This window comes from Vigna unguiculata, chromosome 11, assembly GCF_004118075.2.
Source record: "Vigna unguiculata cultivar IT97K-499-35 chromosome 11, ASM411807v1, whole genome shotgun sequence".
NCBI classification, from domain to species: domain Eukaryota; kingdom Viridiplantae; phylum Streptophyta; class Magnoliopsida; order Fabales; family Fabaceae; genus Vigna; species Vigna unguiculata.
In genome coordinates, this window is record NC_040289.1 from 38,091,462 (window position 1) to 38,232,357 (window position 140,896).

The 140,896-nt window shown below is 30.1% G+C and overlaps 20 protein-coding genes and 1 non-coding gene across 29 annotated transcripts; 9 read left to right on the forward strand and 12 right to left on the reverse strand.

Annotated features, from left to right (window-relative positions):
• Window positions 1–4,045: 4,045 nt before the first annotated feature.
• Window positions 4,046–5,768, forward strand: LOC114168838 (isoflavone reductase homolog PCBER-like). Its single transcript, XM_028053799.1, has 5 exons — window positions 4,046–4,311; window positions 4,411–4,545; window positions 4,690–4,927; window positions 5,038–5,241; window positions 5,346–5,768. The coding sequence occupies exons 1-5, from the start codon at window positions 4,123–4,125 to the stop codon at window positions 5,558–5,560; spliced, it is 981 nt and encodes a 326-aa protein (XP_027909600.1). The 5' UTR covers window positions 4,046–4,122; the 3' UTR covers window positions 5,561–5,768.
• Window positions 5,769–14,195: 8,427 nt separating this feature from the next.
• Window positions 14,196–16,003, forward strand: LOC114168306 (isoflavone reductase homolog PCBER-like). Its single transcript, XM_028053068.1, has 5 exons — window positions 14,196–14,472; window positions 14,574–14,708; window positions 14,853–15,090; window positions 15,212–15,415; window positions 15,553–16,003. The coding sequence occupies exons 1-5, from the start codon at window positions 14,284–14,286 to the stop codon at window positions 15,765–15,767; spliced, it is 981 nt and encodes a 326-aa protein (XP_027908869.1). The 5' UTR covers window positions 14,196–14,283; the 3' UTR covers window positions 15,768–16,003.
• A 125-nt stretch (window positions 16,004–16,128) lies between these two features.
• LOC114168307 (probable pinoresinol-lariciresinol reductase 3) lies at window positions 16,129–19,195 on the reverse strand. Its single transcript, XM_028053069.1, has 5 exons — window positions 18,923–19,195; window positions 18,707–18,841; window positions 17,011–17,254; window positions 16,563–16,766; window positions 16,129–16,434 (listed from the first exon to the last, which is right to left on the reverse strand). The coding sequence occupies exons 1-5, from the start codon at window positions 19,100–19,102 to the stop codon at window positions 16,268–16,270; spliced, it is 930 nt and encodes a 309-aa protein (XP_027908870.1). The 5' UTR covers window positions 19,103–19,195; the 3' UTR covers window positions 16,129–16,267.
• Window positions 19,196–20,065: 870 nt separating this feature from the next.
• LOC114169565 (adoMet-dependent rRNA methyltransferase spb1) lies at window positions 20,066–25,136 on the reverse strand. Its single transcript, XM_028054786.1, has 11 exons — window positions 24,573–25,136; window positions 24,427–24,474; window positions 24,170–24,328; window positions 24,016–24,062; window positions 23,416–23,572; window positions 23,243–23,304; window positions 22,936–23,128; window positions 22,482–22,571; window positions 21,968–22,110; window positions 21,729–21,855; window positions 20,066–21,251 (listed from the first exon to the last, which is right to left on the reverse strand). The coding sequence occupies exons 1-11, from the start codon at window positions 25,044–25,046 to the stop codon at window positions 20,253–20,255; spliced, it is 2,499 nt and encodes an 832-aa protein (XP_027910587.1). The 5' UTR covers window positions 25,047–25,136; the 3' UTR covers window positions 20,066–20,252.
• Window positions 25,137–28,406: 3,270 nt separating this feature from the next.
• LOC114170416 (putative FBD-associated F-box protein At5g56700) lies at window positions 28,407–29,541 on the forward strand. The gene is made up of 2 exons (XM_028055892.1): window positions 28,407–28,998; window positions 29,495–29,541. Exons 1-2 carry the CDS (start codon window positions 28,407–28,409, stop codon window positions 29,539–29,541), a joined length of 639 nt encoding a protein of 212 aa, XP_027911693.1.
• Window positions 29,542–31,896: 2,355 nt separating this feature from the next.
• LOC114169782 (protein RER1B-like) lies at window positions 31,897–34,849 on the reverse strand. Its single transcript, XM_028055086.1, has 4 exons — window positions 34,650–34,849; window positions 33,883–34,244; window positions 32,537–32,717; window positions 31,897–32,389 (listed from the first exon to the last, which is right to left on the reverse strand). The coding sequence occupies exons 2-4, from the start codon at window positions 34,230–34,232 to the stop codon at window positions 32,336–32,338; spliced, it is 585 nt and encodes a 194-aa protein (XP_027910887.1). The 5' UTR covers window positions 34,233–34,244; window positions 34,650–34,849; the 3' UTR covers window positions 31,897–32,335.
• A 3,197-nt stretch (window positions 34,850–38,046) lies between these two features.
• Window positions 38,047–42,253, forward strand: LOC114169308 (F-box protein At2g16365). 2 transcript variants are annotated; one of them, XM_028054413.1, is made up of 5 exons: window positions 38,047–38,276; window positions 38,420–38,480; window positions 38,743–40,229; window positions 40,442–40,467; window positions 41,029–42,253. In XM_028054413.1, exons 3-5 carry the CDS (start codon window positions 38,783–38,785, stop codon window positions 41,785–41,787), a joined length of 2,232 nt encoding a protein of 743 aa, XP_027910214.1. In that variant the 5' UTR covers window positions 38,047–38,276; window positions 38,420–38,480; window positions 38,743–38,782; the 3' UTR covers window positions 41,788–42,253. The 2 variants fall into 2 exon arrangements, with proteins under 2 accessions (XP_027910214.1, XP_027910213.1); XM_028054412.1 differs by lacking the exon at window positions 38,420–38,480 and having other exon boundaries at window positions 38,048–38,400.
• Window positions 42,254–43,505: 1,252 nt separating this feature from the next.
• LOC114170540 (glucose-1-phosphate adenylyltransferase large subunit 1-like) lies at window positions 43,506–48,038 on the reverse strand. Of its 2 annotated transcripts, none has more exons than XM_028056038.1 (15): window positions 47,748–48,038; window positions 47,115–47,478; window positions 46,910–47,032; window positions 46,662–46,832; window positions 46,310–46,402; window positions 46,137–46,220; window positions 45,796–45,851; window positions 45,474–45,567; window positions 45,095–45,280; window positions 44,867–44,947; window positions 44,585–44,671; window positions 44,392–44,496; window positions 44,187–44,293; window positions 43,984–44,044; window positions 43,506–43,854 (listed from the first exon to the last, which is right to left on the reverse strand). In XM_028056038.1, exons 2-15 carry the CDS (start codon window positions 47,349–47,351, stop codon window positions 43,753–43,755), a joined length of 1,587 nt encoding a protein of 528 aa, XP_027911839.1. In that variant the 5' UTR covers window positions 47,352–47,478; window positions 47,748–48,038; the 3' UTR covers window positions 43,506–43,752. The 2 variants fall into 2 exon arrangements, with proteins under 2 accessions (XP_027911839.1, XP_027911840.1); XM_028056039.1 differs by having other exon boundaries at window positions 47,614–48,037.
• Window positions 48,039–52,909: 4,871 nt separating this feature from the next.
• LOC114169086 lies at window positions 52,910–55,110 on the reverse strand. Its single transcript, XM_028054107.1, has one exon. The coding sequence runs from the start codon at window positions 53,858–53,860 to the stop codon at window positions 52,973–52,975; it is 888 nt and encodes a 295-aa protein (XP_027909908.1). The 5' UTR covers window positions 53,861–55,110; the 3' UTR covers window positions 52,910–52,972.
• A 3,343-nt stretch (window positions 55,111–58,453) lies between these two features.
• Window positions 58,454–59,868, reverse strand: LOC114170602. Its single transcript, XM_028056115.1, has one exon. It carries the CDS (start codon window positions 59,403–59,405, stop codon window positions 58,560–58,562), a length of 846 nt encoding a protein of 281 aa, XP_027911916.1. The 5' UTR covers window positions 59,406–59,868; the 3' UTR covers window positions 58,454–58,559.
• A 1,301-nt stretch (window positions 59,869–61,169) lies between these two features.
• Window positions 61,170–62,546, reverse strand: LOC114168149. The gene has a single exon (XM_028052884.1). The coding sequence runs from the start codon at window positions 62,313–62,315 to the stop codon at window positions 61,410–61,412; it is 906 nt and encodes a 301-aa protein (XP_027908685.1). The 5' UTR covers window positions 62,316–62,546; the 3' UTR covers window positions 61,170–61,409.
• Window positions 62,547–65,772: 3,226 nt separating this feature from the next.
• LOC114168150 (40S ribosomal protein S25) lies at window positions 65,773–67,405 on the reverse strand. Its single transcript, XM_028052885.1, has 4 exons — window positions 67,280–67,405; window positions 67,105–67,179; window positions 66,771–66,905; window positions 65,773–66,166 (listed from the first exon to the last, which is right to left on the reverse strand). Exons 1-4 carry the CDS (start codon window positions 67,280–67,282, stop codon window positions 66,053–66,055), a joined length of 327 nt encoding a protein of 108 aa, XP_027908686.1. The 5' UTR covers window positions 67,283–67,405; the 3' UTR covers window positions 65,773–66,052.
• A 3,868-nt stretch (window positions 67,406–71,273) lies between these two features.
• LOC114169693 lies at window positions 71,274–80,001 on the reverse strand. 4 transcript variants are annotated; one of them, XM_028054957.1, is made up of 7 exons: window positions 79,889–80,001; window positions 79,037–79,128; window positions 73,628–73,801; window positions 72,261–72,363; window positions 72,044–72,153; window positions 71,813–71,934; window positions 71,274–71,706 (listed from the first exon to the last, which is right to left on the reverse strand). In XM_028054957.1, exons 4-7 carry the CDS (start codon window positions 72,361–72,363, stop codon window positions 71,436–71,438), a joined length of 606 nt encoding a protein of 201 aa, XP_027910758.1. In that variant the 5' UTR covers window positions 73,628–73,801; window positions 79,037–79,128; window positions 79,889–80,001; the 3' UTR covers window positions 71,274–71,435. The 4 variants fall into 4 exon arrangements, with proteins under 4 accessions (XP_027910758.1, XP_027910757.1, XP_027910760.1 ...); XM_028054956.1 differs by having other exon boundaries at window positions 72,261–72,379; XM_028054959.1 differs by lacking the exon at window positions 73,628–73,801.
• LOC114170417 (probable cysteine protease RD19B) lies at window positions 73,240–74,106 on the forward strand. Its single transcript, XM_028055893.1, has 3 exons — window positions 73,240–73,281; window positions 73,671–73,911; window positions 74,006–74,106. The coding sequence occupies exons 1-3, from the start codon at window positions 73,240–73,242 to the stop codon at window positions 74,104–74,106; spliced, it is 384 nt and encodes a 127-aa protein (XP_027911694.1).
• LOC114170939 lies at window positions 79,291–79,375 on the reverse strand. Its single transcript, XR_003601292.1, has one exon. It is a non-coding gene; the product is annotated as a small nucleolar RNA Z159/U59 (small nucleolar RNA).
• Window positions 80,002–84,902: 4,901 nt separating the features above from the next.
• On the forward strand, window positions 84,903–85,789 carry LOC114168877. The gene has a single exon (XM_028053844.1). It carries the CDS (start codon window positions 85,140–85,142, stop codon window positions 85,782–85,784), a length of 645 nt encoding a protein of 214 aa, XP_027909645.1. The 5' UTR covers window positions 84,903–85,139; the 3' UTR covers window positions 85,785–85,789.
• Window positions 85,790–91,757: 5,968 nt separating this feature from the next.
• LOC114168568 (protein HYPER-SENSITIVITY-RELATED 4-like) lies at window positions 91,758–93,144 on the forward strand. The gene is made up of 2 exons (XM_028053446.1): window positions 91,758–92,477; window positions 92,599–93,144. Exons 1-2 carry the CDS (start codon window positions 91,770–91,772, stop codon window positions 92,986–92,988), a joined length of 1,098 nt encoding a protein of 365 aa, XP_027909247.1. The 5' UTR covers window positions 91,758–91,769; the 3' UTR covers window positions 92,989–93,144.
• Window positions 93,145–94,564: 1,420 nt separating this feature from the next.
• LOC114168580 (bifunctional dihydrofolate reductase-thymidylate synthase-like) lies at window positions 94,565–99,037 on the reverse strand. Its single transcript, XM_028053465.1, has 12 exons — window positions 98,829–99,037; window positions 97,964–98,410; window positions 97,466–97,865; window positions 97,346–97,390; window positions 97,110–97,175; window positions 96,463–96,524; window positions 96,303–96,377; window positions 96,050–96,215; window positions 95,840–95,963; window positions 95,346–95,452; window positions 95,111–95,228; window positions 94,565–94,641 (listed from the first exon to the last, which is right to left on the reverse strand). The coding sequence occupies exons 2-11, from the start codon at window positions 98,392–98,394 to the stop codon at window positions 95,118–95,120; spliced, it is 1,587 nt and encodes a 528-aa protein (XP_027909266.1). The 5' UTR covers window positions 98,395–98,410; window positions 98,829–99,037; the 3' UTR covers window positions 94,565–94,641; window positions 95,111–95,117.
• A 7,316-nt stretch (window positions 99,038–106,353) lies between these two features.
• On the forward strand, window positions 106,354–110,584 carry LOC114169359 (phosphatidylinositol/phosphatidylcholine transfer protein SFH3-like). 4 transcript variants are annotated; one of them, XR_003600912.1, is made up of 15 exons: window positions 106,354–106,402; window positions 106,674–106,820; window positions 107,019–107,271; window positions 107,360–107,459; window positions 107,631–107,897; window positions 108,168–108,245; window positions 108,314–108,415; window positions 108,494–108,543; window positions 108,767–108,866; window positions 108,951–109,043; window positions 109,146–109,205; window positions 109,370–109,792; window positions 109,881–109,952; window positions 110,054–110,175; window positions 110,389–110,584. XR_003600912.1 is itself a non-coding variant. In XM_028054497.1 (15 exons), coding segments are annotated over exons 2-15 (1,662 nt in total). In that variant the 5' UTR covers window positions 106,414–106,531; window positions 106,674–106,765; the 3' UTR covers window positions 110,390–110,584. The 4 variants fall into 4 exon arrangements, 2 of the variants coding, with proteins under 2 accessions (XP_027910298.1, XP_027910296.1); XR_003600911.1 differs by lacking the exon at window positions 106,354–106,402 and adding an exon at window positions 106,414–106,531; XM_028054497.1 differs by lacking the exon at window positions 106,354–106,402 and adding an exon at window positions 106,414–106,531 and having other exon boundaries at window positions 110,054–110,061.
• Window positions 110,585–110,779: 195 nt separating this feature from the next.
• Window positions 110,780–115,979, reverse strand: LOC114169358 (phosphatidylinositol/phosphatidylcholine transfer protein SFH8-like). Its single transcript, XM_028054494.1, has 14 exons — window positions 115,674–115,979; window positions 115,272–115,575; window positions 115,080–115,179; window positions 114,674–114,940; window positions 114,509–114,586; window positions 114,267–114,368; window positions 114,119–114,168; window positions 113,889–113,988; window positions 113,691–113,789; window positions 113,456–113,569; window positions 113,000–113,138; window positions 111,849–112,249; window positions 111,150–111,224; window positions 110,780–111,061 (listed from the first exon to the last, which is right to left on the reverse strand). The coding sequence occupies exons 1-14, from the start codon at window positions 115,705–115,707 to the stop codon at window positions 111,044–111,046; spliced, it is 1,881 nt and encodes a 626-aa protein (XP_027910295.1). The 5' UTR covers window positions 115,708–115,979; the 3' UTR covers window positions 110,780–111,043.
• Window positions 115,980–132,118: 16,139 nt separating this feature from the next.
• LOC114169626 (bZIP transcription factor 44-like) lies at window positions 132,119–133,578 on the forward strand. Its single transcript, XM_028054862.1, has one exon. The coding sequence runs from the start codon at window positions 132,852–132,854 to the stop codon at window positions 133,317–133,319; it is 468 nt and encodes a 155-aa protein (XP_027910663.1). The 5' UTR covers window positions 132,119–132,851; the 3' UTR covers window positions 133,320–133,578.
• Window positions 133,579–140,896: the final 7,318 nt, after the last annotated feature.

Here is a 140,896-nt window from a genome sequence, read left to right on the forward strand (position 1 = left end):
TATATTGCATGTTACGAAGTAGCACCATCTTAAACTTTGACCTAATTTACATTAAATATGAATTTCTTTTTGTCTCTGACCTCACCAATAAAAGTATTAAAGTCAATGAGATATTTTATCATCTAATTATGGTTCTTAAATTATATATATATATATATATATATATATATATATATATATTTAAAACTATATAAATATACTGTTAACGTGTTTTTAAAATATGTCTACCATATTTGTGTATGTAAAAGAGTACAGATTAAAAAATATATCTTTTTCTAATAATTACTTTAAAATTTACATTTAGTATAATTTTAAATTACTTTATAGCATAAAAATCTTCGAGTTGGCAGTAAATGAAAGTTAAATTATAGTTTCTTCATAAAAAGATTTTTTAATTTAAAAAGTTTGAGATGTGAATCTTCGTCTTAAATTATGCTATAGTCTCTTTAATATAAAGGTTTTCAAAGGTATCGATTTTCGTCGCTAGAACTAGAACATAAAATGTCATTGTTTTCTATTTTGACTTTGGCCTCTATATTATATTTGAATCATATTCTCTCAATACAAAACTTGTCGTTAATTTTTCCTTTATTCAAAATTGACTCACAAAAAATAAAATCATACTAAAAATTATATCCTTTACACGACTAAAATTTATTAATCAAAAGTAATAAAATTGATATTCTTAACTAAAATTATAAGTTTTTTATAATACTAAAAATAAATGTCAATATCTATTTTCACTAAATCAATTATTTATCTTATATATAAAGACTAAAAAAATATAACTATAATACCAAAAAGACTTAAAATTTCATCAAAATGATCATACTTGTACTTATTTTAATTATAAACTAGAAAAAAATGTTTATTTTTTATCCTTTCACACGACTAGACATTCATGCATTTGAAAAAAATGAGTCAACATGTTTATGTCTAACTTGGTTTTAAAAAACGAAGTTTAATGTTAATACTAGAAAAAATTGTAGAACTCCAACTTTTATTCAAAATACAGTGAAAAAATTGCAAAAAGTATATACAGATACAACGATTGATATTAGAGAAAATAATAATATGTTTTGGTGGATGTTTTGAAAACAAGTTATATCTTAAAAAAAGCTATTCATTGTTTATATTGGAACTTTAGTCAATTATTTGAAAGTATAGCGCAAAAATACCTGTGTCCGCGAATATCCGCGGATAAAATTCGCGACGGATAGTTACTACCCGCGGGTAGTGAGTAGCGGGTATTTTAATACCCGCTTATAAATGGGTCGGGTACGGGTATCATACTATCCGTACTCGCGGGTACTCGTTACCCGCAAAAATTTAAAATTAAAATTTAATTTATATTTTATTAAGTTAAATTTAATTAAAATTAGAAGTAATAGTATATTTTATTATGTCCAATTTAATTATAATTATAATATAATTAAAATTTAATTTAATTTATATTTTATTTTTATAATTTTATCATACTATTCGTGTCCAATCTGATCCGATGTCATCCCTAATATAGCTCCTTTTGAGGTCTGAAATTTTTGTAATGATTTTATTGTTAAAAGTAATTTAAATAGTTATAAAAGAAAAAAATATTTAATTAATTTTTTATTTTAGTTTTTAAGTGAAGTGAGATTATTAGATTTGTGAAGAACAAGACATCTTTCATCATCTCATTATAACATAGCATCAATTTTCCAACTTCATAACGTTAATGTTCCAACTTTACATCAGTTGATAAATTATTAGAGTGAATCATTGCTGTTTTAAAATCTAAACTTTTATAATTAAAAGACATGATAAAATGATAAAAATAATTCCAAAACTTGTATCAATGACGTGGACGTCTTCAATTGGTGTCTGGATACATTCACTATTTGGCATCATCATCACCAATAGTCAAAATTGAACAAACTGAACATTGAGAAAATGATTTTTTTTTTTATACTTTTTCTCATCTGAAGAAACCGACTCGAGTAAAGTCTTGATATTGACATGAATAATGTTGATTCGTATGTAATAAATGCTTTAAGCGGTGTTCTTTGAGCATTCTATTTAATTTGTTGTCATTAAAAAATAAATAATATGCAACTATATAAAAATGAATATCAAAATAATCTTAATTGTTTCAAAATAAATAAGTAATTTTCAAATCAAGTAGAAGGTTTCAGGTGAAAAGTTAATAGTAATAACATCTTAACTATTAAATGTTTAAAAAAATAAGTTAGTTTCATATAAACTTGAAGTTTAATTAGATTTTAAATTGATTTTTTGGGCATTTTAAAGTTAGTTTCTATATTATTTTTTATTTATGAAATCTATTGATTTGAAAGTGTTCCGTGGTACAAAAACAACATCCAACATCAACAAGTCAGTGATTATTGTCTAAGTGGATCTCTAAATAGTATCCGATGATACTACAACAATGTTTGGTGATGTCAGAAACTCATAATTACCATTTTGAGTTTGATTTATATAATTTGACACTCTTTGAGTCAATTCTCAATGTTTAAATATTTTAATAATCATAAGTTTTGGTTTCTTGGCTCAACCAGTGTCATATTACCTCATTTAAATATCACAAAGACATTCTCAACAAACAGTAAAAAATCAAAGTTTCCATATTCCCCACAACTCAAAGTTGAATAAAAACATGATGAATCATTTAACTTATTATTAAATTCACCAAACTAAATTTCATACTAATTCTAACTTAAGCGCATCAAGACAAATCTATATTCAAAATTCAACTACTCATACCGATTAATCATGTCAATTGATCAAACAACCAATAATTCATAGCTATCAACAATCAATCAACCATCAAAACATCAATTCAAGAATAACTGCAATTTAGCTTCCCTCACCTGGTGTGATGGTTCAAGGTGCTCGAAAGAATCAAACTACCCTTAACTCCAAATGATGTTCTATTTATACATGGAAACATCACAAACATGACCAAACCATACGATTATGATCATTAATCAACAAAAACTCATATTGATGACTCTAAGATAACGTGCAAACAAGTAAAACCTACATGGAGAAAAAATAGTTTGGACCAAGAAAAATGGTAGAAAACTAACTTATTCTATTAGAGATTCTGATCGGTTACCCTTGTAGAACTAAATGCTCTAATTTCAGAAGCGGTCTTTGATCGTCAAACAGATAAACAAAGAAGAAGAACACCTAAAGAAAAGTTATCAAATTCTAGAGAATAGTTTATAAAGAGATGATACGTTTTAAAATAATGAAACTCGTTTATAAATTTTTTTATTAATATAAATCATTTTAATATTTATAATAATCAAATTTCATAATTTTTAAATCACTATCAATTATAAAATATCATTTTATACATTTTTTTAATGGTTAAATGTTAAAATAAATAAGTTTGTTTGTTTGAAATAAACTACAGAAGTTTAATTAGATTTTTAATTGATCTGTTTGGACATTTTAAATTTAGTTTCTATAATTCTTTTTTTGATTATTCAAATTTTAAACATCTTTTAATCGAGTATTTATTGTTTAATTTTTTTAACTATTGCTAAATTATTTATTTATGTATCTTACTTGTCTTTCTATATTAAAAATACGAAATTCTTTATAATTAATGTAAAATGATAATTTTTTTTATTTTAATTAAAAATATATTAAATAACAAGATTATTTTGACCGTTTTCATATTATTATTTACAATGATTAAAGAATTATCGTTTTCTAAGTGATGACTACAGAAGATAATATTTTATTAATAAGTGACAGCTACAGAAGATCATATCTTATTAATAAGGGACGACTACAGAAGATCATATCAACACGTTTTTAATCAAAATAATAAAAACTATCTGTTTTCTTACATTAGTCCTATTTTTTTTTTTTACATTAATCATGAAAATTTATATCTTTTAACAAGTAAAAAAAAACAATAACTACATAAAAAATATAAAATTTTTAAATAATAGAGAATTAAAAAAATAATAGTAGGATAAGGTAGCAAGGCAGCGTATATATATAAATAAAGGACTCCATATGTCTACTCTTCATAGCAAATTAAGTTTGCAATATCTATTCCTTCTTCTCTTTCATAATCTTTGTCTGCTAAAAAATTGCTTACTTTCAATGGAAAACAGTGGTAATAGTAAGATTCTGATAATCGGAGCAACAGGGTATATGGGAAAGTTCATTGTGGAAGCAAGTGCTAAGGCTGGTCACCCCACCTTCGCCCTCGTTCGAGAGTCAACTCTTTCTGATCCATCAAAATCACCCATTATTCAAACATTCAAAACCTTAGGTGTCAACCTGCTTTTGGTACGCTAATACATTTTCTACGAAAATGTTACATGTTTTTTGTTTTTTGTTTTTCTGACTCACATTAGTTGTTTAATAACGTGTTCTTTCTATACACAGGGAGATATTCATGATTACCAGAGTTTGGTTGAGGCGATAAAGAAGGTGGATGTGGTAATATCTTCTGTGAGTCACACGCAGTTAGAAGATCAAAACAACATCATTTCTGCTATTAAGGAAGCCGGAAATATTAAGGTACTGTTGTTTTTTTCTTCTCCATGTCTGCACCAAAATACGCACTTTCATGCTAACCAAGATCATGCTTATATAACTTTTTGAGTGCTGTCAAAGAAAGTATTGTTGTACTGGAGTTGTTCTGATATAGTTATTTGTTTGCAGAGGTTCTTTCCTTCGGAGTTTGGAAATGATGTGGATCGAACTAATGCTATAAGTGAAGGACACGAGGTATATGACAGAAAAGTTAAAATTCGTCGAACCGTTGAGGCTGAAGGAATTCCTCATACCTATGTGGTGGCTAACTTTCTCACTGAACACTTCCTACCCACTCTGTCAGAACTTCGTTGGATAAAAACACCACTCGATAAGGTTGTTATATTTGGGGATGGAAACACCAAAGGTACGTGATGGAACAGTATATGTTTTTATAGAAATGATCTCAATCATATGGAAAAATGTTGTTTGACACCACCATATTTATGTTCCTATTAACCTTTGCATGATTTGCAGCTGTTCTTAATACGGAAGAAGATGTTGCGACATACACCATTAGAAGTGTTGATGATCCAAGAGCCTTGAACAAAGTTCTGTTTGTCCGACCACCGGGTAACACGTTGTCGTACAATGATCTGGTATCTCTCTGGGAGAAGCATCACAGTGAGACTCTTAAAAGAGTGTATATCTCGGAAGAGGAAATTTTGAAGCTTATTAAAGGTTTGTGAATCGTAATCAATGAATTGATAATTATCATTAGTTATTGTGCATGATCAAGTTTTTTGATTAATTGCAATTTGTTGAATTTGTTGTTGTTGTTGTAGAATCTTCATACCCCATCAACATGGGTCTGTCAATTTCCCACGCTGGGTATGTGAAGGGAGATCACATTAACTATGAAATTAAGCCTTCATTTGGAGTTGAAGCTTCAACGCTCTACCCTGACGTTAACTACACAACTTTAGACGAGTTCTTCCGTAAAAATGATGCTCGCACGCCATTTTTCTTGAACCAAATTGTAACCGTTAAAGATGCATAAAACAGAGTTAGGATATATTTTCTTGTTGTCAAACGTTGTCATCCAAATAAAGAAACATAGAGTTAATAAAGATGTTGTAGTTCTGTCTCATGTCTTATAATAAAATCAGTGTTTGTAAGTGTTTATTATTGCCTTTTTGTGCGGGGAAATCATCTATTGACCCATAAAAGTGTATATTCATTCACCTTTCTGCACCAATTTCAATTAATTGTGTTGTATTTGGTATGGTAAAGTAAATTCCAAAGCAATTTTAATGTGAATATATGCATAATATATGGTTTTTCTGCAGAAGAGCTGAACAATGATTGAAATGTCGAACTGCTATTTGATTGAATTCAACTCTATAATGGAATGATGTAATATTTTACTAAACTAACGATTATTAGTTCACATGCCATCTTCTTTATAAGCACTCTTTCATTATTTCCGTCACATTTAAGTAAAAGATGTGAGAGGTCTAAACCAATATTAAACAATAATTTTTTTTTTATCATAATTTTATTTCAAATTTATTTTTAAACTTTTTGTGACATTTTTTTGTTGAATGACTAAAGCAATTACTACTAAATTTTTCTTAAAGTCTTTTGAAAGTCTAAAACAATTGATACTAAAAAACTTTAGATATTTTTTTCTTGTAAAAGTCTAAAATAAGGACTTTACGTGTTTGACAAATGTACCGGCCTATTATATGTTTAGTTTTTATTTTTAGGAATAAAAAGAAAATCTCGTTGCTAGATATGATGATACTATTCGTATTTTTTGATTAGAATATTATAAAATTTATGTGAAATCAAATTTTTTGTTTAGTTATGTAATCATTCAAAAATAATTTGAACTTTAAAAGTATTTTAAATATTTTAAAATTTACTAATCATTGTTAATTGTACTAAAGTACTTATAAATAGTTATCCTAGTAATAAATTAAAATAGATAAATGCATATATTTTATATTTTAGTTTATAATATTTTAACAAAGAATAAAATATATTTTTTTAAACATTTTTTGAATTTTTAGATTTTTACATTTCATGTTCCTATACATATGTCAAAACAATAAATTAAATCTTTCATATAGAAATTTTCATGTGTGGAAAAAAATTGGGTTAAAATAGTAACAAGATTTTATTAAAGAAGCTAGACATTTATATAGAAAAATAGTTTGTTAAATTAGTTCATAAAAGTGGTTAAAAAAGTTATAAAATTAGTTAAATGGTCACATAAACTTGGACAAGTTATAAAATTAATGTTTATTAAGCCTTCAATTTTCTACTTTTTTGGAATAATTTTGAGGGATTCATAGTTTGAGGAACAAGACTTGATTGATAAATGCAGATATTTTAAAAAAAGTTAATTGAATTAGTTCAAATAAAGTAGTTAAATATGTTATTAAATTGGTAAATACTCATATCCCTAAAAAAAAATTATAACACTTTTTAAAACGAGTTTTTCAGAATAATTTTTTTCTCCTCTTCTGCCACTACAGTCACAGCGAAAATGATAATTACAGGCAGATTAGTCTTTTTTTTTCGTTAATATAGGGTGCATTTTTTGATAAAGAGTGGCATCTTTCTAGTTTATTTTCTAGATGGATATTGGAGAGAGTGTGAAGATGAATTTGTGTAGATGTAGGTGGATGGATATTTGTATTTTTTTTGAGTGGATTTAGAGGATAAAGTGAGTGGATTTGGAGATAATTTTTATGAAAGTTAGTGAAAGATTTGATTGATGTGATAGATAAAATTATATGTTAAAATAGATATATTTATTAAGTTACCATAATACCCTTGTGTAAAAAAGATAATGATTTTGTAATTTGATGTTATAAAAATAATTATCATTAATTAATACGAATTAAAAAAATATATTAAAATTATATAAAAATTTAAAATAAAAAAAAATTAAATTTTTATGAATGTAAAAAAAAGTTAAAAAAATTTAAAAAAAAATTCAAAAGAAGTTAAGGAAAACGTAAAAAAAAAAAAAAAAAATTAACGACACCGGTGTCGTAACCGGTGTTGCCCTTTGTAAAAACAAGGCACCGATTACGTAACCGGTGTCATGACTCCACTAAACACAACACTGCAAAGGACGAATATTGCACTGCAGTGTGCATGTGAGCCAAGTGAAAAAGCGAGGGCAAAATCGGAATAAACCCTCCTTACTCTCTAATCTGCTCATCAGAGAGTGGATGAAAAAATCTACACATCCCTCAAATCCGCTCTCCGTAATCGGTTTGAATCCATACAATGGAACACAGTGCCATTCATGAATCCGCACTTCCTAATCGATTTCCACAGTAACATCATCACAAACGAACATGGCCTAAGTTACATGTTGCATTATACATTTATGAAGGTATTTTCGAATTTAGGATTATATTCTGAAATATATAATTCGAAATATATTATAAACATATATTTTAGATTGTGCATGTTAAAAAGTAGTTTTAGATCTAGAAATATTTTCCATAATACATAATCTGGAATGTAACTGAAAAAATATATTTCAGATGCATTCTAAAAATATTTTTGAATTCAAAACTATCTTTTGAAATACACAATTCACAATGTATTTTTAAATATAATTCTAAATTAAAAAATACTTTTACAAATGCCCAATTCAGGATATATTACAAAAACATGTATATTCATAAAAGTGGAGATACGTGATTATTTAGAAGTGATGTTGGTGATGATGCATTGAATGAAGAGTAAAGAAGGTAGCTAAATTTACTAAATTTTTCAATAGGAACAAAATAGAATTTAAAAATTTTATAAAGTACAAAATAAAAAAAAATACAGAAACAAAGGATCTAGGTAAAAGCATTAAAATTAGGGGTGGCAAAATGGATTGAGTCCAACGGACTAATCCGTCACCCCGTGTTAAAAGGAACGGATTGGATTGAAGATTTCAATTCGTCAGTCTGTTCTGTCCCGTCCTATTCAGCTCGTCAACTTGACGGGCCAAAGTACGGACAAGTTCATCCTGATCCGCTAAAAAAAAAATAATTAAAAATAATTAAAAAGATTAATTTTTTATATTATATATTTTTAATGTATAAATATATAATAATATTGTAATTTAAATCATTAACTCCTACAAATTAAGTTTGAATTATTAGTTATAATTGAATAATTGAATATGTAATTTTTATAATTATTTTAACTTATCTAATTAAAAACATTAACTAATCAATTAAAAGTTTAAAAAATATTTTATTTGATTAAATATGATTTTAATAATAATTTATATGTATATATAAAAAAATTTAAAAATAAAAAATTTAAACAAATTAAAAAACTTTTAAAAAATAAAACAAAAAAACAAAAAAACTGGACGAACCAGCCTAACCCAGCCCGTTAACCTGTCCTATACGGGACGGGTTGTGATTATTGACTTGTTTTTGTTTGACAGGCTAGCCCGTATCGACCCATTTTTGACATGCCACATACGAGTCGAATCAAAACGGGTCGGGCTCACCCGTTTTGCCGTTTCTAAATTCACTAACCAAGTTTAAAAGACAATTGTGCCTCAATTAAATAAACACTAATCTAACACTCATATGAAAAAACCAAAAATAAAACTCTAAAATAAATTGAGGACTTTTACTTCATATTTATTAGAAAATTAATTACTAAATCCGAGAGATTATTACTGATCTAAGCATCACAACATAATTAACAGACACTCCAATCGTCTACACCATCAAACGAAAAAATGAGAAAATATCGAGAGAAGGATGAAAAAAAAGAAAAGAGAAATCAAATGTTTAGATAGGCGGCTGACGCCCAATACCCAACCTTACCCTATAAAACACATTTTTTTCAAAATATTAGACAACTGTCGTCGGTTGCGAAGACATCAAAGTTGTTTCTCTACGTCCTAAGGCAACTTTAACGTAATTTGCCATTAAATATGAGTTAGTTTTTGTCTCGGTCTCTTAAAGTAATAAATTTTCAATGCAGTTCTTCACTATTGAATTATGTATAAAAATTTTGTGTCTCGCTATTTAATTCCAATTTGATATTCACATAACTTTGTTTATTCGCAAAAAAGGTTAGTAAAATGTGATTTTAATTCCTTTATTAGATGATGAACTTGGACAGAGTTTTCGAACTTTCATATTAAATAATTCAGTCCTAATTCTTTTAGAACAATATATAATTCAAAGCTTCTTAATTTTAAAAGACGCCGTTGACGTGTCTTTAAAATGTATTTATCAAATTTATCTGTATAAAAGAGTACAGATTAAAGATAAAATCTCTTTCTAATAACTACTTTAAAATTCCGTTTAAAATTGTTTTAAATTACTTTATGGTATAAAAATATTATAATCGACAGTAGATGAAAACTAACTATAGTTATTTTACAAAAAAACAATTAAAACATATGAGAGGTAAATCTTTTTCTTGTCTTGATGGAGTTTAATATAAAGCTTTCCAATTTTACTTTAGTCCTATAAATATTGTTGATTTTAATTAAGTAAATTGTGATTATTATATGAGATAAATTAGAAGACACTAATATAAGATTATCAAGTTAGAATCTATTGCAATTGTAGATAATTTGTCAACTTCACACCTTATACATTGTGGGATTATTCTTCGTATCATAAACACCTATATTAACTTTATCTTTGAAAAGTATTCATGAATTCACGTATGTAATATGATGATGATAACAAAATTCAATGAACAAATGCTTGCATAGTCAGCATCGCTTATATAGTTTAAGAGCAAATTTATGATCTTATTCTTTTACCATAAAGGTAGAATTAGCAAATATGGAGATGGAAGAAGAAAAAACCTACTTTTGTAGGTTGAGCCTTGTTGGAATGTTTTTTTTTTTTTACCAGCAGATTTAATCTTTGTGCACTTTTCTTTATATAATACTTTAATTCTTTTAATTTCTATTTCATATAAAACTTTCACTTGGATTCTCATTATAACTATGACTAGATTGTATAACGTGAACTGATATAACTGCGTGCATATATGCGTGTTATAAATAATTGTCCTCTCATTTTATGTAATACACACATCAGAATAATATTATTTCCTCCTTTTCTTCTCTACTCTCTCTTCTTTTATCTTCACACTAATATATAGCATTACACCATGTCATTTGTAATTAGCTAAAGGTTAAGACAAGACATAAACGTATTGGTAGAACATTAAACAAATTAATTAATCAAGATAATTATCTATGCGACTCGGACTCTGTTGAAAATCAAAGTGTGAGTTTAAGTCCCACATTAGATAGAAATGAGACAGTGAAACATCATATAAAGATAAAAACTCATTGTTTTAAGGTTTTGAATTGAGGGTGATGTCAATGCTTGATGTGATTGGACTCAAGTTTCATTGGTGTTGTGTCTTTCCAGTAAAACTCCATTGGTGACCGACTCAAACAAGTACAATGTCCCTATATCGAAAACTATGACTAAACCCAAAAACATTTTGACTTGAAGGTTAAAGGGAGAAGAGAATAACTTTTTATGAAATGTTTGCCATGTGCATTTGGTCTATAAGAGAAACAAATAAACCATTAAATTATTTTTACAAATTTTACTTCGATGTATATTATGAAATTCACAATCTTATTGATATTTTATTTAGTTTTTGAAAAAAAAATCTTTAAGAAAACAATTATCGGTTATTCTTATAATTTAGATCTTATATTATATCAATGTAACCTGATAAAAAAATATTATAAAATTCAAATTTTATTGTTATAGTTCAACGTATATTCACAATCTTTTCCTTTGAGTAAAATTCAGAATCTTTCTTCTAGTAACACCATTCAAACGTAACTTCGAATCTAGAAGAAGTTATTGCCAGAAAGAAATTTGACGCAGACGTTGTTTTTGGTCACAAATAATAGTATTGAGCAGTAAAAGTCATGTTCTATAAATATAAATAGTTATCAAACATGAAATTAAAATCAAAATAAAGGATAGATCACTATTTTAATCCATTAAATTTTTGAGTAAAAGTAAAATTTTGTAATTTGAATAGAACTAATAAATAAATAAAATATTATTTTCAAATATAAAATAACTAAATTAGGAATGATGTGGTTCTACATAGAACCTTACCCGATAAAACATCTTTGGCTCCAACCACTTAGTTTGTCAAAAGAGACAGTTTTTCAAATATTAGAAAAGTATTGCACGTGCCGAAGACACCACAGTTATCTTTGTACATCTTAATGAGACAACTATGACCTAAGTTGTCATTAAATATCAATTACTTTTAGTTGTCATCAATAAAAGTATTAAAGTCAATGAGATATTTTATCATCCAATATGAATGGTCCATAAATTTTTTGTTCCAAGTTGATATTAACATATATTTGTTTATCTAGAAAAATAATCAAGTAAAATGTGATTTTAATTCCTACATTTAATGATAAGCTTGGAAACAGATTTTGAACTTTTATATTGAATAATTAAGTCCTACTTTGTTAAAAAAATTATATAAATTTAATGTTGACCAACTTTAAAAAACATTGCTGACGTGTTTTTAAAGTTTGTTTATCATATTTGTCTCTATTAAAAAATAAATATTTTTCTAATAATTACTTTAAAATTTACATTTAGAAGATTTTTAAATTACTTTATAGCATAAAAATCTTTGAATTATCAGTATATGAAAATTAAACTATAGTTCGTTTATAAAAATATATTTTTAATTACAAATTTTGAGATGTGAATCTTCGTCTTAATTATGCTTTAGTCTCTTTAATATAAAGGTTTTCAATTTTATTTGAATCTGAACCAAAGGTATCTATTTTCGTCACTAGAACATAAAATGTCATTGTTTTCTATTCTAACTATTTGACTTTAGCCTCTATATTATACTTGAATTATATGCTCTCAATACTTGTCGTCGATGAATTTTTCATTTTCTTCAACATATTGACAAATAAAATAAATTAATTTTTCCTTTATTCAAAATTCACTCACTATTTCATAAAACTTCACAATAAATATAAAAGAATATAAAAAAAAATCTGATTGTAAAATTCTTTAGACTTCATCAGGTTTTCACGGTTCCTAACCTTTTAAAATGATCTAATATAACAAATTCATAGTAAACCCTTAACTATTTAAATAAATAAAAATGGTTGACGGAAATAAATAATATTTTTTTTAAAACAAGAGATTTAATAGTCACTAAAATAAATAATTGATTTAGTATAACAATCGTTGACATATATCATTGTTAATTTTTAATACAATAAAAGAATATTACAATTTTAATAAAAATACCTTAATTTTATTATTTTTGTTTAAATTCTACTAATACTTCATGATTGATTGATTTTCAATTATTAATACGAGTGTTTATTTTTGACGACGCAATTAAATCAATAAAGATATTAAATGTATAAAGAAAAAAACAAAAGTTTACCATAAAAAAATTAAAATTTACAAGAAAAAAAAATGTATTCAATTTAATTTCATATCATTCATTTTTCCTTTAATAACATCTATCATAATTTTTATCTAAACTTATAATTTTTTTATTATACTAAAAATAAAATATGACAGTATCTATTTCACTAAATCGATTATTTATCTTATATATAAAAACTAAAAAAATTTAAATTTTCATCAAAATGATCATACAAGTACTTATTTTAACTATGAAGTAAAAAAATGTTTATTTTCATCCTTTCACACAACTATGACATAATGAATGCATCATGCATTTGAAAAAGTTGAGTCAACGTGTTTATGTTTAACCTGGTTTACAGAAACGAAGTTTAAGATTAATACTCTTCTAGGACGTGGAACATTCCAGATTCTAGAACCAGAAAAATTAATTCAAGCCTAAATGACATGTATTTCTTACGTTCAAATGAGAAGATTTTTAACATCAAAGTGTTTTTTAGAACTCCAAATTTTATTCAAAATCTAGTGAAAAAATGACAAAAAGTATACATAAATAATTGATATTGTTGGGAATAATGGGTCTGAATCAAAAATATCAGAGATAGAATAAACAAAATTAAATACTATATAAAAATAAAAATATATAACACTTTTTTTTAATTAAATATAGTCTCAAATATCTTATATACGTATAAAACTAATATTTTATATATATCAAATTATAATTTCTCCATCACTAACCATGAAAAAAAAGTCATCACTGTTACGTTTTCGAGATAACATTATTATTTCATCCGGATATTTTATGCTTTAAAGCTTAAAATTCTTATTACACTTTTATATTTTGAATGTATATCATGAAATTAATTCTATTAATGACGTGGACGTCTTCAATTGGTTTCTAGATACATGCATTACTTGTGGCCGCCGTCATCACCAATAGTCAGAACTGAACAAATTGAACAGTGAGCAAATGAAAACTTTCAACTTTTTCTCGTCTAATGAAAACGGAGTCAAGTAAAGTCTTGATATCTAGATGAATAATGTTGATTCGGAAAAATGCATTTAAGTGGTGTTCTTTAATCATTCTATGCAATTTGTTGTCATTAAAAATAAATAATCTGCAACTTAAGCCCAACCATTATCTCGTCTTAGACGTGGTTATCAAATTGTTGAAATATTTAAATGCAGAAACAGGGTAAGGCAGCGTATATATAAATAAAGGACTCCATTTGCCCACTCTTTCATAGCAAATATCTATTCCTTCTTCTCTAATCTTCTACTCTTTCATAATCTTTCTCTGCTCAAACATTGTTTATTTCCAATGGGAAAAACTAATAATAGTAAGATTCTGATAATTGGAGCAACTGGGTTTGTGGGGAAGTTCATGGTGGAAGCAAGTGCTAAGGCTGGTCACCCAACCTTCGCCCTCTTTCGAGACTCCACTCTTTCTGATCCATCAAAAGCATCCATCATCCAAACATTTAAAATCTTAGGTGTCAACCTGCTTTTGGTACGTTACAACATTTCCTAGGAAAATGTTACATGTTTTGTTTTTGTCTTTTTTGACAAAGTACTCACATTAGTTGTTTAACGTGTTCTTTCTATACACAGGGAGATATTCATGACCATCAGAGTTTGGTCGAGGCGATGAAGAAGGTGGATGTGGTAATATCTATTGTGAGTCACAGGCAGTTACAAGATCAATATAACATCATTTCTGCTATTAAGGAAGCCGGAAATATTAAGGTACTGTTGTTTTTTTCTTCTCCATGTTTGCACCAAAATAGGCACTTTCATGCAAACCAAGATCGTGCTTATATAACTTTTTGAGTGCTATTAAAGAAAGTATTGTTGTAGTGGAGTTGTTCTGACATAGTTATTTATATGCAGAGGTTCTTTCCTTCGGAGTTTGGAAACGATGTGGATCGAGCTCATGCTGTAAACGAAGGGCACGAGCTATTTGACAGAAAAGTTAAATTTCGTCGAACCATTGAGGCTGAAGGAATTCCTCATACCTTTGTTGTGGCTAACTTTTTCACTGGACACTTTCTACCCACTTTGTCGGAACTTCATTGGATAAAAACACCACTTGATAAGGTTGTTATACTTGGGGATGGAAAAACCAAAGGTACGTAAACACAGTTGTTCCATGGATGTAGCAGTCTATGTTTTTGGATGCAAACTTCATTGGATAAACCCTAAAGTTTATGTATGACTAATCTTCCTATTAACTCTTGCTTGATTTACAGCTGTTCTTAATACGGAAGAAGATGTTGCTACTTACACCATTAGAAGTGTTGATGATCCAAGAACCTTGAACAAAATTCTCTATGTCCGACCACCGGGTAACACCTTGTCGTACAATGATCTGGTATCTCTCTGGGAGAAGCATCACAGTGAGACTCTTAAAAGAGTCTATGTCTCGGAAGAGAAAGTTTTGAAGCATATTGAAGGTTTGTGAATCGTAATTAACTAATTGATAATTATCATTAATTATTGTGCATGTTCAAGTTTTTGTGTTAACTTTTGAGCAAAGGGTCTCTGAATATGAGTCTGTGCTGATAATTGCAATTTGTTGTTGTTGTTGTAGAATCTTCATACCCCATCAACATGGGTCTGTCAATTTGCCACTCTGCATATGTGGAGGGAGATCACACTAACTATGAAATAAAGCCTTCGTTTGGAGTTGAAGCTTCAAAGCTGTATCCTGACGTTAAATACACAACTTTAGACGAGTTCTTCCGGAAAAATGATGCTTGCACGCCATTTTACTTGAACCAACTTATAACCGTTAATGATGTATAGAATTTTACTTCTAGTACACTTATCTGGAAGTGTTGATTTTGCTTAAAGATGCATAAAACAGAGTTAGGATATCTTTTTCTCATTGTCAAAAACTTATTCTTCCAAATAAAGAAACATAGAGTTAGCGTGTGGAGATGCTACAGATATTCTAGTTCTGTCACATGTCACATGTCTGTAATTGTTTATTATTGCCTTTTTTTGGAGGCAAGGGATTACTTCTTTTGCTCTATAAATAATTCATCTTGTGCAATGTAACTTTTTATCTAATTTTATGTCAACCATTTAGAAAATTCTAACCAATTTCGGAGTATTAACGAAATTGAGAGCAGGCAAGAAACAGGGCAAGGCATTGCCCTTTTAGTTGGTTCAACACAGTTATATACATTTTCAACTTATCCTTAGAAAGAAGTCAAATAAATAAACATAACATATCGAAAAAATGAAAACTTTCTAAGTAAAAACATGTCCACTGCACATTTCCCAGCATTCTCAGATAAAGCCTAAACCAGTGTGTCTAAGAATTCACTGATTGTGCTATATTTCAGATGTGGATATAGTTGTGTACCATTCACACCAGAGGGTGGCTCAATATCAAAGTATGTGTGATCTCCATTTATGAAAACAGAATATATGAAGAGCGATTCAAAGTTGGCAGGGTAAGAACTTCCTGCAATGCCAAAAAGGAAATAAAGGCGTTTGTTAGAATTTTCCTCTCACTTTTCATCTTAGAACAAGATTTTGTATCCATATATCCAAAGAAATTAATATATTCCAGAATTAGGTCTACTGTAAAACCTTTTATTTTCTGGAGCAACTCTTCTTCAGAGACATGCAATCTCTGAAGCTTCTTGCCAATCTTAATCTCCCACATTTCAACCAGCTCATTCAAGGAACAAACGTTTCCTGGGGGTCTCAAATACAACACTTTGTTTAAGGTACGAGGATCGTCAACTGTACTGATAGTGAAGGCAGCAACATCACTTTCCTTCATGAACACACCTGCAAAGAAACCTCAGTAAATTATGATTTTGTATCTAAGTGTATGTCAGTATCACATTACTCCCTGCAACTATTAGGATTTCAAATAAATCTCTAAATTTTCTAGTTTGTAAAATTTCTTTAGTTTTAAAAAGTATTACAACACTACACATTTCCAGTGATTGAAAAAGATGGTTACTCAATGAACACTCGAGTAGCAAGTAAAAGAGTAACAATGGTTTTGATTTATGGAGCATATATATACCTTTTGTATTCCCATCACCATATACTGTGACCTTGTCCCTTGGAGGAGCATCTAAACCTGGCTGAGCAAGAGAAGGAAGCAAAATCTTCATGAAGAAATTGCATGAGATGACAGTGTACGGAATGCCTTCAGCCTCCACTAGTCGACGGATTTCAACTTTGGGTGCATAGAAATTATACAGATCATCAAGCTCTGACACTTGAGCCTTGGTAGGATCTGATCCAAATTCAGATGGAATGAATCTCTGAGACCCAGAATCAATTAAGAACAGATTATTCAACACATTTAACAACTCAAATAACGTAAGAAACTATGCTTCACCAATAAGAGTGAGTAAGACTGCATGTTTTTTTAGAGTTAAAAGAACAAATATGTATAAGTACAAGAAAGAACTTTGATGAGTTGGATTGAAGGTAGAAAGATTAAAAATACACTTTCTCCAGAAAAGAAAAAAGAAAAAAGGTAGACTTTTAACAGCTTTAAAACCTGCAGAACCTATCAGCTTTATATGTTCTGTCTGTCTTGTTATCCAATCAGAATATTCCAGTTTTATATTGTCAAATAAATGCATAATTTTATCTGCTTCAAGAAACTCACATTTTATAAAAAAAAAAATTATGTAGTCTTTGATCTTTTCAGATATTATTATTTAAACTACACCAGATATTGAAGCTAGAATTCATAAATTTAAATAAAATATTTTTAAATAATAACAAAATAATAAAATAAAAATCTAATAAAAACTAAAATGGAAAACGTTAACATGAAGGATTAATATAACTTGCCCCATAGTTTTTAAGGTTTCTTCAAATTTTGTATTATACCCACCAGCTTATATTACAAAGATAAATGTTTTTCCTACAATAATTTGACTATTTAGAGAGATGAAATGTTAAAAATGATGTAAAGTAGAGATTGACCCACAACATAATGTCTATGCAAATTCGTGAGTTATTGTATCAAATAAATAACACATTTATTATAAAATACATCACTGAAAACCATTCCCCTAACTCTACACTTAAAAAAACTATTATGAAATTTTGATTAAACCGGTAAGACCCAAAATCTGTTGAATAAATAGTTACAATTAAACCACAATCAATAAAAATTGGTCAGTGAATTAAAAAATCTAAAAAAGCAGTTCATAGCAAATCAACAAATATACTTAATACAACACTGTTCCATTCTTTAAAATAAAAAACTTAAAACATTCATTATTTTTAAAATTTTAAATATAAATATGTTATTATTAATAATGTAGATAAAATATTATTGAAAGTTTCATTGGACTGCTATTTATAATGATGTTTTGTACATAATTTAAATCCTAATACACTACAAAGCTCTGTTTTACTTTTTAATTCCTATTATAAAGTTACGATATTATTATGATTATTATTTTATTACGATAAATTTAACAATGATTCAAATTAGTCGTAATTATTAAATCATTCAACCATAACCAATTAAAAGCATATACTAAAGAAACTATCCTATTGACAGTATAAACTGATAACAATTTAATTTATCATAAATTTGAGGTTCTAAATGTTAAAAAAAAAATAGCATGGAAGGAACTCGTTCCGATTTGATGTTTATGTTTCAAGCACTTCCTTGATAATAGCAAATTTAAAACAAAAGAAGAAAAAGGAATAGAAAACAAAATTCAGCTTATATTATTATTAAGTATAACCTTAACAGAGCCAAGTTGTTTGATAACTCGGATAAGGAGCTTTTGATGCAGACATTGTTGCGCTGAAACGGCGCAAATGACCACATCTACAAGCCTCACAGCCTCCGCAATGGCGGTTTCATCTTCCAGCGAACCCTGCCCATAAAAATCTCCGGTTTCAATCACAAGAATGAGAAATTGAAAGAGAAAAAATGAAAGAAAGAAGATGAGAGAGACTGTGAGAATGGTGGCTCCGCCTTGAGAGAGGGAGTGAAGTTTTTGGGCTTTGATAGGGTTAGAGAATGCAGAGTGTCTAACGAGAGCAAACGTTGGATGACGAAACTTCAGACTTGCTTCTGCTAAATGGTATCCTAAATTTCCTGTTACCCCAATTATCAATATTTTGCTCTTTTCCATGCTAACTTCTTCCTTTGCTTCTTTTAACAATCTCAATTAGAACTCACATTTTCTATCTATATCTCTCAATTCAGGTTTTTAGGGTTTACTCGATTCTCATTTCTCTTCGTATTAATTAATTAATTAAAGTACTACCGAAAACATGTGTTGACTTTAATTAATTAAAGTAATCCCGAAAACATGAATGGAAACACATGTTATGTTATGTGTCCATTTTTTTTTATAAAAATAATAATAATATTAGCATGATAATTATAATTATAAAATTAAATATAAATATTTTTTTATAATTTTAGTGTAAATAGATTTTATTTATTTTGTAGGTAATTTTTAATTAAAAAATAATTAAATTTAAATAAATAACTACTTAAATGATATAATTGATAAAATAATTATTTAAAAAGTAAAATTGGAAAATAGATGTGGACAGAAAAAGAAAATCTTGAGGTATAAATAAAAAAAAATTGTTTTTCTACAACTTTGATTAATAAGCATCGGAATTATATTTATATTATAATTGTGAATGCGTTAAATTTACTTTTGGAATCATTCCTTATAAATTTTTGGATTAATACTTCAAAAAATTAAAATAATTGTTTTTAACTTTTATTAATATTTGACACTGACCGATTACTTTTATCTCTATATTATATATAGAAAGGAAAATAGGTCAAGTTAATTAAAGAAACAAATGACTAGATTAAAAGAATAAGAATGAGAAAGAAAAACAACCCCTCATGATTAATCTTATTAAAACCTATACAATTTTTTTCTTAAGTATGTGTATGTTCCATAATATGTAATGTATGAAAAGAATGCGCCGAAGAGTATTGTTTATAGTTTTCAGAAAGTTATTGATCAAGACATGGACTGAATTCTCGAGACACCAATGAATGATCAAAGCATTTGTCATGTTTCACTCAACACACCAATGAGAATGATAATTATTTTGAAGCCATTGCGAATTAAGACAAGTTTTCAATACATTATCGTTTTCCTTTATGAAGGACAAAAACATCCATTCTTTAATTTATAATATCAAATACACAATAACAAGCAGGAAGCAAATGAAAAACAAAATTTGGGCCTAGAAAATAAGGCAAAGCTATTAATTTGAACTCTCTGAAGATCGTCATGTATCAATCTATTTTCAATTAGTCCTCTGTTTACCCTTTTTGGCAGAGGAGGCCTTCGAAGCTCCTTTGCCCTTTGAAGCCTTGCCCTTCCCCTTGGAACCTCCTTTTCCTCCCTTACCCATTCCACGTTTCCTAGCATCCTTCTTCATTCTTCGATCAACAAGTACCTTTCCTTTACCAGTTTTCACTTGTACACCTTTCTTTGCAACTACATATTCCTTTTTAGGCCTCTTCGGAACAGCCTTTTTATAGAGTTGCTCAATTTGCTTCCTCTTGGAACGATCAGATATCTCTGTCTGATCCGATATGGCATTAGCCTTCTTCCGCACCTTCTCAAGCTTCTTCATTGCAACACGCTTCTTCCGTGCTTTGGCCTCCGCCACCTTCTTTGCAGGCCGGGCATCAATTTCTTTAAATTGCGCTTTCATTGCAGCAACTTCCTCTTTCGAAATAGGCTTTATTGGTTGCCGGTGTTTCTTCTCTTCATCTAGAAACCACTTGGGCAACCCCTCGTCATCAAACATGTACTTGTTATATGCATCATCCAATATCTGCTCCCGTTGCTTTTTCCTCATCATCTTCTTTGCATAAGCCAGTATCTCAGCTTTGGTTTCAACGTCTTCCTCCGATTCATCTGAGGATGAATCATCACTTGAATCAGAGCCGGGCGCAGGAACTATTTCGAAATCATCTGCTGTCTTGGATGCTTGAGGTTGAGGGTGATCTACCACTGCTGGAGCTGCTGTTTTATTTTCTTTGACCTTTTTGGCAACGGATGTCTTCTCCTTAGGCTCATCATCTATATCCATTTCATCTTTACTCTCATCCTTCTCAAAGTCACCTTCCTCTGCAGCTTCGGCAAATATATCCTGACTAAACCACTTTTTCATGATCTCCTCTTGGGTCGGTTCTGCCCCGTCATTAAGTGGCACCATCAATGGATTTGCTTCTTGATCACCCTGCTCTTCATCCGAATCATACTTGGCTTCAACAATATCATCATCCTCACCGCCCTAAACAGCCAAAAAGTCATGATCTACACGTTAAATAATTCAATGGTTCTAAACATAGAGAAGCATTGTTCAATGTTTCTAGACAATAAACAAATATATTTGACATCACAAAAATACATTCCTAAAGAGATTCAACTAGAAACTAGAGGGAAGAAACAAAAAAACATATGTTTATATTAGGAGCAATCTTGATAGTGGACCCTGAAGGTTTGTATGGATGTAAGAAAGGTACACGAATAAATTCATGAATACATGAAACAAAAGAGTGTGGATTATATAGTGGTGTTCCTTAGCTCCTGGTATTTAAATATTACAATCCCAAATGTTTTGGAGAGATCCAAAAAGGTTCAGAAAAGTAAACATGGCAGCATTTTCAAGAATCGCATTATAGTTGAAGTTCTCAACCTCAGAGTATATAAACCTCTAGCAGAGTGAACGTTTAAAAACACAAAAACCATGAAAAGAAGTAATGTCTACCTCCAAAAGTTGGGCCTCTGCATCATAGGATTTTTTAATTCGCTTACGCTGCTTTGTACTTCCTTCCTTTCTGATGACAAACTTCTCATAAGCTTTATCCATCAAATCTTCCATTTGTTCATTGTATCTGATATTAGTGTAATATTTATTAAAAATCATCACCGATATTAAGGAAGATTTGGAGTGTAAATGCTAACATAATAGAGTATGAGCAATAATCAAAAGAAGCTGTCGTTCACCTTTTACGTTCCTCATCAGAATCTTCCAAGTCACTGGATGAACGCTCTGGGCCTTCATGCATTTCTTCATTCTCACTATCTTCTACTTCACCCTCATCACCTTCATACTCAGTGTTGTCAACAGCTACCAGATCTTTCTTACCCTAAAACCCCAATAAGGAATAAATCCATCACAAAATGAAAGAGGTGTCCTCAGTCTGATTTTTCACTTCGAAGGAAGTGATACAGATTACATTTGCAGACAAAAATAAATATGTAACTCTAAAAGTCTATTTTTCTGTGCATGTGCCCATATAGAGTTGAGGGATTGGAAAAGTACTCCTTAAATGATGTCCAAGAAGTGTGTAATCTGACACTATACTAGACCTCCCAGTTGCAAATGAAAGGTATATCTTGTACTTTACAGGGAGTTTTAAAGAAGAGAGAAAGAGTCTAAGGTGAAAAAACAGTTGATGCACTTCAACAGGTTATATCATTTTTCAAACCAGGAGAAGTGAAAAAGAATAGAACAAACCTTTATAGAGGAAAGGGAAAACAACTCCTGATCTACATAACCATCCTCTACAGCATCCATTTGCATCCCTGTTGCTTTCCGTGACTTGTCCTGTAAGATTCAAATCATTAAAGCAATGAATCAACTTATTCTAATTCACTTGAAAAAGAAATGAAAAGAAAAATAGACTAAACATCATCTATTATTTTGTAAAACCCCTATTATTCTGCAAATAAACATTAACCAAGGTGATGAATAGAAGAAGACAAAAATTCAACCATAAAAACACTCCATTGCGACCAAAGGCAGGACTCCCTTCACAAATTGCCGATAAAGGTTAAAAAAACACCACTGTAGCATTATGGTGGTGCAATAATGGCTATTTAACAACATTGATACTGACATAGATTTCCAAAAGTCATTTATATGCATATCCAATCACAACAAAAATCAGTGGAGGTTAAGAACTAAATACCTTGGCTCTTCTTTTAGCAAGAAGCTTCTTTGCACGTTTCTTCTTGCGGTCCATCACATTAGTCAGTTCCTCCATTTCATTGAGTAATCTATCTTCTTCATCCACCTTCGGCTCATTTTCCGCCTGCTCTTTAGTGGTAGGAGGATCATGCTTCTGAGTTGGTGAAAGAGCTTTTCTAATGTTAATCCTCCACCTACATGTGACAAATAACCGCATCAAACCACCACACATAACAGGAAAAAATAGTATTGAACCTTTTTTATAAAATCAACCAAATATCAGAGTGATATTCAAATGATGTAGTTACTTTAGAAGATGCTTGAAATCTTGCTTCCCCAAAACCCTTAAATCATCGCATAGAGATTTGACCTGCAAAACAACCACATTAAAAGCATTAAAATTAACAATACTAGTTTCGTCTAATTCTCCACTGATTACAAAAAATGCATGATCTCATCTCAGATAATTTAAACAAAATACCTCCTCAGTGGTTAGATCATGGTCCTTGATTGGTAAATCATCTGCATCAGTAAAGGATATAGAAGTGACTGAACCAAGGATCTCCAGAGGAGAATCTGACCAAATGAAATTTGAAGCTGAAGATATCTTCCTTAAAGTTGTGTTTCCATCTTCATAGCTGCAGTCGTGAAGAAGTTAGCAAACAAGCGTGAAATTAAAAAGCGTGAAATTAAGATGGATGGGGAACAATAAATGTGCTATTTGTATAGAAAATCAGTTCAAGTAGCTAATAAACTGCAAAGTTTATCACATTCCTAGTGTTCTCTGTTTATCAGGATGCCGTAACAATGCTTCGAAATTAATTTGTTATGCAAGACCAAGCCTGGAAATGAATTTAAAAAGGTAACTCACAAAAAAGCAAACATATTAAAAGTTAAACCAAGCCTTGAAATGGTGTAGCTAATAAACTGCCAAGTATTTCACATTCCTAGTGTTCTTTGTTTATCAGGATGGCTAAACAATCCTTCAAGACCAAGCCTTGCAATTAATTTAAAAATGCAACTCACACAAAAGCAAACATATTAAAAGTCAAAGCAAGCCTTGCAATGAAGCAGTAGTTACCCGTCACGATGCCTTTTCTGCTTAGTATCTCTAAGTACATCCACCACCTGCACAAATGATTCATCAATCACCAACAGAGAAAACCAACCTAACCAAAGAGGAACAAAACAAAAATTGCCAATCCAGTATGCACAAAAACAAAAAGAATAATTACCTTAGGCTGCGGTTCCACAGACCCCTGAAAGAGATGCTTCACATCAAGAAGTCGAGGATCAATCTTGGCAGGAGCCTTGTACCTAAGCCCCAAAACATATATCTCAGCAGATTCAGATCGACTAGCCGCAGGTTTATCCACCTCAACCTTCTCAAACAACTGAGACACAAAAATCCACAAGCAAATCTCAACAACTCCACCAAACCGCCAAAATCATAAACAAAATTGTTCTTCAATTATAAAAACCATCACATCACCTGCTTCAAGCAATACACCACAGAGCTATAATCTTGCGACCTGAAAATCTATCACGCAACAAAGCAGCAATAAATAATAATTACAACAACAATAATAATTACAATCATCGGAATAAGAAAAGAATAAGAAACAGATGAAAGATTACTTTGGTGACAAAGATACCCTTGGGCGCTAAGAACTGAGTGGCTAATCTGACGGCATCAATGACGAGAGCGTTCTGGCTCATGGCTTCCTGAGCCCAGGCTCCGCCGACATTAGGAGAGCCGTCGTGCAGAATGACGTCAAAAGCGCGGCATCCGTGCTGGTTCATGAGCTTCTTGATGCGGGACTTGCATTCTGTTTTCGTGATGTCTTCTTGGATGGCGATAGCACCGCGGATGGGGGCGATGGGCGCCAGGTCCACGCCGATGACGAGGTGGTCCACGGGGACGCGCTGCACCGCCACCTGCATCCATCCTCCGGGGGCGGCGCAGAGGTCGAGGACGGCGCGTGCGGACTCGAGGAATTGGTATTTGGAATTGAGCTGAACCAGCTTCCATGAAGCTCGAGACCTGTAACCATGCTCTTTTGCCAAGTGATAGTACTTATCCAAACGGTGCTTCCCCTTCGCTTTCCCCATTGATGCACCGCACTGTAACTACGGGTTTTTGTTAGGGTTTTTGGAACACACTCAGTGGAAGAACAAACACTCTTCCAATGTATTAACCGTTATGTCCGACCGAGTAGCCTTTGTTTTTCAATATTGGGCTGAGATTTAATGCGATATCTCCCGGCACCAATTTTTGGCCCAATTCTTGGCCTAATTTTTGGCCCAATTCTTGGCCAGCTAGTATTTATTTAATTTATATTTCGAGCTGGGCCGAAAGTGCTGTTAGGTAAATATTTATGTTGTTTTTCTTCTATGAAATATGATATTTACCGTAATATGATAATATAATATTTTATTATGTAATAATTTATTTTTTTAATATTTTAAAGATATAATATTTTAATTATCTGTAAGTAATCTATTTAATATAACGATTTACTAATGATTTAAGAAATCATTATATACAATTTTTAAGATAATGGATTTACTTAGACTCTCCTGAATTACGGTAAAATCAATATCCTTGTATTGCAAGAAAAAGACTAAAGCATCATGCCTCGTTGCACCACGTTGTCACTGGTAACTGTTTTATATCCTTAAATATATTAAATTGAAGTAAAAAACATATTTAAATATTCTTCTCCTTCTTTTTTTCGTGAAACTAATTTTGGTTTCGGTATTTTTAAGTTTATGAATTTAGATTGAAAATATTGAGTCATTTTATCTTTATTTATAAATATAGAGTATCTTTTATTAGAAAAGAGCAATACATTATCATCATGATTCTTGTGATTTTCAAGAATGAATCATAAGATTATGAATCTTGAAAATTATTAAAATCTACTTCATTATATATATATATATATAATATTATTTTTAATTGATGTAAAATATCTATGAGTTTGTAGTGGTGTATAAATTTATTCTCTTATGATTTATTTGGATTTGAGGATGGATTTGGGACAATAGATTTAAATGTAAAAAGAGGTTGTGATGGTTTAGAAAAAAAAAATATAATAAAAGTTGAAAAGATTTGGGACGACAATTTACAAAATTAACGAGAAATAGTAATTGATTTAATAAACTAAAAAAATATTTTAATTGATAAAATATAAAATTATTATTATTGTTTATTTTATTTTTATTGCTTTTATTATTGTTTTATTATTATTACAATTTATTTTAAAAATAAAATTATTATGTGCAAATCTCTTAATATCGAAGAGAAAGAAGAGAAACTTAAAGCAAAGAAAATTTTTTATTTCCGCATTTATTTTGTCTTTTTGTGTTATTTTTTTCTCAAGCAACATCAGTACATTTCTCAAGAGTGAATCATAAATATTATGATTCTTAAAAATTAGTAAAATCTACTTTATTAGTTATAATTATTTTTTACAACGTTTATATGAAATTGTCACAAGTAAAACGATAAAGTCATAATTCTTACAAATATAACTACTTATCATATTAATTAAATACAAAATAAATAAATAAATAATAAACATATGATTAAAAAATCTCATATAATTTCGATATATACTATCAGTATAGTTTTACAGTAATTACATGGAATAAATGTATTAAAATCTATAAAATTTTAATATAAAGATCATATTATAATTAAAATCTGTAATGAATATATATTTGTTAATATTTGTTAATGAATAAATTATCTACTAAGTTTATTAAAAAAGTTGAAACACTTTATTTTTAATTATTGATAATAATTTTTAAAATATTAGTTTTTTAAAAGCTCTTAAAAAATATAATAAGTTAACAAACCATTTCTTCAGTTTTGAATGCATATTTTATCAACCAAAAGACATAATATATATATATATATATATATATATATATATATATATATATATATATATCAAACGAGTGTCAAGTATATTTAAATTTTGAAAACAAAATAATAAATACATATTTAAAAAAAACAATTTAAGATAACATATATTTTACTTCGTTGACGAAATATAAGATCTAAAATATTATAATAATTAAGAAAATAAATAAATATTTTAAGTAAAAAATAATGGAGTCTCGTAATTATCAGATCTTGTTAAATGATAATAATTAATTATTGAAAATATATTAAACAGAATATTTAAGAGATAAATTAGTTATAAGGGGATGTAAAAGAATCGAAATAGATTTCATGAATATAATAATATATCTAAAATGTTATTTTAGATAATATTCTTTTAGAAGGTACTTGGATTTTTGGGCTAAACGTTTTATTATAAATAAGTAAGTTGGGATAGTGGTAAGACTCTCAAATTTCTAGTTTTTCAATGATTTAAAAAGTGAGACTTGAAAGAGTTTTCTTTAGGAGATTTGGATGTATTTTTGAAGAACTTTTTTTAATAGCAACATGGAGGAAGATGCAAAGCCATCAAGTTTAAAGTGAAAGTTAAAGGATCGATCTAAATATTTGAATATCGAGGTAAGAAAACTAACTAATATTAGTATTTCTTTTGAGTGTAAATTGAGTTTGTATTATTATTATTATTATTATTATTATTATTATTATTATTATTATTATTATTATTATTGTGTGGGGTTTGTTATGCTAAACGTTAATTTTTTCTAATAAGACACAAAGTGTGTTCATTGTTATATGTGAGGGAAACAGACTTTCTTGCGTGTATATGTATTGTATTAAGTTGTGATTATAAATGAAGTTAGATCATGATTTCTTTTGACTTTTGTGTAGGTTGTTATTTGATGATTAAAATGTGTGTTTTGGTGGTAAAGGTGTTGAAAGATTTTATTTTTACATAATTTTAATCTAAAGTTTAAATTTTTCTTGCTAAACGGTGGTAGTGGGGAGAAACAAACATTTTTTTTTTTCTTTCTTGTACGTCTTATGATGAGTTGGGTTGAAATGTGGTTATTTTTTGTTTTATTATTATCTTTTGAGGTTTGAAAGAGTTTTTATCTAAAATGTGTTGAGACCTGGAGAATTTGATAATTGATTTGGGTATAGGGTTTCAAAGGGTCTTTCTGAAAAAGATGAAATGTGTTTTAAAAATTATTAGTAGATTGTTTTCAATTATCTAAATTTTCTAATGAAATATATATTATTTTATTTTATTTTATTTTCATATCATATTCTTCGCATTTTATATTTCACTTATTCTACCCTAAAAAAAAGCTTTAAACATATATATATATATATATATATATATATATATATATATGTAGACATATTTGTATGCATAATACATTGAATACCAGAATACATAATATGCAAACATTGATTTTTCTCTGCAGTTCCTTGAACGAAGGTGTTATCATATAGAGAAAAAAGGCTTCATCACAGTCCACGATTCAAAGTTTTATGCATTTCATTGGGAGAAGAACAATAGGCATAAAAAGTTGAGAATGAAAAGGAAGAGAACTAGTGAACGTTGTGAAAGTGATGAAAGAAAGAAAAAAGAGAAACTAGTTGATTTACCTAGTGAAAGAAAGAAAGAAGACAGACTCAGTGATTTACCAGATGAAGTTCTGAAACACATAATGGAGTTTTTGCCCACAAGAGAAGCTATTCAAACCTGTGTGCTATCTAAACGATGGAAGAATCTCTGGAAAGGCCTCACCACTTTAACTTTCAGCTTCTTCAATGGAATTCGCAAATACAACAAATATGTCTCTCATGTTCTCTCTAATCGAGATGATTCCACTTCCCTTCACCACATGTCCATGACAGTGTTCAATTCCACTGCACCGAAAGTCCTCAACAACGCCATCAAATACGCTTCACAACACCATCTTCAAGCGTTGACACTTATCATGGACATGAAGTTTAAGCAAACACGCAATTCTTTCATTCCCCTCGTTATCAACTGCAAATCTTTAACCTTTCTTGACATTTATGTCGATTCCTCTTCGGTCTCTCTGACACTTCCAGCATCTCTTTCGCTACCATCTTTGAAAACCCTACTTCTCTCCAATGTCAGTTTCACACCAAAAGACGGTGATAATTACGCTGAACCATTCTCAAGGTGCACTTCGTTGACCACTCTGGTCCTTGGACGTTCCATGCATAGCCCTTCAACGCAAACTCTTCTTATATCAAACCCTACCATTTCTGTTTTGAACATGGAGAACATACTCTACTGGCACACTTTTGAACCTCAAATTGTGCTTTCTGTTCCTAAACTCACCTCGATCACACTCCATAATAGTCACTTTTCCATGTGCTATAAACTCTCATGCACTTGCGATCTCCCTCTCTTAACCGAAGTGAAAATCAACAACCATGTTCATGTAGATTCTTCCATCATCATACATTGGTTACAAATGTTCTCTAACGTAAGAACTTTGACAATCTCTTCTCGTACCCTAGATACACTCTTAAAGGTAAGATGCTTTTTTTGCTTTTTTTGCTTTCATTATTATCTTTATCAATGTTGAATCTTACATTTCAAAATATTTTTGCTAATAATTTCAATTTTTCTCTAATCATACAGGATTTATATCTGGATACATTGGAAATTCAACCTCCTCACTTTGCTAGATTGGAATCATTCAAAATAAAAATGGATTCTAAAATTAAGATGTCTAAAGATGAATTAAACACTGTAGTAGATTACTTAGTACAGAATTGTCGAACAAAAAATGTTAATGTGATAGAATGTTGAAAGTTATGTTTATGTCCTCCTCATAATCTCTTTGTAGTTTTACATTGTAATGATTGTGTCTATGTTGTTTTGTTATTGGCCTTTGAAAGATAATGCATTTGAAACAGATTTGTACGTAAGTTTTTTAGTGCAATTTTTTCGTCAATTATTCATATTTATAAACAAATAAATAATGGAAAAATAAAACAATAAATATTTAATTGAAAAATGTAAAGATCGAGGACTCAATGTACTAAAACAATTTAATAAAAAATTCAATTACAAAAAAATCACGGTTTTCAATAATTAATTAAACTTTTTTTCAGTTGGCTGTTTCTTGGAGTATTATTTATTGTGTAGAGGTGCGAAAATTTTAATCACATGAAATATGTTATGTTCTTAAAAGATAGAAACGAATGTAATATTTCATCAACTAAAAAAAGTAGGAATTAATTTATAGGTAAGTTAGGAAATATAACTAAAGATATGATTGATTAAAATTTTAATTTGTGGAGTAAATCCCTTTTCTAGTGGTAATTTTCTAATAACAACATTACGGCTAAAAAATATAGGGTAAACTAAAAATAATTTAAAAAATATTTGTTTCAAGTAAAAGAGAAAATACCATCAATTCATAAAATAATTGTATAGCCTCACAAATTATACGATCTACGTCCAAAAATAAGGATTCTCGTATATCATTCACAGAACCATTAACACAATCTTTAAGAGAGATTGGTAACATTAAAAGCATTAGTCAATTGATCCTTGCTCACTGTTGCTAACAAACATCACACCATAATAATTAGAATAGAAAATAATATTTTTAATTTTAAAATGACCAAAAATAAGTATTTTTTCTTTTACAAAGAGAAAAATAAAACGCTCCCATTTTATCAAAATTATGTATAATCGTATCCGTATTTTATCACGTGCAATGTCCATGGTAAAATGTTTACGCATATATTTATAATAAATAAATTTATTTAAATATATAAATTGTTGTAACCAAAAGTATAAAAATAAATGTTTTAAAGATATAGATTGTATTACCATTTATACTGTTATAAGATTAATTTTAATTAGAATGGATAAAAAATTCATTTATTACGGGTCTAGTTTTGTTCTAATCCAATCTATTTTATTAAATATTTAATTTATTTTATTTTATTTTATTAAATCTCAATTTTAATGTGATCAATTTTTATAATTTTTTATCGGATATTCATTCTTTTAATATTAATTTTTAAATATGAAAAATTTAAACTTTCAATATAATTTTTTAATTGGTCTAAGTCAAAAGTTGAAACCAAAACTAAAGATGAGACAAAACTACCAATTTAGATCTAATATCAAGACAGGTCACTCAATTTTATATTTTAATAAGATTACTTTTAATTATGCTGGATAAAAAATTCATTTATGTGGATCTGATCTACTTTTATTCTAATTCAATCTATTTCATTAAATATTTAATTCAATTCAAATTTATTTTATTAAACTTCATATGTTTTATAAAGCGTATTTTAGATTCTGAAAGTTCATTTTGAAAAACATCTCATATGTTTAAAAAAAACTTAATCTTTCTATGATGTATTTTAGATTTTCCGAAAACCATGTTTCAAATTTTCTGAAAAGCTTCTTCTATCGTAGAAGAGGTAATCAAAAAGTCACTTTCATAAAAGATAAAACATTATTTTAGAAATGATAGGGGGTGAAATTAAAAATTACGGGTGAGCAGGAAGTAAAGGATGATAACTTGTGTGTTGATTGGATTAGCGGTAGTTTTTTCTAAGATTTTGTTAGGAAAAAAATGTTTATTTATAAAATAATAACTTATTATAAATTAAATAGGTTATAATCAATTTCTATATGTTTAAAGTCTTCTAAAAATATTACAAAAAATACACTTAAGTTTGGATCAAAATTTAGAGTTTTATTTTATGACCAATTAAACTCATACATAATTCGTATTTACAGAAACCTAATTCAAACACGAAAAAAAAAATGAAAAACCATTTCACTGCCAAGATTCAAAGTTTACCGAACTCTTCAATCTTCTTGATAAGTTTTTGATTGAGACCATATACAACCATTGCAACAAAAAAAATGAGCAAGAGAAAATTGTTATGCGAATTTAACCATAATGGATCTATATAAACAAATTGCCATTATTAAAATGATGATAATTGTTCAATGAGCAATGTTTAGACCATTTCAAAAGATGCAACGAAAAATAAGAAGCCCGTGCATACCCATAAATAGAATTTACTTTTGATTGAAAAAAAAAAAATACACAGGTAGAGAGATATTGTCAAACTGTCAATAGTTCATCTTACAACCTTATAAGACGCATGAACAAAAAGGCAAATAGTTTTTCCCTGAACAGGAGAAAAATGAATGCTATGCGAAGTTTGTCTTCAAATCATGGTCTGCAACATCGCAAAACAATCTAGATTTGCGATGAAATCTAAAACTGAATCAAATACTAATGTATATCCACATTGACGTTCAAAGCCTGCTTTAGCGTGTCTTCTGAATGGAACACAGATAATAGTTCTGTAACTGCATATTGGCATCCGTCATACTCTGACTACAAATTCCTTCAAATAAAAGGGAAAAATCTACCCTGGAGGTCCACAAAACCTAACTATGAGATTTGCATTTTTCAAGTTGCAACAAAACCAAGCTTCAGTCTGCACGACTGCCACTGCTACTTGGAGAGGATCTTTTGCCAGTATACTTCTGCAACACATTAAAACAAAATAAATTACTATCGTTCAGGTCAATGATACATATAAGGTAAATGTTGCTTGAACCGGACAATATGTACAGAACAAATTGCAGGGGCAAAAAGTAAAATGAAGAGAGCCAATTTAAGCGTAAGGTTACCTGCTTTCCAATGTTGAATGGTATGTATTTGTATTTGATCATGTGTGCAATTTGGCGCCTCATAGTAAGGACAAACAGAACAACCCAGTAACAGAGTAATATTGGCCAGAACACAGGAACATCAAACACAGAAAAAAAAGTCATCATAAATGCTATGCAGAAAGCCTTTGTGAAAGAATACCTGCAGCCAATAACAATTCAAATCATTATGCTCATCCGTCAACCACGATTTTTTTAAACTGTTTTCATTAGACACAGGTAGGCTTTTACCATGCTAATCTTACTATTGTAAATGACATTACTTGTTAGACATATGTAAAGGGATATGGATTAATAGCAGCACACTATCTCAAGAAAGCATAATTAAACAAATCAACTCACGCCACCATACTCATCTATGAAGTTACTCCAGTTATACAATATCAATCATCATTTAGCCAGGTTTTGCTTCATATACCTCAATTTTTCAAAAGGGGGCAAGGGGATATGCACACATTTTGTTATGCAATAATAGTTCCCTGATAAAATTTAGTCATTTGGATTTTAAAACTAAGTCTTTGACGAAGCATGAAATTTGTCGGGACAAATAGTTATGTATTTCCAAATTCAAATAGATGCAAGTGATTACTGACACAGAATTTGGGTAATGTCAACCATATTAACTAAAGAAGCACAACCAAATTCTATGATTCATCATGCAACAGATATGGTCAAAAGTCTTCAATATGACTGATCAAACCACGAAAATAAGACATGAAAGATAAACAACAATTTGTTCAATAGAGAATAATACAAATAGAAAATTTATTATTCATGTACCATTTTAAAAAAAAGATAAAATATTGTTCCTATGCAATTATCAGCTTCTGTATGCAATGTTAATGACTAAAAGCTTGCAGTAAAATGTCAGTGACAATTAACTTATATTATAAAGAAACATTTTCATCATAGCTATCACCTCTGTAAAGCTTACACTGCCTCTATAAAGCTTATTAGTGCCAAATGAAATACAGAAATGACTCGGAGTCATATTCAGGTAATCGCAATGACAAATGAACATTACAAAAATTACAAGTCAATTTTCAATGAAAAAAAGAAGAAGAAAAAAGTACGAACAAGTAAAGAGGCATTGAAGCATCAAGTCGGCAAATACAACGGAGGAGTTCATATCAAACCATTAACATGAACCTCACATTTGATCAAAATTTAGCTTCAAAATTATTAAAGCAGGTTTGACGGCAGCAAAAAGATAACGTTCGTGTTTTTATATGTACGACAATGCTCATGCTGTATTAAAATGTTAACAACCATATTATACCAGCCACACAACAAAATTCCTAAATTACCAGAACTTAAACTCAGGCAGTCGGCGAATGAACGGTTTGAACTCGTCAGAACCTTTAGTCGGCAGCAAAGGCCCATCAGAAGGCTCCAGCTCAGGATCGACCAACGGTGACAGAAACCCAATCAACAGATTCAGCAGGTAGATTCCCAATCCATAAGACACGATGTAAAATCCCTGGACATAAAAAACCCGCAAAACAAAGATCGACACAATAACCAAAGTCCCAATCCATCTATACGTGGCGTGTGGCGTAGATTTATCCAGATAATATTGAAATAGCTTCGCTAATTCCTGCCACTTTTGGTTCACGGGTGCAGCAGCCGAGGCACTGCTGCCTCCAGTTCCTTCCATTCAACTCACAATCTGCAAACAAAAAAAAAACCATACAAACAACCAATTCATTCCGAATCTGACAAAAATAGAAACATAAAATAGAGTCGCACGCCATCTAATTTCTTGCACAAGCAGACACACGCCAATTAAACGACACTAAATTTACTTGCATAACGAGAAATGTGTAGTTCATAAATCAGATGTTCACATTCTTATAATCGTAACGTTTAGTTTACATAGATTCCGATTAGAGGAATTAAAGGAGAGAAAACAGGCGTCGTTTTCATGGTTGGAATCAAGATCTAGTGTTCTGGTGGCGGTATTTGCAGAATCTGAAAACCCTAAAATTTTGGAGGAAATGGAAGCTGCGAAAAGAGAATTGAAATATAGAAAACGAATGAGAGATGGGAAATGCATCGAAGAAGAAGAGCTGACCTGCGAGGACAAAATTTAGATCTCCAAAACGAATCGAAGAGAGGATTGAATTGATGGATGACGAAACCCGCGCGTTGCAGATCTACAACGCGATGCCAATTTCGGCCCCAAGTTTTAGTTTTTTCTATTTTTATTTATTTTCCTCCTATTGTAGTTTATAGACTTTTTTTTATATTTTTTGGGGAAGAAAATCGTTAGCCGAATCTTAAACGGCAAATCTGGTTTGAAGCGATTTTATTTTACTTTTTTTTTTATCTGAAACGAAGGGCTCCTTGCTATTCGTCTGTGATGGGTCATAAAGAAACGTGCTGAGGAGGTTAGCATCCTTGAAGGGCGTGCAACGTGATGTGTTATTTAACTTAATGGTGTGGGCAATATCTGAAAATTTTATACTATTTCATTTAGGATTATTATAAAAATTTTAGTAATTTCTTTAGAAAATTATAAAAAAATACTTAAACGCGTAAAAATATCCATTTATTTATACTTTTATTAATTTGAAAGATATTGAAATTGATGAATCCCATAACTCAATAAATGCAAGACATCGATATTCGGGGGTGGCCGTAGCCATGTGATGAGTTTTTAACGTTTTTGAGTTTACTGCACCCGTGACAGTTAGTTAATGTCTGTAATGACTGATAAAACAAAATTAAATTAAATGTAAGTTTCATTATCTATTATTTTGATTATGTTTTTATTGAAATTTTTGTTTTATTGATTATTTTTATTTATATATTTTTCAGCTGAGTTGGATGTTATTCTTTTAAATATATTTATCGTTTTAAAAAATTGTTGTTTAATTATTTTATTTAAACTTACATAATAAATTGAATATGTTAATGACTCAATTAAAAATACTTAAATGCATGAGACCTGAAATTTAATTAAGATATTTTTTATTCTTTTTATGAAAATAACAATATATTTTCCAAGTTAATTTTTTATATTTAATAAAATACAAAAATTAATATAAATTTAATTAAAAATATTTTAATTCGTGAATTACTTAAAATTTAATTAAAAATTACGTGGGTAGTTGGGTAGGGTTTAATAACTTTTCTGTAATCTTCACTGGTAATAATCTTAATCTTTGATCTCCATCGATTGTAGCATCATGATCTTCGTTCTTTGAATTAGTTTTAATAATGGAAGACATTCTTTTTATTCCCAAAATACTAATAATAATAATAACTCGTACAATAATATATTTTTAAAAGCTTTTCAAACTCTATATTTTATTTATCATTTTAATAAATTAATAATACAAATGTATTGTTTACTATTAATGACAACAAATAAAATATTATTCAAATCAAAGGTATAATTTAAATGAAAATGTAAAAAGAAAAACAATTTCATTTTTAATTTAAATATCATAAATGTCATGCTTTGACTAAATTTGGAAGTATTTATAACGTTCTCACTCTGATAAAAACATCATATTTATAATTTTAGATAGTATAGTGTTCATACTCTGCAAAAATTTATGAACAATTTTCAATATGTAAATGTTATCTTATTTAATTCAAGTAAAATTTATAAATATTTATTGAATTTGGATTTATTTTTTACTTGTTTTTGTGTAGGATCTGACAAATGAAGTCATTACTATAATTTTGCACAGCCTAAATATTCCACGGGCTAGATTATCATATGACTGTTTATTTGAAAAAATATATAATTTACCCATTCATACAAGCAATTAAGAGACATATTCTTTTTTCACTCATAATCCTTTTAAATAAATAAAATTAATATTTTTATTTGCTATATAAAGAGCAATTTTCCCTTTTTATTTTTATTTTTGATCGTTCCATCGTGAACCTCCAGAGGCACAAGGATGTTTTAATACGAATATTCAATTCAAAATATTTTGAAATAATAATTTATTAAACAAAACAAAACTCAACGCCACTCAAATACAAATATTTTAATAGTTCTTAACTAATAACCACGTTCATACATGGAATCAGAATGTAGTAAACAAGTCACTTTTATATTTCGGTTATGTGTGTTACAATACTATCTAAATAATAAATGGACTTCACCTTCTCTAAAATGTTTATCTTAAAAACAATTCTAAAATCAAAAAATAAAATTATTGTAAAATTTAGTATCCAAATTTAACAAATTTATGAATTTACTAAAATTATTGTAAATTTAATAGTTTTAACCAAATATTTTATTAAATTTGTTTGATGTTTTAAATATATGTTTTTCGACTTATATTTAAATAATATAAATAATTCAAATGATATTTTTAAAATATAAGAAAAATAAATCAAATAAAATTTAATTATAAGTAAATTGATGCATTTGAAAGATTAAAATAGACTAAAAATTTTAATAAAGATTAATTTGATTTTTTACTAAAATTTTAATGTTGCTGGAATTTTTAAAGTTATAAGATACGAAGAAGGTGGGGGTTAGGACGAGAGAAGGTTACAATGGTTCTACAGGTGTCATTTTCATGTCGGTCACGTGTGTTTGTGTAAATCATAATTAGTGTACCTTTTTCACTTAAAAATAAATATTAATTCTTCATTTTTGTATGCATGGTGAGAAGATGACATAAGGACTAAGTTATGCATACTAAACTGAAGTTAATTTCTGTAATTATGTCATTTAAAGTAAATATGTATATTTATTGAGTGAAAGGTTAGGTTTAAACAAATTATGATTTAAATCAATCATTGCATAAAAATTTCTTAAAAAAATACGAAAGACAGGTTGCATACATTGAATGTGTATGTATGCACGTATCCAATTTGTTTTTTTTTTTTTTAATAATATTTACATAAAACACACAAATTAATATATATACAAAACAAAACCACGTGTAACATATTGTTGCACCTACTAATTTTCACATTTTTACTATTGTCATGAAAGCTACTTAATAATTACGTTATGGATACACTAGTTGTTATAAATAAGGTTTTAAAATCATGATTAAAAATACTAATAGCTTATGTTTCAAAGTTAGTTATATAAAGTTAACATAAGTAGCAATAACTAATCATATTTATTAAACGAAAATTTATTTCAGCTGTTTTTCTTTAAGAAAAGAATGAATAAGTTTTAAGTATTAATTAAAAGAAATATATGAGAGAGATACCAAAACATTGTTGGAGTAAATGATACGCAAAGCTGAAACATTTGTGCTAGTTGAAGAAATTGTTGTGTGTATAGAGACCAAAAAGATGAACATGTTTTTTTTTGTAAGTAGATATTTTTGCTTAGGTATTTATTTGTATTTTATTTTCTTTGTTTTGCTTTTTACAAAAGGTTGATTCAGATCCTTTGAGCACAAAGACAAAATAGAAGAGGATTATTTTATGAATTGGCGCGCAGTTTAAAAGTGGTCACAATTATTACGCGTAATTCGAAACATACGAGAAGAGACCCCAAAAATAAAGGAACGGGCCAATTGGAAGAAAGGAAAAGTGCAGAATGGTGCGTCCCACTCGCTCCAGTTCGATTCTTGTGGCTGAGGAAGCCAAACGAATCAACGCCAATCTAATCCTTCCCAACTACACTGCATCCAAAGATCAACGCTCAGAATTCTCCCACACACACTGGACCCAACTACGACCAACATCTGACCGTTGATTTAATGCACTCGTACACTTTTTCTTCTTTGTCGTTATTTATTTCCTTCATGTCTTTCATTTCTCTGCTTCTCAGCTCAGTGGTTCTCTTCTCAGTTTCGCCGATTTTTGCTCTTTCGCGTTTCTGAATTTTGAAGGTACTTACTTACTGTGCAGTTTTCCAATTATTTTTTTCGGTTGTGAAATTCTGTGGAAATTCGGTTCACTGCCTTTTCAGGTTTGTTTTTGTTGAATTCAGTTAAACTGGAATTGTTTTGATTTTTGATTTGACGCTGAAAGATGTTGTTACTAATATGTATTCGATTATACGGTAGTGATTTCTGTGTAGGGATGACCAGAGTTGGATTTTGCTTACTTCTTGTGGTGGTGTTGAGTTCTGAATCTTGCGATCTAGTTTTGTTCGTTTTTCTGTAGCTGCTGCATGCGATGGATTTTTAGTTGTTGATAATTTATGTTTTATTTGAAACATTTGTGGATAGGTGAAATTGGTGGTGTGTTGTCTGAGGAAATCCATCAATCATGATGCCTGATGATACTGCTGCAGAAGCATGTCATGATGGTGGAAGGGGTGAAGCTCAAGCAATGAACAGGAACCGGTCGGCGTGGATGGCTCATTGGATGAAGTCAGGTTATAAATCAGCATCCCCTGCTTGCAATCGTTTGGGGGCAGATTGTGAAATGAAAGAAGAGAAAGAAGAGAACGGTGCTGAACAGCATGTTTTGCTTGGTGGGATATATAGTTCTGTGCACGCTGGAGAAGCAGTTAGGGCAACAAGTGTTACCTTCAACAGTGTGGCAGACAATGAAAAGGGGAAGAAGGCAGGCTATGATTCCAAATCATTTCCTGCATTGAAATTTACTGGAAAGTTGGATGGAAAATTGCCTCTGCGGAGGGAACGGCACGACGGGGAAGATGGGAAATCTGAAACTGAACCCTGCTCTGGAGATGGCACTGTTTCTCTCAACAGAGGTGGGACTTCCCGAGCAGGCTTATCATCAATACCTGCACATGTTCCTCTGAACATGGAAACCGTAGTAAAAGAGTGTCAAGTGTTGTCTCAGGAAGTTTTACCGACGGCTCTGGTGATGAGATCTCCGTGGGATGTTGAACAGCAGAACCTCACTGTTTCATCATCACTATGGGATGATTTTGTAAAATCAGCTTCTGACGCAGTGCCAAATGGACATGGCAGAGGGAAAGCTGTGATGCCCCAAATCACGCATGAACCATTTGAAATCTATCAGTCCACCTACAATTTAGCAGCCAGAGGGCGATTCGCAAGTACCAAATATCATACCTTTTCGTCTCTTTTAATCAGCGAGAAGAAAATGAGCAGCCTCTTAAATCCCCCAAGATCCGTTTTTTCGAGATGGATGCAAGGTGGTATTACTCGTTTACCGCATGATTCAGTAGCTGGTAGCGGTGATAGCTTATATTTTGTTGGTGGTAAGCAACATGAGATTGAAAAATATGTTTCTAATCCAAATATTACGTGCCAAACTGAATCCTCCGAGGCAGATAAACTACAAAAGTTGTCTGGACTAAACTCTGTGGTAGATCAAATTCCCTGTTCTATTCATGATATGGAATCTATGAAGATATACACCAGTATAGATTCAGTTGAAGAATCGTCTAGAGGTCGTCCCAAAATTTCCCAGGCAACTCACCATATTCTAATGTCAAAAAACACTGATGTTACCTTCTCTGACAGAGGTCAGTTCTTTAGAGAGTCAATATCACCCATCAAATTCAAAGGAAACGCTTTCAATGAGATCCTTGATTTCTCTCCACCCACTAGTGACCATGCTCTGGAAGCTCTGAAGCTGGAAGGTATAGGAAGCTCCATAAAGAGTGGAGGAAAGGAAAATGTCCACGATTTTAAATATCCAACATGCCTGAAGAATGAGTCATCTGCTGAAACAGATACTATGGACATCGATGCTTTACATAAGAATGATCTTCTCGGTATGTATGCACACTCTTGAAGGATGTACCATATGCTATACTTAAGGCTTCATTTAATTTCAGATATTCTTATTTTGATTAATTGAATACATAATGTTAATTTTTTTTTTTCAGTTAACTTTACTCGTAGTATTAGTTTTTTGAGCATGTTGTCTGCAATTGGGTGGCTTTCTGGCTATACAGCTGATGCTTCTTCCTGTTGTCTTTTGCAGGTGATGTTTCATTCCATACAAATAAGGTAACGTTTCTAAATTATAATTTTGATCTTCTTCATACAATGACATCAAATTTTCAATCATAACTTTCTTTCTCAAGCATTTGGATGGTTTTAATGCATTTTTTTTTTCATGATTGAAATTTAGGGTATGTTTTGATGAACTTACTCATAAATGCTTACAGAAGAGAAAAATAAGAAGAAAAAATATAATATTTTTTTAAGATAAAATTAACTTATGTATGAATTAATTTATGGATATTCTTATATTAACTTCTCTAAAAGATAAGTTTAAGGACTTACGCATCAAGGAGTAGCTTTTTATGAAAAATAAAATTGTCACTTATTTATACATTCACATTGGTTATGATGAATGCTGAACAGTGTCATACCAAGAGGCAACTACTTTGAGTGGCAATATTCCTTCAAACCTAGACTTTTAATACACACATGCACCAATATTTGTCTTCATTCGCATTTGTAGTTGGTTTTTAAATTGACAACCACGTGCCTTGTAAAATGTGATACTATATTAAGCTTTGAGAGGCTAATTAGGTAGGAGTTACCAAATTTTGTATTTTGTAGTGCTCCAAGGATAGTCAAAATTCGCTCACGTCTAAAGTTGCAACAATTTCTCCCAGAGACAAAACCCTAGCAAAATCAATGAATACAGCTATACCAGACATAAACGAAGAGCCTTGTGACCTTCTTGCTGAGGAGGGTCCTGTGGTTGATAGGGAGGCTAGCACATCACGAACCCACAGCCTTGAATTGGATCACTTTCTTTCTCATGCAGATGAACATGTAAGGTCAAATTCTGGCAATAGCTCTTTTGGGTCAGATCCTAGCAGCAGATGGGTCAAACGACTCAAGTTGTGCAGATTGGGCTCTGCTCATGGGACGGAGAGTACAAGAATAGGAGAACCTTTCTCGCATGAAAAAGTTAACAGTATATTTGGCAAAATTACGAAAGATAGCAAAATCCGTTTGGAACCGAAAATGATATATCATGCTGAAGGACAGATGGTGCCGCATATACCTGTAACAGTATCAACAAATGGCAAGTCCACTTTAACTGAAGCGAAGAAAACTGTAGAAATTACCCTTTCACATCCCTGGATTCAGAGATGGAGTCATAATCGTGCTGCGTCTTCCCAAAAGAGGCATGAATTGGGGGAGCTTCGTGAACAAAAGTCTTCAAATGCTGTGCCAGAAGAGTCTCAAAAGAAACAGTTTCCGAGCATTGCTGCCATGGCTCTGATGGGAAAGGCAATGAATAGTTTGAATCCATCCGAGCTTATGAAAAAGGGACCTGTGATAGTTTGGAATATGAAGGGGTTTTGAAATCGTTGGCCATTGTTGATATAAATTTCTCATGAAGTTTATGGCGGGTGGGCGATTCTCAGGATTAGTCTAAGAATACATGATTTGACATTATGGCTGCTTACTTCTGTACTCGAAGTCTTGGAGAAGTCAGAAATGCTCGGGGCCGTGTGTAGCCACAATAATGTTGAATAGTTGCTCATCTTACTTCCATATTCACCTCAGATTTGGCTTAGTCAAAACACAATATAAGCGCTGCATGCATCTGAAGTAGTTATGTATCGGAGCGTGCATTTTTGTGTATGTATAAACTTATTATGCAATAACTCAGGATGGGATAATTATCTCAAGAGGGATTGAATCCTTTCTTTCCACCCAAGTCTACTGCCAAGTTAAGCATATATCGTGGTGAAGGAGTTCATATTGGGTTGAAATTTTCATTCTGAACAATAGCTACTCAATGCAATGATGTTGTGCTACTTTTTAAGTAAAAAGTTATTTACGATTACATGTATGATTCTCGAAGTCCCAAAGCATGTTGAATGATGATAGAAGAATTAGGCAAGGAAGAGGAAGTACCCTTAACATGTTTTCAAAGTAGAGATTCACAGAGAATTAGTTTGAATACTCTTCAGTCATTAATGATTGTTAGAGACTTGGACGAAAGAGGTGGAACACTACAGGACTAATAATACAAAAAAGTACTCCTAACTTCTATGATTGAAATTCTCCGTCATTGTCTAGTTTGTTTTAAGACAACAAATAAATAGTAAATAGCCTTGTTTTATACTTGTCTTGCAATGATTTTGCGGTGATTTCTAGTATGTGTTATACTCGATATACACAAAAAGAAAGGGATTTGTAATTAACTTATCGAAAGGAACATAAAGAATGACAATTTTCGGTTGTTCAATAATGTTTTTAGGAGTAACCTCAAATTTTAATAAATATTTTATGAAACGGCTAACCACCTTACAAGTAAACTTTCCAAGAACTAAAACTAGTGAAACATAAATAAGTTACTCAGAAAATATATATATATATATATATATATATATATATTTTTTTTTTTTTTTCGCTCGTAATTAAAGGGTCTAATTTTGTACAGAATTAAATTATAACGTACTTTTGAAGGTTTTTATAAGATAAAAAGTTTCACACCATGATTATATCATAATTAAACTATTGTTTTTTTGTTAAACACAATCAAACTCCTCTTTAAAACCCTTTTCTGAGTGCTTTTTAGCTGCTGGGGAAAGAACAGGGTTTGGTAGGAAGTTTGGCTTTTCGCATGATTTAATTTTACTATGATGTAGGGAGGACCTGGTAAAGGTTAGAAGCACAAAGTATCCATCCCTATTCCTAAAGGATAGAAAGACATAAAGCATCGGAAAGAAAAGATTGGAACATTTGTTTGCAGAATCTGAGAGGAATTTGGTCCATGATACAAAAAGCCATTCATACCCTATTGAGAATAAATGGCATCTGCATCTGTCTTTTTCGTACAATCTACGAATTGCATCCCTAAAATGTCTCCACGAACAAAAATAATGTAAGATAGAGCACGACGCCGCAGGCTAGCCAATGAATGAATCATACAAGAATCATAATCGTCTTTATGCAAGTATCCATTTTTTTTAAAATAACAAAAATTGCTAAGAATAATCAACATGCCATGTGAACTTTTTTATGCTGGCTATTTAATTACTCAACCATGGGCCATTCTGTTGCTCAACGTGGAAAGAAGAAAATGGTTCACATCCAGCTTTTCATTTATTTACTTTTATTTAACTTGATCTGATTTCACACATTGTTTGTTCATTCTATTTTTACATGCAACGGGAGAGACATCTTTCTATTTTGCATATATAACAAAAGGGGTTCTGATTTCTCAATTTCTGTCCCCAAAGAAGGCAAAAGTTCCTTGGAATGCTTCTTCGAGCGACTTCTTGCCATCAATCCATGAAAATAAGCACTTCCACCCGTTTATATGACAGTGCCATCTTCTATTGTTGCCTTCTCCAATATGACTGTGATTCCTGATCGAATGTAAAATCCATCTTCTGGTCTATCTGCTTCTTGAACTCCCTACAGACCAATAATTTGCATGTTAATAGGTAACATCATATCATTATACTAATGACTTCTTCTTCAAAATTATCCAAAACTAACAAAATTGGCTCAAATGTAAAACCAAGATAAGGCAATCATGCTTACATCTTTGTTTGTGATGATGACATCTTTCCCTATCTTTGCATTCTTGTCAATTATGCAGTTTCTTCAACAAGGACAACAGGTAATAAATATCAGATGACTAATTGGTACATGTTAAACCAAGTCTTTATCATTATAATGACACATTTGTAGTTAGTGTCAACTTCTAAAACCAACTTGTATTGTTCATCTTAGAGTGAGATTACCTAATTTTTGTATTCCTTCCAATCCCAATGGGAACCTTCCCCTCTGCCAGAAGAGAAGCAATTTCTGATTCAGTTTGGTAATAGTCAGCTCCCATCATTACAGTGTCCTGTAAAAGGTGGTTTTAGAATTTGAGATGGTATGAATCTTAAAACAGAAGGGCATAGCAATTAGAATACTTGGTTTAGAAATTGTGGTAGTTATTACCCGGAGCTCAACACCATAATCCAAACGTGAACGTTCCCCCACTATGGAATGTTGAACGATACATTCCCTAAGGAAACATCCATGGGAGATTATTGCATCCACAATCTACAGAGCAAATAAAGTATTACAAGTGACACATCTCATGAAACTACTAGAAAACTTATCAATTTGTGATCAGTGATCACAGTCATACCCGGCATTTGTCAATCTTTGTGGGTGGTAGGAATCTTGGAGAGGTGTAAATGGGTGTTTTGGGGTCATAAAATTTGAACATTGGATTCTGCAAGAGAGGAGCACAATACAGATATTAGTTTCAAGACATTGACAATTTGCTACATTCTATCATCTTCTTGAAGTCTGAGTTTCATTGTAATTAGGCTTTTGGATCTTGAGCCATTACTGATTATACTATGTTAATTTATTCTCCTCTGAATTAACAAACTTGACATGACAATAGTAAATATTTTGAACTCACCTCTTCAGTCAGAGCCAAGTTAGCATCGTAAAATGATTTTATTGTTCCAATGTCTTCCCAATAGTCATTGTATAAATACGCCTGAAAGAGGATAACAGACATTCAACTTTTGTATTGTTACCTCATTTAGCAGTGACCAGTTCCTTGCAAATGCAAGATATTCATCTTTCTAGTCTAGAATAGATCCAAACATTTGAAAGGAAATATGTTTAGTGCAGTTTCTCTTACCTGAACATTGTGTTCCCTCACAGCTGCAGGAATGATTTCAGATCCGAAGTCATTAGCTGTAGGGTACCTCCATTTCAAAAGTTTGAGTAAAACATCCGTCTTGAATACATAAACCCCCATTGATGCAATATATGGTGACTTTTTTGCCTCATTGGGTAACAACCCGAAAACAGAAGTATCTGCTTGCTGCATACAAGCAACATGAACACATGCTTAGAATGAGAAACGAGATAAAGATACACATTATTATGCTGTAACATATAACTTAATATGTTTTATACGTCACTGTGTGATTCTATATATATATATATATATATGTTCTGTCTGATAGTGACAAGGAACCTATTTTAGTGGATCAGTCATTGGCCTTGGGACTTACCATTGCTTTTAGATCAGGACCCTTGGGTTTTTCTGAAAAATGGATGATGCGACCTCTGGCATCTACCTTGACCAATCCATAATCTGATGCACGGCTGAGAAAAAGTGATGTAGGTAATGAGACTTGAATAATATTAGATTTGGTCGAATGTTGTGTTGAGGAAGTTAGTGTCTTTGCTCTCTTTCTATAGTGACTCTTCCTTTCCAATGGAAGAGAATATATTCTCCCAGTAGCACGGTGGTGTAGAAACAAAGAAACATGCCACTTCAAAAAGAAAAAAAAAATACAACAAAAAGAAGCACATGTAAAAGGTTAAACACACCTCTCACCTACAGCAGCACATGATACTGTAATATCTGCATTTCTGTCAACGTGACTCTGCATATTTATTACAAGATAGATAACCAGTGAATAAGAACTGTGAAAAAGAATGAAGAAACACTCCAGTGTCTAGGAAAAATTGTTAAAAGACTTGATGCAAGAACATAAGAAGAGTAGGAGAAAAGGAGAGAACTAAATTTTCTAAGAGAGTTAATTGCCATAATTCTGTGAACAATACTAAATATTCACAGCACACAATTAACAATGAGTTCCAAGAATTTGGGTCTAAGATAATTGCTTCGCTAATAATGGGTCTTAGTTAACAACAATTAACCTGCATACCTGCACAAGATCCATGTAATCCATTCGGTATAGATGATCTCCGGCCAAGATCAACACATTCTCAATGTTTGTGTTTTTGGCATCCTACAACGTTTTCAAACTATCACTATTCTATTCAACTTGAGAGGAAAAAAAACATGAGAGGTGCATGCAGTATATAAGAAAGATTATACCTCAAATACCCATGTAAATTGCCTCACAGCATCTGCGGTTCCTTGGAACCATTTCTTCCCAGCTTCTCCTGGAGTTTGAGTAGCCGCCAGAACCTATTAAGTATTTTTGAGTTGTTTTGTCATATTAAATTATAATGAACAAAAACAGTGACAGGTCAACAATCATTCTTGTGGCTTATACTTCTTTATCAGTCACAGCACATAAAACTGTATCTCCAATAAAAATATAATACAATTTTATGTCTTGTTTTGTTTCCCACAAACATATCTTACACAAAAAACCAACCAGAGAATAATGATGTATGAGTCATTTATGACCTCTAACAATCACCATCCTATTCTGGATACATACCTCCACACATCCATCGCCAAAGTTGATTCCATTTCCAAAATAGGTGCGTGAGATGTGACGGTTGAGCGATGCAGAGTTGAATTGGGTCAGTACAAATATCTTGTTGAGGCCACTGTTGATGCAGTTGCTCATTGGGATGTCTATAAGCCTGTAACATCCTCCAACAGGAACCTGCAGAAACAGACATGCTTTATCATCTCATCTCAACATGGAAGTGGAACTCCAAGAAAGTGATGATTTTTACTCACAGCAGGTGTAGCAGCTCGTTTGGTGAGAGGAAATAGTTGAATCCCAGGACCCCCTCCCAGAATGATGGAAACAACGTTTTTGGGGTCAGCCTTTCTTCTGAGAAACGCTGGCATTTGAAAAGTCTGAAATTGATATTCAAAATGAGATCATGAAAACTGGAAGTTAGAAAGTATAAAATGGATCCAACAGCAGAATTGAACTTACCACTGATTCTTTGGTAGTACTTGAAGTAAGAACAGCAGAAACAACACCAGGTTTTGCGTTCTTCACCCTCTCCTGGGTTCTCAAACTTAAGGCCAATTGGTTAGCGATCCAAGGACTGTAATTAAGGCTCCCTTTGAGTCTCTCACCTAAAAAACCACCATCTTGACGAAAAATATTGTCTTTTCTCGAGTTTACGAAATGGGTATTGGCTTTCAAGGTCACACGAGCAGACACCATTGTGATTGCCTCAATTCTGAGAAAAACCTGAATTTCAGATACCCCAGATGGTAATGATGTGCAACAGTTCAATTCCTTGCAAAAAGACAACCTCCAAATCTCAAAAGCTTGTACTTTGAAGTTCCAACTGTAAGCAAACCAAGTGAAGTATACATTACATTATAATAGTACAGCACAAAGCTGGAGTCACAGTTGATTCTGTCAGAAACTTAAAGTGACACTAAAATAAGAGCAATGAATGGAAAGAAAAGAAAAATCTTACTTTACAACAGTAGGAATATGAAAAGAAAAACCAAGGAAGATGAAGAAAGAAAAACTCAACACGCCCAGTTACTTGGAAAGGAATTAAAGCAAACAGTTAGAGTATGAACTATGAAGAACAAGAATTGAACTAACTTGTGTTGTGTTTATGATGCAAATGGGAATTCAGATTACTGATCAGAGGGAGGATTTATATTACTGGAAGAAAAGGCAATGAAGGTGGATGAGTTGATAGTGAATGTGATCAAGTGGTGTGAAAGGTTGTGTGGTTGCCTTTATTGGCTTGTGAGCCTGAGTTTTCACGAGAAAGATGGGAAAAATCTCACGCTTTGGTATAAATCAGTTTTCAAAAACTATAACAGAGCATGTGAAGTATAATTAAATAATGTTGGTTTGCTTCTATGATCTGAAGAAGATCATGTCTAGCTCAAGTTTCTAGGCTCCTCTTATAGAGGGAAAAGTCATTAGGAAACAAACAAATGTCAATTTCAGACACTAGCCGTTCGTGAAATCAGAGGAAAGTTTTGATAAGTATTGAGAAAGAAATACGTAAAATTAAAGCTAATTTCCACGGTTGTTATTTGACGACATGTTACAACATTTCTTTTTGTTGATTATGAGCATGATTTAACTTATCTTCCTAAACATGATTATTGTTGAACTTGATTGAGTTTGATAGGGTAGTTTTCATGCTCGCCATTGGTAACTAGCGGTTTCCCTTCCAAGAATACAACAGGTTCAATCAAGATTTTCATCACTTTGCTCTTAATCACTCTTTCAAATTCAACTTCTTTAATTTTATTTTCAGTTTTTTTTTTTTCCTTTTGACAGTTTTAGAGAAAGTGATTCTCTAGTCAAATCCAAAATTTGATGAAATTTGTAAATTTTCAATGTCAATAGTTCCATAATTTCAGCTGTACATTTGTCCCGTACACATTCGTCTTCATAATTAGAAAATGATTTTTTTCTGAACAAATTCAGATTACCTCCTCAAAATTTCTTTGAATAATGACAACCTAATAAATCAGCATCCTCGTGATGAAACTGAAATAAGATTAGTAAAATTATGATGAACACGTAAAGTAAATTGTTATAACATTTTTTCTTATCATTAATATTAATATTGTTTGAGATTTTGAGCACACATAATAGTAATATTTTAAATATATTTTTTATTTTCATATTTAAAATGGTATTACCATAATTTGAATTCCCAACTAGCAGCTATTAATTATTTAAACTTAAAATTATTTAGCTGAGTTATAAACTCTATCACTTAGCTAACTATAGTTGGCGATTATAATATGAGTGTTATTACCAACTTTGACCTAAATAATTTCTTCTTTTTTCAATCCCAAAAATGGTACGTAAAATGGTTGATTGAGTGGGACCCATTTAAGGTACAAGTTACAAGTAGGTTATTCCAAGGTGGGCCATAGAAGTCTCCTCCAGATTTTAGATATAGAGTCCAGCACCAGCATTCACGGTTCTCAATTTCTCAATGTGGGCCCATTTGGGCCAAACTCATTTTTTTGGTGTTTGTGGATCTCGTGCACTCTCCAGCTTAACCCTTCCCAATGTTTCCACGCACCAATCACGTGCCAAGTAACTAAACCAATTATTATTATAATTATTATAAGTATATTATTTTTATTTTATCATTACTTTTTTAATATTATTTAATATAATTTTTTTCAAATTTATTTTGTAAGGTTTTGAAAAACGTCTTCTACGTTAGTACGTTCGACCACAAAAATTCCCTAAAATATACAATTTTAGGCTTAATTTTTTTATGGAGATCATAAATATCTCAAGAAGAACAAGAAGAATAATTTCTTTTGTCTTAAGTTTCTTTGGGTGATTCTCGATGAATTTTCAGGATAAGATCAAACTTTATATTTTATTTATAATATCAGAAATTTCTTGTTTTTAATATCAATTTGGATGTGCATGAGATTTTTTTTTTAAATGTGTTTTTTAATGGTGAATATAGATCATGACAAAATGAATATTGCATTTTAGCAATTCGTTTACTTCGATTTTTAGAGAAAAATCTCACTTTACAGTAAAAAAAAAAAGAAATATCATTTTAGTAAAATATAAAAATAACGTGGTTAGTTTGATTAGGGTTTGTATTCAATATCCTGTCGGATCTTTGAATCACTTATTCATATTTTATTGTATTTAACCTTCTAATTTTTTTTATTTAGTAAATAATTACCTTAACTTTTTTTCTTCTTAATCGATCCTTGGACTATATCATGTACAATAAATACACACTTGATGTTTTAAATTTATTGTAATCGATCAATAAATTTTATCATATAGCACCATAAATTTCTCTAATATATTTTAGGTAAATTATTTACACTAAATGTCAAATTATTATTATTTTTTTGTTAAAAAATTTATTTGTAAAAATCAATAACTTTTAAGGATTAAATAGAATAAAATTAAAAATATAGTTGTCAATTAAAAAGAATTAAGAAGGACTTGGAAAACTTAAAATTCAATGTGACTCTTGTAAAGAAAATATAAATTAATATAAATTAAGACAAAATTAAAGTTAAAGAGTATAAAGTAAAGTTTACGAGATTAAATATTATTTTTCTATAACTTTGAAATTTGTGTTTAATTTGATAACTAATAAATAAACTAATTCATTACATTATTCAACAATCACTTAAATCTTAAAAAAAATATAACTATAATCAATAGGACAAACAAAATATCACACATGGTTATGATTATTTATATAACTGAAACTATTTATAAATTGAATCCTAATCAGATAAATAGAAATAATTTTATACGAAATAAAGAAGGAAAAAATATAAATATATCCATTTACACAAATAAGTTTATTTTAGTTCAAAATTTAAAATCAAATAAGTATTGAGCATATAACCGATATAACAAAATAAATGGTTTTTTCGTATCAATTGAATCCATTTAAAGTTTTAAAATTCAATTCCAGTTTGAAAGTAAATGACGTTGAATCTCATATTCCAAAAACTCTTATATGTGTCATGTAATGTAACATAATGTTGACAAAAGAATGAAGGGCGCAAAACAATTTGATTTATATTGCAAGGAGAATTACTCAAAAAAAATATTGTTTTTAGGGTTCAAAACAAACAAATCATAATGAAGGGTTGAAAGATGGACGATTCACGTTGAAGGGTATATTAAAAAGCAGATAAGGATTACACTCACTCCCGAGAGAGATTGATGGAGAATTGCAACTTGTGTTTCTGTATTTCGACCAATAACAAATCACTACCGAGTGAACAATAACGTTTTGCAAGAAACAAGCAATCACAACATCTTAGTACTTTTTAGGCTTCCAGATAAAGTTTCATTAATTAGAGAGAACAAATATTCATAAGATCTGAATTTAATTATATAAAATATTGACATCATTCTCTATCTAAAATCTTAAAATAATATATTTATAGATTTTTATTTTTTATATAATTTTTTACTTTCTCATTTTTGTCCAATATAAAATTTAAATTCACTTAAATTTCTAACAATATTTTCTTATTATTTGATAATAATGAAACTTTTTATGATACATTTGTTAGAAATAGTTTAAAAGTGAGTCGAAATCTTGTATCTAATAAAACCGACAAAATTAAACACTTTATACAAAAAATTTATAACTCAATTATCTTAAAATTTTAAGTTAAAAATATAATATATATATATATATATATATATATATATATATATATAAAAGATCAATATCATATATAAAGAAACATAACTATAAATATAATCTATATTGACAAATATATAACTCAACAATATTCTTCCGTCAATTTTATTTATGATAATTCATCTATGATAAATTTGGAAGAAAGAGATTTACCTTTTCTGAATTCAGACAATTTTGTATGTACCAACAAAAACAACTAATTTTTTAACGTGTTTTGTTTGATTTTATAAATTGTTGGGTTTCATTTGGCTCTTCACATAGATCGGACACGTGTCCCACATCCCACAAATATAATGAAGACCATTTATTTATCCAGTGTTTTGTAATGTCCACTAAGATTAAGATCAAGTGTCCCAAAATATGGGGCCATTGGATATTTATTGACTTCTATTTTCTCCTTCCTCCATTTCTGCATTTTTACTAAAAAATAAATAAAATTAACTAAAATTATTTTGATTTTGATGAAGTATTATTATTTTCAATCTGTTCTTAAATTAGTTATCTCTTTTCGAATCAGAGGAGGTATTTCATAAACTAATTGCATCTTTTTCTTTTTTCTTTTTTTTTTATACACATTCATTATATAACACATTTAACATGGTTTCTAACACTTGGCAAATTAGAGGGTGGGTGTGTAAATAGAAGAAAACAAGTTACAAAGTGACAAAATTCACGTGCCATGTTTGCTAATGTTATGCTTTTAATCATAATCAGTGGATAAGTAGATCTCTAATCACATTAATTTTATGTTCAAAGAACTGACTCAAATTACATTACCTATCTCCATTTTCTTTTTCATCCTCCAATCAAATTGTGAATGTGTATTTATTATTTTATTTCCTAATTAATTTTATCTAATGTTCTTTGTTACAATCTTTTATCTTTCCATTTCTAAAACAATTTTTTACTTCATTTATCTGTCTGTTTAAAAATAACTATTTTTCAATTGTCCAACAGAAATATAAGAAATATCAAATTAGACATAGAAAGTAATTTTAATATGATAAAATATAAACTGTTTTTTTATTAATCTCCTAAATTGATTACTGGCAGATAAAAATCTAGATATATATATACTCAATTATATAAGTCATTTCTTCTAAAATATCCCTATTATGAGAGATATAAGTCTTGATTAAATTATTAGAGAATTTAAGTCTGAATGAACAAGTACATATAAAATATTATAATAATTTTCAACACAAAACTTTAAAATATCAATTTTATGGATCTTTCTATTTATATATTATATATTTTGTTTTATTTATTTTTATCAAATATAGGAATCTTAATTCATCTTGAATTTCTTAAATAGTTTAATTTGATGGCAATTTCTGAATCTACTTTCAGTTGTGGACCATCTTGGTTTTAGGAGATTCTTCTTCTATTTTTATTGATTATCGATGTGGGACTTTCTAGTAATCGACGTTGGACTTTCGTGAATATACCCACTTGAACAATAGTTACTTAATGTTACATTTACTTCCATTTTTGTGTAATATCAGTGAATTGTTGGCAAGTGGTGTTAAAAGTGTTCAATTCCTTGAATGGTGTCAAAACCAAAATCTGAGTAAAATGTTTCAATTTATCTCTCTGTATATATATACATTACAAAATTTGGATGCCCCAATAATCATAACTAGTGATTGAGGGTGTTAAGAAGGGAAACTCTGGTCTTTATCAAACGCCTAAACAGAAATTCAAAACCTTCTTCAAGATCTTGAACAACCGACTCCACTTTCTCCAACTGGTTTTGCAGTCTACTCATGTTTTCAGATTTACCAGTCTGAGAAAACATGCAGGATTGCAATGCTGCATCAAGCTGGGCAAATTCACGTTCATCTTCCAACCTAGAGCACCCTACTTTCTTCGTCTGCATTATCTTAGAAACCAAAATCCAGCTACTTGACTTCGATTGTGCACTCCCTGAGATCAAATGAAGCAGTGTCTGAAATGCTGATAGAGTTACCATTTCAACGTTCTCCATTAAACTAACCAAAGCCACTGTTTGATTATCTTTGTTTGCAGGTGCCATGCTGCATTTTCTTGTGGCACCCTTCAAATTTGCCAAGGCTTTTGAGATGGCCCTTTTGACCACTTTTCTTGAAGTCAAGAACTTTTTAATCTCTGATCTGAGTTCCACTTCACCCCCTTTTCTCCTTCTCATAATCGATTGAAGTTCTCTGATGCACTCTTTTGTGTGTAGCAGAGAGTCTTTGGCGGTTGTGCACACATCTAAGAGCCTTAAGGATCCATTCAGAAGCTCTTCCACCCAGTTTTCTTCACTCTCACGGTGAAGTGCTTCTTGAGTTAGGGGAAGCTGGAACAGTTTTTCTACACATTCATGTAGATCTTGCAACAATCCTAGCTTGTGGCTAAGTGTTGAAGAGGAAGAAGAGGTTTCATTGGAAGCCTTTAACCTCTCCAAGTGCTCATTGCATTGTAGAATAAGTGGGTGTGGTCTAGAGGGTAAACTGTTTGAACGAGCATGGAAATGGGATTTTGAGTTCAATTGTGAGGTAGCCATTTTTTTTTCTCAGAGAAGGCTAGAAATTCAGTTTTTTGATCTACCTTCTTGTTAATGCCATCTTCTGAATATATATAACAGGGTGTTGTGTTGAGGACACAAGGAATCTCATCTTAAACTAATATGAATAAGTGCTAACAAATCAAGATTTGGATCTAAACATGATCACATAATTGTTAGGAAAGTGTCTCCCACATGGAAACTCTCCAACTAACACTTTGCTGCATTTTTCTCTCTCACTTCAATGATTGAAGTTTTTTCAATTGGAATCATTTGCCAGAAAAAACTTGCATTCAATGAAGTAATTGATCTGCACGTGTGGACTATTTGATGTCTTAAACAGTGGGTGCAGTACTGCTGAGCATGTCTCTCATGCAGAAACAAGAACTGCATCTCATTGGTTTAATACAAAACTGTCTAATGGTTAGGAACGTGAGGTTTTTGCTTCGAGCTACCATCTAAATTAAAAATTTGAATCAGAAAAATACAAGATGTAGGTAAAATTGAGCATGTAGATTCAACTTCATTCCGGTGTCATGTGCTCAAGATGTATATAATGCATGGAGTCTCACATCTTAAGCAAAGATCAATGAGTGCTAACGAATCAAGATTTGAATAAAAACATAACCTTATTAATGTTAGTGCAATGTCTCCCACAGGGAATCTCCTGACACCTCGTTTCTCTTAATTAATATGGTATCATGCAACACACGATTCGCAGCAACTACTCTGAAGATTAGTTTTTTAAAAAATGTTTTTCATTGTGTCACCCCTCGTGTCCATGTGTATAATTGAATAATAAACAATAGACTATAACATCTATGGGAAACTCTGTTTCTGATCAACAGCTATTTGGAGATCATGAATGCAGCGTGATTGTTTCTCATCTAAGAAGCTAAGCTTGTTAACGGTGGTGGAAAAATGAAAAAAGGTGGCAGTTCAAGAGCTGGGCTCACCAAGCTTAGTGACATAGAGGTGCGGCAGCCTGTGGTCCCTCCACTGTCAAGAACCGGAGGTAGTCGCTGCTCTGTGAAGCCAGCCTAACGCAGTGCCCTCCTGTCTAGGAACCAGGAAACCAATGCCTTCGCAAAGATCCCATGGCTCAACTCTCAACTTGGAGTGGGCAAGCAAGCACAATGCAACCCACTAGGTCAGCTCAGCAAGCTAAAGCCTTGTCCAGTCACCCTGATGCCCTCACTTGAGTCACAAGCTGGCATTACCCAGCTCGGCGAACTGACATGTCTGTCAGAGCATATATAAAGACTACTTTGTCTAATATTCTGAACGATGTGGGACTTGAAGATTGCAGTGTTAACTACCTGGAGTCTTGAGTTGGAAACTGAGGCTTGTTCCTCCCTGTCTATTTTCTCCATGTTAGGGTATGGTACATAATACAATATAACCTTGCAACCTAAAAGGTTTCGTTGAGTCCATGTTAAAGTGATGAGAAAAACAAAGTGCCACCATTTAAAAGTGTTGAATCCACTTTAATAACCTCACAGAAAAATTCAATTTTGATATATCCGTAATTCTTTATGGATCCCCAAAAGACTGAAAAATTGTTTTTTGCACTTTCATCATTTATTCTTACACCCCATAAGTGTTATTATAAAGATAAAAATAAAACCCTTTTATTAAAATATGACAAGGATAATGGACGGTGCCTCTTTGGATAATGAGTGACAAAAACCTACAAACTCATCTCGTTAGAGAGATTATATTGAAATTTCTAACGTGGGTGGTTCTATTGTAAAGGATGCACCTTCACATGATGTAATACTCCACAAAGTAGAGCTACCGGATGTACTTTACTTGTTTAATATGTATTTATTTGTGTAAAGAAAATTAATTTGTATTTGTTTAACAAATATAATACTAAATATCTTCAAATATATCGTTAAACATACATGGTGTTTATTAAAATTTAATCTACATATAGATACATATGTAAGAACAAATTGTTTATACTTTTACGACAAAATAAAGAGAAGTCTTACTTTAAAATACATCACAAAACAAGTTAAACTACATCAGTTACAAATTTAACAAAATCAATAATTATATAAAAAGTCAAACAAGACAATCTCATTATTATATATTAGATTTTTATTTTTTTTCTCTGAAAAAAAAAAGTAAGGACGAGCATTTCTCTTGCCTCTAAAATTTCATTATAACATATCAAAATTACGACATAAATATTCAAATGAATTTTCAATCGAATAAAAAACTTATTCAAAATTTAGATTGTCATAAATCATAACTAATCATGCAAAAAGAAGAAGAAAAAGTTGATCACAAATAGAAAATCATGTATATTTTGAAAATTTTGAGTTCAAGATCTCACACTTATCATTATTAATCTTTTAATAACTATATATATATTTTCAGTGTTTTGCTTGTACATTTAAATCCTTCATCTATTAATTGACTTAAAACATTATACAAGGTTGTTTTCAAAAGAAATAATGCAAATAAAAAAATTAAAACTAAAACAAAAACTAGAAAAGCAATCATAATTCCCACATACATACTTTATAAGTAAAACAACAGACTTGTTTTATTTTATAACTTTTATTTTAATCTAGGTTTTCATACTAAGGAATCCATTTATGAACTTAGAATTTCATAACTGAGATCAGAATATATAGGAGCTGGATTGATACTCTTACCTTTCATGAGTCAGAGTAAAAATATTAAGTCTCACTGTTCTTTTCACTTGAAACAACTCTTCTGGTCTGTATATTTAATGATTAAAGCATGGAAAATGTGACTATTTCAACATGCTAAAGCTAATCAGTGACACGGTTTGTTGCAACAAGAGATAGATGTTGGAGTAACAATAGATAGATGTTTCAATATATTATAAACAAAATTTAATCACATTCATGTACAGTTGTGACACTCATGGAGGAAAATTGAGTGCGCGAAAATCATGTGTATACAATGATTAGTGGTTGAAGATGTTGAGAAGGGAAACTCTGTTTGTGATTACACATTATGGGAGACAAAAGGAATCATTTTTTTCCTGAAATGTCACCTAATGAGTATGCAATTCTATCATCTTGATTTGGATATTAGCATCATCACTGTTATGTTGCAATGCATCCAACTCATCCCACAAATTTGTATTTATGAGTTGGGAATGACATGGCAGATTGCAAAATGGCATATCTTGATGATATAATAGTTGATGCATGCATTTGCAATGGGAGCTTTGTGTGGAGCTGTTTCCTAACATAATTGACTTTAAAGTCTATGATTGTCTGCCTAGAACAGGTCAGGTTAAGGACAAGAGGAATCTTCATCAACTGTGATATTGGTGGCGATTCTTATGCAGTGTTTAAAATAGAGACCGAGAAAATAAAAGAAAAAAAAGGTGATAGTTCAAGAGCTGGGCTCACCAAGCTTAATGACCTAGAGGTGCGGCAGCCTGTAGTCCCTCCACTGTCGGGAGCCGGAGGTGGTCGCTGCTCTGTGAAGCCAGCCTAACGCGGTGCCCTCCTGTCTAGGAACCAAGAAACCAATGCTTTCGCAAAGATTCCATGGCTCAACTCTCAACTTGGAGTGGGCAAGCCAGCACAATGCAACCACTAGGTCAGCTCAGCAAGCTAAAGCCTTGTCCAGTCACCCTGATGCCCCCACTTGGGTCATAAGCTGACATTACCCAGCTCGGCGAACTGACATGTCTGTCAGATCATATATAAAGACTAGTTCATCTAATATTCTGAACGATGTGGAACTTCAGATGGCAATGTTAAGAACAAGGAGTCTTGAGTTGGAAACTGAGGCTTGTTCCTCCATTTCTGTTTTCTCCATGTTATGATACGATACATCGTAATACATTATCTTGTAACCTAAAAGGTTTCGTTGATTCCATTTTAAAGTGATGAGAAAAACATAAAAGTGCCATTTAAAACTGTTGATTCCACTTTGATATCCTCACCAGAAAAATTCAATTTTGATATATCCATAATTCTTTATGGATCTCCAATTCTGATTCACCAGGCCCAAAAGACAGAAAAATTGTTTTCTGCACCTTCATAATTTCTTCTTACACCCCATAAGTGTTATAAGGATAACAATAAAACCCTTTTATTAAAATATAAAGATAACCTATTTTTTCTATATACCTCCTCAATTCGTAATAGAGTGAACAATTTGTGACAGTGTCGTCTCCACCTAAGCAAAACTATATTGTTTTCTATTTTCCTTAGAAAATAAAACATGAAAACATGTGCTTTAAACATCAACCTAATGGCAGTTGTATGACCACCAGCTAATATATGCCTTCAGCACATGATTTGCATAAGTTTAAAATTGTTTATGTTGCTTCTCCTACTTTAATTTTGCTTTTCCCAGAAAGAAGAAATAAAACTTGATTAAAAATTGTGATTAGCACCATGCTATCGGTATATGTAACATCTTTAGGTGGACTAATAAAATGAATAAGAGTATACTTTTCTTCTTTTTTCACTCTGGGACTGAAAAAAGTATGTTTACTGTTTTACTGGTGAACATTTGAGGTATGATGTTGAGAGTAAAGAACTGAACAAAAGAGATAGATGCTGGAGTAACAACAGTTTGATCCTTAAATAATATGTATTCAGTAAAATTATAAACAGATTATATCACATTCATGTACAGTTTGTGACACTCATGGGGGAAAATTGAGTGCACAAAAATCATATAGATGCTATGATTAGTGGTTGAAGATGTTGAGAAGGGAAACCCTGTTTCTAATTAATTTTCTTGAGAGGTGATCAACTCCTATCTCCAGATCTTGGATGCACAGCTCCAAATTTTCCACATGACTTTGAAAATTCTCAACAGATGAAGGTTTGTGACTGATGAGACACTGCAAAGCTGCATCCACCTTTTCAAATTCATTTATGGTTGATTCTTGAGAGTCACAAATAACTCTCTTGGGTTGCACCAACTTGGAGATTGCTGACCATCTGCTATGTTCTTTTGGAGCAGAGATAAAAAGTAACACACTTTCTAATGAGCTCATGGTGATTGCTTCTGCTTCATTTAAGAAACTGAGCATAGGTGAAGTGTTGTTGTCCTTGTGCTTCAAATTTTTCAGGGCCTTTTGGATTTGCTTCTTGATCTTCTTCCTCACAGATAAGTATTTCACACTTTCAACCGCGAATCCGGTTTCATTGCCTTTCTTTCTTCTGATGACTGACATTAAGTCGCACATGCTTTCCTTTGATTGCTGAAGACAATCTTTAGCTTCACCACAGATATCTAAGAGCCTAAGAGACCCTTCTAGTAGGAAATCCACCCATTTTTCATTGCACTCCCGTGCTAAAACTTGCTGTTCAGTTGGCAATTGAAGCAACTTATCAGTGTAATCTTGCAAATCCAGCATCTCGTTGAGTTTGTGGCTCACTGAAGATGATGACAATGAAGAAGTGGCTTCAGAACCACTCAATCTTCTCAAATGATCCTCAAATTGTGATGCAAAAGGGTGAGCTGCAGAGGGCAAGCTGTTGCTGCGAAGATGTAGAGAGTTTTGTGTTTTCTTTTCAATCACTGCCATTTTTTCTTCTCAGAGAGTTTGTTTGCTGCTTGTTGTGGTAGGCATTTGTATTATATATAGCAAATGAAGAAACAGAATAAGGGAGACAAAAGGATTTTTTTTTTCCTCCAATGTCACCTAATGAGTATGCAATTATATCATCTTGATTTGGATCTCAGCATCTTAACCATTACGCATCATGGTTCCAACTCATCCCTCAATTGTTTACTTGTGAGTTGGGAATCACATGGATTCTTGAAAAGTGGCATATCTTGAGAATAAACTAGTTCATGCTGTGTGATGCATGCATTGTAATTTGAGCTTCTGTCTAACATAATTGATTTTGAGTCTATGAAATTGTCTACCTACAACAGGACAGATTCACGACAAGAGAAAACTTCATCTTTCTGATATACTAATAAATATATTGGCTACTTCTTGGTGGCAATGTTAATCAATCTTCTTCTGCTTCCGTTTTGTATGTTGTAAGCTACATGTTAATTGACACGTGAACAACAATTAGTGGAGGTTAGTGGTAATTTCTTCTGCTTCTTAATGCATTTTCTTATGATCTTGTTACCAGAAAATTAAATGCAAGGACAGCTCAGAAATCATGTACTCGCTTTGTTGCCATTTTCATCAAATTGCAAAAACTATGCAGAAAGAGTACTGAGGAAATAAACAACATATGAAACAATAAAAAAATGGTATATAGAAAGATTATATCATCCAACAATTAGAAAAAAAAAGGTGATAGTGTCGCTGCTCTGTGAAGCCAGCCTCACGCGGTGCCCTCTAGTCTAAGAGACACGAGACCAATGCCTTCGCAAAGATCCCATGGCTCAACTCTAAACTTGGAGTGGGCAAGCCAGCAATGCATCCTTCAGACCAGCTTAGCAAGCTAAAGCCTTGTCCCATCACCTCAATGCCCCCACTCAGGTCACAAGCTGACGTTACCCAGCTCGGCGAGCAGACATGTTTGTCAGACGATTTATAAAGACTTGTTTTTCTAATATTCTAAAAGATGTGGGACTTGCATATAGCAATTTGAAGTGCATAGAGTTTTCTTGAGTTGGAAACCGAGGCTTGTTCCTCCAATACATTATAACCTTGTAACCCAAAAGGTTTCATTGAGTCATTTTAAAGTTATGAGAAAAACATAAAAGCGCCATTTAAAAGTGTTGATTCCACTTTGATTTACCATTACGCACTCAATTTTTTACTTGTGACATGGGAATCACATGGATTCTTGCAAAGTGGCATATCTTGAGAATACACTAGTTCATGCTGTGTGATGCATGCATTGTAATGTGAGCTTCTGTCTGGAGGAAGAAAAAAGCTGTTTCCTAACATAATTGATTTTCAGTCTATGAAATTGTCTAACTACAACAGGACAGATTCACGACAGGAGAAAACTTCATCTTCTGATATAGTCATATATTGGCTACTTCTTGGTGGCAATGTTTATTCCCCACCTCAATACCTGTTAATTAATTTTCTTCTGCTTCCGTTTTTTATGTTGTAAGTTACATGTTTAATTGACACGTGAACAACAATAAGTGGAGGTTAGTGGCAATTTCTTCTGCGTCAATACATTAATATTTTTTTGCATAATATTCTTGTTTTCCAAGTGGAAGTTATTAGTTATTTCTTAATGCATTTTCTTATAAAGCATTTTGAGAAATTTTAACAGTTAGCACTTTGTTGAAGGGATTGTTATTAGCAAAATCAATGATACAATGTCATATAACAATGGCAATAACAGTAGAAAAGATGCAGGGAAAATTAAAAATACACTTGCTGATAACCATATACACTTCACAGGCTAGATTTACAGCCATAACGGAAAAGCTTTCCAATTTGATAGGGAAAATGCATCAAATTGCAAAAGCTATGCAGAAAGAGTTACTGAGGAAATAAACAACATATGAAACAAAAACAAAAAATGGTATAAAAAGATTATCATCTAAATTAGGAGCCAATTTCATTGACATAATCACAAAACATTGGCACGGATTTGTACAGCTAGTGGTTGAGGATGTTGAGAAGAGAAACTCTGATTTTAATACAACGTTTAAAAAGAGTTTCAAGTCCTTCCACGAAGTCTTGAATGACTGACTCTAAATCTTGTAAATGGTTCTGCAAACTATTGATGTTGTCAGACTTTCTTGTCATGTGAAACACAAACGACTGCAATGCAGCATCCACATTGGAGAATTCATTCTGATCTGATTCTTGTGTAGAAGTGACCTTTTTGTTGTGCATGAGTTTGGAAACCAAAGACCATTTACTTGGTTTGGCTTGTGCTGATCCAGAGATGAAGTTCATCAGTGACTCCAATATGGAAAGAGTGATTACTTCTACATCTTTGAACAAGTTAGCCAAGGTTGTGGTTCGGTGATCCTTGTTGCTCGGAGAAAATTTTGCTTTCTTCACAGTTGCCTGCAAATTCTCCAACGCTTTGAGGATCACCTTCTTTACTACCTTCCTAGAAGCCAAGAATTTCCTGACCTCAGCTGCCACTTCCATTTCACCTCCTCTTTTTCTTCTCATAATCGATTGAAGTTCTCGTGCACATTCTTTTGTGTGAAGCAAAGCGTCCTTTGCAGCAGCACATACATCTAGGAGCCTTAAAGATCCATCCAAAAGCTCTTCTACCCACTTCTCTTGACGCTCTTGGACTAGGACTTCTTGAGAATAAGGCAGCAGAACCAGCTTTTCAATACAATCGTGCAAAGTCTGCAGACCAGTTAGTTTTTGTCTGAACAATGATGATGAAGAGGAAGTTGCATCTGAAGCTGAAGCTGAAGCCTCTAAACTTCCCAAGTGTTGATTGCATTGTAGAATAAGAGGGTGTGGTTTACAAGGCAAGCTCTTTGAGCGAGATTGGTGATGAGAATGAGATTTTGGGCTAAAAGGGGTGGCTGGCATTTTCTCAAACAAGAGAAAGGCTTTGAGATTGACTCTATACAATTGAGTCTTTGGATATACCTTCCTTCCACTGAGATTATCTCAATATATATTGCGAGTTCAGGAGACAGAAGGAATCAAATATTAACAAAAATCCATAGGGGCTAACTGATTCAGATTCAGATTTATCGAAGATCTCAGTAATGTTAATGCAGTGTCTCTTGCATAGGAACACTACAACTCATGACTTGCTTTTTTTTTCACAGCACACGCTTGTAGTAATCCATATTGGTGTTATCAATGCATCAAACTCACGAGTGGCATTGTCTAATGGCTATTCCTTTCTTCATTGCAAGAAATGCAGGTATAATATTATCTTTTGCAAATAGAATAACCTTAAATACAAATCATCAGTTGCATGAGTGGAATCGTATGAATCACTTGCCGTTATAAATGAACTGTTGCACTGAACAGCAACTGCTCGGAACACGGGAAACTGATAATAAAGAATCATAATAATATAAGTAACTGACAAATGACAACTTTGGCTTTTCCCTCATTACAGGAAGACAAAAATCACGTTCTGCATTGAATTTCAGCGCTTGAAAGAAAGAAACATGTGCAGACACTTAATTTTGACTATTGTTTACTCTTCAACCTATTTGCAGTAGTAACCTTGACAGCGAACAATATATGGATTCAATTTCAAACTGGTTTTGAATCCCATGTGGGTTTAATAATTGATATGGAGGGGTTCCTGATTAAGTTATTATTATATTAGCTGCTCTGTGAATCTTTTCATCATTTCTCCGTAGATTTTTATTGCTTAGGTGAGGAATAAATCTTCATTTGGAGATTGGAATGGAAACAAGGTGATTGAACATCCACAAATACTGGGTTTGAAATGGGTTATGCAGTTTATAATGGCATTAAAGAAAAATATTATTCTGGAGGGCTTCTCTTCATTCCTTTGAACCTTGCTCTAAATTCATTCTTCACTTTCTTCTGTCCATTCAATCAAGCAAGCAAAATTCACACATGGACAAAGAATTTGCGAAGAAAGAAAGAAAGAAAGAAAGCAAGAGAAGAAAGAAAATTCTCTACATATAAATAAAGAAAGAAAGGTTGTAATTTGATTATCTGATTATTGTATTTAGTAAAAGAACAAGTTTTAATTACATCTGTGTACAACAGTAGGTCAAAAATTGAATTTGGGTGTTCGCATACAACACTTAGATTGTTTTTTCTCCAACTAGTGGCTGAAGAAGACATTGAGAAGGGATACTCTTGTTTTAATGAGTTTCCTTGAAAAGTGTTCAACGACTACTTCCAGATGATGACAGAGAAGTGCTGGTGACTTCAGAGACTTTCATTCTCTGCAAGTGATCCTGGAATTGTGATAAAAGTGGGTGAGGTGAAGATGGAAAACTGTTGCACCGAATGTGCAGAAACTTCTTTGCGCTTGTTTCCATTTACTCTTGTTAGATGATATGCATAACTTGTTCTGAAGTCTGAGTCTCAGTGTTTTCCATCAGCTCCATATATAGCAAATGAATTGAGGGAGACAAGTAGAATATTTGTGTTCCTATATGTCACCAAAGGAGCTAGCAACTATATTATCTTGATTTGAATCTCAGATCTATGATGATTATATAGTTTTCTCTTTGTTTCCTACTCACTTCACTCCTGAATATTTTTACTTGAGCATCACATGGTTGTTTGAAAATGGTATCTTTTGCAGGTTGCTGAAAAAAAATTCTAAATTTTCGGAGTATGCATTGTAATGGAAGTTTTTGTCTGGAAACAAACCTGTCTGTTGAACTAAAGATCAACAAACCTGTCTGTTGATGTCAAAATATATTTATTTTCAGCACTAAAGGTCCAAATTAAATGTTCATATTTATGCATTTGGAAGATCAATTTCAGCATTTATTCTCAACTTGCCTGCTGACAAAAATGAGTCAAGGTTGAAAAAAATCTTTTTCTATTTTCAATCATCAGATGTCAATGGTTAGCCATAGATGGCCATGTTCATGCATTATTTTCATTTTTAACGAATATTTAAGTACACGTTCATATAACAATAAACATTGTGAATCAAGAAGAAAAGTTGATCAAATAATTGAGTGCTCAAATTCAGTGAATGGCATCTGCTGTAGATATTATATCTCCTCCATCATTTTACAGGTTGAAGTCATAAAATCTCAAGCTGTGAACTACACGAGTGCAGGCTATTGGAGTGAGCATTATTATAAATCAGATTTTTTGTCTGCGGGAGGAAAACAATTATATTGTGAATAGCAGTTAGGTTTGAGACATGAAAGAAATTGTTTGAGGGGTATCTCTTAATTTCCAGACATCTATGGTTGGTCATGTCTTGATTATAATGTTGATGCAGTGTTCCCAATGTCATAATTGATTTGTTGATGTTTATGTGCATGCATGCATATATGTAGCTAAGAATGAAATAGCAACCATACCCATATGCACATTTTATTATTCCTATCATATTCATAGTGGTCTGGTTCATGTGAATGTGGAATCAATAGAATTTACCATTTAAGTTTCTGAGCACTAATTAATTACTAAACATTTAACCTCTCGCTTTCTCTATAAAGAAACAGTTACCGTATTTATAAAAGAAAAATAGTACCGAATAGTGTCAAATGGAAGTAATAAAAAAATTTGTATCAAAGTACCATTGTACATTACAAAATTAAATCCCCCAGATGAGTTCCAGACGGTAATAGTGTATTATAAATTTTAATTTACTGTTTGCCCATTATGTACAAAGATAGCACAAGAAATAGGGTTAATTGCATTCAGCAAGTGAAATTTTGAGTCCATGGCATATAATTGAGGCAATAATAAATTTTAATCATTCTTCAACAACCTGATCAGCTTCCACATTGATCCAAAAGACCATGTGGGTTGAACACTTAAACCAAGTCTACAACGTGGTTGGAGAGTATATATATACACATATGAACATTGGAAATTAGACCATACTTAACACGTTTTAGCGTAACTTACCACCTTAATTCTTGTCGAGTTTGATTCTAAAAGACATTTTCCAATATATATCACGTACATTAATATTTTTAAAATAAACGTGAATATCATATCCATGTATCAAACCTCATATCTTTTATACCCTATACATTTACCAAGGCAACAAGTAGAATTTCCTACTTTAAACTTAGTTTACAAAAAGTGCAATGATTCGAAACATTTGTAACATTTTCCATCGTTTTCCCCTGAAACATTAACATTACTTAAAATATCTTTAACGTAAATATACACAATAAAAACATAACAAATTTGAATGGGCACGACATACATTAGTCCTGGTACACTAATCAAAGATCACATATTGGTTGAAAATTCCACATCACATGCGAAAAATGTATATAAAGTTCTACGATTTGGTTTTAACAGTTAAAACACTATTCAAAATGTAATTAGCTTAACTGAAGTAGTCTGCCAAACGAGAACACATTACTAAATATCCGGAACAGACATTTTCCAATTGGTTTTGATTTCAAAAAGAATCTCCGGCACATTAACAAATCAAGTAAACAAAACAAAAACAGCCAGAATATTTTAAAAGATCAAACATGGAAGGAAACCAAAAATACAACCTCAGCCTGATTCAACAATCTAGAACTGAGAAGCTAGTATGAGATGCATCTTAAACTTCAAAAGAACATACTTCACTATTTCTACGATTACTCCATAACCTAAGAACAATCTCACAATTAGGTGTTTGTTGCCCTGGTGTAAATTTGCTGACTTGCATGGGCAGACACCATCCTGATTGAACCTCTAGCCATCAGTTCTCTGATAGCCTTCCTTGCAAGTGATCCATTTATCTGTAAAGTGCATGAAAAACGATTATATATTATTCAATGTACGATTGACTTATTAATTCATGACAGTCATTGAGCAAATACAATTGTAGGTATAAGTGCGAATTACAAAAAGGTTACCACTCATAACTTAATAGTCAAAAGTAGGGCATTGCAGTGACATTATCAACTGAAATTGTTAGATTGACGAATTTAGGAGAAAAATTGCGAAGTTGATAACAATTATTGAACAATAAAAATAGTTAAGAATTTCATAACAAAAAGGTCAGTGGATAACAGTCATGGATGTGAGAGAATATCGCCTCTTAATTTTCTCAAAGGCAATTTAGTTAGTTACCACGTGCAGTTTACAAGTTCTTTTCAAGATGATGGACAAAAAACAACTATTCATACATAGAAAACAAAACCAGAAATGCTTTGTCTTGAGTAATGGGTAATCATAACACTAACCAAATAAAACTCAAAATCGAACAGATAAAATAATGCAGAAACCCTACATCGACTCACGCATCAATAACACTAACCGATACAACCTCTCCAAGAAATTAACGTATCTACAAAACAACTAACGAAATTACATTGACAGAACAAGAGAAGAAAAACATACCCTCAAACGATCAGAGAGAATGGAAGGAGTGATGAGCTTGTATTTGGGTGCTTCTGAGAGGAGTTTGTCATAGGTGCCCTGGTCGAACAGCACCATGTTATTCACCTTCTCCTTTTGCTTTCCCTTGCTCCACTTCTGTTGAACACAAGTTCCACCAAAACATCACATCTTACATCACTTGCATTGCATTAATCACACAAATCAATAACGCAAAAAAAAAATAACACAGTTCGGGAAGATGATGAAATAAAGGTAACCGCGTTGACCCAGGAATACCAAATGGAACAGGCAACAACTATATTAAGAAAGAATGAAACTTTGACGAGAAACGAACCTTCTTCTTCTGCTTGCCACCGCCAGATTTGGCGGGCTTGGAGGAAGGTGGAGGAGCCTTATCCTTCTTTGGTGCCTGCAAGAAATAACCCACAAAGTCAATCACAATTCACATGAATTTGGATAAGAAGGAATAACATTTTCAAAAGAGATTTTGCAGAGAGAGAAAAACTCACCATGACAATAGCTGCAACTTGTTGGAAGTAACAGAGAAGGGTTTCGCTCTTTCTTTCAGGCAGAGGCGGAAGCACATACCACTAGAAACCCTAGACATTTTATAAGAGACACATGCTGTCTAATTTATCCCGGGCTTGCGGCCCAACAGGCCCAACTCTAAACCCAATAATCTGTTTTTTTGGTATATAGATTGAATATTTGACTTGTCACTAAGACAACTTGATTAATTATCAGACGCTACTGGTTTGATATATAATAATGAATAAATTACATTTTTTCCTTTTTTCTTTATAATTTGTCAAAGTTTTTTGCTTAGAAAAAATTCTACCACTTCTTATATATTGAGTTGACTATATTTAATTATTTAAAAAGCTTGCATAATGAATTTCCGGTTGTTGTATACTGTATATTGTACACTATGTAGAAGTTTGTATACTGTATATTGGCTGAAAAATCAGTGTATTAAAATATCATGTTATAAATAATTTTTAATAACTAAAATATATTTTATAACCTTCGTCAAAGTACCTGAAGAGAGAAAATGAAAAAGTAAAATTATATGTATATAGTTTAAAAATGGAGTTTGACAATATTTAAAAAATAAATAAATAAATTTTAAATATTTATTTAAAATCAATTTCAAATATATAAAAAATGTAAATGTTATTTATTAAAATAAATAAACTAAACTTGATGGGTTTTTTTTAAAACTAGTATGTGCATACGGGTCGTTTTCTTTTTTCTTTTTTAATTGTGTTGAGTGAAAAAAAAAAGCATTATTATTTATTAAAATATAGTGGAAACATAAATATATATCAGTTTTAGCAATAAGGAAGTGTAGAATTTGTTATATCAAGTAAATTGTTATTATACTAATAATTTTTCTATAAAGTATATAACAATAATAAAGAAATCATATAATTATTATTTAAATCCATATTTGTTGATTTAAATTTAAAAAATATATGTAAGGATTGGTTTATATGGTAAAATATATGTATTATTAATTTTGCATTAAAGTCTGACACTATTAAGTTTTATTGAGATGTGTGTATATGTTATATATATATCCACTTAGGTTTAAATTTTCGGTTGATTTCCGTTTTAATTCATAGATCTTTATTAGATCATTATATTTTTAAGTTGTCTCAAGTCATATTGTTTAAAATATGTTGTAATTTGATTGTTTTTAATTTGATTGTTTTTAGTACGTTCTGTTATATCAATATTAACATATTAAAGATATTAATTGATGTGTTATGTATTAGCACATCATTTTTTTATTTTTAAATTTTTTATTTTATCTTTTTAAAGTATAAAAAAAATGTTATGTGTCAAATTAGAATCATATCACGTGACAGAGGTCATGCGACATAAGAATGACAGTGTCACATGTCAATGTTAATATGAAAAATCTCAATATCTTTTTAAATTGAGACATTTTTATCCCTAAAAAATAGAGAATAAATATAACTTTTAATATTTTTATTATAATTGATATTTCTAAGTATATTTAGATTTATATTTTACATTTAACATTTTTTAAATTTTGTTCTAAATATTTATATATCAATAATTAATAATTTATGTAGAATTGCTAAAAGTTGGTTTAAAAATAACAATCTTATAAATAATTTCTAAACAATTGTTAATGTTAGTTTAAAAATAATAATCTTATAAATTCAAATGTAAAATTTTAATTATAACAATTTATAACATTTTTAGTTGTTATAAAGTTATTATAAAATAAAACCCAAATTTGACAAGTAATAAATTTCCAAATTACAAAATGTCAATAATGGTGACCTATTCCAAACCTCTATTGTATCCTAAGTTTAACTAAAACCATGTTCGCTTATGCGGATGTTCTATAATAAGGAGTGAATTTGCGAGTTTTTTCGTGTTCACTTGTAACGATTTGAGTTGATGCAGGAGAGAAGATTTGCAGGATGAGATGAATTTGCAATCTTCGCATGGAAGATGAGATATGAGGATGAAAGTTGTATATTTACTATATTGTCCCTACTGCAACATTATTACTAGTTTATACTACTTATTACATAAATGGTAATATGGTAATCTATCTTTCATCTTTATTAAAACATTTTTTCTAATCTATCACATAAATCAAATAACTCGCAAACTTTACTTCTAAATTCACTCATAATCACCTATAAATCCCTTAAAAACACAACACGCAATTCACTCTCATATCTACTCAAATCCATCCACTTTCTCTCTTTCAAATCCATCCACTCATGAACAGGCCCTAAGGTGACCTTTCAAATATTCATTATAAGATATTTGTTTTTTTTTATTTTTGTGATTTGTGGTTTGACTATCAATTTTGCGTTTTATGTAAAATGGTTGTTGTTTTTGTTGGATCGGTTTTAAGTTTCATAAACCCCAATTGAAAAGACTTATTATTTACCTTTGAAATGATTTGTACCTTATAGTGTTTATTTGAGTGGTCATAAAACACATAATCATATTTGTGCGAATAATTGTTTTTTTTAAGGGAATTGGTATATGTACATTGCTCTTATTCCTATTGTTCTGTTTGTCATGATGGATTCATAAGTGTGTTTGGAAAACCTAGTTGGTACCTATTTAGGTTTATGTTTGATTTTTTGAAAGCGTTCTGCGATTGTTGATGATGTTAGGTTTGTATATTACAAAAAATTATCCTTTTTGAAGGAGGATCCTCCATTGAATGAAGAAATTATATGTTATATAAGAAGAACTATTTCACATATTCAAAAGACAATGTTCTCAATATAAAGTTTGAGGAATTTTTCATTCCGATGAGAATGTTCCATTCGAACTTGCCAAATTTTATAATTTGGATAATTTGTATTACATGTTTATTGTTAAATGGTGTATTTCCATATAAAAATATTTACATTAGCATGAGATGAAATTGAATATTCTGTGTTAAAAAATAATGTAGTACACCTTAAATCTTTGGTGTCGTCAATTTTTTTTCATCATTTAAAATTAAGTTATGTCTTTCAAAGACTAAAATTTGCGATAACTGTTTTAAATTTGGCAAAAAAAATTACAAAATATAAATCTTATTTATTAAAAAAAAATTGATATTTTTTTTAAATTACAGTAATGTCTAATATCTTTCTCATTCTAATCTTTAACATATTTGTCCTTCTATACAATCTTACTCATACTTTTATATAAAAGTTTATTACTAACGGAAAGGAACATCTTTGTCTTTCTATGCAATCTTATTCAAATTTTTATATAAAAGTTTATGACTAACGTAAAGGACTAATAAATTACAAGTAAAATCCTGATTATTAGATGAATGGAAGTATGAAGAGTTTTAAAAGCAATAGAAAACTGATAATAATTTCAGACATTGCAAATTAAATTTAGCAATAACTATAACCTAATTAAAATTCATATTTAATCTTAAAAAAATTACATTAAAATATAACTTTAAATAAAAACAGTATATTCAAAAAGAACTTTAATTTTGTAAATTTAAATAAAAAATAAATATGTAAAATTAAATTGTAAGCAAACATATTATCATATTTATCTTAGATAATTTTATTATAAAATTATTAATATAAAATTGTGTTGTTATAATTAGAATTTAATATTAAAAATAATATTTTTTAAAAGTCGGTATAAAATATAAATTATATATGCTTTAAAATATTATAATATTAATAGATAATGGATATGAATATGCATGTGAATGTCAAATAGTCACTTGATAGGTGTCGATATTTGTGAGTCAACAATAGATAATTCTTTCTTGGAATTGTTTTACTGCCACTGTGATTACTCATATTATTTAAATATAAACAATTGTCACCCCCTTAATAACTGATCCAGTAAACCAGTTACATCGGAATTTCAACATTTTTGTTAGCTTCAACTGTATTTTATTATGCAAAAGTAGACACGAATCACATTATCTATTTAATGAAGTATAAAGATCATTTAATGTTAACACACCTACGATACGACTAAGAAAAAGGAAAATCTGCAAAGTTGTAATAAAACTAACCAATTACATCCATTGGTCTGTTTTTACAATCATAATGTTGTAAAATGTGTACCACAAAAAGATCATATCATCCTATACTGAAGTATATCACATAAAATTCAGGGATCGCCATTTACTTTAGTTCAGGTCAAATGAATATCAATGGCCGAAGATTCACTAATCAGAGATTCAAGTTGTCCACGATAATTTCTCAGTTGAGAGCCATGGCAGGATTGTTCCGAGTGTTCACTTTGTTCCAAAGCTTCTCTTGCTTTGATTTCTTCACCAAACAATCCAAGAGCATCTGGTGTTGACAAAGAATGCACAGATTCATACAGCCCTTGAAATTCGCTCCTCTTTTCTTGTGGTGGAATCAACCTCTCTTTTAATTCGTGTGGAAGATGAGAAAAAGCACTTCACAAGAAGCAAGTTACCAAGAGAATTTTTTTTAAAATACAATTAGTGAAACAGTCACATTGCTGAAAATGTAATAAAGTGCATGTATTCCCTCTAAGAGTACCTGGTAACACCTCTTACAACACCCCAACTGTAACCATCAAGAACCGATTGCTTAAAACCAATATTGAATCCCTCTTGAGCAGAAGCTTCCTTCCCGGCTATAAGACCATCTCGATACCCAATCTAAAATATGATGGAGAATTGAAAGAGAATAGTTAGATAATAACAATGTAGAAGTGTAGAATTAGAAACAAAACTAAGGAAAACTAATTCCACAATGCTAAACAAAAACCGTATGGAATTGGTCGTGCCTCCTCTGCCACTCCCTGTCCAAATCCAACGAACTATCCAACTTGTCATCAGAATCATCCCAGAAACTAAAATCATCACCACCACCACGATCTAAAACCAATAATGAAAAATTAAAAGCCTTGACTAAAGCAAGAGACTGAAAAACAATAACGATAGATGTATTCATTCTAAATCAATTCACTCACACTACATCTTACCGTTTAACTTGTCTTCTTCATCAACAGCAATGGTCGACGTGAGTTCTAATTTGGACAGTTCTAAACTTTCAGCATAAAGCTCTTCAGCAAACCTACCGTCCATCTGCAGTGCCAACAAACTATAGGAGAAATTACATTCATAAAACATTAAAAACGAAACAAAAAGTAAGAATAAATGGCCGTCAACCCCTAAATGGGAAACACTGCTTCAACGAAAAAGTACTTTCGAAAACCTCCAAAAAAGAATAGTTTTAGGTCTTGATGAATGATAAACATTAAAATTAACTTTGGCAAGAACAATGAATAACTGACAAACACCTTTATATAGAAATAATTATAGGAACCTTCAAAACCATAAAACATCAAACAGTGAAATATCAAGTAGGTCTAAAACATTTTACCGGAAAAAAAATGTCAGAAACGCTTACGGAACACTTTCAGCGCATCAAGCAAAAGAAATCGTCGATTATTAGATTAATTGGCAGAAGAGCACAGAAAAAAGGAACCACAAAAAGTAAAAACACAAATTCTGTTGGGAGCAAAGAGGGAAGGTGGAGGTTACCCGAAAGAAGAAACACTAAGAGGGGAAAAGTTTCGAGAGTGGAGAAAGCTGTTTGATTTTACAGAATAAATAATTAATTTGGTCCTCAATTACAAATTTACATCTTAAAATACTAAAATATTATATGAAATATACCTGTATCTTTTCTCTTCTTTTAAACACTAGATACCGGACCCAACCAAAATAAGATTATATACATTCTCATTACTATGTTTACATATAGATCTCTGGTTTCATTCTATTTAGGATTAGGAATAGTCTTCATGCTTGATATGGTGTAACTTTTATCCTAGTTTAAGAGAAGTCCTTTGTAGTTAGGAAACAACTGCCCCGGAAAAATGCTAAACTTTTAGGACAGGAAGATGAAGTATGTAATTTTCAATAGTTCGTTCTGTATTTGAGAACTGAAATTTGGCAATGACTTTGTCTAGTACAAGTCCTGAGATAAATTTGGCTTTTGTCATTTTTTCTCTAAACTTAGTTCTTGAATGTTTATTGATGAAAAAATTTAGCCTACCTTAATTCTTTTATGGGCTTCCAATAAGAGTATGATTCCGGATGGTGATATTTTTAGAGGATAAAACACACTTATTACATTCATATATGTTCACAAGGCAATGTAATGTCTGCAATAAATTATCGTTGAATCTAAAAAGGTTATTTTATTATTTTATTATTACATTCATTATTTTATTAATATTCTTCAAAATAGTAAATGAAGAAAAGTCTTAAATTAAGCACTGTTGTTATTAGTGAAATAATTCTATTGATTCAAACACAAGGAGGGAGAAATATTATTAATTACCAATCATTTCCTTCTTATAAGTTGGATCGATTTCAATGTGCAGTGTGATCCGGATGAACCGTGCGACTTTGGATGCAATGGAGGATTGATGAATAGTGCTTTTGAATACATACTAAAATCTGGTGGGGTGATGCGCGAGGAAGATTATCCTTATTCTGGTACTGATCGCGGTACCTGTAAATTTGACAAAGCAAAGATTGCAGCATCAGTGGCAAACTTCAGTGTGGTCTCGCTTGATGAAGAGCAGATTGCTGCAAATCTTGTGAAAAATGGTCCTCTTGCAGGTTAGAACTACTACTGGTGTTATATTATTATAAACTACTATTACTATCATTACTAACGCTGATAAGTTGTGAATTTGAATGGGCACAAACACAGTGGCTATCAATGCAGTATTCATGCCCATACATATGCTCAAAAAGGCTGGATCACGGAGTATTACTGGTGGGATATGGTTCTGGTGCCTACGCACCCATTAGGATGAAGGAGAAGCCATATTGGATCATTAAAAACTCCTGGGGAGAGAATTGGTGAGAAAATGGATACTACAAGATTTGTCGGGGGCGAAATGTGTGTGTAGTAGACTCCATGGTTTCAACTGTGGCCACAGTTCATACAACTCACTAGTATGAGACTGTTTTTCCTTATTTAAATATATGATGACTTTTCTCCTCAACTAACTTTTTTTGTGTACTTATTTTTTAATTATCAATAATATTATATTAATAGATAATAAATGATGATGTAATTTAAATATATGAAAAGCGTAATATACATTATACACCATTAAATTATTAAATTATGAACTCCTGTATATTAATTATTTATCATTAATAAATTATTAGGAAGAAAAATATAAATTTTAGAAACTATACAAAATTATGAACTCAAGAAATTAAATATAAGTTGTACCTAAATACTGGAAATAGTTTTGTACCTAACTGAATGTTGGTTAAAAGTTGTAAAATAATGCATCATTAAATGAGAATATATATATATATATATATATATATATATATATATATATATATATATATACAAGATGTTAAAAATGTTTAAAAATAATTAATAATTAATGAAATTATTAATAAGAAAAATATAAACTTTGAAAACTATACAAAATTATGAACACATGAAATTAAATATAATTTGTACCTAATTGAAAGTTAGTACCTAAATAATTGTACCTAATTGAAAGTTAATTAAAATTTGTAAATTAATAAGAGTATCTAAATTATAAATAATTAATAACAGTACTATTATGAAATAAAATTTAAATAATTTCAAGTAAAACATTGAATTTGAATTTTAAAAATCTATTTTTTCTTTCTATAACCGTCTTTTACCTTCAAGTCTATTTCTAACAGATGTGTTTTTCTTTACCATAATAACCAACCACAACGACTTATAAGGATTGAAAATAAGTAATCAGTCCACAACGACTCATAAAGGTTGAAAAAAACTAATCCGTGCACCAACAAACAGGCATACTTTCAAAGTACAAAAAATAAGAGACACTAAAAGTAATACAGAATAGCTTTTGAATTTTTATTTATTTTTTATCGCAAGAGAAAATTAGGATCATAGGATTTGATAAAGCAAGTTCAAAATTTCTATTACATATATCAATTTTTGTTATAGTAAGTATTTTTCTATTACATATATTTATTTTTGTTATAATAAATATGTCGATATTTATTTTTGTTACAACCGAATTTCTTTTTTTTTTCTTGATTTTAAATTTATTAAAAACAAACGTTAGGACAAAAATTAAAATTATGTGGTATATAATATAGATAAATGATTTTATTAAAAATAAATCTATACTTAAAAAATTGTTTAGAAATAAATAATGTCTAGGAAAGATTATATATAAATAAATATTTAGATAAACTTAGATAAATAGATATAAAGGTTAGAAAAATAATTTTTTAGAAACATATATCTTAAGGAAATTTAACTTAGGAAAATTGTTAAGGAAGAAAATTCTTGTGAACAAAAAATATGAAGATTTCTAGGGAAGTAACGAAATATATATAATATATTTTAATTAGGAAAATTGTTAAGGAAGAAAAATCTTGTGAGCAAAAAATATGAAGATTTGTAGGGAAGTAACGAAATGTATATGATATAATATAATTAAATTTATTGAGTACTGAAAAGTATTTTAATTTCAAATAATATTGTATATAATATACGAATTTAGGGAAATAAAGATGTGAATAAATAAGCATGATGCATACCTTCTTCTGGTATATGAATTTAGATAACTAAGTATACATTCTCCTAATCTAACTCCATGCCAATATGATGTTTGTTGTGGGGTCTATCCGTAGCGGAAACCAGGAAGAAATTGTGACAACTTATTGTATGATTCTTTCCAATAAGCGTAAACATTTTTAATTGTTTGGTCGTGTATCAACTAAAGACTTGATATGAGCAATAATAGTACTTATAGGAAAAAAAGGATCCGCATTCACAATACCATAAATATGTTGTCAAGTTAAATGACTCTAACCTATTATGGCCATGTGAAATTAAACATGTATCAAAGGTGGTGTGGACTCCTATTAATCTTTTGAATCTCCCAAAACTGTTCTCTTGTTCTCTAGTGTGCAAGATTTTTGACACTTCTAAGGGCAATGGTCGGTAATGTTGCATTACGTGTTTGTGTAGATACAGTGGTTCACTATGTGAACCCTGTTTAGCACGTAATGTTTAAATGCATGATGAACTCAGTATTTTGTTTATGAAGTATGGTATATGTATGAAATTGTTTGGAAGGGATGTGTGAATTTGATAAATGGTGTTGGAGTCGTGCTGTTGTATGGGGGAGGACGTCTAAGTTGTTGTCTCTGCATGTTCTGTGAGAATGTCATTCTCATCATCACGAAAAGTTTTTAAAGATGCTGAAGGAAATCTTACAGTTTCATTTTCAGGGAATCAAGAAAGGAATTGGGATGTAGTATGCATGGGTGAGGAGGGGAAAACATTTGATCTGGATGAACTAGTTAGAAATTGGGCTGTAGTATGCATCTCCGCCATAAATTTGAATGGGATATATGTATATGATGGTGGAAACTTGTTCAAGTAGAGGTCAACAAGATTTTTGTAGAAGAGTTTCTTTGAATTGCTAAAGCATCATTCCTATGAGTTTAGGCATCACCATGACCCAATCATTGCGGAAAAACTTCCGTTTGACGACAACTAACAATCCCACCACTGAAGATGATTGCATAAATAGAATAATCCATTTCACATTAAAAAGCAAGAAAAAATATGAAATTGTACAATGTTAGAGAGAAGGTAGTGTATGACGTTAGGAGGGATTGGTTTAAGTTATGGTAAGGTAGGTTTTTTGTAGTCATGAGAATGGCACAATAGTGTAGGTAATTATGTGAGTAAAACGAGAGGTTAAGTAATCATGTGAATGTGACAAAAGTTTAGCTAGTCATAAATGAGTAGCACAAAAGGTTACGTAGTCATATGATTACATAACTTTTTGGGTCACTCACATGACTACCCAACCTCCTCTCGTGTCGTTCACATGACTACCACCACAAGCTCTTATGTCACTGACATAGCTACCTGAATTCTAGTATCTCCCACATAATTACCTAAATTCTTGTGTCACCCGCATAACTTACATTAGCTCTCATAACTATATAACACCTACCTTACCATATTTTCTCACACCAATTCCTTCTAATTAATAGTTTTGTTTTCTCCCGAACTTTGTAAAGTTTTAGAATTTTTCTTGCTTTTTCATTTTAAAATGAAATTTTCCATACGAACAAATCATGAATTATGATGATGAGATCATTAGTTGTTCTCAAGCAGTGATTGTTTTCCATTGTGAGAATGCCGTGATGACACGTATTTACAAACACCCAACTTATAACAGGTCCATTCACATTAATTTTTTCGCCCCCTCATCCATGAAAACACATCACCATTACCTTTTTATTTACTCCAAGATGAATCGATAGAAATTTCTTCAGCAACAACTTAAATGTTCCCTCGTACAACAACAACAACTCCAACATCATTTACCACATTCATACACCTCTTCCCAATACTTTCCAACATGTGTCATACTTCCTCATAAACAAAATACTGAGTTTAATTATGCATTTGATTAAGAGTTGAGTGTGTTGGGGTCACGCATAATTTTACAACATATTCTTGAAATTATGGACATGAACCCTTCCACCCCTATTGTCCCTATGATTAATCCTCAATTGGATATATTGTCACATCCAAAAAAGCTTGGTTGACAAGGTAACAAGCGATTAAAAATGTCTACAGGAGAATAACCATTCAACAAATTTTTCAATTGCAAGTCCTGTTACAATTTTTTTTGGTTTCCATTATTGATTGGTCAAATAACAAGCATCTTACGGCAAGAAGATACACTAAACCGGTTATCCCGCATCAATGTGACCAATAAGAAGTCAAAATTCAACTCTCCGAATACCAAATTATAACATGAAATAGCAGTGTTTTCTTTGTAAGAGAAAGAATCAATTAAAACATCGCGTCCAATTAAAATAAGCTGTTATGAAATATAAATAATAGCATAATTCAAAAACATAAAATAATTTAAGCTTGCTTTTATACATAAAAGTTAAGATCGGTTAAGTCTTACAAGTATGATGATAAAAAAGTCACATTATCTATTATGTAAAAAAAAAAAAAATTAACTTTAAATTCGTATACGAGTTTCATACGTATTTATATAATGAAGAACATGTAGTTTCCAGTAATGATTAATTTATTAATTTTCCTTTACTTCATTGTGTATTATTGATTTGCAGGTCTATTTGTAATTACTTATGAGTTCCAAAGCATAAAGCTAAATTATATTCATATAATTGAAAGATTGAAATAGTTTAACAAAATAAATATAATTTCTAAATCTGAACAATTAGAATCATAAATAACCAAAGTTCAGGAACCAAAAATAAAGAAATTAACCTATAAAATTAGAAAAGCTCGTAACAAAATCAATAGAATGCGGAAAGATTAATTGAATCATGATAAAATAAAAAGAAAATATAAAGCATAATAAATCACCTAGGTTGAAGATGCCAAATCAAATCGTTCAGAAATAAGAATAAATTATAATATATGGATAATGTACACTACCCACATTACAATCATATATAATAATGAGCTAGGTTTAAATTTAACTAATATTTATCACAGCAATTAAGAGCCTAATAGGGTGTCATTAGAGCCATTAAGACTGTCATGGGTAATGAATAATAATAACACGAAACAAATAACACTCAAAATCAATCAGATGTAACATGCAACACCAACTGATACTATCTCTCCGGAAAAATTAACGCATCTACAAAACAACTACCGAAATTAAATTAACAGAACAAGAGAAGAAAAACATACCTCGAACGATCAGGGAGAAGTGAAGGCGGCTTGCCACCACCAGATTTGGCGGGATCGGAGGAAGGTGGAGGTGCCGTGTCCTTCTTCGCAACCTACAACCGATAGCCCACAAATTCAATCACAATTCACATGGATTGGGGAAAGAAAGGGCGAATAATTTCATAGATTTTGCAGAGAAGAAAAAAAAATCACACCAGAAATCACACCAGAAAAAACAAAGTAACATACAGAAATACTGATGGACATTTCACACAACCTCCTCGGTTCAGGTCTCCAGTAATTTTCCGCATTGGAAACAACTCAGAAGAACGAAAGTTCATTTTGTTCATCCTCGGAGGAAATGTAAAACACAATTAACAATCTTCACTAAAATTATCTTGCCCTACACATTACAACCCTCAATTAATTGCATGTCACAGCTTCACACAACCTATCCACTTTCAGTCTTTCACACAATAAAAGAATCCAAAGCAACCGTATAATTTATCTTCAATACACTATCCACCAAAAAACAGTTCGAAATTGGAAAAAAAAAACTGTGATTCGAAACAGTACAAGCCCTAAAACCAAATGCTACAAGAAAACATTGCAATTTAAAATCCATTATTCCCAAAATCCCACATGTTAAAGGGGAGAAAAATCTCATACAAATCCCAATAAAAGGACCAAATTCAAAGAAATGAAATCAGAGAGAACCCGCAATCATGACATCATCAAAACAGCAGTACACGGAGGTCAAAACAATAATGGCTTAGAAACCGATTAAACCAGTAATTAACGCAAACCTTGGCATGGCACAGTAAAAGAAAGATGGAATTTAGTGATTGAATGGTAGGGCAATAAAAACGGTACCTTTGTGAAGTTGGATTAAGCTCAGTACTGAGAGCAAGGGTGACACTCGCTAAGAAAACCTAAACAATAAGAGGAGATAAGGACTACCTTTTATATCTACCAGCAAGCCAGCAAAAACCCTAAGTTTTTTTTTTCATTTTTAATATAAAAATAAAAACCCTACGGTGTTGGGTTGGGGCACCCTTAATGTTAAACCCAATAATGAAAGCCCATTTCCAAATAGGAACTTGTGAATGTGAAACAACTGCAAACTATTCTATAGCTACTACAGATCTGTTGTAAATTATAAATGTTGATTAAATTAAAATTTATAAATAATATGATAAAAAAATTAAAATTAAAAAAACATTTCAAATAAGAGTGTTTGTCAATAAATGAATTAAAAAATACATATACATGTACAAACATGTTTATATAACAATACAACTAAAAGACCTTCAGCAACATATATAATGAATTAAAATAAAACAAAATACCTTTACATTTTTTAAGGAAAACATATATATTTATTGGACATGAAATATATATATATATATATATATATATATATATATATATGTTTGTGTTTGTGTTTTTTTTTATGTATGAGATTAAACATGTTATAATCTAAAACAAAAATATATATGTATATTAGTATTAGATTTATAATATTTAAAATAGTTAAATATGTTTTTTGTTTTTTTATTTTTAATGAAAATTGAATTTTTTTTTTTTTGAGATAGTGTTAAGTCTAAAAGAGTTACTTCTTCATTTTTAGAAATATCGTGAATTTAATTTTTTTAATTATTTTTATTAAGTTTATTTCACAGACTGCTTCCATTTGTTTTCAAAAACGTCACTGTGTTTTTTTTTTTTTTGCGTTAGTTATTTCGTTGTAAAGCATAAGTTGGATGACCTAAATGAATATTTTGTGTTAGTGTATTCAATTTAGGTGGTTGCGACTATGTACTAAAAAAGTTAAGAAAAAAGAAACATAAAAATCGTTTGGAATAATCCTTAAATAATATCTAAATATTTTGAGTGAAATTTAAAAACTAAGAAAAAACACATACATATTACAAGTAGGATTAATGTAGGAATACAACAAGATGATTCAGTAAAGTTTTAAAATTAGGCTTTTGACTATAACAATTAATAAAAAACAAACAATCAATATATTAATACTCATAATGTTAATCTTTTGGACGCTAACTATGATTTTATGATTTTAAAAATACATTATAGTCTGAAAAAGAAATTTGAAAAGAGAAGTATGAATTAATAAAGTCGATAAAATGGAATAAAAGGTTAGAAAAATTGCTGGTTTGGTTTGTTTGCCTTATCTAACAAACAACAGAATAGGAACCAGAAACTAAATGGGTCGGTTCCCCTCACACACATCACACATGGCTTCTTAATTATCCGGGGCTGGCGGCCCAACAGGCCCATTTGTAAACCCAATATTTTGCTTTTGGCACCTACATTCAACATTTGACCGGTCACACCAGAAGCCTTGACTCAATAATCAATGATCAGATACTCATGGTTTGATGAATCGAGTTGAATTGAATTTTGGAGTGATTAAACTGAAATACAAAAAATTTGAAAAAACAGAAGTTAATAAAATAATAATTGTTTATGAATTAAAAACTTTGCAGACTTTTGAGGTTTTGTTTTATATTGAGAAGCATTATGCTTTGATCCTGCGTGAGATACTTGAGAGAAGTTTGGTTCCAGCAAGCAAGAACAGAGAGAAGCAATGGTTGGTTGAAGGGAACAACAATGTGTATAATGCTACCCATCGTTTCACTGATTCTGTGGGAAGGACCTGATTTCAATAATGCAGAATCTGGAACCATATCCACAACATAACTCAAAAATATCATCACAACCTCAGAATCAGTTATTCAAATTTCAAACATTCGTGTCACATCATTTTTGTTCCAAATTTTAAACCCATTCGGCTATTTATTGGAACCAATTCATGCACCTCTAAAATATCTAGTTAAAATTATTCACGGTTTAATGTGGAATAAATATTCATCTCAATTTACATTTGTTTTAATTACTGTATTCATGTCGAGTCTTTTGAGAGAATATGAGATATATAACAATAATGAAACATAAGTTCAACCTACACATTAATGTCGCTCTTAACAAAAAATATTAAGATAATAGATTCATAGGTTTTCATTTTTATACTGTGTTCAACTTTCTCTTCTCATCTTTAATCAATCTAAGATTTAGACTCATACTCTTCTTAATTGTTCATTATTGATAATTTCATTTAAATTATATTTTTACATCAAAATTATCATTAATTAATATAAAGATATTGTTGTTATAATTAGAATTTTACATTAAAATATAATATTTTAAAATTTGATATAAAATACACGTTATATATATATACATTTAAAATTTTAATATTAATTGATAATGGATATGAATATCCGTTGGGTAACAATCAATTAAATAAAATATCTTCACTTATGTGCCTAAATTTTGCAACTAATTAACGAAAGATGAGTTTTGTGGAGTTGTTTAACAAGTGTGATAACTTCACCTAATGCTATAGGGTAGGTCTTTTTCTAAATGTAGTGTGAGTTCGTATTATTTTTTACACATATATGTGATCAACTAATAATGCAGGGTTTCGTCCCAAATTAATGTTACTCAAATAAAATTTGAACACAGGTTATTTTGATTAAGATCAAACTTGGATGATGTCATGAGAATAATTCAAATTTTTAGCACATTAATATTTGTGTTTAACTTTTTGGTTAGTGTAATCTCTTTTAGAATTACTACATAGGCACAATTTGTAAAAACAAATTGAAATCATTTCATGAAAGAAATAAAAAAATGTGTTTGCAAATAGGATTCTCATTTTAATTGTCTTATATAGAATTACTATTATTTTAATATGGTGAATTAATATGATTTATCCCATTTTTTAATGTATAATTTAAAAAGATTACACTAGATTCTACAAAAATAAAAAATACCAAAAGGGGTAAGACGTGTAGAAGCAGTGTTTACTTCATCAACATCTTCTGTCTTTTCATTGAGTAGTACCTGTTTGGAAAATACCTGCAACAGGAAACAATGGATTAAACAAATATCACAAATCAATTTCATACTATGTTTCATTTAATACAGCAAAACATTAATTTGTGATTTTTCTACTTTTTTTTTATTTTTATTTCATCTAATCTAAAGTTTATATTGCTACAGTAATTTAACAAATGCATTTCGATAGATTCGGCACAATATAACTTGGTCCGATCTGACTCGACCCATTATGGATTGATATTTAATGAGTTAATTTATCTTGGTTCACTTATTAGAAGTCAAAAAAATTTGAATCCAGCCCGACCCACTATGGGTTGGTGGGTTAAACGGGTTGGTGGGTTAAACGGGTTGACTCACTGGTTCACTTAATTATAAAAAAATACAATTTTTTTTTTCAGTCAAAACTAAATTATAATTCTAATTAAAATTTAAATCAATTTTAATACAATTCAAATACAGACTAAAATCACAAAAAATACAAATTATTTATGTGTTGGCTAAAAAACAACCTAACATGATCCAGATGCAAAATCTAACTTAATAAAAAACACCATATGACCATTTATTTGCGGGTTGATGAGTCAACCCGAGTGAACCAGGTTCTAGATGAGCCAGGTCAAAACTTAATTTGTATTGAAATTTGTAAAAAAATTTCAATCCAACCTGCTCTGAACCTGTAATGAGTCAGGTTAGCTTGCAAATTTGAACCCATTTTGACAGCTCTACATTTCGCTAAATATAATTCTATATTTTTTAGATCCGACAGTTTTTGTTTCTTAATTTTAGACATATGTTGGTTCTTCTGAAATCACTTTTAATCAATGTAGATAAATGTAGTCAAAATTATGTTGACATGATTGAGAAAGTAAGCAAAATTAAAATATTGCAGTCTTTTGGTTTTATCTCTAAGTCATAAATAAATAATTTTTATTGAGTTAAATAGTACTGTTTATAATATTCTATAATTAAAAATTATACTCTTTTTGTTTCACTTTTTTTCAAGTTTAGAATGAATTCTACAGCACTTTATTTAAATATTGCCAATTGTCACCCCTTGTGACAATGGAACTGAGAGCCATCAATATCAACCTCAAGTTATTCCTCTCAGTCCAAAGACATTTCAGAAAGAAGAATATTCCAAGTTCCACAAATAATTCAAAGTATAATTTATACAAAGAGAATAGGTGACGATGCTTGTTCTCAATTTTTTTTTAACTCGTGTTAACTTTCAAGAATTGAATTTTATGTGTAATTTAATATTATAAAATTAGTTTAGAAGATAAATTTACATTTAGATAAATACTCAAAAATTTTATATTTATAATTAAACACGAAATTTCTAATATGCTTTCTTATTTCAAGTCATATATACCTCAATAATAGGATTACATATTAATAATAATATAAAAAAAATAACAGACGACACAATAAATTTAATCATTAATAAATTTAGATCAATTCTGAATAATATTAATATCATCTTAAAAAATAAAATTTATATATAATTACTTTTATCTAAAAACTGTAGGATATGATTTTATTTTGTTTGATTTAGCGTCGGGAGGATTGATTCTAGCCGAATCGATCTCTAACGCAACGGTAAGAATTAGTTATTTTTTATTCAATGTAAACTTTTTATTCTTTAATATATATACTGATTTTACACTAAAAAAAATAATTCTACATGCAGAATCAAATACACACTTAATTCATTAGAAAAAACATAACATGTTAGCCTTATTTAAAATTTAGGATAAAAAAATGAGCTGTTTAAAATAATTTTAACCCAGATATGGATCATAAACTTAAAATGAGGTAAAGAAAAAAAATAAAGTAAAGATAATTTGATACATACACAAGAAGGGATAAAATAAAGTAGATAATGGAATATTGAGAGATTTTTATTTTATTATTTTCTCAAAAAGTTTGGATTCTGCTCTATAAAGAAGGAATGGCACAACTTCATAGCACAAAACAGAACCACTCTGTTCTCTCTGTTCACACTTCATCAAACTTCAAATTTCATTCACCTCCCTTCTGTTTCTGTATCCATGCTTCACTCTGCAGAAGCTTCTTCACGGTTCTCTGCAACATCGCTTACATATTCAATCGCCATAGACAAATTTCTATTCCCCTTTGAGTGAAACACATAACATAACACGAGTTGTGGTTTGTTTCTGCATCAACCCTTCAAGCAATGGACTCCTTCAGTTTCAATAACCTGCAAGCAGAGAAAGCCAAAGCCATGCTCAAACACCGCAAGCTTCGAAGGGTCGCAAGCTTGTTACGCATCATCGAAGTGTGTGCGGTTTTGGTGTTGGTTTCAAGGTTCTCCATGCAGCTTCCGGTTGCAGTGAGAAACTCCGGCGAGTATTTCAGAGACCTGTCACTGTTCATGAACAGTCCTCGCTTTGTTTTCCTCGTCGGAAACATCATAATCATCGCACTCTTCGCTCAGTTCTCCGCTCAGGGTCACAACGTTGTTGTCCCGGAGCCTAATCTGTACCAAGAGTTTGTTCAGAATACAACGAAAAACCAAGAAGTTGTGGCAGAGTATGGAAGAAAGAAACAGAGGGTGAAAACAGGGGAAGCGAATATCAGTTTGGGAAAGAGTTATAGAAGGTGCGAAACGGAGATTTTGAGGCCGAAACGACGCCGTGTGTTGCGTAGGTGTGAGACTGAGAAGGGAAGGAAGAAGATCGAAGGTGTTGGTGTTGATGAGGTGGCGCGAATTTCTTGCCCTGAAGATGGAATGAGCAACGAGGAGTTTCGTCGCACTGTGGAGGCTTTCATTGCTAGGGAACAGAGGATTCGAAGAGAAGAAGATTATTATTTAATGTAAAAAAAGATAATTATATATGTATATTTTAAAAAGTGTGTAAATAAAGTAATATATAATAATAACTTGTATAAGTGATGGTAATTTGAATAAGGAAAATTACAATTTTTTTACTTTCATTATTTACTTCAATACGAGAGATGAGTTAGTGTAAACGGTTGATTTTTTCAAAAGAAAAATTACTGATATATTAATTAATGATCCACACTAAACTATTAAACTACGTCATAAAATAAAAGATGAGAGTATCATTATCCTATGTAAAAAAAACATCATGTTGTGATAATATTAAAGAAAAATATTATTTGACACAATTTCACAAATATTTGACAATTTTTATAAAATTAAAATAATCTTGATAAAAATTATTTTTTATATTTTTAAGAGAAAAATAAAGTTAATTGTATTGAGTGGTAATGTCAAATGATAATAGAAAAGAGTGTGATGTCAAAATATTAATGTCCTATAATATCATATTATATAATTTATAAACTTGTTTTTATTTTATCTCTAAATATGTTTTAAGTATTGATATATTTATTTAATGCTGTTGAATTATTATTGTTAAAGAAATATTAAGATAAATAAGAAAAAGTGAAGAAGAATTGATGTGAATGAGGTATTCTGATTCTTGAGATGTGAGAATAGTGTGGAGATGAGGGGACTTACCCCGGAGAGACAAGACATGATAACAGATGCTATTCTCTGGTCTGGTTTCGACTCTTAATATGTATTTAAGATTTTAAGAATATATTTGTGTCTGTAAATTTTATGCAGTATGTGTTTCCAGGATTGTGTTACACAAGGAAAAACCTTCTATTGGTTGATTTTTAATGAAAAATGTAACTACATTTTACGACAATATATATTTTTCACACAGCGAAAAAATATAAAAATAAAGATAAATATACAAATTATATATTTTTTTTATGTGAGAGTAATGAATAATCGATCTATCATTATCTTTTCTTTTAAAAAATTAATTATTTATATTAAATTATTTTAAAAAATAAAAGATGAGAATAAAAAAAATAAATTCATGTTATAATTTTTTTTAACAACTATCATACATTGTAATAAGTATAGGAATTTGTGTTTATACTATAATGTATATGCATTCAACTCTCATAAAAGTTGTGAAAATTTGTGATAATAAGATCAGGTTACACTCTATTAATTGCTGTGTGGGTATAATAGTAAAGTGAAAAAAAAAAACGTGACATAACTAAGAGTGAGATGCGAAAACAAAAGATTTCCAAAATTTAGAAAAATAAAAGATAGATACGAAGAAAGAAAATAGAAATTATAATTCTAAACTAATTGAAGATGAAAATAAATTCGATATTCTTCGAATAAATAATGTAAGAGACAAACTTTTGATCCATTCAGCTTATAAACTAGGTAGTTAGATTTTAAGTTACAAGACAAATACTGATTTAGTATAAAAATAAATAAATAAATACTATAAATCGTTGTCTCTTCAGAAAAAAACTGGAAACAAAAAATTTCATTTTATCTTAAACAAGTTTTAAAAAGTTTTAAAGAATGTTATTTTTCAAAAGTACTTATATTTAGCACCGAATTTTTTTTTTTTAAAACTGCCATCCAAGCATGCATTTTATTCTTTTAGGTAAAAACAACTTTGAACAAAAAAATAGTATAAATTCAAAATTAATGTGCTGCCAGTCAAAAATTATATTTTAATGAAATCTAATGAGAAAAAAAAGTTTGGAAGAAAAAAAAAATAAAAGAAAAAGAGTTTGAGTATCGAATATAATTACTATTGGAAAAAAGCACTATTTTAATGTGCAGAAGCTCAATATGCCAATCACCATCATGTACTAGATATTCTGCTTTTCCATTATCTCTTGCATTAATTTTTAATTCCGGATGCATATAATATGCAACAAATTGCAAAAAATAAAAAGGAAAAGAAAACATGAAATATAATATACAAATAAGAGAGATAAAAAGTGAGAAATAAAATAGTGAAGTGATAGAAAGAACTAGAAAAAAAAATGGTATATTAATTACTGTATAGTTTTATTATATCAATGTGATATCTGATGATGCTTTACTTTCATTTCATGTGGCCTCACTGATTCCTTAAGAACACAAGTGTGAGATATTTTGTTGGTTCCTTGGTCACTTTTTTAATTGGTGTACCTAAATATCTCTAAACCTAATTCATACATTGATGATGATAGAGTTCAATTCACAAATATGTAATAGAAGGAATTAATTATGTTAATTAGGACATGTAATAACAATAACTTCTCAAGATTTTATATTTGATGTAAAACTTCTTTTTTTCTCTCTTTGCATGATGTGATGTCTTTCTCTCTAAGTTTTCACTTTATATTTTTTTATATTCACCTTTTTAAATTTCATCTCCTTTATAATATGATTTTATTATTTGGATAGTTATAAATTATTTTTAATCAAACTAAATTGAAAAAAAAATTAATACCATTTTTTATGAGTTAGTTTTATTGAATGGGTTGCTTGTCGAAAACTTGAGATGTTTTTTGATGAAAAGATGAATCTTTAGTGGTATTTGAACGTAAAAAACATAATTTTTTTCAAAAATTCATTATTATATATAATATCTAAACTAAAATTAAAAAATATTATAAATATTAACAATAAAACGTATTATTTAGATAAAAACTAAAAACATTTTGATTAACTCACATTCATGATGTAGATAATCCTAAGTTATTATTAAATTATACTTAACTTTGCAAAATCTAACAAATAATTAAAAAAACAAGTTATGTTTTGATAAAGAGTATGATTATAATCATAGGCTAACAAAGATAAGGTTCATGTCTGTTTCTCAAACTTTTCATACAAATACATATTTCAAAATATGCAAACAACTTAAGAAAAATAGATAACAAAAAACTTAGATATTGAAAAGGTTTAACAATTAACTCACACACACACATCTTTTCTTTTTAAATGTTTATTGAATTTAAACAAATTCATGATAAAACACACACACACACACATTTTTTTGTAAAATGTTTATTGAATTTAAACAAATTCATGATAAAAAAATTGTTAAAAAGTATCTATACGTTATTGATTTTTGTGGAAAGAAGTTTGGTTTGGATGAAATTGTATATTATATTACATCCTAATCAAATTAAAATGTATTAGATTTTTATATTTTGTTGGTGTCATTTTTTAATAGATAATAAGATCCTGATATGAAGTACATGCAATGTATGATTACAAGTAATTGATGTCTAACAACTTTAGAAAACCATCGAACAAAGAAGCTGAAAAGATTTTAAAATTTGAATACATTTCAAATTCTCATAATGTAAACATATACATCATGAACACTGAAAAAGGAAAGACTTGATTTTAATCGATTTGGTAGAACTAAAGAATGGAGAAGAAAAGTTTTCCATGCCACCCATGTCAATTTCTGTTTTCTATAATTGCGCTATCACAATCCAGTTTTTAAGAAAACTATGACAAATGTTTCGTTGTTTTAAGTGATTCACACAAAAACTCAAAATATATTTTTGAATTTTTATATGCGTAAAACTTCTGTAGAAAACATTAGGCATACGTGTACTGAACCTTTTCTTCACCACAGATACGCACTGAAGAGTTTCATATATACAAAATACACCCATAATTCACGGGCTTTGACAACATTCGAAGTGGCGTCACCAATAACAATGAAAGCAACTCAATATTTATGCAAAAAACTCCTGTTTTCAAGTATGAAAAATGTCGAGTACTATTTGACATTTTTATAAGAATAAATTATCTTACCAAAAATTATTTTTTGTATTTTTAAAATAGAAAAAAATAAAAATAATGAGTAATATCAATAAAATGTAAAAAGAAGGAAAATGATATTTTAATCCATCTTTTTTGACCTATTTTAACTCCAGTACTTTAATCATCATTAGATAATCTATTTTGATTTTTTAGTGATGTGATGATCTAATGGTAATTGAAGTGATGGGTTAAAAGTGGATAAAAAAGTAAATTAAAGTATATTGTCCTAAAAAGAATTCGACCATCAAAATACTATTGTCCTTTCGGATATTATCTTGTATTATATTTTTTTCGACCCTGTTTGTCTCTTTTGTTATCCCCCAGCATTTTAATTAATACTGATATAAGCTTAGAAGATGGAAGATGGTATGCATGTTTAATTAATATACAAACAATATCCTCCTAAATCACAAAGAGACACTAATCCTCTTCACTACTTCTTCAACCTTTATATAAATTAAAAATTCGTGAGCGGAGGCTTTGTAGTGTTTGAATCACGCAGATGCAGAAAACATCTTATTTCTTCTCCCACTTCCCTACTAATTTTGGCGAATATGATATGTGAAAAATGGGAAGAGTGGAGGAAATGTTCATCGCTAGAGTTAGAATTTAGGATTTAAGGATTAGGGGGTGTCAGGGAGTTGGAGTTATAAATTAAGATTTAGGGTTTAGGGTTTAGAGATTGAGATTTATACATGTTGCGTAAGAATTTACTAATCCTAATCATTAATAAGCCATGTTCTAAATAATGTAATAAATTTTCATACAATCTATTTTTTGACCGATGAAACAAAAGAGAGAGGGAAAAAAAAATCGAACGAAAAAATTACAAAATAAATATATAAAGAACAAAAATGAAAAGTGTCTTTCTGTTTTAGTTTTTCATATTGTAAAAAACTTAGTTTATAAACATCACAACTAATTTAGTTCCTGAATTTTCTTCTGTGAACCGGGTTACCCTAATCACACTTAAATGGATAAACGTATAAAAATATTAGCTGATTTAAATTTGATAGAAATTAGTAAATATTAGCTGATTTTTTGTTATTTTCAAATAGGCAGTAATAAAAATAAAAGAAATATACAATTCATAATATTGTTAATTTATGATACAGTTAGAGTAGAAAAAATATATTTACTTTTTAAAAAAAGTACATTAAAGACAAATAATATAAACTACATTATAACTAAATTATAATGGTTTCAACTATAAATACAGGAGAATATAAAAGGTAAGAAAACATTTAATATATATATGGTGATTGCATGAAATTAACTTAATTCAAAGTGTATTACATTAAAATCAAATGCTATATTCACATCATTTATTTTTAAAGCAATCAATATTTATTGGTTAAATGTAATTAAATTGGTTCTAGTTTAAATGAATTATACTTGTGAAATTTTAAATAATTTACATTAAATGTTTTTTATAGTAATACATTTCCATTCAACAAATGACAAAAACAAAATTCTATATATATATATATATATTTTTTTTTTCTTTCTTCTCTATTAAGTTTGTGATATCAGTCTGACATCAACAATTTTCGTAATCGGTTTTGACAAGCAAGGCGTAAGCGTACCTTCCGCTCTGAGTTAAGGGTATTTGAGGAATTAAGGTGGTAAATGCAGTGAAGCTCAAAGAAGTTTCCTGCAATGGAAGAAAGAAGACCCATTAGTAGAAATCAAGGTCAGTGAGGAAAATGCAACGAGAGAACAACAATACTGAAAACAACTAAACTCTCAAAATAAAATCAATGATCATAAATTGCATCACTTGACAGTTTCAGATTTCAGTAATAAAACCTAAATTCCCGTCCTCACAATAATATTCTTCAGTTTTGGTTTTCTTTCTGTTCGTAGCGATTATTACAGCAGCCCGCCAAATTCCAGCCCAATTACGGCCCAATCATGACTTCCAAATTTCAAAACGTAGTCTCCACGGCGGCGTCCGTGGCGGCCACCGTGATGCTCCTCCGCTCCTTCACCCACAACTACATTCCCCAGGAGTTCCAAAACTACTTCTACTCCAAACTCTCAAAACTCCTCTCCTCTTTCTCCACCGAAGTCACCCTCGTCATCGACGAATTCAACGGGATCACTCCGAACCCGCTCTTCGCCGCGGCGCAGTTCTACCTCAAGCCGCAGGAGGCGCCGAACACGAAGCGCTTCCGCGCCACGATGACTTCGAGATCGCGCCACGTGTCCCTCCTCATGGACGGAAACGACGAGATCACGGACTCCTTCAACGGCGTGCCGTTCCGGTGGAGGCTGGTGTCCCGACTTGGCAAATCGAATTACGCGGTGCACTTCTTCGAGGTGCGGTTCCACAAGAAGCACCGGGAGATGGTTCTGGCGGAGTATTTTCCGCGCGTGATGAAGGAGGCGGATGCGGCGCGTGAGCGGAGGAAGACGCTGAGGCTGTTCACGGTGAAGGACATGCGGTTTCGGATGGGAGGGAGGGGGGAGTCGTGGCAGGGCGTGAATCTTGAGCACCCTGCGACGTTTGCGACTGTGGCGATGGATTGGGAATTGAAGGAGATGATAATTAGGGATTTGGATAGGTTTGTGGAGAGAAAGGGTTTATATAAGAGTGTTGGGAAGGCGTGGAAGAGAGGGTACTTGCTTTCGGGTCCCCCTGGGACCGGGAAATCGAGTTTGATTGCTGCTATGGCTAATTATCTGAATTTCGATGTCTATGACTTGGAACTCGCTGCTGTTAATGGAAATTCTGACCTTAGGAGATTGTTGATTGCCACCGGGAATCGTTCCATTCTTGTTGTGGAGGACATTGATTGCTCCCTTCATTTGCAGGATAGGCTTGCAAAACCTAAACCTAAATCATCACAACCCCACCACTTCATCCCGCACCATTTTTCAGCACCCCAGGTATAATACAATACAATCACAATTTTTTCTTAGTTTCAGATACTGATGAGTCAGTTTTATTTTATACCCTTTCTTTCAAGCATCAAAAAATGGCTTTGAATCTCGCTTACTGTTTTTGCAGGTGACATTGTCGGGGTTCTTGAATTTCATAGATGGGTTGTGGTCGAGTTGTGGGAATGAGAGGATCGTAGTGTTCACGACGAATCATAAGGAGAAATTGGACCCTGCTCTCTTGCGTCCTGGGCGTATGGATGTGCACATTGACATGACTTACTGCACCCCAGGTGGGTTCAAAATGCTGGCTTCCAATTACCTTGGGATCACGGAGCACCCACTTTTTGTTCAAATTGAGAACTTGCTTGGGGTGATCGATGTCACTCCTGCGGAGGTAGGGGAGCAGTTTTTGCTGGATGAAGACCCGGATATTGCACTCAACAGCCTCATGGAGCTCCTTCTTGAGAAGAAACGAAATCATGAATTGAAGATGAAAGCACCTCTCACCTTTCAATGATGATATTTCTTTTTCTGAATCCAGTTAAATGAAGATCATAACAAACAGTTGGTGCAATTAGACATATAACCTTAATTTATACATAGAAACGACAAAAGTTGAGTGGGAAACTATAAATAAAAACAATGTTCTAGGATTAACCCGTCCAGTTCATTTAAATATTTTCTTTAGTGTGACACTGAAGAGAGATAAATTTGTTTTGCGTGCTCTTATTCATGAAAAGAAAAAAAAAAAAAAACTTTACTAACGAAGTAAATTTCACTTCAAAATATTTCTTTATTTTAAGATATTTAATGCTTATATATATTTTCTTTTGAAAGCATGATAATATATGAATTATAAAATTTCATCTTCCGGTTTCAACTCTGATCTGACCATCTGCGCAACTGCCATAAGCGGTGGTGCTGCCATGTACGTCACCACTGATGACTCATTAAAAAGCCGGTCATCTAATTAGTCAAGGTTGACTTAATCTGTCATAATTTATACATTACATATTTAAATAATATTTAGTTTTAAATACACTTTTATAAAAATAAACTTATAAGAAATAAAATTTGAGTTAAAAATCCTCACTGTAATTTCTTGCAAAAACTTTATTTACTAATTGCATAACCTTACAGTCCATGATTAACAAAACAGATCAACCGCCTGGTTGATTTTACACAAGTCAAACTTATACGCATCTACAACTTATAATGCACACATTTCAATCAGACTTAAAAATAACTCAACTTTAAAACAAAAAGAGTAAGAAATAGTTACTAAGATATGTTTGAATGTTTCTTTAAATTTTAATCGTAATTTATTTTAGGTCACATCACTTCTCATATCTTATGGTAAATTTTACTCCAACACAAGAATCTTAGCATATCTCACTTTAATAACTTTTTTACCTTGTTAAATGAAAGATTGCTCTTTAGATATAAAAAAAAATTAACTTCAGATTTTACATTTTATGTAATATCAAGACACTCTAATAAAGATATTAAACATCACAAATATAAATTAAATTTTTGCTCTTATTATATTCTCTAATCTTGTGCCAATTTAGCATTTGAGAAGATCCAAAACGGGTGGACTGTGGAGACTAATATTTACATAAAGAAAAGAGCAGCAGCACCCACATATCCATGGATAATTCAGAAAAGAAGTTGTTAAGATATAAATAACGATCTTTTAAGCATCTTTGAGTTTTGATACATATATGTATTTTTTGAATCCATCCTGTACTTATTTCCGCGCTGATGGCTCCAAATCACAGCGGAAAATTGGCAAGGATAATATACAGAAACAACAAAAATAAGTAACAATGAAGAGTGTCAAAAGATTAAAGAAGACCAGAAAAAAGATGTAGGAATGAAACATCCCAGTGATTCTGGCACTTCTTTCCTTTTTTTTTGACTGTGGCCGGGGGAGGTAAAGAATCATAATAAAATGGCCAACACAATACATATAAAAAATCCCTCAAAAGTCAAAAGTATACCATGACAATGGGAAAGAAATGAAAAAAACCCTTAACCTAAATCACCTTAGAGCCACGAGACATGTGGACCTAAAGGATTAACAGTAGTAACAAGCAAAGCTTGAAGTATATCCAGCGATATTCTTTTATTTGTCCATAAATTTAATATATAGGTCCTATGGTTATACCTGAAACAATGAAAATACAATGTTTCAGTTTGATGACTAAAATATGATAGTGACTACAGTTTCAAAAAAAAATGTACAGCACTACCGATGCATTCTCTGTTAATTTGAAAAGAAATTAATAACGTATTTTCAGTGTGTGCCTCTAAATTCAGAAAATTACTAGTGAAATTGGTTTTCAAAATTTTTATGTCGTGTAATATACAAATTTGAAAAGCCAATTTTACTTCAATTTTCGTTTTTTGGAAGAGCAGATTTTTTACTGTCAGCCATTCAAAACTAGTTCAATATGAATCCTAATCAGCTGTTTTTTATGTTTGCCACAGGTGCAAGTGTCAACCACATAATATAAAAATTCCTTGCATAAATAAAATCAAGAAAATATAATATATATATATATATATATATATATATATATATATATAACATGCCCCATTTCAGAAAGCATAGAGGCAGGGTTTGAGAAACTTACAAGATCCCTAAACAGCCATCTTCATTTCTATCTTCTGGTGAGGGTCATATCCTATGAGCTTGAAATCGGCAGCAACAAAGGAATCTATATCTTTCTTCTTTGGGTTTATCTTCAAAATCTGAATTGAGGTATAGGTAATCAACAAGGAAAAGGCAGTTTATACGAGTGCATAATTGTAAATATTTTGTGGGCATCTACGTCAAGCAAATGTTTTTTTTTTAACATTTACACCTACCGGAAAAGGTTTTGGTTGATTCTGAAGCTGTTCCTGCAAAGGTCTCACATGATTGCGGTAAACATGTGCATCCCCGATAACATGACTAAAATCACCCGGAATAAGGTCTGACAAGAACAGGATATGATATGGTTAGATCAGTCCGATATCTGATGTCAATTTACTTTAATATAAAAGCCGTATTTCCGTATTTCTCTACGTAAGATTACAACCCAAAAACATCAGAGCCACACCCAAACCTATATTTTTCGTTTTAAGGGCCTTCTAATTTTTTAGAGAATCTGGTTACTGGCATTCAAAAGGACTATTCTGCCATTCCATACAAAAAGTATACTAATCATAATAATACAAAATCTTTGTGAATCATAACTCATTAATCAGCTTAAAGTCATTTAAAATAAAATAATGACCAATCTGTATCATGAAAAGGAATTAAGATGCCATATACGTCTGACAACAAATTTAAGTCTATAACAGTGACATAATTTGCTTACCACAAACATGAGCAATCATGCATGTCAGGAGAGCATAAGATGCAATATTAAATGGCACCCCCAGGCCCATGTCCGCAGATCGCTGATACATTTGACACGATAATTCCCCACTTGCTACGTAAAACTGCAGGAATTTTTTTGTTGACAAAACATCAGAGAACGAGAGAAAGAGATAGTTATTCCAAGATAAACGCAAATATAGCTGCAGACCTGGGCAAACATGTGGCAGGGGGGAAGTGCCATCAATTTAAGATCAGATGGATTCCAAGCTGAAAGAATGATCCGTCGATCATCAGGGTTATGCTTTATCTTGTTAATAACATCCAGAAGCTGGTCAAATCCTTGGCCAGAGTAGTCAGCATGCATGTCAGTATACCTGTAAAATGACGACGGAAAATAAGGAACTAAGCAAGGCCACAAAATGATGCCTAGTGACATATAAAATAAAGGTACATCCACCTACTTGGCTCCAAAGTGCCTCCACTGAAACCCATAAACAGGTCCTAAGTCACCCTCCTCCCTTTCTCTCAAACCAATGCTGTATATATATTGTAAATCCAGTTAACAAATGCACGGAGAAGAAAAAAATGTAGTTCCCACAAAAATTAGTAGGTCATGCTTGCCTATCAAGGTATTCTCTAGATGCATTGCCATCCCAGATATGAATGCCTTTTTCTTGCAGCACCTGTCAATACAAAATGATTTCAGAATAAAATTCACTCTGGTCGTATCTCACTTCCTAAACATAAATTCACCTCCTAATTCACCATAATGCCAATTTTATGGACATAGGGATTTATTATCAAAACTAGAGTCAACTAATCTAAAACCCCTAATTCATGAACATAGGGACTTATTATCAAAATTAGAGCCAACTAATGTAAAGCCGGCTTACAAATTCTCGAAAGCCTCACTTTATCACGACGTTTAGTCACTAATAAATCATTGAACAAGAAAGGTATTGATATCTTAGTCATCCGTGCACAGATTAATAAGGATCCAAACATATTATATCATTTTGATTCACAACACAATGTATAAGTTGATTAAAATTTTGAAAGAAAAAAAACAAGGAATAATGAGTTGGGTAGAAGACTCCAAAGCTAACCATGGGTCTATCCCCATTCTTTACCAAGCTAAAATAGTATCAAGTAAACCAACCTAGTTCCCCAATATTTGGTTCGTGCTAGCGACTTTGTGAACAGTAACATAACTAGAAAAGGGCATGTATGCACGTCTGCGCGGAAAAGATTGGTACAGATATCATTACCTTGGCACTTGTTGAGCCGCTGATAAACCAAAGAAGCTCCTCAACAACCCCTCGCCAAAACACTTTCTAGGAACCAAATGAAGAAATGATGTCAACTTTTATATCATGAAGTACAGTATATATTCTTCTTCAGTCTTCATAAACTTTAAAAGTGACAACAAATCAAAATAACATAAGGAAACGAAACACAATAATAAGAAATTACTATGCAGTAGTTTATACAAATTCATACATACCTTGGTTGTTAGAAGCGGAAAGTTTCTGCGCAGATTAAACCTCATCTGTGGAATTATAGAGAAGGTGTAAACATACATATAAATCATTGCAACTGCTGAACAGAACAATCAAGATATTACCTGGCAGCCAAATTTCGACAAGGTACCAGTCCCTGTCCTATCATCCTTAATTGTGCCTTCAGAAATAATTTCTCGAACCAAACTTAGATACTTAAACTCCTCATGTCTCTCATAAATGAATTTTGGAAGAAAAGAAAATTTATTGACCTCAAATTTTAAAGAGTCTGAACCATTATCAAAAACTGGATCAGCATTCTGACCTAGGGACTCAGCCGGAGAACTCCTTACACGCACATAAGTGGTGAAAGAATAGCGGAGGTTGTCTTCCACCAAAGGAAATGATGAATACCATGGCTGAAATAGAGAGGTATCAACTCGAGGCATAAAAGTGTCACACTCAATGCTTGCCTCAATTTCTGTAATATGAGCAGCTTCGCATCCAGGTGCATTAAGAGCCTCTCTGTACATAACAATTATCAGCTACACCACCAGTAAAAGAAAAAGCTTAATATGATTACAAAACGAAAGAAGCAGGAAGGTAAAAAAATATATATATACCTGAATATCTCACCACCTCCTGTAAGAAATACTTTCTCAATTGACAGGCAGTACGGAGAAGCAGCCAACAGTTCCATAGCAGAAGACACACTTCCACATATTACAACATTCTCTGCAGTTGCAATATCAAAGCTACCCGAGCGAGTCAGAACAACGTTAAGGCGACCAGGAAGAGGCCTATTCTCAGGAGGGATACTCTCCCATGTTTTTCTACCCATCACAACGGCATTCTTCTTCCCCGGATCAGACGTTATAGTAGTGACCTCATCAAAAAATTTGAGATCAGTGGGTAACGTCCAGGGCAATTTTCCATCCTTAGAAATGCCCATATCTCTGGTGGCAATCACTACTGCTTGGTAAGTCCTCTGTCGAGGAGGCTCTGACTTGCCATTGCCATTGCCATTGGAAATCACAAAAGAATCACTTGCCATCAGAGGACTCAAAAGCCTGCACAACAAGTTAACAACACAACCAGTTCATAAAAAAAAATCCATCCATCCAACAAATAAATCAAAGACTCCCAAATATAAATTAGTATAAGAAAAATTTTCAAATTCCAGTCACCTACTAGATTAATCATAAACAAACACTGTCATCTTTCTCATCGCATTCACAATAACTTGGCAATAGTAACAGAAACACCACACAGTGAGACCATCTAAACAATCGAGAAAGACAATAAATTAAGAAGCAAAATAATCTCTACAAATATTATCACACACTGCGTACCAACCAACATCAACAAACATAATCAAAAATTACATAAACAACACCAGAAACAGATTCAAAATAATAAAAACATAATCTAGAAATACAGGAATCGAAACTTGAACAAAGATACACAACGGATCTAAAACAGACTGACCTAACAACGTTGAGCGAACAATTTTCTGCTTCTGTCTGAAAATTGCAAAATGTGAAGCAGAAAACAATAGTGAAAGAAAAAGAGAAGCTGAAACTGAAAGTCAGAGTGTGTAAAAGAGAAGGAGAAAAGAGTTTTATTGGCAGAGAAAACAAAGGAATGGGAGAGGAAATAAATAGAGAGAGAAAGCGAAATAAAGAGAGAGAAGAAAATCCAAAACCACAGTTGACGTGAAGTGCCGCCAAGAACGCGTGCGTTTCTCTGCAGTGTACGTTACCGTATAGTGAATTTCTATACATCTTTTTACACTTTTTCATAAATGCCCTTCCACCAAACCATACACATTTATTTTAAGTAAGACAAATATTTATATTTAGTTATATATAACCAACTAAATAAACATCTTGATAATAAAATCAACCAATATTTTTAAAAGAAATAATAAATTAAAATTAAATTAAATGATCATTTGTGATATTAAGGTGTATTAATTGAATCTAATGACAAAGTAGTTATTAAAGTAGTTAATTTTAAAATTCAAATGTAGTGGTATATTTAAAAAATCAACAATTAACAGGATTAATAATATTAGGATAAGGAATGTGTATTCATTTAATAAGAATGATAACATTTCAAAAATAAAAAATATATTGACTATTATTTCATATATAGAATCAATATTTATTTAATATAATTATTTTTAATAATAAATAAATATTTTTTTAATATGTAAATTATATTCAAGTTTACATTGAATACATATTTTTACATATGAACTATATCTTAGATTTATTATAGATAATTCATACATGATAATTTGAAAGGATACAAAAAGTAAGAAAAATTGCTAAAAAAACAACTACTTTAATTCAAATGGGTATATACATTAATTAGTGTTACATTTTTTGTAATAAATTAAAAAATTATTTAATAAATAATTAATGAATTGTATTAAATATATGCATCTTATCAACTTATTAAATTTTATTAAATCCTTTATTTGTACAGAACTATTTTATTAAGATTATATACAGCAACTCTACAGTCATATTTAATTTACTCAAATATTTTTAAATATATATTATAAGATTAATTAAATAAAACATTTTTAAATTGTTTACTATATTAAAACTTGTAGAAATCATTTAATAAAAAATTAATAAATAGATATGATGTTTATTAAATAAATTATATATACATGGAAGATTAATCAAACAAATCATTTAGTATTAAATGGTTTTGTATTATAAAATTATAAAAATATTTAATGAATTTTAATGTATTTGAAAGAATTTATTAAATAATGTAAAGTAATGGTTCATATGCTCTGAATAAACTCAAATGAGAATAATTTATCTTTATTCATGATTTCTTTTACCGAAATTTTAGTAATGATTTTAAATGCCCAAATTTACTTTTTATATGATTCTATCAAAATGATATGTGTTCCCTTAAAAAAACATTAATTAGAATCAAAGAATACTGGTTCAAATTAAAAATAATTTAATTGTTAAAAAGCATAAAATTGCATTTTTAATATTTTTTTTCTTATTATTTCAATAGAAACATTTAATTTTTTGACCTGTAACTTATCTACTGGTAATTCAACAATCATAGTCAGTCATGAAAAAAGCCATAATTTCTTTTTAATGAGAAAACGTTGAAATATGATTTTGATATGTATATTAGATCAATGTGATTTTGTTTTTCTTTTGTATCATACTGCTCAAAATTCATTTCCTTGATTTTTATTTTCTGGTATTTAAGTAATTTTAGCCTTTTAATTTTTAAATGTATATAAATAGTTTCACTTTTAATTTAATTATTTATTATATTCGTACTTTTTTTACAACATTGGAAAGGATAACAATGATAAAAACCTGCTACCATATTTAATTTAATACTGAATATATTCTAAAACTCAAAAATAAGTTCTGAATCAAAATAATAAAATCATTAAGATTAGTGTAATAAATTACAGAGAATAATTTTAAAACCAAATTATATATTTTGTAAAAAAATATCAAAATTACAACTGGGAGAAAAAAAAAATCAAACTAACGGTATAAGTTAGTTGAAGGTTACTATTTTAAATAGAAGTTTAATTTGGTAATAATATGAAGATTGCGAGGGTGTTTTTGGAATTCAAAGATGAGGGATAATTAAAAATACAGGTACGAAATATTAATACAAAAGTGAGAAAGCAAGTATGGGCCCCACAGTGCTAAGGGCGGGAAATTCATATACACCCAAAAATATTGTGACACCTATCAAATTGCATAGTATATTCCGCTTATTGATCTTGGTCGTCCACGTGGCAATCACATGATACATCTAGCTAATGAATTGCTATTAATAAATAATGTAGGTAGTAAGTTAATTAGTGGATGTCTTTTTGATTAGATTAGATTATCCAAACACTTATATTTAATTTTGATTTAAGATATTTTTTTCTTGATGAAATCTTGGCCGTCCATGTCTTCATCAACAAAACACAAAAGTAACTTACTTTCAGTTGATTTCCTTTTTCATTTGAAACTTCCCTTATGTAACGGAGATGTGTCAATTTTGGAACAGTTATATGAAAGTTATGTCAGTTGGTCTTAATGAATTTAATTAATTTATGAAATTTTAATTAAAGAACTATTTTAGTCCTGGAAACTACCGAAACTTTTAATGGATTAGGACAGCTTATAAGTAAAATAATAATAATAATAATAATTATTATATGGTTTCTTAGATGTCTTTTTGATATTTTATTTTTCAAAAGTTCACTTCAATAACTTATTCCGACATCTAATTGTAAACTTTTGTCATATTATATAGATTAGCTTGGTAAAATCTATATTTTATTCAAAAATAATACCTAAAAAATTGTATAAATCTTGATAAAATTTTGTTTTAATGTTTAAAACGATATATATATATATATATATATATATATATATATATATATATATATATATATATATAAAAGAGAAAAAATAAACATATTTTGTACATTAGAAAGAATTTTTTTGAATGATTTATCAATAATTGTTGTGGAATGTTGCCCCTTAAGGCAAGAAAGTATAACTAAATTTCTATTTATGGATATATTGTTTATGGTTAACTTTGAAATAGGTAAACCCAACTGAGAATGTCAATAGGACGAGTAGAATACGGATAATAACTATTTTGTATGCTACATGTTGGATAAATAATATTTGTTTCGTCCTGTATTCATATTTGTCAGTATCCATTATATAAATATCTACATAATTTGTTAATATTCATGAATATTCATGGTACTCGCGGGTATTTACAAAATAAATAAATAAATATTTAACAACATATTTTAATTGTAAATTCAAATAATATACAATACATAATCTTCGTAAATTTTAAACAAAGTCCAAATAACTCATTTAAATAATGTTGAATGACAGTTTAAAAAGAAATAAATTTCGTTTAAACTAATTGATAAAAAAATAACTTATTCAAAATCAATATGTTAATATTTTAATCATGCTTTTATTTATTTTTAATTTAAATTAGAGTATAACGAGTATGGATATTCACGGATACGGATACTATGATATTCATACTCGTTCCGTTAAAATGTACTTGTACCCGTTATCTGCAGATATCCATTTACAATATTCATTTTCTACTCATTTCGAATTTTATCTACAAATACCTATATATTTTTTTAACATATCTAAATCCAACCGGTAAAAAAGAGTAACAAAAAATAAAAACTGAATTAAGAGCATACAAAATTTTCGATTTTTTCTCTTAAAAATAATAATTCGGTAACACTAATGTTGGAATATGTTATCCGTGATTGTTTGGCGATGATGTTTTGTCATTATTTGTGCAGATGGCTTCCCATGCTGTGATGCTTACAATCACAGTCTGTCAATCATCTGTTTCGTTATCTTTTAGTCGAAATATCAAAACTACAACACCAGTGATAATATTATTTAGTTACAGATTTTCAATAATGCTCACAAAACACAACAAAAATCTATTAGTATTCTTTTATACATTCATGCCCATGAAAATGCAGAAAATAAAAAGTTTTATGGTTTATGGTAGCATGAAAACATGGTAAAGTTAACTCTTAAATTCATCTGAAAGAATAAATTACGTGGGAAAGAGGACTTCAACAAAATAGACATGGAACCATAACTTGCCTATTACCATTTTTCTCCGTTGGTAGATGAAAGTAGTTGGAAAAAATGAACCTTCCATGTTTGTCTTCTTTCTTCTTTTTCTTTTTGGACCAACGAGCCTTAACGGTTGAAAGAAAATCATAACCTTCACACACAAGTAATGGGTCTTTCAAGAGATTAAGTAAAGAGATTTATTAATAAAACATAGAGTTAAAATTGTATTATAATTTTTAATTCAAAATTTTAACACAATAAATTTATAGATATATTTTTATTAGGGTTAAATATGTTTTTAGTCCCTTAACTTTTAGTAAATTTTGAAATTAATTTATTTTGAAACTTTAGACTAATTTAGTTATTATTATCTTTCAAAATATGTGGATTTAGTCATTTTAATCAAATTTTGTTAAGTTTATTTGACATTTTAAGCGTGTTTCATAATAGTATTTGACTTAACATTAAAGCAAAAATGTGTCAAACATTATAAACAAATCAAATATAATCCTGAAATGCGTACGAAACATCAAATAAACCTAACAAAATTTGATTAAAAAGACTAAATCCACATATTTCGAAATATGTAGAACTAAATTGGTTCAAAGTTTCTAAATGGACTAATTCCAAAATTCACTGAAAATCAAGGACCAAAAACATATTTAACCTTTTTATTATTATTCAACATGTCCACTCTCACTTAATATGAGAGTTAAATTTATTAAGAATTAGATTTTAAAAGTCAAATTTAATTTTATAAATTCAATCGGTCAATATGAGGTTTTCAGCACCTTCCAAAATCACTTAGCCATAAAATTAAATATTAATAATGGTCCGATAACAAGCAACAATAAATTTAACAAATAACAAATCTTGCTAGTACGTGCTTTCAATGACTCTGACCAATTTAAAAATAAACTTTAAATGTAACTCAATCTAAAAGTTGACTTAAATAAGATAAGATTTATATTCATTTGTATATTATAAAATCGTTTTATTTCAATTTAATATAGAATATTCGACAAAACACATGTTAATCCAAAATCAATCAAGTAGAAGTACAAGATTAATCATCATAGATACTACAACATTCAGGTGCAAATTTTCATTCAAGATATAAGAAGCTTAATTTCAATCATTATTACTCTTTTCCATTGTAAATTTTTCCCAATCTCATGCAGGGAGAAGCTACATTATGAATTGGCCAGATTATAGCACACCGAAAAGCAGAAAAAGAGCATAAGGTTATGAAAATGGAAGTAGTTGAGTGATGTGGGTAAAATATATTGTTGAAATAAGAATGGATGTGTTGAGAATAGGATTTATGATCTACCAAATAGGAAAGAAAACAGTTATAGATTTCGAAAGATGAAATTGTAAGATAGAATATCACATTCAATAGACATAAACCTTATAACAACCAAAAAACTTAACTCAATATATATACTGTTTTTTGCATTATAAGAGCTCCAAACCACATACAATTTTAAAATTAGGATACTAAATCATATACATTTATGTATAATTGGCCAACCTTACAAATACAATCAGTTCAGCAAAGTAAATTACAATATTTCAAAATATATAGAAATATTTTCTAATTAGCATACTTTATAACTTTGTATTAGGAGAGAGTTTCATAATTTATAAAATATTTAAATAGATGGAATTAAATTAATTTTATTTTATACTCTCTCTTTTTTTATTTTACTTTTTAAATGCTAAAAGTAATTTAAATTTATTGAATTTTTAATTTTATTATTTAAATAAAATACTTCACTTGTCATTATTTAAATAAAAATTTGTTAAATATCGAACAATTTTTAATATTTTAAAAATATCAATGATATTTTTTTAGTTGATCTTAGATTGATGCTATTATGTTATTAAAATTGATCAATTTTTTAATTGAAATTAATAAAAACATTTTCTCAAATAACATTAGTTGAAATTATTTTTAACTAATCACAATTGTATAATTAATATTACCGAAAGATTTTTTTTGTTAACTTTTATATATTCTATAGAAATAAATCATAATATAATTGATCTCGGCAATAAAAATACTTATTACAAAGACGTTTATCAATAAAGAATACTGGATTACATATATTACCAAAATTTCAACCATTAATACTGAAACGGAGAGAGAAATAAAAACGATACATAAATTTATATACAATTTAAAATTATGTAATTTTATAAGTAATTCAATTACTCGTAGAATTTTATAATTTAAATTTCTTTTGAAAGTCTGGATTAGCACAAAACTGTGAAGACATTATTAAATTATTTTCATTGAAATATATAGATAAGTCATGTTGGAGATTAAGAAGTTAGCATGAAAATACAAAGTGTTTCTATATTAAAAATGATCATGTTATTTTGGTATTTAAAAACCTTTTACACCCACTAAACATTACTATTATATCATTTAACTATTATTTTTTTTCAAATAAAAAAATAATTTTTGAATGGTTATTTTACTCTTGAAAGTGAGTTTTTATAGTGTCAAAAAATCATTTTCAAAATAAAAAATCTATCTGTCTAATGATATATCGTGTAAACAAACTTATGTATACACGAAGGTCAACAAACACGTATCTTGATTTTGTTAAAATTATTATTAAGTAGGAAAAAACTTTTATTTTATTTTTATTAATCTTATATATTTGTTTTTCTTCGTTGTCTTCGTCTTAGATTTTTATATATATATATATATATATATATATAATTATCTCTTTTATGTTCACATTTTATAATATTTATTTTATTCTTAATTATTTTATAAATATTTATTTTGTCTTAAACCATTATTTTAAAAAAATATATATATATCTTATTTTTTTTTTAATTTTACATTTAACAATTATTCTAAAAATTAATTATATATTCATTATTTATTTTAACTTAAATTTTTTGAAAATTAAAAAATCGAACGCAAATATGCTTGCGACATCGCATGCATATATGTTTGCTAGTGTATATTTATAAAAAAGACAATGTGTTTAGGATGTATTTACATTAAAGTGACATGGTAATCTAAGTATAACGAGAATAATTAGTTATGGTTAATCAGAGTTAAAGATATATTAAATAAACATATATGTTAAAGAAAACTTAGAATAGCATGTAAAGCATAGTTATGTGGATGAATTGGTTGGGTTGCGTAGTGCAGAGAAGGAGAAAGAAAGGAGTGGCATGCATTTCGCCATCTCCATCTGTATTCCTTCTAGTAGCAACAGAAGCTCAAAAAGAATGATGCAATAATATAAGTAAACAAACAAAAAACAGCAAACCCTAAAAATGAGTTGCACCAACCTCGCTTCCTTTTCTGGCACACTTCTATATATTGTAAGAGACTTATTCGGATCATAAATTTACATTTTCTTTGCTTCTGCAACGCCTATATTCCTGCAACCAGAGGTATTTCATCTTCTATTCCCTTTCATTCTACTCCATTCTCTCTCTCTCTCTCTCTCATGTTGATTCATCAACTTTTCGAACCTCCTTAGGTTCCACATACCTTCTTCAACTATCATTATATGTATCATTGTAAGAATATCTTTGTTCTTTTTTCGCTTCATGTTTTCTTTTCCAATGCATGCTGAATGTATTTGAAAAAGGGTTCATGTTGGTGTTTAAAAGAAATGGTTTTTCAGCTTCTGACATGCTTCATGTTATTTCATGGCTTAAGCTAAGGAGTAGGCGCATGTGTGATAATTGTTGATTCTCTTCTACCTTACGTCTGTTCTCATTTGAGGAGCTTACGAGGTTCGATAATTAATCATGTGTGACATTGTAGCTGTGCCCTCCATACCTATCACAGATCGACCTGCTAAAGGTGCTAAATCTATGCTTTTTCAGTTTAGTTGATTACTTATATATATGTTACTGTGAAATAAATTTCTGCACACCCTTTTGGTAATGATGTTGAATTTAACAGCTTTGTTTGCATGCTGACATGTTCAATGTATGAAGATGGGAAGATGATTATATCTGATGAAAATTCTGTGAGTAATTTTGGTTTATGCAAAAGCAGGTGCTGAGATGGAATACTCAGAGGATGATAAGAAAAAAAAGCTTGGCTCTTTTAAGAAGGTTGCAATCAGTGCATCTTCAAAGTTCAAGCATTCCTTGCATAAGAAGGGGAGAAGGCATAGCAGGGTTATGTCTATTGCTATTGAGGATGAAGTTGATGCAGAAGAGTTGCAATCAGTTGATGCTTTTCGCCAAACACTCATCTTAGAAGAGCTATTACCCTCAAAACATGATGATCATCATACGATGTTAAGGTACCCCTCACAACCTCAAAACGTTATGACTTATTTTCTTGTCCATTTGTTGATTTACTAATAGTTTTAGTATAAAATGGTGACCCAGATTCTTGAGAGCAAGAAAATATGACATTGAGAAAACAAAACAAATGTGGGCAGATATGCTTCAGTGGAGGAGGGAGTTCGGTGCTGACACAATTATGGAGGTAAGGTCATAATTGTGGTCATTGAGATAAGGTCAATTTATAATATATAAATGGATGCAAACTTAATTTTATTAGTCAGTTTTGTGAGGTTTAGATAGACTTCCTTTACCATCGTTGGATCTATTCTTAACGTAGTATTCTAACAGAAATTTCTTTTGTGTTGTTGTTAAGGATTTTGAATTCAAGGAGTTAGAACAAGTTCTAAAATACTACCCGCAAGGGCATCATGGAGTTGATAAGCTAGGGCAACCTGTTTACATAGAAAGGTTGGGTCAGGTTGACTCTAACAAGCTGTTGCAAGTCACAACTTTGGATCGCTATCTTAAGTACCATGTGAGAGAGTTTGAGAGGACATTCGCTGTTAAGTTCCCTGCTTGTTCCATTGCAGCCAAGAAACACATTGACCAAAGCACAACGATCTTGGATGTGCAAGGAGTGGTATGTATGAAAATCTGCAGCAATACTATAATACCACATGTGTAGCTTTTACTTTACAAACAAAACCAGAAAGAGTAAAAGTGCACAAAAACACCTTAATTAACATTTAGGAGTTTCTCTATTTTCTGTTGTTCGATCCCAAATCCGTCGAGTAACATCGTTAGAGTTAGAGTTAATAAGATGCTATAAGTTTAGATATCATTTCATATTATAACATGTTTTATATCTAAAAGATGTTTCACATGAATGCTGACAAGCATCTATATTCAGGGTCTCAAAAGTATGAACAAAGCTGCAAGGGATCTCATCCAACGTCTTCAGAAGATTGATGGTGACAACTACCCTGAGGTACTACTTCACGTTCCTAACTAAAATGTCACATTCTGAATTTAACCTGACTGAACTTTTCTTTTCAGACCTTAAACCGTATGTTCATCATTAATGCTGGTTCAGGATTTAGGCTGTTGTGGAACACTGTCAAGTCATTCCTTGATCCTAAGACCACCGCAAAAATCCATGTAAACATTTTTTATACACCTTTCAATGTTGGTTTCAGTGAAGTAGGAGCTCTCAACAGATTACTGCTTTTTTGCCAGGTCCTAGGTAACAAATACCAGAGCAAGTTGCTTGAAATCATTGATGCCAGGTGAATGTTTTTCTCATTCTCATTTCAATTCTAATTTATCACATTAACGACATGCTGAGAGATAGTTTAGATTGAGTAAATAGTAATGACAATCTCTGATCATGTAACATTGATTAATGAGGATGTTCTTTTAACATGTTGGTTGTGTATATGATATGTGATTGAAGAGCAACATTACCATTTAAGGCCATACATAACGCATTGTTCTTATATCATTTACCAGTGAACTTCCAGAGTTCTTGGGTGGTACTTGTACCTGTGGAGACAAAGGTGGTTGCTTGCTTTCAGACAAGGGACCATGGAATGACACAGAAATCTTGAAGGTAGTAAGATCAAATTTGTTTTTTAGTTGTGTGATTAGGAAACGATAGTAATGAAGTGATGTTTTTTTTTTTTGGATGCATTAGATGGTTCAAAATGGAGGAGGAAAATGCAAGAGGAAAAGTTTATCCAGGATCGAAGTGAAAACCATCATTGAAGATGATGCAGCATGCCAAAAGGTACTCGGTTACCTACTTCACAATTTCAAATTCAGTTTCACTCTGAAACTTTCTTGCCAGAAAATCTGATGACTTTGTTTTTCTTTTTTCCTATAATCTTAGGAACGCGATTCTTTAAAGAAAGAATCTGCAGCTATGGAGGATCCGGGTGCGGCTCCAGAGGTAAGTTTCTTAGATTTTCGATCATTGGATGCTTCCATTGTATATATATTTATCTATAACCTATAGCCTATGTATCTGAATAACAGTGAGTAATTTTCATGGTGGGGAACAAGAACTTATTGCATGAAATATAAATCAAATGTTTGATGAAAACATAACTGCAGGTGACATTTGCACCAGGGAATAAATCTTGGAAAAAAGCAGAACAAAAAGATCAGTTAGCCCTTTCTAAAGATTGTTTATCTAGCAACAACAATTCTAATCGGTTTAGAATCCCATTTAGTGGTGGAATCATGTCCATTCTTATGGCAGTGATAACAGTTATCCGCGTGGCAAAGAAAGTGCCAAGAAAAATCACTGGAGCTGACATGTTTGGTAACACAGCATATTGTAATAGCAACGAGATGAAAGCACCTGCAATTTGCATGGATGATCAAATGGCCATGATGAAGCGCATGGCTGAGCTAGAAGAGAAGGTGAATATCCTCTCTAAGAAACCTGAGATGCCACCTGAGATGGAAGCATTGCTGAATAAGGCTCTTAGCAGAATCGGTACGCTGGAACAAGACTTGGCTATTACCAAAAAGGTATTATATTATTGGTTTTCCTTCATACTACAACCTCATCATCATTTGAGAATAATAAAAACTCTTATACTTTTTCCTCTTTCTGTAGTCACTTGACGATGCCCTTATCCGACAAGTGGAGCTTCAAGGTCACAATGATAAAAAGAAAAAGAAGAGGATGGTAAGTCTTATGGTATTATTTTGCTTTAGTAAGCTATTATAATGTATGATACTTGTGCGTAGTGCTTTCTCTTACACAAGATTTTGGGTTCGTGATTGCAGTTCCGCTGGTAAGGTGTTGCTATTGCTGTCTGACCTCAATCAAATATTAACATTAGCATGAGTTGTATATTTTCGGAGGCGTTCCTTTTATCAGCCCCATCGGATCCAATTACATTCACCTTGTATAATTTCTCCTCTACTCCAATTAAATCTTCTGTATTTATACAGTAGGACACTCCCTCGCATATAACTATGTAACGAAAATTATGTGTTAAAATAATAATTTTTACCCTGTCAATTAATTCCTACAAGTTGAAAAATGGATGTTTGATATTATTAGTACATTGTTTTTTTCTCAAAATGTACTTACACTGACTGGTTGAACCAAATGACAGACGTTTTCGTCAGCTTAATCCCCTGTTCCTGTGGTAATAAAGTCGTCCGTGTGATGAAGTGAAGTTGGTTCCAACAGTCTGAGACACTCCACTTAGTATTTGATTGACAAACGGAACTTCACTTCAACCATCTACGACAGCAAAAAGGTTATGCCAAACGAATCCACATATTTACTGTATTGTATCATGTACGCACAAGCCCTTTACCATCATTAATTTGAGAAATAAAATTACCATTGTTCGCATGCCTTATTTATGCGGATTTAACACGAAATATGTTCCGTTTTATCTAAATGCCTCGGCACCTATAATGTTGTTGAGGGATTATTTATTTTTTAGCTTTGTCTCCCCTCGATATCCCAAAAAATCGATAATATTTAAGGAAGTCATGAGAGCATCAGAAGGACAAACGCTTCTCCAATTAACAGAAGACAATCACACCAAATAAACACAAAGGTGGGCAGAGCAAAAACAAGGGTTGTTTTAATCCGGAAAAGAAGCTATTAGCTATACACGAGTTTGACACAACTCTTGTACATTAAACAGAAAATTAGTGTTCAGGGATCAACCTAATGTGTAAGGTATCGGCACTAGGAACACCTTGATTCGAAAAAACGCCCTCTATCCCAGAGTTCCTTTATCAGCCAGCATAAACTCACCAGCAAAACTTCTTCTGATAAACAGCAATATATAAATATATAAATATCAGACATCTGCATAACATCCATAAAACTTATTAAAAATATAAGAGACAAACTTACCCGCGACTTAGCATCTTCTTGACTATCAATGTAAGCAAGCAGCTCTTCTTGCCTCATTAATGCTTCATACAGAGCCTATTGAACAATCCAGAAAGTACAAATGTAACAGTATTCTTCAAGTAAGGAAACAGTAAGAAACTAAGTACTCATCACATTTTCACGGTCAAATATGAAATTCACACCCAAACATAAGCAGGAGAGAAAAATACATGTATGCATAAAGAGAGCAAAAGCACAACTGCAATAACAAATTTGCCTCTAATTCACCATGAAATGAAACTGTACATTGAAATCTAAAGTAACGAAACTGCTATAACACAAATACACCCGTTTACCAACCAACACACGACATATAACCCTGATTGGCTAAGACGTGATATAGGCAAGCAAATATTGATTTTTCTTTGGTGTAATTTTTTAACTTAAAATAACTATCATACCTCAGTTCCATATAGACAAAAAAATTGGTTAGAATCCTAAATAAAAAAAATAAAAAATAAAACAGACATGAAAATATTGCATTTATTCATTAAAAATCTGCTCATCGATATATTCCTGTAGCAGCCAGCTAACAGGAAAGGTATTTCGGTTTTGCATTTAAAAATAACAGATAAAATAAGACATGGAAACACCTCAACGTAATTATCACGACTGCAGTTTTTCAAAGAATCATGAATAAGCGAAAGTATAGCATCCTACCTTTTTGGTTGCAATTAGCTCTGCTTCCAAAGCATCCACTCGACATACAGCAGCATTTAGCAATTCCACTTTCTCATAAGGCATCTCAGATGGCTTAGATTGGAGTGTGTCAACCTTCTCTTCAAGCTCACCTAACCTTTTCACCATTGAGGAAAGGAGATTTGCCTCTCTGTCTTCTGGAGTTGGTGACGGAGGATGATTGTCTTCGCTTGTTGTACTAACGGGTGTCTCTGAAGTGCACTGATCGTCATTAGATGATGAGGCTGGAAGTTTCTTGGTCACACGGTATGCGACTGAATGGAAGAGGGTAAACAGCATCATAAAGAAAGCAGTTAGAGCCCCCAACATCCGAGCTGGAATTCCTATGGGAGTCTGTGGAGGATCAGGGAGGGAAGGTGTTCCTGTAATACAAAATTCAATTTAACAATCCTGAAGAAAACTAAATCAAAAAATTGAAATCAAGAAAACAAGAAAAGAACTAGCTCTTCCTAAATCTTAAAGCCAGGGACTTGTGCAATTGCTTATAATCCCAAATAAATCCCGCCCTGACAATACAAATGCTAGGTCAGGGACCAACTGTTCCAATAACTTAAACTCTCAAGTCCGGGTCCCGAAACGGTTTGTCTCTAACTGACTACAAATTATAGAACACAATAAAACCCCATTTCATAAGTTTTAGTTTGCTTTCGTGTCTATCATCACAGTAAAACAAATTCAAATTTCAAAGCAAAACGGGATTAGTTTATAAAAACAAGGGGGAGGATTACCAAAAAGAGCATGAGCGTCAAAAAGAAAATCAAGTCATGTATTCAATAGCCTATCAAAAAATGAGTTCATTTGAATCAAACGTTGATTAACCAAAATTCATTATTTAATTGGGTATAATCTTTTGTATAATGACACAGCATAAGGCCAAAACTCATGACATTGATGCCCTTACAGCCATCAAATGTCCTGCAAAAGTTAAAGCACAAATATCACTACGCTGATAAGGAAACAAGTTTTTACTGATATTTAGAACAGAATGCAGATATAAGATTTTAAACAACGCAGTTATGTTTTAAGCATTGGTGTTATTTTTGATGAATAAGCACCATGAGAAGATTCATACAACAGGTTAATATAGTAACAATAAGCTAGAGTTGTTTAACCTTTTGAAGTTTGAGCCCTCTGGAGTGATGCTTGTTTGTTCCAGCTAGCATCAACAGCTTTGTCCACCATCGGAACATATTCATCATACCCAGCCAAGTTACCACCACCAACATAGATTGACTTTCCAACAACCTTAGCCTAACAAAGAACACAAAATGTAAATAGCTTCAGTGTTTGGAATACACCAGGGAAAATCCTAAGAACAAGTTCCTTGAGAAGTATTATCATCCTCATTAAATCATTAATTAATATGAATATCTTCTGCATGTAAATACAACTGATCAAACACATGTTAAATAAAAAAGTAGTAGCTGCAAGAATGATCAGAGAAAATTTTGCAGACAGTAAAATTAAGTGGAGATGCAGGACAGAAGAACTACAATCAATGAATTGAATGAAACTTCTACCAATTTAATGAAACCTATGAGTAACCATATCAGAAGATCAAGACTTACTTCCTCACGAACAGGTGTCAACCTAAGGTGAGAGTAGCTCTTCATCGCTTTTGGAGAAGCAATATCTTCAGCTTCAGACCCTGATTCAGCTGTGGATGTGTCACTACCTTTTACCTGCAAGAAAGAAGTGACACAGTCAATAAGGTAACAAAATGAAAAGAGGCCTGAAGAGGTACAAAGGAATCAATTCAGCCTCCACCGGGTTCAACCAATAATAAACCATACAACATATTACCATTGGGTATTGTGGTCTGGCATATGCAATAACCTTTCCTTCACTGTTTAGAACTTTTACAACGGGCCTTGCTCTTCGTGCTTCACCACTAAGAATCATCTGCAAATTTCCCCGTGCAATTAACAGTTAGCATGTATCAAGATTCGTATGATATAGTAAGTCTTGAGCATTTTAGAAAGAAACATCAGTGTATATAACCTTCAAAATTTCCGGGTTTTTCCAGGGTCCTTTATCAGATCTGAGGCAACCACCCTGATCTGCACATGTACATGTACCTCCCAGAAATTCCGGCAACTCGCTTCATTAGTGCACAAAAATATTAGGCAAATTGTTAGTGATGGTTAAAAGGTAAATACATTATTAATACAAGCATATAAATTACAAAATTTCTAACCACTTGGGTATAGAGAAATAGCCCCATTGTGTACCTGGAATCAATTACTTCCAGCAATTTGCTTTGATACTTATTTCCAAGAACCTAAACAATATTTCCAAACAGGCACTAAGCAATGTCAGCAGTCACAAACCAACAAAAAAAGGAGCCTTAAGCGACTAAAGATAGTAGTTTTTACATACATGGATCTTTGAAGTTGTTTTGGGATCAAGGAAAGACTTGACGGTGTTCCACAGTAACCTAAATCCAGGGCCGGCATTTATGATAAACATTTGACAAAGAGTCTGTATTATTAATAAGAAAAAACATATCAATCATCCTCAACCATTGACACCTTGGTAAACGTCATTCTTTAAAATTTTGGATGAAATCAAAACAGGAACGTAACGTAACACAAGATTACACACAAACCGATATTACTCACCTCAGGGTAGTTGTCACCATCAATCTTTTGTAACCGCAAAATTAGTTCCCGGGCAGACTTTGTAAAGTTCTTGAGGCCCTAAAAGTTGAAACTACACCATAAATTTGCCGAATGTCACAGGAACACACAGACACATACAATGAGAAACAATTAGCAGCAACATACCACTCCTTGAACATCTAATATCGTGGTGCTTGAATCTATGTGCCTTTTGGCGGCAATTGTGCAAGCAGGAAACTTTATCTTAAAAGCTTTCTCAAATTCCCGCACATGGTATTTCACATATCTATCCATGGTTGTAACCTGCATAAGTTTGTTCGGATCCACTTTCCCAAGTCTCTCAATGTAGACAGGCCTTCCCTCCCTATCAACACCGTGATGACCATGCGGATAATACTTCATAACTTCATTTAATTCTACGAACTCAAAATCCTAACGCAAACACAAAACATTAAGCAAACATTATCCAGAATACGCCGCAATCCACAACAAACAAATCCAACCACCACAGATGCTATTCTTGAACCCTACACTAAACAGCAAACATTATCCAAATCCAATCTGCACTCACCTCCATGATAGTGTCAGCACCAAACTCCTTCCTCCATTGTAGCATATCAGCCCACATATGCTTTGCCCTTTCAACATCAAACTTCCTCGCTTTCAGAAACCTGCAAAATGTATTAAAATTAAAATCAAGCAAAAAAAAAAAACAATCGAGTTTGTTCATTTAACACCTCGCATTTATCTGGTTAATGCACACCTTAACATGACATGGTAATCATCGTGTTTTTCGGGGAGCATTTCGTCGATGATCAAGGACTGGCGAAATGCATCAACGGCCTGCTGCTCCTCGAAATTCCGAACATCCTCAATGGAAACAGAGCTGACACGGCCATCGCTCTTCCTTCTGCTGCTCTTCTTCTTCAGCGTGTGCTTGAACTTGGACGACGCATTCAGCGCCTTCTTCTTGAGAGATCCGATTCTGGTCCTCCGTTCGTCCTCGGAGTTCTCAAAATCAGATCTCCGCTCCTTCTTCTCGTCGCTCCCGGAGAAACCTTCGAAACCTGCAAGGCAGAGCCAAAACGAATCATTTCATCAGCAAAATAGAAAACCTCAAACCCTAAAAAAGAGCTCGCGAGAGAGAAAGAGAAAGTGAAGTTACATGGTCTGGCGAAACGGTCGAGAGGCCCGGACATTGTAGTGTGAAGAGTCAGTGTGAGAGCAAAGCCGCATTCAGCATTCAACAAACCCTAAGATTTCAGAGAAACAAGAAGAAGAAGATGAAGAAGAAGAATGGCGCGAGTATTGAGAGTGGAATCGCGCGCGTGGAGCTGGAATAAGAAGAGAATGTTCGGGAATCACGAGGAGGAAGAGGAGGAGGAAGGAATGGATGTTTCACTCAGACACTGCTCTCTCTCTGTCCCTCTGCGACACTGTGCGTACAGTGAGTTTTGCTTTTCCAGTTTCTCACCTATGTGATGGAATATTTTATTTTGTTTCTTAGGTACGGTGACCGGAGTAGCCGGTGAAAGTTAGGGACAGCTAGTACAGACTGACACGTGGCGGTGGAAAGAAAATTTGTAATTGACAAAGATCGAGTGATTTGGTTAGCAAGCAGGCCTAATCACTGGTGGCTACTGCCTACCCTATTGCTCTTGACCTCTCACCCAAACATAACAAAAAAATTCTTCTCTTCCTTATTTATTACCAATCATCTAATTATTATTTTTTTTAATTTATAATATTTAATAAGTAACAACATCTTATTTCTGCACGAAAATCTAGGATGAAGCTTTTGTTCAGTTATTATAATATTTTTAATGTAATTTTCATATACACGAATTAAGATACGCTAGAATCATAGAGGGACAGTAACACGTTTAATAATTTAAGAAACAAAGTGTCATTATATCATTTACTTTAATTAATTAACTATAACAACCCATTACCGAGTTAAGAAATGCGACGTTTTAACAAAAGATAAAATAATTAAAAGATAAAGCTGAATTATCGCCGAAAAGAAGGGTCGTGGGGCAAAATCCGTATGAAACGTCCGTAACGGGACCCTCCATGAAATTTCTTTGTCGTTGTTGCATTGCTATGACAGTTGTGGAGGATGATGTTGACCATCTTTTGGGGTAGGTATCTATTTGAATTTCATTTTTTGAACTCCGTTACTCTTTTTATTTTTTATTTCTCATATTACAAATTAATTTGTTTATGGTAAACTCTCTTGTTATCTTCTTTTTGTAATACAATCTATAGAAAACCATTTTTTTTCTAAAAGTTATGTTATAATTAAATTGCAGGTCAATATTTGTAATACGTTTATTGATTTTAATATTAATCACTTTAAAAAATAGATTTAATGTAATATTTTTAATTTGTTAGTAATGGAACATGAGATATAAGATTGACCATATAGTAAAAATTGAAATGAAGGATAGTCTAGTATTTTTTTCTTGTTTATGTAATTGCATAGATTGTTTAAATAGTAGATATAGATAAGAGTACGATTAAAACTATAGAAAAATTATATTATGATTCTCGTCCTTTATTTCCTGTCTTGACTTAGTGTAGAGTTAATTTTAAAAAAAAAAACTCAGCTATTTCAGAAAATAAAATAGAGTTAAAAAATGGGAATGATAATATTATTGTCTAAAACTATAATAACACTAATGTTATCTTAAGAATCTAGTAATAAAAATAAGTTTTTTTTTTTCTCTAGATAGTCTGTACATGAAAAGCAAATAACATGTCAATTGTAGTATTTTCTATTTCTATGTTTTACATTTAGATGTTTAAAACAATGCAAATATATATCTTGAGAAAAGTACTACTAATGCGGTTTATAAATATTATAACAAAGTGACTATATGTATTTCTTAAAAAATGTATTTTGAGGATAAAATCATAAAAGAAAATACGTAGTGTACTTTTTATTTATGTAAATTGTGGTTTTAGTCTGTTTAATTTTTAGTTTTGTTTTGCATTATGTTAAATCAGTTTATAAAAAATAAAAAGTCTTATGGGTCTTGTAATTATCTGTTTAACTTTTTTGTGCATATTTTAACCTGGTTTCCTTTCTCATTCTTCAATAATAAAAAAGGGAAAATCTCTTCCTTGCAACAAAATAATGCTTTTTACTTTATGCTAACTTCGAAACAAGTTGCAACTTTTTTATTAGTTCTTTTGATTTGAGTAACCTCTTTTTCATGATAAATGCTTCAAAGAGAGGCAATCAATGGTATTCCCGCGTGAGATCATGTTCATGCATGTCCACTAATTCTTGCATTTTAATTATTACTTGGTTGTCCACACTTTAAGGGTATATTATGCAAAAAAAAAAATACATGTAAGGAAAATTCGATTCCAGATTTTAAAAATTTTAATTATTACATAGACACGTAAGAAACAGAAGTATTATTATAATTTTATTTTGTCTCATGTTCAATGTTTTCATAGTGGTTGTTGTCTTTATTAATTAAGAACATGCGTTTCAAGAAAAAATCCCTGAGTTTGTGAATCGTGTTTGGTGGATTCATATTTATAATTACACTCCAAACTTCAAATTTGTCGAGTTAGATATAATTTATCTTCATCAAAAATATATGATTTAATAGAACTACGGAACACAAGTGTTGTTCAACTTGTTTGTGTATATATTTTTAAAATATTTATTTTGAAATATAAGTGGATGATGTTTGGCTATTGTTACAAAATATTTTCTATTTTTTTATTGGGACTTTCAATTATTTTGTTACTACCATGGTATTTTGATACGACAAACATTGTGTTTCATGTTTTAATTATTTATTTTTACAAAACAAATTTAAAAAGACTTTTTTTTACTGAACTTGATAATGAATTTACAAGTTCTTTCATGAAAAGTGAGTTTTTTTCGGTGTTGGATGAATTTATGTGTTGATATTTTAGGATTTTTGTATTGTGTGGTACATTATTTGTATGATTCGGAGAGTAAAGCGATGAAAGATTTGATGTTCCTTATAATCACATATTTAGCAAACAAAATGTGTATATTTTTATTTATTTTTTTCTATTTCCAAAACACAATAAATTCATTACCAATTTATACTCAGTTATAACAATAGTGTTTGTATACATCAATTGTTATTTATTCAACAATTTATATCATTATACACTTTTAATGTGTGGTATGTAAATCACAATATTAACTTTTTATTTGTAATTTTTTTAAATTCAACAAATTAGGATCATGTGTTATAAAATAATTAGGCAGTTTCCTTAAAAGGTAAATTATAATTTTTATTTATTATACACAATTGCTACATATTATTTTTTTTGTTTGCATGTATATTAACAAAAAATTTATCTTCTTATAAATGGGAGAGAAGTTGAACCACGACCTAAACATCAATATTTATTGGATTAAATATGTTTTTTGTCGTTATCTTTCGATGAAAATTGTAATTAATTCCTCTTTGAAATTTTGACTTAACTTAGTTCTCAAACTTTAGATATACATGTGAATTTAATCATTTTAACTAAATTTTATGAAGTTAATTTGACGTTTGGAACGCGGTTCTCACCTAACATTCAACTAATATTAAAGCGAAAATGTATCAAATAGTGTAAACAATTCAAATGCTATAATGAAATACGTTCGGAACGCCGAATAAACTTAACAATATTTGGTTAAAATTACTAAATTCAGGCATTTCTAAAGTTGAAGGACTAAAAAGTCAAAATTTTGAAGAGAGACTAATTTTAAATTTCACCAAAAGTTAATGGATAAAAAACATATTTAACTCATTTATTTGATAACGCACACATCCACATACACCTGCACGCACACACACACACATCGACCCACCCACTCACACACACACACCCACCTACATGCATGCACACACCTATGCGCATCCATATTTACACTACCAGTTTACATATATCATTAATTTATGTCATAATTCAAATATTTGAAAATTGTGTATTGATGTGAATGTTGAAACTCTTAACAATCATGAAATTCATACTCAAGATCAAAGGGATGCCTAAGACCCAATACAAGGTTTAGTAGGGCTCATGACAACAGCAAGAACTAAACTGGCTTAGTAAACTTTGCAAATGATGATGGATAATCTAATGGATGTGCAGTTGCATGAGGAGGACCAAATGGAGAAGTGTTGCTTACATGTGTTATTTGTTTTGAATGAGAACAAGAGACCCAGTTGCTATATTTGAATAAAAAACAAAATCTTATTTATGTTGTTTTTATATTCTAAAAAAGGTATAAATGATTTCGTGAAGGAAGGATAGACATAATGTTCTAATTATCATTTGAAGTGAGAAAAATTATGTATTACAGTTCTTCCCTAAATAATTTTTATCTCATATAGAATTTGTATTTGTTATGGTGATCTTCAAGACTTACCAAATCTCATTGTTTGTGACACCTGTTTTTATGTTTTTTTTTTTCGTTTATTATCTGTTCTACATGTCAAAATTTGTATTTTCCAATTCTTTAAGTGTTGGGATAGTGTTGTCGCACCTGTGTTTCCACTGGTGTGTTAAAGTATATTTAATTATGATGGAAGTATAATTATGTTGAATATTATTGAAATCATATAATTATGTTGAATATTATTGAAATCATATAATATATATGGTAAATTAATTAAATAGTTTAATTACTCGGATGGTCCCACTTTGGTAGGGGTGTGTGAATCTGGTTTTCGCTTTTTAAAAAATCTTAATTGAATCCAAACTTTTAAAAAATTACCTCAATTAATTTTTAGTATCACATGTGATATTGTTAATGTCACATGGTAGTCTCATTGCCAAAATATAGTGGTAAAATTAATTTTATTAAATATTTTTTAATAAAAAATATTAATATAATATTTAAACAAATATTATATTTGGTCTTAAATTAAGAAGAGACAATATTATTTTATTTAAAAAGATAATAATAATTAATAACATGAGTTAATATCCAATAATACAATATATTAAAAAAATATTTTTAATAACAAATGTTTATAAAAATAATAATAATTTTGATATAAAATTAAAAGTAAGCAATATTAATTTATTTTTATGAAACAAAACTGAATTACCATACTCTGTTAGTATAAATTATTTTTAGGTTCCGAATTTTGGGTGGCCAAACAAAAAATATAAATAAATATTATACAAAATAAAAATATACAAGTCCACCGAGGAGAGATGAGTGCAGACCCGTGACATGAAAGAAGCCGTAAGTAAAATTAATTGGAAAGAGGTCAAACGTAGTCAGAAAAACTGAAAATGTCTGAGAAATGGCAGAAAACAACATTGCATGTTTTTGGCAACCAAAGAAACTTGGGATTGAGTCGAAAGGTTTTCGAAAATGTGCAGGATTTACCCATCATAAGTTCAAATCAACTTCTGATTTGTGCCACTATGCTACATTCCAACATATATGTTCTGTCACAATCGACATAACACTTCAACATGCTCTCTATATATCATTCAAATGCTTTCTTCTACCACTATTTTTGTTTTATCACAAGTTGCCACTATTTTTTTATTTTTTCTAATGACTTACTATTTTCATATCTTTTTATATTTGTTTTCTTCATACAAAAATAAGCATTTTCATCACTACATCCAGGGGCTAACTTGTTAAAAAGAATGCATATAATAAGTAAATATCATATAACATTTTAAATAATAGTTATATCAGTCATTTATAAAACAAAAATAACATATTTAAATAAGAAATAGACAAACTACTTCTTTTAAGTTTTTACCATGCTCTTTAATTTTTTAAAGTACATTTTTCTCCCATGAGGCAAAGTCCCTCTCTAGATAATATATTATTTTCTTAATTAAAATTTTATTATATGTTTTTGTAAATAATACAATAATTTTTGTGTGATAAATATTTCTCTAAACAATCTCAACTACATTGTATATTAAGAGTCATATAAAATATTATATTTAAATTTTTTACAAGAAGACAATGGAAATTGTTGATATCTATCTTAATTTGCATGTTTCACTGGTGAATCAGATTCAGATCATTAAAATTATCAATAATTTCTTAAAAATGTTTATTGTTTTATTGAGACCTCATATTGAGTCCATTAAATAGTTTATAATTTAAAATATTGTAACTTAATACCAAATTCAATGGCTTAACAATTAAGTCATAATATATATATATATATATATATATATATATATATATATATATATATTGGTATCCCATAATTTTCCATTGACCCACTTGCTTACATTTTAGAATTAGTCTTTGATAGTGTAAAAAAGTGTAAAAAATACATTAGCTGAGGATAATTGTGAGGGGAACAGAAAGTTGAAGCCCATGAATAAACTTGTCATGATACATTTTGAGCTATTTTTTCACCTCCAAATTTGAACATTAATTTCCGAAAAAAATTGTATTTCATAATGTATAATTTAAAATATAATGTTTTATATTTTAAATTATATATTCTAAAGTAGAAAAAAACATTATATATTACATAATGTGAAATATATTTATAATCTGAATTATGTATAATATTAAAATATAAATTTTATACTTAAATTGTATATTATGAAATACAAGAATTCGTGTCTGGACTGTATATTGTAGAATATAAAATAAATATTCATTTTGAATCCTAAATTTAAAAAATTACATTTCAGTGGGTAAACTATAATATACAAATTTGTAAGGGTGTAAGAAGAAATTTTTGGAGACTCAGGAAAGGGTCTAAATTTATTGTAATTGTGGTAATCCAGCCATATAGCCCAATACATTCACAATTGGGCCTCAAATTCAAATATTAAAACGAACAGACAAGGCTTTTCCAGCCCGTTTATTTGAAGAAGGTGGAGTGTGTGATTTACGTTTATCTCTCTTGCATGACATATAATTAAACACTATTATTATTTTCAACTCAAATACTTTAATGATGTCACGTAAAGGATGATTGAGAGAAAGTTATGAAAATATATCCTAACACTTCTATCCACTGTAAAATAATAGCATATATGTTAAAAATTCATTACTTTTCGTAATAGTGATATAAAAAACCATATAATTTATAATGATTAACTATATATCTTTAACTTCACTTCAACTTGGGTAATTGCAATTCGATAAGGACTTAACTATTTTTAATTTTATCTAATCTTGGAAATATTCAATTTAATGATAACTTGAATATTCAACTTCTATTCACATAAAGTTTTTAAAATTAAAATTCATCTATCAACCTTACCGTTAAAGCCTTATTAACTTTTTTGGCCCATTTTATTTATTTTTTGTGTGCGGACTCTGTGGGCAGTTTTTACTTCCTGATATTTCTTCGTGTACCCTATATTTTCTTTTAATTTTATTTTACTCTTTTTATATTATACAATTCAGAATTATTTCTTTTGTTGGAAAATTTTTTTTCGGATTGCACAATATATAAGTAAAAAATTTATAGATTGTGTGATGCGAAGTCAAATGATTTCTGAATAGTATAATTAGAAAGTTATTTTCTCGAGAAAAAACTAACTTCTAATTGTATCTTTCAAATTACACCATCTTCATTTTTGTCTTTTGAATTATGGAATCTGAAAACTATTTAAAATGTGTTTCAGATTGTATAATAGAAAAGTTATTTTTTATTTCCAAATTAGACCATTCAAAAGTCAAAAAGTTATCTCAAAATTGTACGATTCATAAAAGGTAAAATTAAAAAAGAAAAATTATGAAGGTGCAGGAAGAAATACATGGAAGTGCATAATCTACTACCTGGGCCAGGCCCAGTGGAATGAGTTCCCTCGTTATTTTTAGTATACTTTGAAATTTAAATTTGATAGAAGTTAAACAGCCATTATTATATAATTATATAATAATTCTGTGTGATATTTTCAGTGAATTATAACAATCGTATCCGTGTGTGAACATGATCTATAAGCTGAAGTATAACACAAGTTTACAACAAAAATTTGGATTAAATATACAAAAATATTGTATATGAAATATTGTCTATTTTAAAGACTAAAAATTTATCATAATTTTCTCTCTAAAAAGCGTCTCAAATAATAGAAAAAATCTTTTACCTGAACTTTTAAATGATACCAGACCGTCAAAACAATTGTTTTTCAACCAACTTCTTTTCTATCATAATTTAGAATTAGATTTGTCAAAATCAAATTCTAACTTAAACTATTTACATAAATATTTAACACAATATACTATCTAATTAATCTTTTAATCTACATATAGTATTTAGTGAAAAAGTCCAGAAAATGAGAAAGGGACTAACATTTGGCATAGCACAGACAAGGTTATTGAAATTGAAAGACCGAAAATTGTGCATGATTGACAGAAAACATCATAGAGAGTGACCATAACATCGTTGTCCACAACATAGAATTGTCGTTTTCTTGAGAAATTGTCCTGAACATTTTATTTTGTGGTTGGTGCAGTACACTAAATGCAATAATATTTTTAACATTGCCTTCACTGATAAGAAAAGCATGCATAAATATACACACACATATATGGGTGGTTGCAATTGCAATTCATCACACACTCAAAGCCAAAATTTTCTCTTTCTTTCTTCTGTGTCTTTGTCCACTTTCTACCTTTTACCTTTTCAATTACCAAATGCATGGTCTTAGCAGATTTAAATCTATGCCCTGTGTTGTTTGACCATTAATTAATAATAATTAAAAGGAAAATTTTTCATGATGCATGGTCACCATAGAAATATCATTGGACCTGTTATTACATCATTGATGTTCTAGAAAGTTGAAATCATGTTGAAGAATTAATGGTGACGTGTAGAAGAGACCCAAGATTTTAGTGGTGGAAAGAAAAAGAAACAAGCCATGGATGAAAATTATGGGAAGAAAATAACAGAGTTTACTTTCAGAATCTTGTTGCGGTAAAAATCCAAAACCGAGACCCAACAATCATGTAGTTTTGTGACAATTAGATTGTTATTTAATTGAGTCAAATGTTGTTTTTTCTTCACTTCAAAATGTAGAATATGATTATTGATTATTTTTCTTTTACAAAGTAAACTAAAAAGATAAGAATTTCATGCGATCGAGAAAGAATGTCCATAATCTAGGATATTCATGGACACCGACGAACCCATAATTTTTAGTATGAACTTCATTTTGTTAAAATTATCATTAAATATTTCGAAAAAATATTTTATCCTTAATTTTTTTAATTTTGCTATGTCTAATTTTACTGGTCTTAATTATTCAAATGATTAAATATATTTTTGTTCCTTAATTTTTGTAGTAAATTTTGAAATTAGTCTATTTTAAAATTTTAAATCAATTTAGTCATTTATATTTTGAAATACGTGTATTTAATCTTTTTAATCAAATTTTATTAAGTTTATTTAATATTTTGTATGTATTTCAAAATTGTATTTGAGTTGTTTATACTGTTTGACACATTTTTGTTTTAATGTTAAGTCAAATACTATTATGAAACACGTTTGAAATGTTAAATTCACGTATTTCGAGAAATGAATGACTAAATTGATTTTAAATTTTAAAATAGACTAATTCTAAAATTCAACCAAAATTAAGGGACCAGGAATATATTTAACACTTATTTAAAAGATAAATTGATTGATATAATTATTAAATTACATAATAATAATAATAAATTTATATTATTTCAAAACTAAATTGTTCATTAAAATCTTAGGTCCATCATTGTTCAGGTATGTCTCCAGTATTATTAAATACATGTATATCTAACTTAGAAAACAAATGGTAAACTGAAAACGACATGCATCATTTGAGTGATTTTTTTTCTTAAGTAAAATTATTTTATCAAATATTTAATCAAACGGCTTCTACCTAATTTATTTTTGGGAATAATACATTATGATGTTTGAAGTTAAATAAGAAGTTAAAGAGTGAAGGGTAATATTGGAAAAGCAGGTGTGATGAGAAGGTGGTGGGGCCCAGATCTGAAAAGCGAGATTGAATTGGTAGGACACACCAACCAAGGCTACATCCCATCCTGGGTCGCAGTATTTTATATTTTAATTAATTAATTATGATTTTCTGAATTCAAAAGTGACTCGTGTCAGAACATTACCGAGTCTAGATTCTGCACTCAACTTAGTGGCGCGTTCTTGCCACTCGCCACTCTCCTACCGTCTGTGTTGTGTAAGCGCTCCCTCTTGCGTGTGGGCGACAACGACATTTCGTGCCCACCAGGCAAGAATATGGAACCAAGTGTCACGCGCACCACCAACAGCCCTGCACTCGCGTGTATGCCACTGTACATGGTAGACAACATATATATATATATATATATATATATATATATATATATATATATATATATATATATATATATATATATATATATATATATATATATATATAAATTATTTTTTGTATGTATAAGTTTTTTATTAGGTTTAATTAATTTTGTTCAAATGTCTATATCCGTTTTTAAAAAGTCGTTAATGGAGTCTTTTGAAAATATATTTTAATTAGATTTTTTTTAAAATATTATTAAAATTGTTAATTTTATTTATAAATTTTATTATTAAATTTTAATATAAATATTAATACTTAATTTTATAAGTTATTTTAAATATCAATATTATTAATGGAGTTAATAATTCTCTTGTTTGAAAAGAATCTAATTGAAATATCTTTTTAAAATTGTGGACTCAATTGATATTTTTTAAAATTGGATTCTAAACTAACACATCCAAACAAAAATGGATATCATAATTTGGCTTGTACCTTTTATAATGTCGATTAAAAATGAAAATTAATTATACTTTGTTGAAAACAATTTTGACAAAAAATAGTTTAAAAACATTTTTGAGAGAGATTCAAATTTGGACTACTAATACATTCTTAAATTAATGATATTAAGTCTAATTTAACTTCCGTATTTTTATTACAGATTAAATGTGAAAATTAAGAAAAATTTATTATGAAAGATCCAATAAATTTAAATATTGAATATGAGAATTTGGCCATTTCTCGTATTATGTATTATATATTTTTTTAAATTAATATAAAATTTTAAAAGAATAATAATAGTTAAAAACGTTTTATTAGCAAAAAGAGCAGCCCTTCTTTGAAATGTAATTTGTTTGAAATGAGTATGAATTAGATAGTTGAAAATTTATATTATAGACATAATATAATATTTTGGTATCTTCTAAATTTGTGTATTATTTGAAACCAGGATTAAAAAAGCTCAGAGTTGACATGCTCGTATTAAATTATATTCCTAGTATTGTATACGGGGATACTTAGATGTAGAATTTACAACATAAACATGTCTGGTTTGAGGTTGAAGCATGAGTACTAGGTGATATTTCGTATTGCGATGTTGATTTGTTTCAAAATTGAACTGTTTCTTCAAATATTTGGTCAGATTTGTGGTACCGAATGTGACAATTTTTCGTACTATAATTGTATACTTGTACATTTCAAAACGGATGGTAATGACATTTGCCTAATAGGATTGGGATAGATTCTTTCACTCACGTAATATTTTATTTAGGAAAAAAACAATAAAAATTAAAGGAAAAGAAACAAAAGATTTTATAAATTATTTGGTTGGTGTTCTCGGACAAACACATAATTACATTTCATCACAATATATAAAAAATAAACATAAATTGATATTTTAATTAAGGTTAGATATATTTTTGGTTCTTTAAGTTTTAGTGAAATTTAGAATTAGTCATTTTTCAAAAGTTTGACCCATTTAGTTTTTCATTTTTAAAAATGTGTGAATTTAGTCATTTTAACCAAATTTTGTTAAGTTTATATGATGTTTCAAGCGCATTTAAAGATAATATTTGAATTATTTACACCGTTTGACGCATTTTTGTTTTTAGGTTAACTCAAATATTATCATAAGATGCGTTTAAATTGTCAAATAAACTTAACAAAATTTGGTAAGAATGATCACACATTTATAAAGATTAATGACTAAATTGATATAAAGTTTGGAAGAGAGACTAATTCCAAAATTCATTTAAACTTCAACAACCACAAACATATTTAACCATATTAATTATTAACGTTGGTTTTCTTTCGAAAATATACAGTTTGTGTTGGGAATAGTCAAAGTGTGAGTCAAAGTTCTACATTAGATAGAAAAGACAAAGTCAAACACTATATAAGAATAAAGACCCATAACAACATTGCCTTAAGGTTTTGGAGTTAAAGTAGTGTCTAAAATCTTATATGTGTAAGACTAATGAAATATAACTATATATGCCAATAACAATCTCTCAATAATTATGCCATAACCATAACTATGTCATGATTATAACCATAACCCATAACATATAACCCATAACATATGAAACATGACCCAACAATTTTTTACCCATCTTCTCCTCCCCTCTCTTTTATACATTTGTATTTCAGAGTTTCCATATTAATACTTTATCTTTAAAGATAATATTATAGTTGATTTTTTTTATTAGTTGAGTAATATTCACCACTCATACATATTAAAAAGAAAATAGTTAAGTGTTTAAATTTTATTAATCTTTCAGCATTTTATTTTTTAAAAACTCCCCTCTCAGTGTGATGTTATAGATTCCATAAAAAATTATAAAACATATTTGTATCAAACAAAAATTTCATATCATCATCGTTCGTATCCTCTCAACATGTCTTCATATCTGTATTTATTATGATTATCATTTATGATTATATTTTTATTATTATTAAACTATTATCACTATTATCTTTATTGAAAAAAATAATAATAAATCAATGTTGGATATTAATGATAATAATAATTTAATGAAAGTTTTTTACAATTTCAACCATGAGTTTTTTTCAAATGATTTATTGTTCAAATAAAATATTAAAAGTCCTCCTTTTAAAGCGAACCTCCTTCCTTATACAGTTGAAAACTTGAAAGACTTTGTTCATTTTACAATTACTATTACCATACATACAAAATTTTTGAGTTTATACAACATTGTTAGTCAATAATTTTGGCAATTAGTATGAAAATATAATGCATTCGAGTTCAAAAACTTGTACTAATAATCCCAAAACAAATTTAAGTTCCAAAACAGTAGAATTTGAAGAAAAATTACCAACAATTGAAAATTTTGTAAGTAAAACTACACTAAACCAAAATACTTTAAAGACTTTTTTATTTAATTAGTAATACCATTATTGTTATTTAAACAAATATAAAAATATTTTAATATAATAAACTAAACACCACATAAATATAACAGTTCATAAATATTTTAATATAATATTCTAAGTCTCGCAAATATCTATTATGGTTATCTAACTTGAAAAAATGTTTTAAAAAAGATGTTAGTTCACTGAATCTAGCATTTTTTTAAAATGTACGGAAAATGTGCACAAGTGGCTCTGCCTTGTTTTAAAAAAAAAAAACCACATTTAATGGATTTAACATTTGTTCCCATTATACATTTTCAAGAAAAAATGAATGAAAAATAAATTACACTCATACTTAAAAAAAGGTAAGACAAAAAAATATGTATGTTTTGCTTAATTTTCTCTCTCATTTATTCTACCAAACTACTGCTTCCCCTTTCATTCATTACTTTTTTTTTCTTTCTCTACTTCAACCAAATTAACTATTACATAAATATACTTTATAAAATAACTTAATATAATTTTTTAAAATAATTAGTGTATTTCTAGAAAAAATCATTTTTCAAGTAATCAAAAGGTTAGATTAAAATTTAATTTTTAAGTAATATCAAATTAATAATAAAAGAGTGATTTGTACATTTTTTTGTTGTTAAGGTTAAACATACCATTTTTGAAAAAAATTTCCTTTGGACTGACGAACACTAGAAAAGTGGAGGATCATTTAATTGGTCCGACATATGATTGTGTTGTGAGAGAGGATTTCACTCTCTGATGGACCACTCATTCACTCAAAAAGATAAAATAAGTTACTTAGTCCAACCAATCTCAACTAAAATAATTTATGTTGCACATAAGCACATGTTGTCACATAAATGATATCCTGACCAAATTGAATCTATAATGCAAATAAGAATATTAATCGGGGTAGATAGGGTATGAGTAGTAGTTTTTTCCTATTATACTTGTTAGATAAATATTTACTTCGTGCTCGTATTTATATTCGTTGGATATTTGTTATGTAGGTACTCGCTTAATTCTTTAATATATACGGATACCCGCGAATATTTAAAAAAAATAAAAAAAATATTTAATAACATATTTTAATCGTAAATTCAAATAAAATATAATACATAACATTCATAACTTTTAAACAAAGTCCAAGTAACTCATTTAAATAGTGTTGAATGAGAATTTATAAAAATTATATTATTTTAAAAATAATTGATAAAAAAAATAACTCATTCAAAATCAATATGTTAATATTTTAATCATGTTTTTTTTTTTATTTAAATTATAGTATAGCAGGGGTACAAGTATAACGAATACAGATATTATGATACCCGTACCCACCCCGTTAACATGCGGGTATTAAAACCTGTTACTTGTTATCCGTTACCCGCAAGTATCCATTTAAAATATTTATTTCCTACCGCACGCGGGTTTTATCCGCGGATACCCGCGAATACAACTATTTTTTACATCCCTAAATGCAAACAAATAAAATAAGTGTATTTTATGTCAATATAAGACATTTCTATTTTACATGATGAATATTTTTTATTATTACGAATAATTTCCTTGACATTATTCTTTCTCAAAATAAATTATTATTTTGTATTTTAAAATATTAGATTTTCCATTTTAAAACCACTTTTCTTTAAATTTGAACTTTTAAATTGAAGAATTTAATGTATAATATTGAAACATTTTCAGCTTTTCCGATTACAAGATTAATTAATTAACTTCATTTTATATAACCATTAATTTTCTCTCGTTTCAACGGTTTATACTCACTTTTTTAACAATATTCTTTTAAAATTTAAATATTTTTCATTTTGCTAATTTTAAAAAGTGGAAACTTTGTTGTTATTGATTATTTTACTTGGTTTGATATTAAAAAAAAAACACTTAAACTAGAGAAAAAAGATAAATTGTTCCTTAACATATAGTTGTTAACAGGCCCAAGTGTTGGTTTATAGGAAAGATAAGATATAAATTTCTTTCTCCTTTGTAAATTTTGATACTCAAACGACTAATTAATTGTTTGATTTAGTATTGATTCTCTTCAATCAAAGTCGAATAATCATTATTCCGTCCTAACTAATACCACTTAAACAAACATAAATATGCTTCACTAGAACGAATTTTCTTTGTGGTTTAAAGTATGTTTTAAAATATTATAATTCTTTTTTGGATTTTTATAAATATGAAAATAAATGCATAAAATGATATTATATTAGTTAGATTTACAAATGGTGTAATTAGTTATATTTGATTAATGAAAAGGTGATAATTATCCAAGTGATAATAAGTGCAACATAGTATCATAATTTCTTTTGTACTATTCTTTAAGCGAGTAGATTACACTTTTTTCATAATTCTCTGTAAAATTAAGAATATGACTGATATAACCATATTAACTAATGTGATGACTTACATAATGATTAAATGTTATAAAAGTTGTGTAATTGATTCTATAGTCTATGAGTCGTGGATATATCAAAAACGGATTTTTCTTTTTCTTTCATCAAATTTAAAGAATATTAGTTTGATAGAATGTATCTTGATACAAAATGACAAAAAGAAATTATATTACTTTTATGTATATAGTAAATATTTATATACGCGTTTGACACACTCTTAATATATCTTTTTTCATAATATATGACAAAACAAAATATAATTAATCTAACATTTTAATTAGATAAGAGTTAAATATATTTTTTATTTCCTTACTTTTAGTGAAATTATAATTAATTTATTTTCAGAATTTTGATTCAATTTAGTTTTTAAACTTTAGAAATATGTAGATTTAATTATTTTAATCAAATTTTGTTAAATTTATTTGACGTTTTAAATACGTTTTATGATAATATTTGAATTGTTTATATCGTTTGACACATCTACATCTTAATATTAACTAAAAAATATGTTTGAAAAGTAAACTTAACAAATTTGGTTAAAATGATTAAATCCACGTATTTTAGAAAATGAAAGATTAAATTAATCTAAAATTTTAAATAATAACTGATTCTAATTTTTACTTAAAATTAAAAAACTAAAAACATTCGTTTGAAATAACCTACATTACCCTCTTTATTATATTATTGTATTATAAATGTGATGATTCTATTTGAACTAAAATACATAGGTGAATGGTAGTAGTAGTGGATACGTAGACATACAGAAGTTCCTGAAACAGTTGTTATGTGTTGGAGTGAGAGTGTGATGCCACTTTTGGAACTATCTCAAACTGTGATCATCATTTTCTGTGATTGTTGGTTCCCAGCTGTAGTATCTCTGGACACTTGTGGCGTCTTCTTCTCTCCTTCACTGTTACAATTTTACTTCTCACCTTCCACCAATCTCTTTAATCAACCTTTAAAATCATCACTCTCACACTTTTTCTAATAAATTCAACCTTTTCATCTTGTTTTTCCCATGAAGTGATCCCAAAGTAAATTAGACCCTACTTTGCTTCTTTCTTTCTTCCTTCTCTAGGATTTCATAATTATTAATTATTTTCACTTCACCAACTTGATGCCTTTTTCTCTTCTATAAATTCCTCCCTTCATTCACATACACTCCTCTTCCTCTCTCTCCCTCCTTCCCATCACACTTTCTACACAGATTATAGATATTTCTCTTTCGGAGTTTCCATCAAACACCTTGTCTTCAACCTCGCCATGTTCATCTCCCATAACCCCACATAACAAATCTCACCCCTTTCCATTTCTCATCACCAAAGTCTCAAACTTTTCGAAATTGGGTTGGAGAATTTTGACTCGGTTTTTTCCTTCTCCTGTCCAGAAACTAGATATTAGAAGCGGAAATTAAATGTCCAACATCTTGTTGTTGATGTTTGAGATTCATGTATTCGATTCTCAGTGAGCTTTTCTTTTCCGGGTGTATGATCAATTCCACTGTTAGGCGCAGGACCCATTTAGTTCAATCCTTCTCAGTTGCCTTCCTCTATTGGTTGTACTACGTTTCATGATTTCTAACTCTTTCTCACTATATCACTTATTATATATCAAATAAATCTATAATATCCACTGCTATATTTCTATTTTCATTCTCATCATCGTAAAGTAATCATTAGTTTTCTGAGTTTGTTCGTGTCTAGTGTCTGGGTCCTGCGAAACTGAGAAGGGTTGTGTTGTGTTGTATTGTACTGTGTTGTTGTCCTGTGTCTCAAACCATGGCTTCCTCAAGTGGAACATGTTCAGGTTCATCCTCTCTGCTTCAGAACTCGGGTTCTGAGGAGGACTTGCAAGCGGTAATGGATCAGAGAAAGAGGAAGAGAATGATTTCGAACCGCGAATCTGCACGGCGATCTCGCATGAGGAAGCAGAAGCACCTGGACGATCTGGTTACCCAGGTGGCTCAGCTGAGAAAGGAGAATCAGCAGATACTGACCACCGTGAACATCACCACGCAGCAGTTCTTGAGCGTTGAGGCTGAGAACTCGGTGCTGAGGGCTCAGGTGGGAGAGCTGAGTCACAGGTTAGAGTCTCTGAACGAGATCATCGATGTTCTGAATGCGGGTTTTGGCAGCACCACCTTCGTTGAACCAAGCACCAATAGCACCACCACCTTCTTCAACCCCATGAACATGGGGTATCTGAACCACCCTATCATGGCTTCTGCAGATATATTGCAGTACTGAGATAAGAACAGAAAAGGGTTGGTTTGGTTTGATTTGATTTGATTTGATGATTTCTTGTTGGAGTCTGTTGAGAAATTGTAATCAATCATCTGCAATATGGTGATAAGGAATAATGAATGTGTATCATAAAAGGGGTGAAATTGTTAGGTGCTGGTTCTCTGAAAATGGGTCCTTTGGAGCATGGGGCATGGGTCATTACTGTGTATTATTTCTCACCCTTCTTTCATATATATTAAAATAATATTGACCTACTTCTAAATCTTACTCTCTCAATCTTTTTTTTTATTCATGTATTTTATTGGAAGAAAACAGTTTTGTTAATTCATTTACTAAAATGGAATAATAATCTTGTTGATTATATTTTGAAATGAGGTTTTTGTTTGACTAATCTCAAAATCTGAAAATGGATGACAATTTTGTTGAATGGTTGTGAAAGTGGTTTCCCTTGAACCTGGACATAAACTATTGGTGAAGTAGTCTAATCGTTTTATTCAAAAGATGTTCACTTTTTCTTAAGATTAGTTCAGGTTTCTCTTTTCTTAATAATTGAATTTATAAATTTAAACACGTATTACTTACAATTTAATTGAGATTGTAAAATAGACATTACAATTAAAATAGATAAGATGCCAAGATTACTTAAGGATTTAAAATACTTTTTATTGTGAATTAGTTTAAACAAGATATTTATGAGAAAAGGAAGAAAAAATGATTCATTACTATTTGACGTTGACACTCTCCTCGGAAAGAGAAATCGATTAAATTGTTGGGTAATTATTAATATATATAAGTTGTTTGTATATTTTTTTTTTCTACTTCTTTTTAACTATCTCGCTACATCACTTAATATATTTTTCATTTTTTTCTTTTACTTTTTCTTCTTCGAGCTTCTTTAATCTTATCGCTCTGCCCCACACCACAGTAGGATTGAGACTCACAATTTTCCATAATTAATGTGATTGTTTTATCAACAATAAATGAAAATTTAATGTGATAACAATAAATGAAAGATAAGAATTAATTCTTAATGCACAATAAAGTTTTTCTAACGACTTAATTAATTTTTATAATATGAAATTGAAGTTAAGTTCATTTTCATCTTCCAAATTCAATTTTTTAATATTATGATATTTTAGAAAAAACTTATTTTAATTGTTTTGCTCCAGCGTATTATTTTAAATACTTTAAAACAATAGTAAGGATATAATAAAGTATAAATAATAATAATAATAATAATATAAAATTAAAGTTAGTAATATCAGAAAAATTTTGATGTTATTTTTTCCAAGTTAATAGTGATATTTAAGTGTAGGAACGAAATAATTGTCCCAATCTTAAATTTTTTTAATAAAATTAATCATATTCAGTATTGTTTACTTTATAGTCTAGAATTTTAATAATTTTGTTTTAAAAGACTTTCTAAAGAGTTAAAGAAAGAAAAAATATTTAAACTTTTATTAATATTGATTCTTCACTGATGTGAAACTACTATATGTACTTAAATAATTATAATTAAAATGTCGTTTCAAATTATTTTATAAGACTTTGTTTCAATACTATTCTTCAAAAGATACCATTTCTAAAATAAAATATACGTTTTACTATCATAAACCAAATTGCATTTAAGATCTAAATTTTAAATTTATAATACGCAAGAGAGATAATCTTATATAAATAAATACCAAGTACCAAATACGTGTATTTGAAGATTTAAAAAAAAAAAAGATTACTAGAATTGTGTTAGCATTTTCTAGAGGTGTGATGGAATGTTATGGAAATACGTATGATAATTGAAGAAAAAGTGGAGAAAAGAGCAGAGAAAGGAAAAGACACGAAGAGCATATATAAAAGAGAAGGGTGTGGTAACAGAGGATGTTGTTCGGAAAAAAAAAGGTCCTTTAAATGAGAAATGTACACTAAACATGTTAGGGTATGGGCAACCAACTGAGAAGCATTATTGTCCTAGCCACTATGTTAGGTTAGGGTTCATGCAAGACATTTTAGATCCACCATTTTAGGTTTTACTTTCGGTTTGTCTAAGGAAACAAACACACCAACATATTACTGTTACTGTTGCGATAGTTTAATGGTAAAGAGGTAAAGTGAGAAGCAACACTGAAGAAGCGAGAAAGGTGACGAGAAAAACTGTAATTAAAAGGTGGAACTTTGGTTTAAAGTTGTTTGGTCAAGTTATTGGAAAAAGATACACATGTTTTTGGGAGAGAGGGAGATGGGTGTGCCCATGTTGTGAGGGTACAACATCCACGTGCAAGGAACCAACCAGAGAATCTAAGGACATTGGAGTTAAGTTAATTCAAACCTCAGAACTTTGAAATCCCCAAAAATATGCAGAACTGAAAAACATGGTCTTCCACATGTTCTTTTCTTACCCATGTTTGACACCAAAGAGTCGGAAGAATAAATTCTTTGGAAATCGATCAGAAATAATGCAACTTTTTAATATATAAATTTAATATATAAATGACTATAAAATTTATTTTGTGAATTGATTTTGTAAGTTTGAGTTAAATTTAAAATTTATTTTTTAATATAATATTATATTATAAATTAGAGTATATATTAGTGAAAATTTCGACCAATTATATTATATTATCAAAAAATTTGTTGTTTGTCATACATCCGCTATTTTTTAGGTGGGAATAGCACATAGCTTAGTTTTACCATATACTATAAAATCTTTTAAGAAGATATATTAGAAATATTTATTGCTGAGGTATGAATTGTTCTTATATCACTATTGTAAGTTTTTATTTACATATATAAAAAACAATTATCGAAGGAAATTAATCGCTGAAAATTTCTTAAATATGATCGATAAGGTTTATATCTTAAAAAAGAATATATATATATATATATATATATATATATATATATATATATATATATATATATATATATATATATATATATATATAATCTTTTTGTTTTTCAACCTTAACATAGGGTCAACTATATTTATTTTAAGTATTCTTGATTTTAAAACTTAAGAATTTATTTTGTGTCTAAAAGACATTTCTGAAAGTTAAGAGAGAAATATATATTTCATTTATCCATTTCTAATATATATATATATATATATATATATATTATTGACATTCTCTTTGTTAAACTAAAATAAAATAAAAAATCAAGCCGTGGACTATAACATTCTGGATATCGGGCAAAGTATTCAAAATTTTACATATATTTTTTTTGTGATCCTTTAATTATAAAAACAACCTTCTAAGACAAATTTATGTTACAGTGATAAATCCTTAATAATATTTAATCTTTACATGGTATTATCATAGAACATTTTTCCTTCTAAAAAATAATAGCAAATTTTGGACAAAATCACACCTGGCATTTTTTTTCTCAAAATTCTTCATTTTCAATCTTCAATATTTTGTTAAGAGAAGTGCGATTTTTCCCACTTAAGAGTATACCCGACCCATTAATTAATTGTTTTTGTTTTTTTAATATCAAGTTCTGTACAACAAAATTATCAAGTGCTTAATTTACACAAAAAAAAAATATATTTATTGTTTCAACTTTTCATGCATTAATGCACGTGTAAAAATGTTGAGCTTTAGGTAGAGAATTTTTTATTCCCCACATTGTATTTTGGCCATTATATATTATATTATTAGTTTTTCTTTCTTTTGAAAAAGAGAAAGAGTTTGATGCAACAATAATATAGTAAAAGCTGCTTACTCCTGGAAATTGTAGTTAATAATCCTAAGAAACAAAAAAGTTGGCACGACATGTTCTGGTTATGGCGTCCTTTTTGTTCAAACATATGATAAATTTTTATCACACACACTTACATATCAATATATAATACTTCTTCTTGCTCTTTTTTCTTTGGGTGGGGAGCACATTCTTTTTTTTTTCATATTGCTTCAAACATAGAAGAAGATCACACTTTTGCAAGGAAAATGTAACAATATTCAATTATATTATAATTTTCATAAAAAAAAGAAGTTAAATATGTTGTTTATACTGTTTCACATATTTTTTTTAATGTTAAGTCAATTATATTGCATCTCACGATTGTATGCAAGGAAAAGGTAACAATATTCAATTCTATTCAATTATATTATGTTGCATCTCACGATTGTATTTAAGTTGTTTATACTGTTTGACACATTTTTATTTAATGTTAAGTCAAATACTATTATGAAATACGCTTGAAATGTCAAATAAACATAACAAAATTTGATTAAAATGACTAAATTTACGTATTTTGAAATATGAAAGACTAAATTGCTCCAAAATTTCAAAATAGACTAATTCCAAAATTTACTAAAAGTTAAGGAGTCGAAAACATATTTTAAAAAAAATTATCTGATAAAGATCACATCCATATCCTTTTTTTTTTTCAAATAACATCAAAATTTAAAATTAATTTTGAATAATGCTTCGTTAATTAATCCAGGTAACACTTGTTTTTCTGTCAGAATTTTTATGGTATTGTGGATAGTCGTAAGACACTCTAATACGCAAAAAAAGAAAAAAAAAATATAAAGAAAGAGTGCGAAATGATGGAGAAAAATGTTCACAAACACAACAACTGTATATGAAATTGATTTGTTTTCAGTGATTTCATGGTGAGTCTCGTGTAAACATCGAATTAATTTACGTATGAAATTGAAAATGGTATGAAGATCATTTTTAAAAAGATGCAAATGCAAATACCAATTAAATCAGAACTCTCTGAGACGTGTTACGATCATATGCTTTAATAATTTATTTTTCTAAAGTTAGTTTCTTATTTTTGTAGTCATTATATTATGATAAACTTTTCGACGATTATTTTGTACATAAAACTTTTGAATTTATTTTCTATTTAAATATTCATGAACTAAAAAGTTTTTGAAATGGAAAATTATTTGAGTCTTAATAAATCTAGAAGAATTTTATAACCTGTAATATATACTACATGAGTGAAGATGAAGTAATTGAACTAATTTAACATTTATTTATTTTCTTAGTTATAGTATATGTCAACGAGTAATTGGATTAGAATTTAAATTAAGAACAACTATAAGTATAACATAAGTATCATTTTGGTTATATATTTGTATTAAATTTTATTGATATTACACAAGTATAATTATACAATTAGGATATATATATATATATATATATATATATATATATATATATATATATATATATATATATATTATTTAGATTCATTTAAAAAAATATTTAAATTCACTTTTACTGACTTAATTTAGATTTGTATATTATAAATTTTAGGATTAAATATGTTTTTTGTCTTTTAACTTTCAGTGAATTATGAAATTAGTTATATTTTGAAACTTTGGACTAATTTAGTCATCATTCTTTCGAAATACGTGAATTTAGTTTATTTAATCTAATTTTTTAAATTTATTTGACATTTTAAGCGTGTTTCATAATAATTTGACTTAACATTAAAGCAAAAACGTGTCAAACAGTATAAACAACTCATATACAATGTTGAAATGCATACGAAATATCAAATAAACCTAACAAAGTTTGATTAAAATGATTAAATCCACGTATTTCGAATGAAAAAGACTAAATTGGTCCAAAATTTTAAAATAGACTAATTATAAAATTCACTGAAAGTTAAGAAAAAAAAAATATTTAACCTTAAATTTTATCTTATTACTTAAAATTTGTAGTCATAAATTTATTTTATCGTTAATTAATACCAAATGTCTACCCAAATATGATATAGTGTGAATGAAATCTAGACTCGAACCTCTCTAAATTTAGTTGGCGTATCTTTTCACACAATAATGTTTACAACTTATATTCCACAAAAGCTTTTTTATACATATCATCATTGAATTTAAAATCAAATACACATCTCTCCCATTTGGATTGGCACATGTAATAGTGTTTGTGACTGAGCAGGTCTAGACCCACACACTCACTTCATTCCTTGAACCTGTTCTTACTTATTGGATTTTTGTGAAGAGGACAAATTTAAATTAGTTTAATAATTTATGAAAACTCAAAAAAGAAGAGGATAATTCAAAAGTTTTTACAAAGAAAAAAAAGGATAACAAGAAAAGTTTGCAGATCTAAAATAAATGATTCAATAATAAAATTTAGATGTGGTTATTCTGTCAACAACTTTAGGGATCATTTTATGAAAAATTTACATGTAAATTGTTATACCTTTAATTTATATTTTTATTGTGAATAATGATTTTAGTGAAAATACTGTTTAAAAAAACAAACTACACTGTATTTCTAGAGTCTAAATTCTCTATTATTTTTATGATGTTCTCTATTAAACATTAAAAATAATTTATATTAATATTTTAAAACGTTAAAATTAGCGACAGTCAAAGTATAACAGAAGAACACTACACAAAAATCAATCAGAAAATTTAAATTCGTATTTTTATAAAAAGAAAGAAAAAATATTAAATAACTAAAACCACATGTCAATCACATTAAATGTTAAAATTGTTTTGATTATGTTCAAATAATAGTAATTATTTAGAAAAAAAAAAATTTATTTTACTGCGCATTGGACAAAAAGAATCGGGTAGGTAACATGGCTAAATGGCTCCAATTTGATTTTTAATGATTAAAGAAAAGAGGCTCTAGTTTCAACAAGATTCCAACATCTGTGCACTCCTCCGTCTTAAATATTGAAAGAAAACAAAACACAATAATTAAGAGATTTTTTTAAAGAATTTCGTATCGCTATCTTTGTCTTTGAATGCTCACATTTTTCTTCAAAAAAGACAAAAAACATTGTAAGGAGTCGACTATGGAGTTGTCAATGTTTTAGTCACAGATGATAGATAATTAAAAACTGTGTACGCAACTTCCCTTGATTAAAATAATGTTGTTTTGGAGAGTAACCATTAAAGATTGTTGATTGTTGTCAACCTTCAATACTTTGGAAACAGACAAGACCAGCACCCCCATTCAAGCATGTCTTTCAAATCACAATTTGGCCATTCTAGGACTTTCAATGCCCTAATAAAACAAAATTAATTACACATGCAAACCAACATTAATTAATTAACTTTCTAACCTCTTTATCTCATTTTTTCATTTTGTTCTCTCCAAGTATAGAACAACTTGTCCTCCGGATTTTCTGTGATTGGAATGGATGAATTGTTCAATTATTGAAAAACTATACGAGTAGGAGTAATGGTAAACTTGCAAGTGACATCAATTGTTCCGTGACTTTAGTTTTTTGTCTAGTGGTAAACACTCGATCTTAACCATATAGTCATTAGTTAGGGTACAACTCTTTTTATTTAAGAGTGTAACTGTTCAAGCGTCTGTGACCTGGTTTACTTGACCTCTGTTACAGGACAATTGATGTTACCTGCAACAATTTCCCCCTCAGCAATTGTTCTACTAAGAATCTCACTTGCAGTGTGACTTGGCCCACCATGGGACAATTGTGCAACCCGCAACAATCTTCCCCTTAACAATTGCCCACTAGAAACCGACGTACAATGTGTATATTTACGTCCACGACTACACCAAAAAGTATTTATTTTTGGTGTATCTCAAGTTTTATATAAGTCTCTTATATAGTAAAATAAGAA

What these genes read in the sequence shown, in the direction of transcription:
- LOC114168307 (XM_028053069.1), bottom strand. Translation starts at nt 19,102, where the DNA reads ATGGAAAAGAGCAAAATATTGATAATTGGGGTAACAGGAAATTTAGGA. An exon ending in GCGGAGCCACCATTCTCACA is followed by an intron (nt 18,842 to 18,922) that starts GTCTCTCTCATC and finishes TTTTATGGGCAG; the next exon opens with GGTTCGCTGGAAGATGAAAC. An exon ending in GTTGCTCCAGAAAATAAAAG is followed by an intron (nt 16,435 to 16,562) that starts GTTTTACAGTAG and finishes TTGGCATTGCAG; the next exon opens with GAAGTTCTTACCCTGCCAAC.
- LOC114168568 (XM_028053446.1), top strand. Translation starts at nt 91,770, where the DNA reads ATGACTTCGAGATCGCGCCACGTGTCCCTCCTCATGGACGGAAACGAC. An exon ending in ACCATTTTTCAGCACCCCAG is followed by an intron (nt 92,478 to 92,598) that starts GTATAATACAAT and finishes CTGTTTTTGCAG; the next exon opens with GTGACATTGTCGGGGTTCTT.
- LOC114170602 (XM_028056115.1), bottom strand. Translation starts at nt 59,405, where the DNA reads ATGGCAGTGATTGAAAAGAAAACACAAAACTCTCTACATCTTCGCAGC.
- LOC114169626 (XM_028054862.1), top strand. Translation starts at nt 132,852, where the DNA reads ATGGCTTCCTCAAGTGGAACATGTTCAGGTTCATCCTCTCTGCTTCAG.
- LOC114168838 (XM_028053799.1), top strand. Translation starts at nt 4,123, where the DNA reads ATGGAAAACAGTGGTAATAGTAAGATTCTGATAATCGGAGCAACAGGG. An exon ending in AGGAAGCCGGAAATATTAAG is followed by an intron (nt 4,546 to 4,689) that starts GTACTGTTGTTT and finishes ATTTGTTTGCAG; the next exon opens with AGGTTCTTTCCTTCGGAGTT. An exon ending in AATTTTGAAGCTTATTAAAG is followed by an intron (nt 5,242 to 5,345) that starts GTTTGTGAATCG and finishes TTGTTGTTGTAG; the next exon opens with AATCTTCATACCCCATCAAC.
- LOC114169782 (XM_028055086.1), bottom strand. Translation starts at nt 34,232, where the DNA reads ATGGAAGGAACTGGAGGCAGCAGTGCCTCGGCTGCTGCACCCGTGAAC. An exon ending in CTGCCTGAGTTTAAGTTCTG is followed by an intron (nt 32,718 to 33,882) that starts GTAATTTAGGAA and finishes TATTGGCTGCAG; the next exon opens with GTATTCTTTCACAAAGGCTT. An exon ending in CATTCAACATTGGAAAGCAG is followed by an intron (nt 32,390 to 32,536) that starts GTAACCTTACGC and finishes AATGTGTTGCAG; the next exon opens with AAGTATACTGGCAAAAGATC.
- LOC114169308 (XM_028054413.1), top strand. Translation starts at nt 38,783, where the DNA reads ATGATGCCTGATGATACTGCTGCAGAAGCATGTCATGATGGTGGAAGG. An exon ending in ACATAAGAATGATCTTCTCG is followed by an intron (nt 40,230 to 40,441) that starts GTATGTATGCAC and finishes TGTCTTTTGCAG; the next exon opens with GTGATGTTTCATTCCATACA. An exon ending in TTTCATTCCATACAAATAAG is followed by an intron (nt 40,468 to 41,028) that starts GTAACGTTTCTA and finishes TGTATTTTGTAG; the next exon opens with TGCTCCAAGGATAGTCAAAA.
- LOC114169693 (XM_028054959.1), bottom strand. Translation starts at nt 72,363, where the DNA reads ATGGACGGTAGGTTTGCTGAAGAGCTTTATGCTGAAAGTTTAGAACTG. An exon ending in GGCACGACCAATTCCATACG is followed by an intron (nt 71,935 to 72,043) that starts GTTTTTGTTTAG and finishes ATCATATTTTAG; the next exon opens with ATTGGGTATCGAGATGGTCT. An exon ending in GTTGTAAGAGGTGTTACCAG is followed by an intron (nt 71,707 to 71,812) that starts GTACTCTTAGAG and finishes CTTCTTGTGAAG; the next exon opens with TGCTTTTTCTCATCTTCCAC.
- LOC114170416 (XM_028055892.1), top strand. Translation starts at nt 28,407, where the DNA reads ATGAAAAGGAAGAGAACTAGTGAACGTTGTGAAAGTGATGAAAGAAAG. An exon ending in CAGTTTCACACCAAAAGACG is followed by an intron (nt 28,999 to 29,494) that starts GTGATAATTACG and finishes CTAATCATACAG; the next exon opens with GATTTATATCTGGATACATT.
- LOC114169358 (XM_028054494.1), bottom strand. Translation starts at nt 115,707, where the DNA reads ATGTCCGGGCCTCTCGACCGTTTCGCCAGACCAT. An exon ending in GTGCTGACACTATCATGGAG is followed by an intron (nt 114,941 to 115,079) that starts GTGAGTGCAGAT and finishes TGTTTGCGTTAG; the next exon opens with GATTTTGAGTTCGTAGAATT. An exon ending in AAACAACTTCAAAGATCCAT is followed by an intron (nt 114,169 to 114,266) that starts GTATGTAAAAAC and finishes AATATTGTTTAG; the next exon opens with GTTCTTGGAAATAAGTATCA.
- LOC114168580 (XM_028053465.1), bottom strand. Translation starts at nt 98,394, where the DNA reads ATGGCAAGTGATTCTTTTGTGATTTCCAATGGCAATGGCAATGGCAAG. An exon ending in TTCCGCTTCTAACAACCAAG is followed by an intron (nt 97,176 to 97,345) that starts GTATGTATGAAT and finishes TTTGGTTCCTAG; the next exon opens with AAAGTGTTTTGGCGAGGGGT. An exon ending in CCTGCCACATGTTTGCCCAG is followed by an intron (nt 95,964 to 96,049) that starts GTCTGCAGCTAT and finishes AAATTCCTGCAG; the next exon opens with TTTTACGTAGCAAGTGGGGA.
- LOC114168149 (XM_028052884.1), bottom strand. Translation starts at nt 62,315, where the DNA reads ATGCCAGCCACCCCTTTTAGCCCAAAATCTCATTCTCATCACCAATCT.
- LOC114170540 (XM_028056038.1), bottom strand. Translation starts at nt 47,351, where the DNA reads ATGGTGTCTGCTCGTGTGACCTTGAAAGCCAATACCCATTTCGTAAAC. An exon ending in TTGGCGATGGATGTGTGGAG is followed by an intron (nt 46,403 to 46,661) that starts GTATGTATCCAG and finishes AATACTTAATAG; the next exon opens with GTTCTGGCGGCTACTCAAAC. An exon ending in AATTTACATGGGTATTTGAG is followed by an intron (nt 46,221 to 46,309) that starts GTATAATCTTTC and finishes AAAACGTTGTAG; the next exon opens with GATGCCAAAAACACAAACAT.
- LOC114168877 (XM_028053844.1), top strand. Translation starts at nt 85,140, where the DNA reads ATGGACTCCTTCAGTTTCAATAACCTGCAAGCAGAGAAAGCCAAAGCC.
- LOC114170417 (XM_028055893.1), top strand. Translation starts at nt 73,240, where the DNA reads ATGACTTTGTCTAGTACAAGTCCTGAGATAAATTTGGCTTTT. An exon ending in CTGAGATAAATTTGGCTTTT is followed by an intron (nt 73,282 to 73,670) that starts GTCATTTTTTCT and finishes TTCAATGTGCAG; the next exon opens with TGTGATCCGGATGAACCGTG. An exon ending in GAAAAATGGTCCTCTTGCAG is followed by an intron (nt 73,912 to 74,005) that starts GTTAGAACTACT and finishes GCACAAACACAG; the next exon opens with TGGCTATCAATGCAGTATTC.
- LOC114169086 (XM_028054107.1), bottom strand. Translation starts at nt 53,860, where the DNA reads ATGGCTACCTCACAATTGAACTCAAAATCCCATTTCCATGCTCGTTCA.
- LOC114169565 (XM_028054786.1), bottom strand. Translation starts at nt 25,046, where the DNA reads ATGGGGAAAGCGAAGGGGAAGCACCGTTTGGATAAGTACTATCACTTG. An exon ending in CTGTGGAACCGCAGCCTAAG is followed by an intron (nt 24,063 to 24,169) that starts GTAATTATTCTT and finishes TCATTTGTGCAG; the next exon opens with GTGGTGGATGTACTTAGAGA. An exon ending in CAGAGGCCCAACTTTTGGAG is followed by an intron (nt 21,252 to 21,728) that starts GTAGACATTACT and finishes TTGGCTGTTTAG; the next exon opens with GGCGGTGAGGATGATGATAT.
- LOC114168150 (XM_028052885.1), bottom strand. An exon ending in GTGGCAAGCAGAAGAAGAAG is followed by an intron (nt 66,906 to 67,104) that starts GTTCGTTTCTCG and finishes TGTGTTCAACAG; the next exon opens with AAGTGGAGCAAGGGAAAGCA. An exon ending in TTCTCTCTGATCGTTTGAGG is followed by an intron (nt 66,167 to 66,770) that starts GTATGTTTTTCT and finishes TGCACTTTACAG; the next exon opens with ATAAATGGATCACTTGCAAG.
- LOC114168306 (XM_028053068.1), top strand. Translation starts at nt 14,284, where the DNA reads ATGGGAAAAACTAATAATAGTAAGATTCTGATAATTGGAGCAACTGGG. An exon ending in TGGGGATGGAAAAACCAAAG is followed by an intron (nt 15,091 to 15,211) that starts GTACGTAAACAC and finishes CTTGATTTACAG; the next exon opens with CTGTTCTTAATACGGAAGAA. An exon ending in AGTTTTGAAGCATATTGAAG is followed by an intron (nt 15,416 to 15,552) that starts GTTTGTGAATCG and finishes TTGTTGTTGTAG; the next exon opens with AATCTTCATACCCCATCAAC.
- LOC114169359 (XM_028054495.1), top strand. Translation starts at nt 106,766, where the DNA reads ATGTGTGACATTGTAGCTGTGCCCTCCATACCTATCACAGATCGACCT. An exon ending in GTGCTGACACAATTATGGAG is followed by an intron (nt 107,460 to 107,630) that starts GTAAGGTCATAA and finishes GTTGTTGTTAAG; the next exon opens with GATTTTGAATTCAAGGAGTT. An exon ending in ATGACACAGAAATCTTGAAG is followed by an intron (nt 108,867 to 108,950) that starts GTAGTAAGATCA and finishes TGGATGCATTAG; the next exon opens with ATGGTTCAAAATGGAGGAGG.